Source organism: Caenorhabditis remanei, chromosome IV (genome assembly GCF_010183535.1).
Source record: "Caenorhabditis remanei strain PX506 chromosome IV, whole genome shotgun sequence".
NCBI lineage: Eukaryota > Metazoa > Nematoda > Chromadorea > Rhabditida > Rhabditidae > Caenorhabditis > Caenorhabditis remanei.
In genome coordinates, this window is record NC_071331.1 from 19,045,036 (window position 1) to 19,189,214 (window position 144,179).

The window sequence follows — 144,179 nt, forward strand, 5'->3', positions numbered from 1 at the left end:
TCGAGACATCGAATACTTTCGAACAATCGAATTGCAGTATGCTTATGGGTAAGAATATTTTGAAGAGGGAATCTTATCGGAGAGGAATCTGAATTAGAAGGGCGTCACTATGCCCTTCTAATACAGGTGTTGATGGTTTTCAGAAGCATGAATTCTGATCGGTGTTGTGTTATGTAGAGTTGTAATTTATTTCCTGTTTCAGTTGAATTGTTAATCTTGTGAGCGAAGCATGAGAATTATTATATCATCAGCTGTCGGTAGAAGATTTAAAATTTTAATGGTGGATAAGAACGGTTCAAGACATTTTTGTTATTTGGTGATATGTTTTGTTAAACAGAAAATAAGAGACTATCTGAAAGATTCAGGATTCCGAATCGTGCCGGAGTGAGTTATGAGTTGGAAAATATACTGAAATATAGATATCGGCGAATTCTTGACACTAGACATACTCCGTAGAGCATGATCGAGATATAGGCTGGAAAACAGTCAATAAAGCAATTTAACTCTGCACGATCGACAACTCTGGAATGGTCTGCCCTTGATCTGCGGGAACATTTTTTTTTCAATTTTCACATTTTCAAACAAAATATAAAAAAATCATAGTGTATGAGACTGACTGTCAAGTAGATCTAAAGCCTTTGTGAAATACCTGAAACAGAAAAATTAATGGTTTTTTTAAAAAGAGTTTTGGTGTTTTTGTTGTGTGTGTGTGATTGATTGGTTTGTCCGTACTTCTTAATATTTTTTTTACTGTTTCGAAATTTCAAAAAACGTATTTTCAGTGGAACTACCAACAACCAGCACTGCACCTCGTCATGAATCGAAACCCGACATTTTTTGATCTCCAGATGCATAAATTTCCTGTATTTTAAGCTCCTCATCTTCTTTTTTTTTAAATCATTTTGTTTCAATCCTTCTATTGTGACTATTGCGGGTTCTCCTCCTCTTCAACTGTGACACTCTCCGGTATCTTCATCTTGTTTTCTGTAATTTTTCTTATTGAAAATCCCAAATAATTCAATGTGTTCATCATCAAGAATCGATTAATAAAATATACAGTTTCAGAAATATTTTAAAAGAACTTGGATGGAAGTTACAGAGTTTGATCTTCTGTTTCGTGAAAACCAAATAACATAATTTAAGAAATGTTTATTGTTGGTGAAGCCGGTTCATAGTTTTTCACATAGCGCTCTTTTATAAGATTTCTTAAGAAATCTCAACTTTTTTCTGTTTCATGGAATTGTGAAATTATTTATTTTTCCGTCCTTTCTTGAGTACCATTTTTGTCCCCGAGCAGACTGACTATTCTAACTAGAGATGGACCCCGAGTCAAGATGTTGTTACTGGTCGAAACATATATGGTTGGAAAGGAAATCGCGCTGGAATTTCCAAAGAATGCTCCTTTCATACTCAATACTGGTTCATAAAAAATGACTGTTTCAAAGTGAACCTTTTGACCATTCAAAAATTTGGTACGTGTTCACAAATTCTTACTGTAGGTTCCAAAAACATTTCTATACTAAACCTGTTTTGTCTTTTTTATTGAGCTGTCTTTACACTTTTAATCTTCCAGGAACAATGCGAATTGAATATACAAATTTCTCCACAATATGGAGGAATAAATCAAAACTACATCTTTACTATTAACAAACACCAGATTCTGTATGTTTGTCTGTGGTTCGCCGAACCTACCGCCCTTCCTACTGAACCGATTTTCTTCAAATTTGGACCAAATGATCAGAAATTTTCACCATTCGATGCCCGTCTTTTTCTTTTTTCAAAATTCTCAAAATGACGTCTTCTCAGACAGAAACACTGATAAAGCATTGGGGAATCGACCGCGGAAAAGGGGGGCGGAGACGGTCGGCAAAGCGTCGCCTTTTCTTTCCTTGCACCGGCCGCCGTTTCTCCTCGCCGCATGGATCAAGTGCGTGCGTCGCCGCGTCCGATCTGGCAAGTTAAGCAACGTTGACTACAGTTCGAACCCATGTCAGAACGTGAATGATTTTTTGATATCATCGGATTCAGAAAAAATAGAGGATTCCAAACGTGTCGTCAGTTTTCGGATTGAACCACGTCATGAAAAGATACGGGCCGTTTTCTAAAAAGTGATGACGTGAAAGATTTTTTGATTTCATCGGATTCAGAAAAAATAGAGGATTCCAAACGTGTCGTCAGTTTTCGGATTGAACCACGTCATAAAAAGATACGGGCCATTTTCTAAAAAGTGACGACGTGAAAGATTTTTTGATTTCATCGGATTCAGAAAAAATAGAGGATTCCAATCACGATTTTCTGCAACACCTAGAAGGGTGGTGTTGAGAAGGAGGTTTAGTCGCCGTTAGGCGACGTGAACCGACTGGTATGTATAATAAATGCACTCATTAAATGTTGACAAACTTGGTTTATTATACTAAATTGGCGAACTGAAAAAAAAACTTTTTTGTTCATTCTATTCAATGTATGTTCATATGTGTATCGCTTTTGCTTAATTTATAATTCTACTTTGAAGATTTCAATTTTATTATTTTATTATTCTTGACCTACTAGACTTTCACAAACAACACCAATTGCAAAAACTATAAAAAGTCACCTAGAATAGTAATTTTCTCGAATGAAAAAATTTCCTCTCCCACCAGTCTCCCTGACTCATTATTTTATTTGGCAATTAATAAAAACATTTCTTTAAAAAAACTAACTTAATTTTCTGAAAACTTGCAATCACTAAAACAAAAATGTCATTAGTCACACATTTTTAAAAAACGGAGACACCGAAAGAAGTGAGTCATGTTCTCCGCTGTGTATACAAGCCCAATATTTTTCGAAGTTTGATGATGTTTTTTGAATTTTAAGTTATTGGTGGCGATTTGTGAGGTGAGTGGGGACCCAGGTTCCTTCATTTTTCGAACCATTCTTCTGAACTAATTCTGACACTATACTATGCTAACTTTTTTCCAGAATGAGCGGAAATCACAGTGGTTGTAACCAGGCACCTCACGGAAAAACTGCTGATTGAAATTCAGAGAATCAAGTCGCTGGACAAGCTCGACTTCCTAAGACCCTGCCGAAACAACAAAACAAATCGAATTATTTGATAAGTATGGTAACGTGAAAACCTTCGGATCTTCACAATCAAAGTGAAAAAAAAAACAATCAGCCGGACGAAACACCGAGCAACATCAGGAGACTTGGACAGATGACGTATATAAAGCAGGAATATTCAGTTGTTGGTTGAAGACTCTTCCCCCCAACCTAAATCCTAAAAAAAGCATTTTTTGGACAGAAAATGTGCGAAAAACCTGGTTCTTAGGCTAGAAGTCATTAAAAACGGAGAAAAAATCAAATATTTTTGAGGGAAAATAGAATTTTGAAAAACTGTGTGCTATTTGTGACAAATTTTAGAGTTCTGAAGACCAAAAAAAGCATTTTGCTCAATTTTTAACAGTTTTAATCGCAAACAATCTCAAAAAACCACCTTTTTGCTCGATCAGTCTAACCGGAACCGACACAGATAAGAATGGTGGGGGAAATTAATAACACAAAAGTTATTCCATTTTTGAAAGATTTAATTTAAAATTGTTCAAAATTATCCCATTTTTAAGAGATTTAATTCAAAATTGTTCAAAATTATCCCATTTTTAAGAGATTTAATTATAGTTGTTTCATTTCTAACCCGGGAGGATTCAAACCCGCGTCTACTGAAGTAAACCTCAGCCCGGATAAGTATAGACTATTACAGCGCCATGCTCGATCAGTCTAACCGGAACCGACACAGATAAGAATGGTGGGGGAAGTTAATAATACAAAAGTTATACCATTTTTAAGAGATTTAATTCAAAATTGTTCAAAACTATCCCATTTTTAAGAGATTTAATTTAAAATTGTTCAAAATTATCCCATTTTTAAGAGATTTAATTATAGTTGTTTCATTTCTAACCCGGGAGGATTCAAACCCGCGTCTACTGAAGTAAACCTCAGCCCGGATAAGTATAGACTATTACAGCGCCATGCTCGATCAGTCTAACCGGAACCGACACAGATAAGAATGGCGGGGGAAGTTAATAATACAAAAGTTATCCCATTTTTAAGAGATTTAATTCAAAATTGTTCAAAATTATCCCATTTTTAAGAGATTTAATTCAAAATTGTTCAAAACTATCCCATTTTTAAGAGATTTAATTTAAAATTGTTCAAAATTATCCCATTTTAAGAGATTTAATTATAGTTGTTTCATTTCTAACCCGGGAGGATTCAAACCCGCGTCTACTGAAGTAAACCTCAGCCCGGATAAGTATAGACTATTACAGCGCCATGCTCGATCAGTCTAACCGGAACCGACACAGATAAGAATGGTGGGGGAAGTTAATAATACAAAAGTTATCCCATTTTTAAGAGATTTAATTCAAAATTGTTCAAAATTATCCCATTTTTAAGAGATTTAATTCAAAATTGTTCAAAACTATCCCATTTTTAAGAGATTTAATTTAAAATTGTTCAAAATTATCCCATTTTAAGAGATTTAATTATAGTTGTTTCATTTCTAACCCGGGAGGATTCAAACCCGCGTCTACTGAAGTAAACCTCAGCCCGGATAAGTATAGACTATTACAGCGCCATGCTCGATCAGTCTAACCGGAACCGACACAGATAAGAATGGCGGGGGAAGTTAATAATACAAAAGTTATCCCATTTTTAAGAGATTTAATTCAAAATTGTTCAAAATTATCCCATTTTTAAGAGATTTAATTCAAAATTGTTCAAAACTATCCCATTTTTAAGAGATTTAATTTAAAATTGTTCAAAATTATCCCATTTTAAGAGATTTAATTATAGTTGTTTCATTTCTAACCCGGGAGGATTCAAACCCGCGTCTACTGAAGTAAACCTCAGCCCGGATAAGTATAGACTATTACAGCGCCATGCTCGATCAGTCTAACCGGAACCGACACAGATAAGAATGGTGGGGGAAGTTAACGATTCAAAAGTTATACCATTTTTAAGAGATTTAATTCAAAATTGTTCAAAATTATCCCATTTTTAAGAGATTTAATTTAAAATTGTTCAAAATTATCCCATTTTTAAGAGATTTAATTATAGTTGTTTCATTTCTAACCCGGGAGGATTCAAACCCGCGTCTACTGAAGTAAACCTCAGCCCGGATAAGTATAGACTATTACAGCGCCATGCTCGATCAGTCTAACCGGAACCGACACAGATAAGAATGGTGGGGGAAGTTAATAATACAAAAGTTATCCCATTTTTAAGAGATTTAATTCAAAATTGTTCAAAACTATCCCATTTTTAAGAGATTTAATTTAAAATTGTTCAAAATTATCCCATTTTAAGAGATTTAATTATAGTTGTTTCATTTCTAACCCGGGAGGATTCAAACCCGCGTCTACTGAAGTAAACCTCAGCCCGGATAAGTATAGACTATTACAGCGCCATGCTCGATCAGTCTAACCGGAACCGACACAGATAAGAATGGTGGGGGAAGTTAACGATTCAAAAGTTATACCATTTTTAAGAGATTTAATTCAAAATTGTTCAAAATTATCCCATTTTTAAGAGATTTAATTTAAAATTGTTCAAAATTATCCCATTTTAAGAGATTTAATTATAGTTGTTTCATTTCTAACCCGGGAGGATTCAAACCCGCGTCTACTGAAGTAAACCTCAGCCCGGATAAGTATAGACTATTACAGCGCCATGCTCGATCAGTCTAACCGGAACCGACACAGATAAGAATGGTGGGGGAAGTTAACGATTCAAAAGTTATACCATTTTTAAGAGATTTAATTCAAAATTGTTCAAAATTATCCCATTTTTAAGAGATTTAATTTAAAATTGTTCAAAATTATCCCATTTTAAAAGATTTAATTATAGTTGTTTCATTTCTAACCCGGGAGGATTCAAACCCGCGTCTACTGAAGTAAACCTCAGCCCGGATAAGTATAGACTATTACAGCGCCATGCTCGATCAGTCTAACCGGAACCGACACAGATAAGAATGGTGTGGGAAGTTAACGATTCAAAAGTTATACCATTTTTAAGAGATTTAATTCAAAATTGTTCAAAATTATCCCATTTTTAAGAGATTTAATTTAAAATTGTTCAAAATTATCCCATTTTAAGAGACTTAATTATAGTTGTTTCATTTCTAACCCGGGAGGATTCAAACCCGCGTCTACTGAAGTAAACCTCAGCCCGGATAAGTATAGACTATTACAGCGCCATGCTCGATCAGTCTAACCGGAACCGACACAGATAAGAATGGTGGGGGAAGTTAATAATACAAAAGTTATCCCATTTTTAAGAGATTTAATTCAAAATTGTTCAAAATTATCCCATTTTTAAGAGATTTAATTTAAAATTGTTCAAAATTATCCCATTTTTAAGAGATTTAATTATAGTTGTTTCATTTCTAACCCGGGAGGATTCAAACCCGCGTCTACTGAAGTAAACCTCAGCCCGGATAAGTATAGACTATTACAGCGCCATGCTCGATCAGTCTAACCGGAACCGACACAGATAAGAATGGTGGGGGAAGTTAATAATACAAAAGTTATCCCATTTTTAAGAGATTTAATTCAAAATTGTTCAAAACTATCCCATTTTTAAGAGATTTAATTTAAAATTGTTCAAAATTATCCCATTTTAAGAGATTTAATTATAGTTGTTTCATTTCTAACCCGGGAGGATTCAAACCCGCGTCTACTGAAGTAAACCTCAGCCCGGATAAGTATAGACTATTACAGCGCCATGCTCGATCAGTCTAACCGGAACCGACACAGATAAGAATGGTGGGGGAAGTTAATAATACAAAAGTTATCCCATTTTTAAGAGATTTAATTCAAAATTGTTCAAAACTATCCCATTTTTAAGAGATTTAATTTAAAATTGTTCAAAATTATCCCATTTTAAGAGATTTAATTATAGTTGTTTCATTTCTAACCCGGGAGGATTCAAACCCGCGTCTACTGAAGTAAACCTCAGCCCGGATAAGTATAGACTATTACAGCGCCATGCTCGATCAGTCTAACCGGAACCGACACAGATAAGAATGGTGGGGGAAGTTAACGATTCAAAAGTTATACCATTTTTAAGAGATTTAATTCAAAATTGTTCAAAATTATCCCATTTTTAAGAGATTTAATTTAAAATTGTTCAAAATTATCCCATTTTAAGAGATTTAATTATAGTTGTTTCATTTCTAACCCGGGAGGATTCAAACCCGCGTCTACTGAAGTAAACCTCAGCCCGGATAAGTATAGACTATTACAGCGCCATGCTCGATCAGTCTAACCGGAACCGACACAGATAAGAATGGTGGGGGAAGTTAACGATTCAAAAGTTATCCCATTTTTAAGAGATTTAATTCAAAATTGTTCAAAATTATCCCATTTTTAAGAGATTTAATTTAAAATTGTTCAAAATTATCCCATTTTAAAAGATTTAATTATAGTTGTTTCATTTCTAACCCGGGAGGATTCAAACCCGCGTCTACTGAAGTAAACCTCAGCCCGGATAAGTATAGACTATTACAGCGCCATGCTCGATCAGTCTAACCGGAACCGACACAGATAAGAATGGTGGGGGAAGTTAACGATTCAAAAGTTATACCATTTTTAAGAGATTTAATTCAAAATTGTTCAAAATTATCCCATTTTTAAGAGATTTAATTTAAAATTGTTCAAAATTATCCCATTTTAAGAGATTTAATTATAGTTGTTTCATTTCTAACCCGGGAGGATTCAAACCCGCGTCTACTGAAGTAAACCTCAGCCCGGATAAGTATAGACTATTACAGCGCCATGCTCGATCAGTCTAACCGGAACCGACACAGATAAGAATGGTGGGGGAAGTTAACGATTCAAAAGTTATACCATTTTTAAGAGATTTAATTTAAAATTGTTCAAAATTATCCCATTTTTAAGAGATTTAATTTAAAATTGTTCAAAATTATCCCATTTTAAAAGATTTAATTATAGTTGTTTCATTTCTAACCCGGGAGGATTCAAACCCGCGTCTACTGAAGTAAACCTCAGCCCGGATAAGTATAGACTATTACAGCGCCATGCTCGATCAGTCTAACCGGAACCGACACAGATAAGAATGGTGGGGGAAGTTAATAATACAAAAGTTATCCCATTTTTAAGAGATTTAATTCAAAATTGTTCAAAATTATCCCATTTTTAAGAGATTTAATTTAAAATTGTTCAAAATTATCCCATTTTAAAAGATTTAATTATAGTTGTTTCATTTCTAACCCGGGAGGATTCAAACCCGCGTCTACTGAAGTAAACCTCAGCCCGGATAAGTATAGACTATTACAGCGCCATGCTCGATCAGTCTAACCGGAACCGACACAGATAAGAATGGTGGGGGAAGTTAATAATACAAAAGTTATCCCATTTTTAAGAGATTTAATTCAAAATTGTTCAAAATTATCCCATTTTTAAGAGATTTAATTTAAAATTGTTCAAAATTATCCCATTTTAAAAGATTTAATTATAGTTGTTTCATTTCTAACCCGGGAGGATTCAAACCCGCGTCTACTGAAGTAAACCTCAGCCCGGATAAGTATAGACTATTACAGCGCCATGCTCGATCAGTCTAACCGGAACCGACACAGATAAGAATGGTGGGGGAAGTTAACGATTCAAAAGTTATACCATTTTTAAGAGATTTAATTCAAAATTGTTCAAAATTATCCCATTTTTAAGAGATTTAATTTAAAATTGTTCAAAATTATCCCATTTTAAGAGATTTAATTATAGTTGTTTCATTTCTAACCCGGGAGGATTCAAACCCGCGTCTACTGAAGTAAACCTCAGCCCGGATAAGTATAGACTATTACAGCGCCATGCTCGATCAGTCTAACCGGAACCGACACAGATAAGAATGGTGGGGGAAGTTAATAATACAAAAGTTATCCCATTTTTAAGAGATTTAATTCAAAATTGTTCAAAATTATCCCATTTTTAAGAGATTTAATTTAAAATTGTTCAAAATTATCCCATTTTAAGAGATTTAATTATAGTTGTTTCATTTCTAACCCGGGAGGATTCAAACCCGCGTCTACTGAAGTAAACCTCAGCCCGGATAAGTATAGACTATTACAGCGCCATGCTCGATCAGTCTAACCGGAACCGACACAGATAAGAATGGTGGGGGAAGTTAACGATTCAAAAGTTATACCATTTTTAAGAGATTTAATTCAAAATTGTTCAAAATTATCCCATTTTTAAGAGATTTAATTTAAAATTGTTCAAAATTATCCCATTTTAAAAGATTTAATTATAGTTGTTTCATTTCTAACCCGGGAGGATTCAAACCCGCGTCTACTGAAGTAAACCTCAGCCCGGATAAGTATAGACTATTACAGCGCCATGCTCGATCAGTCTAACCGGAACCGACACAGATAAGAATGGTGGGGGAAGTTAACGATTCAAAAGTTATCCCATTTTTAAGAGATTTAATTCAAAATTGTTCAAAATTATCCCATTTTTAAGAGATTTAATTTAAAATTGTTCAAAATTATCCCATTTTAAGAGATTTAATTATAGTTGTTTCATTTCTAACCCGGGAGGATTCAAACCCGCGTCTACTGAAGTAAACCTCAGCCCGGATAAGTATAGACTATTACAGCGCCATGCTCGATCAGTCTAACCGGAACCGACACAGATAAGAATGGTGGGGGAAGTTAACGATTCAAAAGTTATACCATTTTTAAGAGATTTAATTCAAAATTGTTCAAAATTATCCCATTTTTAAGAGATTTAATTTAAAATTGTTCAAAATTATCCCATTTTAAGAGATTTAATTATAGTTGTTTCATTTCTAACCCGGGAGGATTCAAACCCGCGTCTACTGAAGTAAACCTCAGCCCGGATAAGTATAGACTATTACAGCGCCATGCTCGATCAGTCTAACCGGAACCGACACAGATAAGAATGGTGGGGGAAGTTAACGATTCAAAAGTTATACCATTTTTAAGAGATTTAATTTAAAATTGTTCAAAATTATCCCATTTTTAAGAGATTTAATTCAAAATTGTTCAAAATTATCCCATTTTAAGAGATTTAATTATAGTTGTTTCATTTCTAACCCGGGAGGATTCAAACCCGCGTCTACTGAAGTAAACCTCAGCCCGGATAAGTATAGACTATTACAGCGCCATGCTCGATCAGTCTAACCGGAACCGACACAGATAAGAATGGTGGGGGAAGTTAACGATTCAAAAGTTATCCCATTTTTAAGAGATTTAATTTAAAATTGTTCAAAATTATCCCATTTTTAAGAGATTTAATTCAAAATTGTTCAAAATTATCCCATTTTTAAGAGATTTAATTATAGTTGTTTCATTTCTAACCCGGGAGGATTCAAACCCGCGTCTACTGAAGTAAACCTCAGCCCGGATAAGTATAGACTATTACAGCGCCATGCTCGATCAGTCTAACCGGAACCGACACAGATAAGAATGGCGGGGGAAGTTAATAATACAAAAGTTATCCCATTTTTAAGAGATTTAATTCAAAATTGTTCAAAACTATCCCATTTTTAAGAGATTTAATTTAAAATTGTTCAAAATTATCCCATTTTAAGAGATTTAATTATAGTTGTTTCATTTCTAACCCGGGAGGATTCAAACCCGCGTCTACTGAAGTAAACCTCAGCCCGGATAAGTATAGACTATTACAGCGCCATGCTCGATCAGTCTAACCGGAACCGACACAGATAAGAATGGTGGGGGAAGTTAACGATTCAAAAGTTATACCATTTTTAAGAGATTTAATTCAAAATTGTTCAAAATTATCCCATTTTTAAGAGATTTAATTTAAAATTGTTCAAAATTATCCCATTTTAAGAGATTTAATTATAGTTGTTTCATTTCTAACCCGGGAGGATTCAAACCCGCGTCTACTGAAGTAAACCTCAGCCCGGATAAGTATAGACTATTACAGCGCCATGCTCGATCAGTCTAACCGGAACCGACACAGATAAGAATGGTGGGGGAAGTTAATAATACAAAAGTTATCCCATTTTTAAGAGATTTAATTCAAAATTGTTCAAAATTATCTCATTTTTAAGAGATTTAATTTAAAATTGTTCAAAATTATCCCATTTTTAAGAGATTTAATTATAGTTGTTTCATTTCTAACCCGGGAGGATTCAAACCCGCGTCTACTGAAGTAAACCTCAGCCCGGATAAGTATAGACTATTACAGCGCCATGCTCGATCAGTCTAACCGGAACCGACACAGATAAGAATGGTGGGGGAAGTTAACGATTCAAAAGTTATACCATTTTTAAGAGATTTAATTCAAAATTGTTCAAAATTATCCCATTTTTAAGAGATTTAATTTAAAATTGTTCAAAATTATCCCATTTTAAGAGATTTAATTATAGTTGTTTCATTTCTAACCCGGGAGGATTCAAACCCGCGTCTACTGAAGTAAACCTCAGCCCGGATAAGTATAGACTATTACAGCGCCATGCTCGATCAGTCTAACCGGAACCGACACAGATAAGAATGGTGGGGGAAGTTAACGATTCAAAAGTTATACCATTTTTAAGAGATTTAATTCAAAATTGTTCAAAATTATCCCATTTTTAAGAGATTTAATTTAAAATTGTTCAAAATTATCCCATTTTAAGAGATTTAATTATAGTTGTTTCATTTCTAACCCGGGAGGATTCAAACCCGCGTCTACTGAAGTAAACCTCAGCCCGGATAAGTATAGACTATTACAGCGCCATGCTCGATCAGTCTAACCGGAACCGACACAGATAAGAATGGTGGGGGAAGTTAACGATTCAAAAGTTATACCATTTTTAAGAGATTTAATTCAAAATTGTTCAAAACTATCCCATTTTTAAGAGATTTAATTTAAAATTGTTCAAAATTATCCCATTTTAAGAGATTTAATTATAGTTGTTTCATTTCTAACCCGGGAGGATTCAAACCCGCGTCTACTGAAGTAAACCTCAGCCCGGATAAGTATAGACTATTACAGCGCCATGCTCGATCAGTCTAACCGGAACCGACACAGATAAGAATGGTGGGGGAAGTTAATAATACAAAAGTTATCCCATTTTTAAGAGATTTAATTCAAAATTGTTCAAAACTATCCCATTTTTAAGAGATTTAATTTAAAATTGTTCAAAATTATCCCATTTTAAGAGATTTAATTATAGTTGTTTCATTTCTAACCCGGGAGGATTCAAACCCGCGTCTACTGAAGTAAACCTCAGCCCGGATAAGTATAGACTATTACAGCGCCATGCTCGATCAGTCTAACCGGAACCGACACAGATAAGAATGGTGGGGGAAGTTAACGATTCAAAAGTTATACCATTTTTAAGAGATTTAATTCAAAATTGTTCAAAATTATCCCATTTTTAAGAGATTTAATTTAAAATTGTTCAAAATTATCCCATTTTAAGAGATTTAATTATAGTTGTTTCATTTCTAACCCGGGAGGATTCAAACCCGCGTCTACTGAAGTAAACCTCAGCCCGGATAAGTATAGACTATTACAGCGCCATGCTCGATCAGTCTAACCGGAACCGACACAGATAAGAATGGTGGGGGAAGTTAATAATACAAAAGTTATCCCATTTTTAAGAGATTTAATTCAAAATTGTTCAAAATTATCTCATTTTTAAGAGATTTAATTTAAAATTGTTCAAAATTATCCCATTTCAAGAGATTTAATTATAGTTGTTTCATTTCTAACCCGGGAGGATTCAAACCCGCGTCTACTGAAGTAAACCTCAGCCCGGATAAGTATAGACTATTACAGCGCCATGCTCGATCAGTCTAACCGGAACCGACACAGATAAGAATGGTGGGGGAAGTTAACGATTCAAAAGTTATACCATTTTTAAGAGATTTAATTCAAAATTGTTCAAAATTATCCCATTTTTAAGAGATTTAATTTAAAATTGTTCAAAATTATCCCATTTTAAGAGATTTAATTATAGTTGTTTCATTTCTAACCCGGGAGGATTCAAACCCGCGTCTACTGAAGTAAACCTCAGCCCGGATAAGTATAGACTATTACAGCGCCATGCTCGATCAGTCTAACCGGAACCGACACAGATAAGAATGGTGGGGGAAGTTAATAATACAAAAGTTATCCCATTTTTAAGAGATTTAATTCAAAATTGTTCAAAATTATCTCATTTTTAAGAGATTTAATTTAAAATTGTTCAAAATTATCCCATTTTTAAGAGATTTAATTATAGTTGTTTCATTTCTAACCCGGGAGGATTCAAACCCGCGTCTACTGAAGTAAACCTCAGCCCGGATAAGTATAGACTATTACAGCGCCATGCTCGATCAGTCTAACCGGAACCGACACAGATAAGAATGGTGGGGGAAGTTAACGATTCAAAAGTTATACCATTTTTAAGAGATTTAATTCAAAATTGTTCAAAACTATCCCATTTTTAAGAGATTTAATTTAAAATTGTTCAAAATTATCCCATTTTAAGAGATTTAATTATAGTTGTTTCATTTCTAACCCGGGAGGATTCAAACCCGCGTCTACTGAAGTAAACCTCAGCCCGGATAAGTATAGACTATTACAGCGCCATGCTCGATCAGTCTAACCGGAACCGACACAGATGAGAATGGTGGGGGAAGTTAACGATTCAAAAGTTATACCATTTTTAAGAGATTTAATTCAAAATTGTTCAAAATTATCCCATTTTTAAGAGATTTAATTTAAAATTGTTCAAAATTATCCCATTTTAAGAGATTTAATTATAGTTGTTTCATTTCTAACCCGGGAGGATTCAAACCCGCGTCTACTGAAGTAAACCTCAGCCCGGATAAGTATAGACTATTACAGCGCCATGCTCGATCAGTCTAACCGGAACCGACACAGATAAGAATGGTGGGGGAAGTTAACGATTCAAAAGTTATACCATTTTTAAGAGATTTAATTCAAAATTGTTCAAAAGTTATACCATTTTTAAGAGATTTAATTCAAAATTGTTCAAAATTATCCCATTTTTAAGAGATTTAATTATAGTTGTTTCATTTCTAACCCGGGAGGATTCAAACCCGCGTCTACTGAAGTAAACCTCAGCCCGGATAAGTATAGACTATTACAGCGCCATGCTCGATCAGTCTAACCGGAACCGACACAGATAAGAATGGTGGGGGAAGTTAACGATTCAAAAGTTATACCATTTTTAAGAGATTTAATTCAAAATTGTTCAAAATTATCTCATTTTTAAGAGATTTAATTCAAAATTGTTCAAAATTATCCCATTTTTAAGAGATTTAATTATAGTTGTTTCATTTCTAACCCGGGAGGATTCAAACCCGCGTCTACTGAAGTAAACCTCAGCCCGGATAAGTATAGACTATTACAGCGCCATGCTCGATCAGTCTAACCGGAACCGACACAGATAAGAATGGTGGGGGAAGTTAACGATTCAAAAGTTATACCATTTTTATTAGCATTTACCAGTTTTCGAGTCTCTTTTTGCGTGATCGGTGTCTCTCCTCGTTGGGGCATCTATCGATTCGTCTTGGTCAGTGGAGTCTCCTATCTGTCGACATGCAGGCCGTGTTCAACTCAGCTTGGCTCGCGGGGCTGAAATAAATACTTGAATTCAACATAGTTGGTATAACATTTAAAAAAAGATGTGGCAGTCTATAATCAATAGAACAAAAGAGGAAGAAATTAGAAAGACCTCGTTGAAGGCCGGAATGAAGGGAGAATGACTGAGTACTAGTCTAGTACCAGATGTGTGCAGAGGGCGGGGCCTCATTCCTGCGTTCAGTTAGATTTCCCAAGGAGATAAGGAGGCAGATGGTAATATGTGAAGAAAATGTCGCTGACACAATACCCAGTTGACATGTTTACATTGGATAAAGACATCTGCTGTTTACTCAAACAACCAAGTAGGAATCAATATTAGAGGGCAGGGCAAAAGTAATTTTTCCAAAGACTATGACAGTAACTAAGTAATGAGCTGAGTATCTTGAAATCTGTTGAAAGTGAGTTTGTGGCTAGAATTTACAGATCAAAAAGAAGAATGTAGGCTTTCTAAAACTGATAAGTTATTTTAAAAGAAAACTCCTTTTGGACCAAATCTGAAAAATGATGAAATGTTCATTATAGGGCTTTCTAATGACAGAATCTTCTCACGGATCTTTTACTCCTAACTTGAAAAAATTGATAAGAACTAACAAGATTTTCGGTTAATCGTATTCCGCGCTTCTGTTATCTAGCATGTGGTTGCTGTAAGTTTATCAGTTTTAATCTTGAAATTACGAGTTGAGAGAGGGCATAGAAGGGGCTGATAACGTCAATCAGATAGGTGGAATGCAATTAGAAACTAACAGAGCTCAAAAAGAGAGGACTGTTTGATGAGGGAGTGAAAGGGACAACTAAATGTATTCCATCCATTCAACCTTATATCTTCCGGGGCGGGGCGTGCACTGTATACGGTCAGATTTCTCAAGAAGATAACATGGCAGGTGGTATTTGTGACGACAATCGACCCAAACGATACACCAAGAGAGTGAGGTCCATACGCCATCTGTTGTTTGTTTGTTCTTATTATTAACAGAGGTCAGGGGAGAAAAGGGGAAACGTGTTTGAAATAATGAAAAATCACCTCTGAAGTCTTCAGTTTTGTACCATAACAATTTCTTTGAGCAAATCAAATCCTCAATTCAGAACAATCATTCAATGCGCAGGTGAGAAAGTGTCACAATTAAAAGATCAATTATATTACAGGTCTTCCGGTGTTCACCATCTAATTCTTTATTTCAAACTTTGCTATCTCCTGAACACATTTTTCTAGTCTCTGAATATAAACTTAATGCTCAAACCGGTAATATCAGTGATAATGGAAATTAGATATCTCGAAAAAGCCAGATACAACACTCTTCAAAACTTGGGACCTTCTCAAATTTGGGAAAACTTGGAACCTCTTCTCTTTCGTTTGATTAGTAATGTTTTTGTTTGACCTCATCAATCCCTTCCCTTTTTCCACGCTCTTTCCTAATACAACATAAAATAGATTCACGTTTTCCTATTGTCTCATTACTGTTAACATAAACCAATTATAGGTAGACAGGTATACGGTATGCAGCTGTACAGATCTTACGTACCTAATTGTAAGAATTATGAATTGATGAATTACAGGTAGGCCTTGCAGGTCATTTTTCCAGAAAGGTTTGCCTGGTGACGTCACTCTTTGGGTGTAAAGTTTTCCTTACATTCTACTGTGTCTTCTTCAGAAGTGTCACAATATCCAAGAAATTTACTCAAACTAAATAATTTCCTCACCGGATTACCTAGTCTACTTTATTATTTAATTTCTAACATTTCTGTTCATTTCATGGAAGAGCGTAACTTTTTGAAAACTTCTAATCACACTTTCCATCATAAAACAAAACGGAGACACCGACAAAAAAGGTGAGCCATATTCTCCGTTGTGTATACACCGCTCTACCCTATATACTTTTTTTGAAGTTTTCTTTTTTGGAGCTTCAACTGATTTTTTTTGAATTATAATATTTGTTTCGATTCGCGGTGGATGTGAGGTCAGTGGTTTTTTTCTCAAAATTTTTACTGAAAAATCATTTTTTGGTAGTAAATTTGGCAATTTCCCTCTGTCATTGTTGATTATAAGCAGTTCTGAAAACGGAAAGTATAGGTACAAAATTGTTCTGAAAAGAGACACTGTTCTAGAATGATGTATTATTCTGAAAATGGACAGTTTTTTAATGGAAAAGTTCTCAGAAGGCATTTTACTGAAAACTGATGAATTTTACAAATCTACTCCTAATCTTCTCCTTTTTCTTTAAATCATTTTGTTTCAATCCCTCTATTGTGACTATTACGGGTTCTCCTCCCCTCACCTGTGACACTCTCCGGTATCTTCATCTTGTTTTCTGTAATTTCTCTCATTGAAAATCCCAAATAATTCAATGTGTTCATCATCAAGAATCGATTAATAAAATATACAGTTTCATAAACATTTTTAAACAAATTGGATGGATGTTACAAAGTGGTACGTTTACATTAACTCGACACTGTTCTAACAACTGCGCTCCACTGAAATCCCCTTGAAAAATGTATCTTTTCTCTGAGTCTCTCAATTTCACACACAATTTTCTTCGGTTTCGGTAGAGCGCGGTTGTAAGAAGCGTGCAGTCCTAATAAAACAATGGAAAATAGTTTTCTTTTAAATATCCATTTCACTTTGATTTTCTGTTTCGAGAAAACTAAATAACACAATTTCAGAAATTTTTATTGTTAATGGTCCCATTCAGTTCTGTAGTTATTTTTATTTTTCTGTTTCATGGAATTGTGAAATCAATTATTGATTACCATTTTTCTTAACTTAATCCCAAGTCTTATTCTCCTATCTTACTCAATTTCTTTCATAAGAAATCGACTGTTTCAAAGTGAACTTTTAGAGCATTCAACAATTTGGTACATGCTGGGAAATCCTCAATAGATTTTTTAATGTTCGGAATATTTTGTAAATGAAAATAACTGTTTCCAATTTTTTATAATTTATCGATAATTTTTCTCACAATCTAGTTCTCTAGTTTCTCACCTCTTTCCTTCCATTCCACTCATCACTAAAGCTTTGCAAATGTACTGTTTCTGAAATATCTAAAAACTCTTTTGACTGTTTCATTATATCAATGAGACTCGAAAATCACTGAACTGTGCTCTGTCCCTAACTAGAAATTGATTGAAATTTTGCAGTTTCATGAGAAACTATTATGTTCCTCTTGATTGACTCAATCAGATTGAGAAATTAGTTTGATCGATGTACGCGTTAATACTGTTATACATTGTTTCATAAATTCTAATTATTGATTCAGACATGTATTCCTTCATTACACACAACGTATCATAGACCCTTACAAGAAATCTTGTCAATCTCGTGAAACTGTTTTTGTAAAAAGGAGAGTTAACGTTTATCAATTTATCAAAAAGCCAACATTTATTGTTTTGTAGAAACATTATTAAATCCGGAAAAAGTTATTGCCTCAGTGTATAATTTCTGGAAAAAAGTTTGCATGACATCTGAGATATTTATTATTTGTCTTTGTATTCTAGTGAAACTGTAAATTTTTTGACACCCAGAGAGATTTTAGAACGTCCCCATCAAGCCGACTGTTTTAACTTCATCCCAAGTTGCATTTTTTCGCTATTTTATCATTTTATGGAATGTAATTTCAGAATACTCCTCTCATACTCAATTTTTTTCATTAAAAATCTACTGTTTCAAAGTGAACTTTTAGAGAACTCAAAAATTTGGAACGTTCGATATTTTTTTAAGAGTTCTGAAAATTTTCGTTAATAAAAATGACTGTTTCCAATTCTTTATAAATTTTAGATATTTTTTAGTCTAGAACACTGTCTCTAACTAGAAATTGATTGAAATTTTTACTGTTTCATGAAAAACTGTTATGTGTCTCTTGATTGGGAAATTAGTTTGAAGGCTGTAGTCTTAAACAAATTACTATTTTTTGTTGTTTCATAAAATCTAATTAGTGATGATGCAGAAAGCAAGTCTTCCCTCATTACACACGCCGTATCATAGACCCTTTCAAGAAATTTTGATTCCTTTAACGTACGAATCTCCGCGATTTTATATAATTTTCTGATGTGATTACTGTGAAACAGTAGAGTTTTTTGTAAAATGAAGACTGATAGTTTATTAGTTTATTAAAAAAACAAAAAAAAATTACTGTTTTATAGAAACAGTATTAAAACTGGAAAGAGTTGTTGTGTCAGTGTTTATTTCATTTCAGAAAAAAATAATGCGCATGACATCTGAGATTTTTATTATTTGTCTTTGTGTTCTATCAGTGAAACTGTGAATTTTTTGACACCGAGAGAGATTTTAGAACGTCCCCAGTGTTAGCTCCAATGACTTTTTTCTGTGGTACTTCTTTTGTAAATAACTATAACTGTAATTTCAGATTTTTTAAAAATTATTGAAACAGGAAACATTCATTTTCTTATGTAACTATTTCAGATATTTTCAATAAATGCAAGAAAATTCATTCAATTCCTTTCTCAAAAATCAATCAATAAAACACAGTTTCAATTGTCCATGGAAGCTTCGAAATGCTGATTTTCTCGGGAATGACGGACGGCTCTTCTGACTTTTCAGACTTCTCACGAGACGCAGACGGAGAACGAGACAATGATGGTTTTAGCTGAAAATGTGTGGACATCTGGATGTGTGGACAGATAGATGGACTCACTTTAATTTCTTCTCTGAATTTGTTAATGAATTCATCAATGAAAGTGTCGGTGAGCTCACTCAAAGTTGTCATGATTGGAAATGAAGATTATTGAAGAAATGGAAATGGAAGTTTTCAAAAAAACTGGTGATATATGAGAGGCTACGTTGAAATTGTGAATAATCGGAAAAAGTTGGAAAACAATTACACGTAAAAACGAAATTGTCCAATCTTCGTGAAAAGAGGAATCTCGAACAGAAATCGCATCGGATCATAGACAAACTGAATAATTCAATAATTGAAATTGAAACAGTGAAAAATCTGATTTGAGGTTATATCTAAACTACTAATTGAATTCGCTTCTCTGATAGTGAGTATAAGGAGTTTAAAATATTTCACTTTTTCATAGAAAATTAAGACAAAACTAATGTTATCGGATCAAAGACAAACTGAATAATTCAATAATTCACAATGAAACAGTAAATAATTTACTTTTTCCAGAGGAATCACTTTTTTCAAATTGTTAGGTATAGTGCAGATCAGAGTGGAATACTGATGACATTATCTCCAGAACTAAGTTTTAATTTTGTTACAGAAAACCATTAATTACGCATACTAGCCTACTTCCAATGCCTTTAAATCTGAAATGAATTATTAACACTCCAAACTGAAACATCTAGAAAACGAGTTTTTAGTTTTTACTCTGAAATTCAAATTGATTTCAATGGTACATCTGAAATATATACTTGATACAGCAGACTTCAAGGTCTTGTTTTGAAACGTTTCCAGTTTTCAGATCAGAGTGAACAATCGAGAATTCTGATTTGGATATCCGGGATAAAATACAATCTGATGAAACCCAAGGCACGAAAAGTTCAAATATCCTTGACAGAGTTGCATGGAATTCCGACTTCCGACTTCCGACTTCCGGGCATTTTTTCATTCCGACTTCCGACTTCCGTTTTCGGATGTTTACTTCCGACTTCCGTCATTCCATAACTGTTGAATTTCCGAAAAGTATATTTCGCAGAAATACTTCGAAAAGTGGTCTAAAAGGAGAGAAAATTGGCTTTTCTTCATCCAAAACCTAATTTTCCACTGATTTTCGCCAATTTTATGATCTTTTCTCTTGTAGTTTTTGAATATTTGCGAAAAAATCTAATTCCGACTTCCGACTTCCGGTTAAGGTAATTCACTTCCATGCAACTTTGATCCTTGAGTCATTTCTCAGAACGTCAATTTACCGTTTCAAACCAATCTTTTGTCGATCTTCTTGTTTTTTTTTGGTACTGAATTGCGTGGGCCTATTCGCAAAGTAACAAAAATTCATTAAAATAGTTGTCTGCTTTTTTTAATACCTTATGAATAGGTCCATAAGAACCTTCGAGAAATTTTTGGAGCCGTCAGTTTCTGTTTCATCAAACGTCTAAAGAAACAAATGTCAAATGTTTCCAAGAACAACTTGAAAATGTATTATTTCACGGAAGCTTACCGATCGGTGTTGTCTGAAATGGTCTAAAATTATTTTAATACGTTTAGCAGTTATTCACTCACAATATAAATTCTAGACCCACATTCATATAAACTCATTTTTTTGATCTACCCACCTATTTGACCTACCACTTCCAAAATCGAATTTCAACGTTTCGGGTAGGTCAAATTGATTCGAAGATACCAGAAGGATTCATTCACTCTCATTTTCATTTTGTTTTGCGATTCGCTTTTCATTCTTCTTTTCATTTTCGCATTTGACTTTTTTCTCTTGTGAATAAATTAAATTTCCGCAATTCCTCGTCTTATTTCAGATCACCAATGTGAGTAACGGGACTTTGCCCTTGTAATTTACAAAAAACTTTATGAAAAACGGTGAAAATCTGTTTCGGCGCGAGAAAAAACTCTGCGTCTCTCGCCGATACTCTCTCGTTAGCGATGGAGCGCAGTTGTAATAAATATGATTGGCTAATAACACAATTTCTTCTTATTCCAGACGAAGATCTACCTCAGGAAGGAGATCGTCACTGAGCACTCACTCCCGAAGGATACTGTAATAACTATTCCATGTATTTCATCTTCGATCTATTTATTTAACTGTTTCGGACTATATCTTAACCTACTTATCTATTGTAAATTTAATTTTTGTGTTTTTTTGAAACAATAAAATTGGGAATAGCAGATAGAAGATTCCTAAGGGATACGGTATTTTTGGCGGCAGTTGCCGGTGGCAAGGTACCCTCATAACCCTGTAGTCTCCGAGTCCTCACAATAAATACGCAACGACACTCCGCCAAAGGCTCACGCGCCTACCGTAACCTCAGCGCGTCAGTTCACGTGGACACGTGTACTCCACGTGGCAAAAGTAGTTTTCTGAAGTCGGTTGGCTTTTCAGAGTTAGTTCTAGTTTTAGCGTTGGTTGTTTTAACTATTGTTTTGTAAGTTTATCGCTCTCTTATTCTATTTTCTTGCAATAAAGTAAATTTATTGTAAGAAACTGTGTATTTGTCGTCTTATTTTATCAGGACCCTATCACCCCGTATTCGTACGCGGGCAACTTGGGGGCCGAACCGGTTATTCGTGTTTCTTAGTGAATCTTTGAATTTATCGTTTGGGCGAGTATAAAACCCAGGCGATTTCGAAGTTTTGCGGAAAAATAAGAATTTTTGGTAAAATTTGGATAAATTTTACGAAAATTTGTGAATAATTTTCGTCGATTGGATAATCAACGAATTGTAAACAGTTTTTGGATAAAAACTTTGTTTACGGACAACAACGCAGAAGATGAGCGACAAAACATCGTCGAAGCAGTCAACGTTGAAAGTAGACGACGATCGGATGATTGTTGTGGAAACTCAAATGAGCGTGAGGGAGAGAAGAAAGAAAGTGAAGAAGTTCACTAAACTTATCGCTAGCAGCGTCAAAGTGGAGGACGAAACAAGGTTGCAACTCGGGGAGTTGACAGCGAAATGCAGCGAACAGGAGGCGGATGCGATTCTGGAGCCGATGAGAATTTTCAACAGAGAGTTGTTGGAAAAGTTCGAAGAAATCGGAGGAGATGAATGGCCGCGATCGGTGATTCGAGTTATGAGAGAATTCAAGCTCGAATCGGTGGAAGAGTTGAGAGAGGCGTGTGCGAAAGCAGCGGAAAGTGAGGAAGCGGAATGGTCCGTGGGAAAAGTAAATCTGGAATTGCAGAAAGTGCAATATGAGAAGAACTTGTTGACGGAGTGCTGGAATGAGGAAAAGGAGATGCTCGGGGAGCAAATCCGGAAAATCCAGAGAAAAGGAGGTGGCTGAGGCGCAGGTCAGTAGGCTGGAGAAGGCGCTGAAACAACTGAGGAAGACGCAGGAGCTGGAGGAACGCAAGCCGAAGGGCTTGTGGGATGAAGTCCAGGGAAGCAGAAGCTGGTACGAGAAGGTGGTAAATTGGAACTCCGAGAGCACCAATAAGGGAAGCAGGAAGAAAGGAGGAGAAGACGCGTTTAGCAGAAAAACTTTGAGTCGGTCAGGAAGTAGCGAAGTCAACGAAATGGTGCAATGTATGAACAGGATGTTGAAGTCTTCAGCGTTGCCGGAGCCAAAAACGTTTGATGGAACAGGCGAGTTCAAGGAGTTCAAACGGGCATTCTTGTTGAAGTACAACCATGTGACGGAGAGTGATGACGAGCTGGTCGCAATCTTGGAGGAGAAGTTTTTGAAAGGGGCCGCCAAGTCACTGTTCAAAACGTTGCCAAAAAGATACGAAAGATCAATACAGTCGCTGTTCGAAGAGTTTGAGCAAAAGCTGCGAAAGCGACAAGGAGATAGCAAGATCGAAGCGCTGAACGAGTTTGAAGGACTGGAGAAAAGGGCGGACCAGAAGATGTGGGAGTATCTCGTGGAGGTGGAGAAGTGGTCGAGGAAGGCATTCCCGGAGGTGAAGCAGGAGACGTTGTCTCAGATGAGAACAACAAAGCTGATGAAAGCGGTGCGCGGAGATGAGACGTTGCACAAAATGCTCATAATGAAGCGTTTCGAGTTATCGTTGGAAGAACAGTACGATCATCTGAAAGATATCGTGCTGCAACAAGAAAACAAACAGCGTCGTGGAAATGGCCAGAAGATTTTTATTTTTCTGAAGGCTGGAAGGGGAGAAAGGACTCTCAGGGGAAGGAAAGAGAAGAAGAACGTCCGAAGGCTGAAAATGACGGCGAGAAAGGAGAAACGGTCGCAGATAGAGGAAGTGGGGAAAACCGGTACTGGATGGAGCAGAAATGTTTTTCGTGTGGAGGTGTGGGACACCTGGCGCGTCAATGCCCACCGAAGCCAGTGCAAAGTGTGGAAGTAAGAGGAAAAGGAGAAGGTGTAGGCAAAGTAGCTGTGGAGACGGTTAAATTGCTGGGACAAGAGCGGAGAATGGTGGTTGACAGTGGAGCCGCGGTGTCGGTGATGTCAACTGGAGCATGGAATGGACTGAAGAAAGGTTGCCGAAATTGGATGGAGGTGGTGAAAAGGTTAGGGAAGCCTAGGTTCGAAGTGATCGATACTTCGAAAAAGAAGATGCGTATCAGTCAGCAAATCGAAGTACCGATTCAAGTGAGAGATAGAAAGGCGGAAGTAGTTTTTCAGCTCGTTGAGAACGATGCTGAAATAATGCTGCTTGGAACGAACGCATTCGAAAGTATTGGAGTTTCGGTGGAGTGGAAACAGGAAAGAACGGATGTGCAACAGAAGAAGGGAAAGAGAGATGCGACGAGTAGTGAGGAGAAGAAGGTTTTCGTGGTGGGAAATCTGGGAATCCGGGTGGAAAACACGAAACCTTCCGGACAAACTGCGGAGAGGAGCAAGGAGATCGCTGTGGATACAGTGACGGAGGAGAAAAAAGAAGGGATGAAGCCAAAGAAGACGGTGATTAGAGAATCGAAGATTCTCATAACTCCGAGAATCGGCGTGAAGGGGAAATCCATCTTTGAGTATCGGAAAAGTGCGCTGGACACGTGGAAGAATAGATTCGATTTTGCGAATGTGGAATCGATCGTATTCTTGTTAGAGCTCACGGAGGACGAGGAGACGAACCAAAAGTTGGGTGACTTGGTGCGAAAGTTAGCGGAGGAAGTGAAGGAGATCACGATCATTCCGTACAAAATGGATTGTGCAAAATCGAGATTGGTGGAAAGTTGGAAACGGAGTTGGATAACTGCCGGTCATGTGAAGTGGAGCGATTCGGCTGCGAGTGCGGGCGAAAAGTTCAAAACGTGGGAACAACTGCTGGAGTTCCTGGAGGCGAGGACGACAGAGAATGTGGTGGTGGCCCAACTGAGAAAGGAGTCGGTGACTTCGGAGCCACGGATAAAGGAGGACAAATGGAGTCACCAGTGATGTCATCTTGGTGGACAATCCAAATTGTTAATTAATTATTTTTGTTTAGTAGTGTTTATGTTAGGGTGGTGTGACTGAGTTTAGGCTAGGTGGTGTGAGATAAGGGGAGAAGAATGTAAGTCGTATCTGTGAGAGTACTCGAACCGGTCGGGGCCCGGTTTCTGTAAAGGGGGGGAAGTTGCCGGTGGCAAGGTACCCTGTAGTCTCCGAGTCCTCACAATAAATACGCAACGACACTCCGCCAAAGGCTCACGCGCCTACCGTAACCTCAGCGCGTCAGTTCACGTGGACACGTGTACTCCACGTGGCAAAAGTAGTTTTCTGAAGTCGGTTGGCTTTCAGAGTTAGTTCTAGTTTTAGCGTTGGTTGTTTTAACTATTGTTTTGTAAGTTTATCGCTCTCTTATTGTATTTTCTTGCAATAAAGTAAATTTATTGTAAGAAACTGTGTATTTGTCGTCTTATTTTATCAGGACCCTATCACCCCGTATTCGTACGCGGGCAACTCGGCAGTAATTCTACTTTTAAGCCATTTTCAACCAATCCGATGAAAAAAAAGAAATTGGGCAGCGCACAGTCTCCCAGACTCCGAAAAAGAACTGCAAAAAATTTTTTGATCTTCTAGTTGTATGTAACTTGTTGAAATCCGAAAAATCGAATATATGTTAAAATTTTCAGTTATATTTAAGTAAATAAAGTGACCACATGTCCTTACTATCTCAAAAAATTAAAACTTTTTTCTCTCTTCTTTGTTTTTTGATAGCAACTGATCCAGTGAAAGCAATTGAGACTTACAATAGTAACTGATCTCACAACGAAATTCCGAAATAGCAACTGAGACACCTAAAATAGCAACTGAGCTGATAATAGCAACTGAGCTAAAATAGCATTTTGAGCTATAGCAAAAGATCCTATGCATAGCAACTGAGAATTTGCCCGAAGCCTTGTCTGTTCACTAACGCCGATTGACAGAAAAATGCATTAAATCGCATTCGTAAATAGAGAAAATCAATTAAATGATAGAAGTTTTCTAGTTGCAAAATAGGTTTCCAACCATTTTATTTTGGTTTCTCAGAACATTTTCATTTTTTATTAGTTTCTACTCACCTATTATGATGTTATTGATAGCTTTAACGCATCTAATTGCCAAAAGTTTTACTGTTTCATACTTCTTAAAAGTTTCGTCTCTTCCCTTTCTTTTTAATTCTCAATAGATTATCCCGAACAAACTTCTGATCTGTTTCAGAATAATGAGAAGATGGACAAGTGATCGACATCACTGATGTCTCTTCGGATGGGTCCATGTTTCAGTGAGTTTTTCTTCAAAGTGTATTGTGGTCAATTATGATATTTTCATAACATAATGTATGGGTTTTGGCGAGTTCATTTTCATACTTCAAGAATTTTAAAATTCGGGGCAAACCCCACTGAAAGCGAGCGCCGGAAAGTTTGACCAGTGAATTGCCGAAGAAAATTGACCGCGGTGGCCTGGAAATTCGACCTCGGTCGCGTTGATTTTTTAAATTTCGACGGTATTTTCTAAAACATTTTCACTGACCAAACTTTCCGCCGCTCGCTTTCAACAGGTTGTGGACCGATTTATAAAATTCTTGAAGTATGAAAATGAACTCGCCAAAACCCATACATCATGATATGAAAATATCATAATTGACCGCAAGCCGCCTTTAAAATACTTCACTGTTTCAAATGTTTTCCAAGTCCAATCGACTATTTTTTCTTCAATCGGCTACAAATACCTGTTTGCAGACAACAATCCGCCTAATCTATGTGGTAAGTCTCTCCATTATTTTTAAAGAAATTTTTTTACTGTTTCATAGAGAAAAAAATTATGCAAATGAAAACATAAATAGCAGTAACTGATGGGTTTTCATACCGCTACTCTTAACATTGGCGTACGTTTGGCGCGTTTTCAAGTATTATTGAACATTCGGATCCACAGACACGCCGACATACTTTCAATAATCCCAGATACATATTCCTGTCTGGCGCGCCTTTGACGCGTTTTTGATAATCCAAATGGTGAATTTCGGGATTTACATACAAACATCAGTACAGAGAGATCAGAAAATTCTTCAAAATCTTCTTTTTCAGCTCTTCACAATATTCTATTTGCTGTTTCTCGGAGGATACTTCTTTTTTGTCAATATATTTCACAAGGAAATGGTTAAAGGTGAGATGAGAACTTTTGGAGAAATGATATAGTTTGGTTTTGCCGAAAAATGTTGATGTTAAGTTGAGCACGTGGAGGCGGTATTAATTTTCATCAAATTAGTGAAAATTAATTTAAAACTTTTGAAACAGTAAATTGTTTGAAATTTTATGCAAACTGAAACGTAAGAAAACGGGAATCGTTAAAAGAACCCCACTTAGTAAGGTACGCTTCTTACAATCGCGCTCTACCGAAACCGAAAAAAAATTGTGTGTGAAATTGAGAGACTCAGAGAAAAAGAGACATTTTTCAAGGACATTTCGGTGGAGCGCAGTTGTTAGAGCTGTGCTGAGTAAATAAAGCAAAGTATTAGAGACATTAAAATGGATAACCTAACGTCCAAATCAAAAAAATGATCTAATTTGAATTTTATTGAAACAGTGATTTTTTTCAGTATTTTCTAAGGAAAGATCACATGTTTGATTCACTTTTAACTATTTTTCAAAATTTAGATTAATTTATTTTGAAACTCATTGTCAGATAAATTGAATGTCATTAAAATCTCAATAAGCGAATCTGATTTCTGATTTCTTCGAAACAGTAAATATTTTCCAGAAGCTCTCGGCGACCATTCCGACTCGATTTCATTCATTTGGCACTTTGCAGATATTGTTTTAATAATGACTCATGCTTGCGTACTCAGTGTTACCTCGAAATGTCGAAAGTACTTCCGATGGGTTGCAGAAGGTGGTCAGAAAGGTGAGCAAATGTTGTGAATAACACGTGGTAGAAAGTGCGCTCTATTGAGCTCATTGGAGCGCACTTGTAGAGTTTTGTGAGCTTAACACTGAGATAATGGATTGGAGTGGGTTTGGATAGATACTGTTTCACTACTAATTTGATTTTGGGTGTGTCAGTTTTAAAATGTGTTTTCAATGACAAAAAGAAGAATTAACTCTAAAAAATTGAATAATGTTCCACAATAATTTAATAGCTGTCTTTGACATTTCTAGTTACAATTTTACAACAAAAAAAATGCTGTTTCTAAAAATTCAAAAATTCATTTTTCATACCAAAAAAAGTCACTGACGTATTTCCTCCAAATACTAGACTCAAAATTAATCAAATATTTGCACGAGACGCTTTTTACACCCGCGCTCTACCGTAACGATAGAAAATTGTGTGCGAAATTGAGAGACTCAGAGAAAAATAGACATTTTTCAAGGGCATTTCGATGGAGCTTAGTTGTAAGAACTGGGTCGAGCTGATAAATAAAATAAACTTTAAATAGCAACGCTTTACGTTGTCTAGACGCTAGATTTGCTATTACTAGTAAAATTTTACACAAAAAATGCTGTTTCAAAAATTCAATAGTTCCTCATCCATCCAAACCCACAATGATTCGTCCGTATTCATTTCTACAATTTCCTATTTTTTTTAGCTAATAACTCTAGCGCTTCTCTTCTCTTTTCCCTGTTTTTCTTTTCAATTTCTGTTTAATTTTTGCCCAAAAACCAAAAAGAGAGAACATTTTCTTCAAGAACTCATACCAATCCTCCACTAAACTACACAGAAAGTACAAAAGGTCGTCTCGAGACATCGAATACTTTCGAACAATCGAATTGCAGTATGCTTATGGGTAAGAATATTATGGGGAATCTTTTTCCGGAGAGAAATCTGAATTAGAAGGGCGTCACTATGAAACGGTGCCCTTCTAATACAGGTGTTGATGGTATTCAGAAGCATGGAGACTGATCGGTGTTGTGTTATGTAGAGTTGTAATTTATTTCCTGTTTCAGTTGAATTGTTAATCTTGTGAGCGAAGCATGAGAATTATTATTATTACCACATATTTCCGGTAAAACATGTTTTTTCAGCTCTAAAATTAACTGAGCTGGAAAAGTAATTAAAGTTATGTAGTTTATTTTTTTGTTCATTTGAGAGACTGACTATCAAGCAGATCTAAAGCCTTTGTGAAATACCTGAAACAGAAAAATTAATGGGTTAAAAAAAAGAATTTTGGTACTTTTGTTGTGAGTGATTGATTGGTTTGTCCGCACTTCTTATTCTATATTTTTACTCTTTCGAAACTTCAAAAAACGTATTTTCAGTGGAACTACCAACAACCAGTACGGCACCTCGTCATGAATCAAAACCCGACATTTTTTGATCTCCAGTTGCAATTTTCTATATTTTCAGCTCCTCATCTTCTCTTTTTTCTTTAAATCATTTTATTTCAATATTGTGACTATTGCGGGTTCTCCTCCCCTCACCTGTGACACTCTCCGGTATCTTCTTCTTGTTTTCTGTAATTTTTCTCTTTGAAAATCCCAAATAATTCAATGTGTTCATCATCAAGAATCGATTAATAAAATATATAGTTTCAGAAACATTTTTAAACAATTCGGATGGATGTTAAAAAGTGGTGGTTCGTTTAAAGTACGCATCAATTTCACTTTGATTTTCTGTTTCGAGAAAAACAAATATAAAAATTTCAGAAATGTTTATAGTTGGTGAAGCCGGTGCATAGTTTTTCACAGAGCGCTCTATAAGATTTCATCAGAAATCTCAACTTTTTTCTGTTTCATGGAATTGTGAAATTTTTTATTTTTTCCGTCCTTTCTTGAGTACCATTTTTCTATTGTCCCGAGCAGACTGACTATTCTAACTAGAGATGGACCCCGAGTCAAGATGTTGTTACTGGTCGAAACATATATGGTTGGAAAGGAAATCGCGCTGGAATTTCCAAAGAATGCTCCTTTCATACTCAATACTGGTTCATAAAAAATGACTGTTTCAAAGTGAACCTTTTGACCATTCAAAAATTTGGTACGTGTTCACAAATTCTTACTGTAGGTTCCAAAAACATTTCTATACTAAACCTGTTTTGTCTTTTTTATTGAGCTGTCTTTACACTTTTAATCTTCCAGGAACAATGCGAATTGAATATACAAATTTCTCCACAATATGGAGGAATAAATCAAAACTACATCTTTACTATTAACAAACACCAGATTCTGTATGTTTGTCTGTGGTTCGCCGAACCTACCGCCCTTCCTACTGAACCGATTTTCTTCAAATTTGGACCAAATGATCAGAAATTTTCACCACTCGATGCCCGTCTTTTTCTTTTTTCAAAATTCTCAAAATGACGTCTTCTCAGACAGAAACACTGATAAAGCATTGGGGAATCGACCGCGGAAAAGGGGGGGCGGAGACGGTCGGCAAAGCGTCGCCTTTTCTTTCCTTGCACCGGCCGCCGTTTCTCCTCGCCGCATGGATCAAGTGCGTGCGTCGCCGCGTCCGATCTGGCAAGTTAAGCAACGTTGACTACAGTTCGAACCCATGTCAGAACGTGAATGATTTTTTGATATCATCGGATTCAGAAAAAATAGAGGATTCCAAACGTGTCGTCAGTTTTCGGATTGAACCACGTCATGAAAAGATACGGGCCGTTTTCTAAAAAGTGACGACGTGAAAGATTTTTTGATTTCATCGGATTCAGAAAAAATAGAGGATTCCAAACGTGTCGTCAGTTTTCGGATTGAACCACGTCATAAAAAGATACGGGCCGTTTTCTAAAAAGTGACGACGTGAAAGATTTTTTGATTTCATCGGATTCAGAAAAAATAGAGGATTCCAATCACGATTTTCTGCAACACCTAGAAGGGTGGTGTTGAGAAGGAGGTTTAGTCGCCGTTAGGCGACGTGAACCGACTGGTATGTATAATAAATGCACTCATTAAATGTTGACAAACTTGGTTTATTATACTAAATTGGCGAACTGAAAAAAAAACTTTTTTGTTCATTCTATTCAATGTATGTTCATATGTGTATCGCTTTTGCTTAATTTATAATTCTACTTTGAAGATTTCAATTTTATTATTTTATTGTTCTTGACCTACTAGACTTTCACAAACAACACCAATTGCAAAAACTACAAAAAGTCACCTAGAATAGTAATTTTCTCGAATGAAAAAATTTCCTCTCCCACCAGTCTCCCTGACTCATTATTTTATTTGGCAATTAATAAAAACATTTCTTTAAAAAAACTAACTTAATTTTCTGAAAACTTGCAATCACTAAAACAAAAATGTCATTAGTCACACATTTTTAAAAAACGGAGACACCGAAAGAAGTGAGTCATGTTCTCCGCTGTGTATACAAGCCCAATATTATTCGAAGTTTGATGATGTTTTTTGAATTTTAAGTTATTGGTGGCGATTTGTGAGGTGAGTGGGGACCCAGGTTCCTTCATTTTTCGAACCATTCTTCTGAACTAATTCTGACACTATACTATGCTAACTTTTTTCCAGAATGAGCGGAAATCACAGTGGTTGTAACCAGGCACCTCACGGAAAAACTGCTGATTGAAATTCAGAGAATCAAGTCGCTGGACAAGCTCGACTTCCTAAGACCCTGCCGAAACAACAAAACAAATCGAATTATTTGATAAGTATGGTAACGTGAAAACCATCGGATCTTCACAATCAAAGTGAAAAAAAAACAATCAGCCGGACAAGACACCGAGCAACATCAGGAGACTTGGACAGATGACGTATATAAAGCAGGAATATTCAGTTGTTGGTTGAAGACTCTTCCCCCCAACCTAAATCCTAAAAAAAGCATTTTTTGGACAGAAAATGTGCGAAAAACCTGGTTCTTAGGCTAGAAGTCATTAAAAACGGAGAAAAATCAAATATTTTTGAGGGAAAATAGAATTTTGAAAAACTGTGTGCTATTTGTGACAAATTTTAGAGTTCTGAAGACCAAAAAAAGCATTTTGCTCAATTTTTAACAGTTTTAATCGCAAACAATCTCAAAAAACCACCTTTTTGCTCGATCAGTCTAACCGGAACCGACACAGATAAGAATGGTGGGGGAAGTTAATAATACAAAAGTTATCCCATTTTTAAGAGATTTAATTCAAAATTGTTCAAAACTATCCCATTTTTAAGAGATTTAATTATAGTTGTTTCATTTCTAACCCGGTAGGATTCAAACCCGCGTCTACTGAAGTAAACCTCAGCCCGGATAAGTATAGACTATTACAGCGCCATGCTCGATCAGTCTAACCGGAACCGACACAGATAAGAATGGCGGGGGAAGTTAATAATACAAAAGTTATCCCATTTTTAAGAGATTTAATTCAAAATTGTTCAAAATTATCCCATTTTTAAGAGATTTAATTATAGTTGTTTCATTTCTAACCCGGGAGGATTCAAACCCGCGTCTACTGAAGTAAACCTCAGCCCGGATAAGTATAGACTATTACAGCGCCATGCTCGATCAGTCTAACCGGAACCGACACAGATAAGAATGGCGGGGGAAGTTAATAATACAAAAGTTATCCCATTTTTAAGAGATTTAATTCAAAATTGTTCAAAATTATCCCATTTTTAAGAGATTTAATTATAGTTGTTTCATTTCTAACCCGGGAGGATTCAAACCCGCGTCTACTGAAGTAAACCTCAGCCCGGATAAGTATAGACTATTACAGCGCCATGCTCGATCAGTCTAACCGGAACCGACACAGATAAGAATGGCGGGGGAAGTTAATAATACAAAAGTTATCCCATTTTTAAGAGATTTAATTCAAAATTGTTCAAAATTATCCCATTTTTAAGAGATTTAATTATAGTTGTTTCATTTCTAACCCGGGAGGATTCAAACCCGCGTCTACTGAAGTAAACCTCAGCCCGGATAAGTATAGACTATTACAGCGCCATGCTCGATCAGTCTAACCGGAACCGACACAGATAAGAATGGCGGGGGAAGTTAATAATACAAAAGTTATCCCATTTTTAAGAGATTTAATTCAAAATTGTTCAAAATTATCCCATTTTTAAGAGATTTAATTATAGTTGTTTCATTTCTAACCCGGGAGGATTCAAACCCGCGTCTACTGAAGTAAACCTCAGCCCGGATAAGTATAGACTATTACAGCGCCATGCTCGATCAGTCTAACCGGAACCGACACAGATAAGAATGGTGGGGGAAGTTAATAATACAAAAGTTATCCCATTTTTAAGAGATTTAATTCAAAATTGTTCAAAACTATCCCATTTTTAAGAGATTTAATTATAGTTGTTTCATTTCTAACCCGGGAGGATTCAAACCCGCGTCTACTGAAGTAAACCTCAGCCCGGATAAGTATAGACTATTACAGCGCCATGCTCGATCAGTCTAACCGGAACCGACACAGATAAGAATGGCGGGGGAAGTTAATAATACAAAAGTTATCCCATTTTTAAGAGATTTAATTTAAAATTGTTCAAAACTATCCCATTTTTAAGAGATTTAATTATAGTTGTTTCATTTCTAACCCGGGAGGATTCAAACCCGCGTCTACTGAAGTAAACCTCAGCCCGGATAAGTATAGACTATTACAGCGCCATGCTCGATCAGTCTAACCGGAACCGACACAGATAAGAATGGTGGGGGAAGTTAATAATACAAAAGTTATCCCATTTTTAAGAGATTTAATTCAAAATTGTTCAAAATTATCCCATTTTTAAGAGATTTAATTATAGTTGTTTCATTTCTAACCCGGGAGGATTCAAACCCGCGTCTACTGAAGTAAACCTCAGCCCGGATAAGTATAGACCAAGGCTGTCGCACGGCCGGCCGCGGCCGGCCGCGGCCGGCCGAGGTAGGGCCGCGGCCTCGGCCGGCCGCGAGAAGAAAAAAGTGAAAAAGCCGCGGCCGGCCGCGGCCGGCCGAGGCCGAGGCCGCGGCTTTTTTTTTTCAATGTTGCAAAACATGGTCGTTTTTGAAAAAATTTGTTGGCTTTTTTGTTTTCCGGTACTAATCTGACAACCAGGGTTCGACCCCCACTACTGGCAAAACTTTTTTGTTTTTTGTTTTTTGTTTTTGACATTTTGGTACGAATCTGACAACCAGGGTTCGACCCCCACTCGTGGCAAAACTTTTTTGTTTTTTGTTTTTGACATTTTGGTACGAATCTGACAACCAGGGTTCGACCCCCACTCGTGGCAAAACTTTTTTGTTTTCGATTTTTTGGTATTAATCTGACAGCTGGGGTTCGGTCCCCACTCGTGGCAAAATTTTTTTGTTTTTTGTTTTTGGCTTTTTGGTACCAATTTTAGGTCCAAACGTGTTTGTAATCTTGGTGAGTATTGGTGAAAAAAAGTAATTGAAGAATGTCATGTATAAGTAGAAAACGAAAAATTCTGTATTGAAATTTGATGGATGCTGAAATAATGAAAAAATTTGTATTGAAGTGAAGCTTATTCCTAAAGCGAGACGCCTAGTCATTCGACTGTACAGTACGTGAAAAAACGTCTCCGAGGCTGTGTTCCTTCATTGGATACCTTTCATCAATTGAAAAATCTGAATAGCTGAGATTATATGAGTGTATGAAAACAAAAAAATGTCATAGACGAAATAATCAAACACTGGTTTTCAGATTATTACCAAAAAACAGAAAAAAAGTTTTGACACCAGTAGGGACAGAACTCTGGATATCAGATTGTCACCAAAAAAACAAAACAAAAAAACAAAAAAGTTTTACCACCAGTGGGGGTCGAACCCTGGATGTCAGATTGGTAACAGAAAAAAACCGAAGAAAAAACTTTTCAAAAACAACCAAGTTTTTCAACATTTAAAAATGCCGCGGCCGCGGCTTTTTCATTTTTTCTCTCTCGCGGCCGGCCGAGGCCGCGGCCCTACCTCGGCCGGCCGTGCGACAGCCTTGCACCGGAGGGGTTGGGGACCGATCCCCGGTTGTCAGATCGGTGCCAAAATGTAAAAAACAAAAAACAAAAAAGTTTTGCCAGTAGTGGGGGTCGAACCCTGGTTGTCAGATTGGTACCAAAATGTAAAAAACAAAAAACAAAAAAGTTTTGCCAGTAGTGGGGGTCGAACCCTGGTTGTCAGATTTGTACCAAAAAGTGAAAAGTATATCAAGTCATGTTTTCAGTTGATATGCTAGAAAGCCGCGGCCGGCCGAGGCCGAGGCCGCGGCCGGCCGCGGCTTTTTGAGATTTTCAAGAAAAAAGCCGCGGCCCTTCACGGCCGGCCGCGGCCTCGGCCGGCCGCGATTTTCAACAGCCTTGGTATAGACTATTACAGCGCCATGCTCGATCAGTCTAACCGGAACCGACACAGATAAGAATGGTGGGGGAAGTTAATAATACAAAAGTTATCCCATTTTTAAGAGATTTAATTCAAAATTGTTCAAAACTATCCCATTTTTAAGAGATTTAATTATAGTTGTTTCATTTCTAACCCGGGAGGATTCAAACCCGCGTCTACTGAAGTAAACCTCAGCCCGGATAAGTATAGACTATTACAGCGCCATGCTCGATCAGTCTAACCGGAACCGACACAGATAAGAATGGCGGGGGAAGTTAATAATACAAAAGTTATCCCATTTTTAAGAGATTTAATTCAAAATTGTTCAAAATTATCCCATTTTTAAGAGATTTAATTATAGTTGTTTCATTTCTAACCCGGGAGGATTCAAACCCGCGTCTACTGAAGTAAACCTCAGCCCGGATAAGTATAGACTATTACAGCGCCATGCTCGATCAGTCTAACCGGAACCGACACAGATAAGAATGGTGGGGGAAGTTAATAATACAAAAGTTATCCCATTTTTAAGAGATTTAATTCAAAATTGTTCAAAACTATCCCATTTTTAAGAGATTTAATTATAGTTGTTTCATTTCTAACCCGGGAGGATTCAAACCCGCGTCTACTGAAGTAAACCTCAGCCCGGATAAGTATAGACTATTACAGCGCCATGCTCGATCAGTCTAACCGGAACCGACACAGATAAGAATGGCGGGGGAAGTTAATAATACAAAAGTTATCCCATTTTTAAGAGATTTAATTTAAAATTGTTCAAAACTATCCCATTTTTAAGAGATTTAATTATAGTTGTTTCATTTCTAACCCGGGAGGATTCAAACCCGCGTCTACTGAAGTAAACCTCAGCCCGGATAAGTATAGACTATTACAGCGCCATGCTCGATCAGTCTAACCGGAACCGACACAGATAAGAATGGTGGGGGAAGTTAATAATACAAAAGTTATCCCATTTTTAAGAGATTTAATTCAAAATTGTTCAAAACTATCCCATTTTTAAGAGATTTAATTATAGTTGTTTCATTTCTAACCCGGGAGGATTCAAACCCGCGTCTACTGAAGTAAACCTCAGCCCGGATAAGTATAGACTATTACAGCGCCATGCTCAATCAGTCTAACCGGAACCGACACAGATAAGAATGGCGGGGGAAGTTAATAATACAAAAGTTATCCCATTTTTAAGAGATTTAATTTAAAATTGTTCAAAACTATCCCATTTTTAAGAGATTTAATTATAGTTGTTTCATTTCTAACCCGGGAGGATTCAAACCCGCGTCTACTGAAGTAAACCTCAGCCCGGATAAGTATAGACTATTACAGCGCCATGCTCGATCAGTCTAACCGGAACCGACACAGATAAGAATGGTGGGGGAAGTTAATAATACAAAAGTTATCCCATTTTTAAGAGATTTAATTTAAAATTGTTCAAAATTATCCCATTTTTAAGAGATTTAATTATAGTTGTTTCATTTCTAACCCGGGAGGATTCAAACCCGCGTCTACTGAAGTAAACCTCAGCCCGGATAAGTATAGACTATTACAGCGCCATGCTCGATCAGTCTAACCGGAACCGACACAGATAAGAATGGTGGGGGAAGTTAACGATTCAAAAGTTATACCATTTTTATTAGCATTTACCAGTTTTCGAGTCTCTTTTTGCGTGATCGGTGTCTCTCCTCGTTGAGGCATTTATCGATTCGTCTTGGTCACTGGAGTCTCCTATCTGTCGACATGCAGGCCGTGTTCAACTCAGCTTGGCTCGCGGGGCTGAAATAAATAGTTGAATTCAACATAATTGGTATAACATTTAAAAAAAAGATGTGGCAGCCTATAATCAATAGAACAAAAGAGGAAGAAATTAGAAAGTCCTCGTTGAAGACCGGAATGAAGGGAGAATGACTGAGTACTAGTCTAGTACCAGATGTGTGCAGAGGGCGGGGCCTCATTCTTGCGTTCAGTAAGATTTCCCAAGGAGATAAGGAGGCAGATGGTAATATGTGAAGAAAATGTCACTAACACAATAGCCAGTTGACATGTTTACATTGGATAAAGACATCTGATGTTTACTCAAACAACCAAGTAGGAATCAATATTAGAGGGCAGGGCAAAAGTAATTTTCCAAAGACTATGACAGTAACTAAGTAATGGGCTGAGTATCTTGAAATCTGTTAAAAGTGAGTTTGTGGCTAGAATTTATAGATCAAAAAGAAGAGTGTAGGCTTTCTAAAACTGATAAGTTATGGTAAAAGAAAACTCCCTTTGGACCAAATCTCAAAAATGATGAAATGTTCATTATAGGGCTTTCTAATGACAGAATCTTCTCACGGATCTTTTACTCCTAACTTGAAAAAATTGATAAAAACTAACAAGATTTTCGGTTAATAATATTCCGCGCTTCTGTTATCTAGCATGTGGTTGCTGTAAGTTTATCAGTTTTAACCTTGAAATTACGAGTTGAGAGAGGGCATGGAAGGGGCTGATAACGTCAATCAGATAGGTGGAATGCAATTAGAAACTAAGACAGCTCAAAAAGAGAGGACTGCTTGGTGAGAGAGTGAAAAGGACAACTGAATGTATTCCATCCACTCAACAGCTGGCGGGGCGTGCACTGTATACGGTCGGCTGATCTCTCAAGAAGATAACATGGCAGGTGGTATTTGTGACGACAATCTACCCAAACGATACACCAAGAGAGAGTGAGGTTGACATGTTCACATTCGATTACGACATCTGTTGTTTTTTTGTTCTTATTATTAACAGAGGTCAGGGGAGAAAAGGGGAAATGTGTTTGAAATAATGAAAAATCACCTCTGAAGTCTTCAGTTTTGTACCATAACAATTTCTTTGAGCAAATCAAATCCTCAATTCAGAACAGTTTGTGCGCTTCAATCATTCAAAGCGCAAGTGAGAAAGTGGCACAATTAAAAGATCAATTATATTGCAGGTCTTCCGGTATTCACCACCTGATTCTTTATTTCAAACTTTGCTATCTCCTGAACACATTTTTCTAGTCTCTGAATATAAACTTAATGCTCAAACCGGTTTCAAAGTGAACTATTAGAGAACTCAAAAATTTGGAACGTGTTCACTGGTTTTAAAACGAAGCTTCTTTGCTTGTTCTGAATGTTTAATGAATGTAAATGAAAATGACTGTTTCCAATTATTTTTAATTGCTTATTAATTATTCAGTCTAGTACTCTGTCTCTAACTAGAAATTGATTAAAATTTTGCTGTTTCATGAGAAACTCTTATGTGCATCTTGATTGAGAAATTTGTTTGATCGATGTACTAACACTGTTATGCACTCTTTCATTGCACACAACGTATCACAGACCCTTACAAGAAATCTCGTCAATCTCGTGAAACAGTAGAGTTTTTGTAAAATGGAGAGTTAACGTTTATCAATTTACCAAAAAGCCAAAATTTATTGTTTTGTAGAAACATTATTAAATCCGGAAAAAGTTATTGTGTCAGTGTACCATTTCTAGAAAAAAGTTTGCATGACATCTGAGATATTTATTAGTTGTTTTTGTGTTCTATCAGTGAAACTGTAAATTTTTTGACTCCCAGAGAGATTTTAGAACGTCCTCATCAAGCCGACTGTTTTAACTTCATCCCAAGTTATACTTTTTTGCTATTTTATCATTTTTTGGAATCTAATTTCAGAATACTCATTTCATACTCAATTTCTTTCATAAGAAATCTACTGTTTCAAAGTGAACTTTTAGAGAACTCAAAAATTTGGAACGTTCGATATTTTTTTAAGAGTTCTGAAAATTTTCGTTAATAAAAATGACTGTTTCCAATTCTTTATAAACCAGTCGGTTAACGCAGCCTAACGGCTGCTCAACCTCCTTCTCTACACCACCCTTCTGGGTGTTACAGCGCCTGCGGCGCTTCTTAAATGGTTCAATTTATCGAGGTCTCAGAATTTTCTCCTTCTCCTGGATCGTATTAATTTTTTTCACTTGTCGGTAGTTTTTGTTAGCTAAACAGCCCGTTCCGGTAGAGAGCAATTAAAACATCTCTGCTTTTCTGATACGATTTCGACAAATTTACTCGGTGACTTTTCTATCCTGAGGAAAAATGGATTTCAATATGAGCAGTTTTCAATTCACTAATCGAAACTGTATTCATTTTTTCTCCTTTATCTAACACTATTTCAAAAGAACAGGAACTTTTAACTCTCCTTTCTCCCTCCTCAAGAGGCGAGTCATCTTTCAAATATTAATGTCAAACTTCGGCGACAATGCTGTCTCCCTTCTCTGAATATGGCAGCCTGAGACCATGTTTTAACAAATCCTCATCCTAGAAATTATTACCTTTTGAAGGTAACTGATCAACGACAAAGTTACTTATTCACAAATCACCACCACTCTTTGAGTAGTGTTTTTTCATTCAATTTATTTCTATTAAACTTCTGACTGTTGCAACTTCTTCAATGATGGAGACGTCCGAAGTCTCAGAATGAATGGTACTAAACACAGCAAATGACTTTTTTGGCTTCAGACTGAGAAAGCCTTACCAACTCTTTTACTGAAGCTTAGAAATTTGGAAATTGTCCTATTCACATCTTTAAAAAATTAACCTAAAGTACTACTTTTAAGTTTTTGACTGATCGGCAGCGATGCCGCCTCCCTCCCCAAAATTTTTCAAGATTGTTTCTCATATACACGGAAATCTTCTCTTCAGTCTGGTTTGATCTGAACTGTTCTGCTTTCTGATATTTTTTTTTCTCTGAAAGACTTCAAAGCTATTCTACATATTTCTAAGTGTGAAAGTTAGACAGCCAGTAAAAATTGAGTACAGTCATGGCCATAAATCGAACAACTTTGACCGTTTCTCAGTTAAAAATGTCCAACTTTGAAAGGGTGTCAAGAAAAGAGACTCTATTCCAGTTTAGATGTCTTTTGAAAACTCGAACGTCCCTTAAAACACTTAAACGTCCTTTAAAACACTTAAACGTTCTTTGGGGTCCCAAAAATGCTCAGAAATGTTTAGACGTCCCAAAACCGTTTAGATGTCCCTTAAAATCCCAAAATTGTATTTAACCAATTAGTCGTTCAAAAAATATTTGGACGTCGCTTAAACTTTCAAAACCAAGAGCTTGCTGTGGCACCTGGAAGTAGTGATTGCCTAAAAACAAAAACGTCCTTGAATCTTGACATGATAATGGCTCAGCACCCGGGAAGTAGTGGATTCCTTAACACAGAGACATCAACCATCTAGCTTAAAGTTATGGAAAAAAGTGCAAGCAAGCATCAGTGTGTCTATGTTTTAAGGAAACCACGTCTAAACATTTCATGGAACTTTTAAACGTTTTTGGGACGTCTAAATGTTTTTTGGGACGTTTGAACACTTGAAAGGACGTCTTAACTTTTGGAAAAAATTTAGGACATGACAGGGCGTTTAAGTGTTTTAAGGGACGTCTTAGTGTTTCATGGAACGTTCGAGTTTTTAAAGGATATCTAACCTTGAATAGAGCCAAAAAAATTGTTTTAAACCCACGCATTTTTCCTGACAATTTAAAGAAATGAATTTATTCGAAGAATGAAATGTTTCCATAACTATTTTTCCCGTGAACTCCTATTTACCTATTTCGAAAATTAAAGGCAATGAAAGGCTTGAAAACCACATTTTTTCACGTAGTGACCTGGTTTCGAACTATTCTAACTAAAAAAAAATGACGGGCATCATCCGGGGAAAATTTCCAAGCGATCTGTGTAAGTTTCATTAAAAACGGTTCAGTACAGAGGGCGCTAGAGTCGGCGACAGACGGACAGACAAACGGATCTGCTGAATATTATTAGTAAAGATTCTTGATATTTTTTTTAGTCTAGTGCTCAATTACTACCCTGACTACTCAGGCAACTGAATATCAATCTAATTAGACGCGGCATCAGTTAGATTAGCTTGAATGTTGGCATGATTAGATTAATGCCGCGTCTAATTAGATTGATGAGCAATCTTGTAAGATTAATGCGCCGTCTCATTAGATTGATGTGAAATCTTGTGTAACTAGTCATAACATTTGAAAATTCTTTAGGTAAAAAGAAATAGTAAATTTATTCAAATTAAAAACAAGAGTTTTTACAATCGAAATGTACAAAAAATATAGAAAATTATACAGAAAATAAAAATTAGAAATTAGTCGAAAATCCATTGCAATGGAAGTGGAAAAAGTCATAGTTGTTCTCTGCCCCCGCTGCTGTCCATTGTCGTCCGGACGTCCACTCAGCGAATTTTGCTGTAAAATGAACGAAATTACCAAAAAGCGGTTTGATTTCTGAACTCACAAAGAAACACTTTTTACGAAGCTTGTGTAGAGAGCGCTGATGTAGAAGAGGTAGACGATTATACCTGAGCAATGAACTATTATTCACGGTTAATTGTAAGAGAAACAATTTGCTTACCTAAGAATTTATTCGTGATTTCATCACAATGTTGACTTTTCTTCCAAACCAAATGGAAGTTGCGGAAGAGTGAAGACTGCAGTTGAAGACTTGAAGAGCCATACCGAAAAATAAAATTTTTATTAATTGAAAATCGTGAAAAAGATGATAAAACCGCAAACGAAATTAATTCGCAGCGATTTCACAGACTTTCGAGACATAAATAAAGAATTAAAACTTGGAAAAAAACATTAAAATAAAAATTGAAAGAAATTTTGCGCGTTTTGTACTGACTTATTCTTGGATCCTGGCGCGATCGAAGTTTGCGCAAGCAAAATCCACTAATCTAATTAGATTGTGATTAGATTGATGCGGTTGTAGGATTAGACTAATATTGAGTTGCCTGAGTAGAAATTGATTGAAATTTTTACTGTTCCATGGAAAACTGTTATGTGTCTCTTGATTGGGAAATTAGTTTGTTCGTTTTATTTTTGCGTGAACAAATTACTGTTTTCTGTTGTTTCATAAAATCTAATTAGTTATGAAGCAGACAGCAAGTACTCCTTCATTTCACACGCCGTATCATAGACCCTTACAAGAAATTTCGCTTAGACCACGAATCTCCGCGATTTCATATAATTTTCTGATGTGATTACTGAGAAACAGTAAAGTTATTTGTAAAATGAAGCCTGATAGTTTATCAGTTTATTGAAAATACAAAAAAATTTACTGTTTTTTTAGAAGCAGTATTAATACTGGAAAGAGTTGTTGTGTCAGTGTATATTTCATTTCAGAAAAAAAATAATGCGCATGACATCTGAGATATTTATTAGTTGTCTTTGTGTTCTATCAATGAAACTGTAAATTTTTCAGCGTCGAAAAAGGTTTTAAACAGTCCGCAGTGTTAACTGAAATATGTTTTTTTTTTCTGCGTTCGTTTATGAGTAAATAACTATCACTGTAATTTCATATTTTTGTGAAATTATTGAAACAGGAAGCTATTATTTTCTTATGCAACTATTTCAGATATTTTCAATAAATGCAATAAAATTCATTCAATTCCTTTCTCAAAAATCAATCAATAAAACACAGTTTCAATTGTCCACGGAAGCTTCGAAATGCTGATTTTCTCGGGAAGGACGGACGGCTCTTCTGACTTTTCAGACTTCTCACGAGACGCAGACGGAGAACGAGACAATGATGGTTTCAGCTGAAAATGTGTGGACATCTGGATGTGCGGACAGATTGATGGACTTACTTTGATTTCTTCTCTGAATTTGTTAATGAATTCATCAATGAAAGTGTCGGTGAGCTCACTCAAAGTTGTCATGATTGGAAATGAAGATTATTGAAGAAATGGAAATGGAAGTTTTCAAAAAAACTGGTGATATGGGAGAGGCTACGTTGAAATTGTGAATAATCGGAAAAGTTGGAAAAAATTAAACGTAAAAACGAAATGGTCCAATCTTTGTGAAAAGAGGAATCTCGAACAGAAATCGCATCGGATCATAGACAAACTGAATAATTCAATTATTCAAATTGAAACAGCTAAAAATCTGATTTGAGGTTTTATCTAAACTACTAATTGAATCCGCTTCTCTGAGAATAAGGAGTTCAAAATATTCCACTTTTTCATAGAAAACACCAAAGTTATCGGATTAAAGACAAACTGAACATTTCAATTATTCAAATTGAAACAGTAAATAATTTACTTTTTCTAGAGGAATCACTTTTTTCAATTTTTTAGGTATAGTGCAGATCAAAGTGGAATACTGATGACATTAGCCCCGGCTTTTCTTCAGCCAGACACCAATTTTCTACTATTTTTTTCGAATTTCAAGACTTTTTCAAAAAAAATTTCGAATCTTAGCGAAATAATTAACTAATTATTTTGACTTCCGACTACCGAATAAGAAATTTTTACTTCTCAACTTCGCTGCCAACGACCATGTCATCGGATCAAAAAAAACTGAATATTTCAATTGTTCACAATGAAACAGTGAATATTTCACGTTATTCTAGCGGATTCACTGTTTCAACTTATCAGGTTTTGTGCAGAGCAGAGTGGAATACTGATGACATTATCTCCAGAACTGAGTTTTATTTTGTTCCAGAAAATCATTAATTACGCATACTAGGCTATTTCCAATGCCTTCAAATCTGAAATGAATTGTTAACACTCCAAACTGAAACAGTGAAAATTTAGAACTCGAGTCTTCTAAAAAACGAGTTTTCAGTTTTTACTCTGAAATTCAATTTGATTTCAATGGTACATCTGAAATATATATTTGATACAGCAGACTTCAAGGTCTTGTTTTAAAACATTTTCAGTTTTCAGATCAGAGTGAGTCATCTAGAATTCTGATTTGGGCAAAAATACAATCTGATGAAACCCAAGGCTCTTGAGTCAATTTTCAGAAGGTGTGTTTACTGTTACAAGCCAACCTTTTGTCTATCTTCTTGTTTTTTTGGTATTGGATTTCTAATGGGCCTATTCACAAAGTAGCAAAAAATGTATTAAAATAGTTTTCTGCTTTTTTACTACCTTGTGAATATTTCCATCAGAATTTAAAGACAATTTTGAAACCGTAAAATGCATTTTCTGTTTCATCAAATGTCACAGTTTGTTTCAGATCTGTCTGATCCTATCCAAATCTCCTCGAAAAATATGAAAATTTGTTTTATCCCGAAAGCTTGCCGATTGGACTTGAAGAAAATGGTCTCGCAGCCGAAATTGTTTTAATACGGTCAGCAGTTATTCATTTTTAGAGATTCACTAAAAAAAGTATATTCTAGACCCACATTCATATAAACTCACTTTTTGATCTACCAACCTATTTGACCTACCACTTCCAAAATCGCTTTTCAACGTTTCGGGTACGTCAAATTGATTCGAAGACACCAGAAGGAATCATTCACTCTCATTTTCATTTTGTTTTGCTATTCGCTTTTAATTTTTCTTTTAATTTTCGCATTTGATTTTTTTCTCTTGTGAATAAATTAAATTAATTCCTCCACAATTCCTTCTCTAATTTCAGATCACCAATGGGAGTAACGGGACTTTGCCCATCGAGCAAAGTATCATCAGATGACGGACCGGCAGACGACGTTCCGCCGACAAATCAACCGAATCAACAAGGAAATGCTCCCGGACCGTCTGCTGTTGTACCCGTGGCTCCTGCTCCAGTTGAGGAGGCTCAAGAGCCAGTCGAAGAGGTCGCTGCACCAGTTGAGGAGGTTCCAGTCGAGGAAGTCCACGAACCAGTCGACCAAGACGCTGCTCAACCCGTCGAAGAGCATGTTCCAGAGGACCCTGTCCCTCGTCAACCACCCGTCGCTCCGGTACAACGCGTCGTTCGCGAAGCTCAATATTTCCATGCTCTGTTCCCTGTAGGCCATCCACCTCATCGAGTCGATTACGTCCAAGCGGCATTTGAAATGGTTCATCCACAAGGAAATCCAAACTACGTTGCACAATATAGAGTTCCAATCGATAACTCTCATGGTGAGAAATCAGCCCTTTCACAACTGCGCTCCATCGTAAACGAGAGAGTATCGGAGAGAGAGACGCAGAGTTTTTTTCTGGCGCCAACAATTATTTTCATAGTTTTTGATCTAATTTGTTCGTTTTTCATAAAAATTTACGAAAAAACGAAAATAGGTTAAAAACTCTGCGTCTCTCGCCGATACTCTCTCGTTTGCGATGGAGCGCAGTTGTAATAAATATGCTCTTCTAATAACACAATTTCTTCTTATTCCAGACGAAGATCCACCTCAGGAAGGCGATCGTCACTGAGCACTCACTCCCGAAGGATACTGTAATAACTATTCCATGTATTTCATTTTCGATCTGTTTATTTAACTGTTTCGGACTATATTTTGACCTACTTATCTATTGTAAATTTAATTTTATGGTGGTTTTTTGAAACAATAAAATTGGGAATAGGCGACAGAAATTCTACTTTGAAGTCATTTTCAACCAATCTGATAAAGACAAAAAGAAATTGGGCAGCGGAGGGAATCGAACCAGGGATGCTTTGGGTGTGAGGCAAAAGTGTAACCATTGAGCCATGTCTACACACAAATGGAATGGTGCGTGGGGCATTGAAGAAACTGTCGGAACTCCCTGAAGACATGCGGTCTAAATCTTATGGGAAAAAGATGTGATGCGTCGTATACTCTTGAGTTACGATCCACTGGAAATTTATTAAATAAACCGACATTTAAAATAGGAATAAATGGAATTAGGGATTCCAGCAAATAAAATAAGAAATGAAAGATTCTTTTGTGATTTTGGTTGAGAGTTGGGGCAAAAGGTGGAACAGTTTTGTGATGTGTTTTGTGTGAATTTTGTGATTTTTGGAACAGGAAAATTGTGGGATTAGAGAGTTAAATAATCGCATAAAAAGCAAAAGAAAATGAGCAAATCAAATGGAAATTTCAATCATTAGGGGGACGCCTGGCGTCTACGAGTTACATCGATTTTCAGAGAAAACATCTGAAAATTTTGAAAGAGGGAAGGGAAGGAACAACAAATACCTAATATTTCTATATGAGGGAAAACAGGATTAAGAAAAAGCAACGGGAATTATTGAAAAAAAAGAGTTTAAAAATCTAGAATCATGTATCAGTAGAAGCGGGATCAATTTGCATGACAGCTGGCGCCGACTCTCCGTCTTTCGGTGGAATTCTTCTTTTGCTTCCAGACATATGTCCACCACCGGCAGACGATGTTGACGGTTGACCGTCTTGATATCTTTCAGCACTCGACTCTTTTCTCTTATCCAATCCAGATGGGCCACCACCACCCGAATTGTCCGGTTTGTACTCTTTTGCCACTCGCTTTTTTCGGGCTTGAGCACGACGGGCACGTTGGTTTTGAGCACGCAGATCCATTATTGATGACTGGAAACATGGAGAAAATGAATTGATTGATATGGTTTGGAATAGTGGATTAGATCAACATTTGTTTTGAGACATCAAATTCATTAGGAACGTGGAAAACTCTTCAAAAATATTTGAAACAGATTTTTGATTTTTTTTTTAAATTTTACATCAAAAAATCCGTTATCAGTTCGAAAAATGAAAACAAAAAACTCGAAAACGACCAGCGATGGCCGAACTTTGTTGGGTTTCTAGGCCACGGTAAGTTCTTCCCCGTCAAGCTGTCTATAATTCTTACAGTGTCCATTGATATTGATAAAACTATGCATATCATTATAAATATCATATGAAACCAGTTTCCGTGGCCGAGAATCTCAAAAGAAAAAGTTCGGTCAGCACTGACCAATTGTTTATTGTGTCGGATTGACTAGCGTCCCCCGCTTCCCGGCGGGCTCCGCTAGAAGGGGCTTCGCCCCTTGCGCAGTGCTCAGCAAGCTTTGAATTTTTGTTCTACGACCATTTTGAAGCAAGTTATAAGCATTTTTCTATTTTATGTGACCCAAGCAAACAGAATTTCATTAGCTTTCGATCATATTACGTGATATAAGAAGAGGGGCCGAATGGTAGTAAAATGAAGGTTCTACGACAATTTTGAGCCGAGTTAGAAAAAAACAAAAAATTAGACCAGCCAGAGAATCGAACCAAAAACCCCCCGCGACGCACCACAACACTGCCACTGAGCCACACACTCGCTGGTGTGTAGCCACCCAGATGGCGTTTAAGTGGTGGGAAGAGGCACGCTTGCTTCGACTCGACCAGTTGTCTCCTTTCAAAAATGTTCTTCAAAGTTTGGGACTCTATAACTCGAGTCAAAATTTATATTTTTTAATTCTGTTTTTTTCTCCCCCTAGATAATTTTCCTGGCTAACACATATCATAAAACCATATTAACCGGACAGAAGACACTCGAGAGCTAAGCGATATAAGCGAAAAACACGTTTTCTCCACAGCTCAGCTCCCACTGGACCGTTTTGGCTGAAACTTGATATTCCATTAGATAATTCCAATTTGACCAACATATCAAAAAATCAAAACAACTTTAGTACAAAAAATTTTCAGGACAGCAAAAATAGTCCGATGGAAGCCGACTTCAGCAAGGCGTTTTTTTCTGTTTTTCTTCAGACCACCGGCCGTACCGGGCGGGGGGTGTTTCAAATTAGGAATTTGACGTGAAAAAGTGATTTCTCGCCCAACATTACGTCTAGTTGCCAAGTTATATGAAAAAATATCGGGTAGAACTCGAGATAATCGAGGCAAAGCAAAAAAACCGAAAAATCAAAAAACTGAAAATTTTCTCAAAATAAAAAGTTGCCTCCATTCTATCGATTATAACTCGTTTAGAAGTATGGAATCTCAAAAAGGGGGTTCTTAATAAAAGATTGCCCCGAAAATTTGCTATCGATTAAAAAAATAAAATCAAAATTTCATCGAGAATCGGAAAAGTTATTAATGGTGCAAAAGTGGGACAAAATCTTGACATTTTTTTGTCGCTTTTTTCGCCTATTTCTGAGCATAACTCTGCTCTTTTCCACTCCAGAAATATGGAATTTGACAAAAAGCAAGAAAAAGTTATTAGCTAAGAAGCTAAAAAAAAATTATTGAAAAATATAAAGTTTGAACAAAGTTACACTGGCAAAACTGAAAAACAAAATTATCTACACGCGCTTAAGCCCCGCCCACTTTTTTTCCCCCCGCCATACCTACTACCCATTGGGAAAGAAGGTGGTGGAAAATACGAGTTTTGGACTTCGGAAATCCAAAAAAAAACGGTTTCAACATTTCTAATTTAGAAAAAATTGAGTGTCTTCAAATCGGTATGACTTGGTTCAACGGATTCTTGAATTCACTGTTTCAACATTTTCTTATCCAATTTTTCAAATGTAATTAATTCTGATAAAATGACTTTTACTGCTTTTTCTCATTTTTCTATATTAGCACGGCACGCTTCTTACAACCACGCTCTACCGACACCGGGGAAAATTGTGTGCGAAATTGAGAGACTCAGAGAAAAAGAGACATTTTTCAACGGCATTTCGGTGGAGCGCAGTTGTAAGAACTGTGTCGAGCTGATAGCTAGTCCCTAACATCCCCAAATGACACTTTTCCCCTCCATCCCCTCCTCGCACCTGTAATCTCTTGACATGTCCAATTTTAGTGATTCCGATATCCATAATATCGGATCGTTCCAAATGCATCAACTCAGATCCTTGAATATCATTCTTTCGAAACGTTGATCCGTATTCTGACATTCCGATCGATGAGAGCCATGCACACACTTCGTCACTTGTCCAGTAGGGAACTGAAACAAATGAGTTGATATCGGAAACTATTACTGTTTCAAGAATTTCATTTAATAATGTTTCAAGTTTTTCGAGTCAGTTTTCCGCAATTAGCGCATTGAGACTTTGAATGTTAAATATTGGAAAAACTTCTCGATCTTATTTTTTGAAGTTTTGACATATTGATCTATTTTCAGAACACATTGATTTTCAGAATTTTCTCAGTTTCTGAAATTTTAAACTACCGTATGTCGGTCAATTTTCACTCAAATTCAAAATTGAAAACATTTTTGAAATCAGCGAAAAAAGACGGTTCGAATGAGTATAGTCGTGACATGTTTTCAAAAATGTGAAACTTTCCTAGAAGTTCTACTGTTTCAGAGCAATATTTTCTTTAACGTCCTTGTAGAAAAATTCAGTGGAAATGTTGGGGAATCACTTCATCTTTTGCTTTTAACGGGATTCGAGTATACAGGAAGCTCAGGATCTTTCTTATTAATAATATCGTTTTTTTGAGCTGGTCTGAAAATTCTGGATCAGATTTTCAGTTATTTGATAACCCTTATGCCATACTTTATTGCAGAAAAATACACTATATTTGTGAGCAATTTAAGATTTTGCAGTAAACGCGCCGTAGGCGCACCAGACGATTTGAACTTCCTGATTTCTACGATCTTGACAAGCTTTCCCCGTATTAAAACTACCATCCATCTCGATTCGATTCCAGATAAACTCATCTCAGATACTGAGCAATCACTCACTATTATCAAATGCGAACGGAGAAGATCTCGTTCCGAATCTCTTATGAAACCAGGCGGTGAACCGAGATCTCTTCGGTTTTCCGGCTATCAGATCCTGTTTTCGTGCTTCTCGAATCGCCGCCTCTTCTCGATCCATTTCTTGTCGAATCGAGTTGATGACGTAACGCCAATTGTCAGGTTCGTCGCCCTGGAAAGAATGGAATGAGTTTTAAATGGGATTCGAGAATGCGTAAATAAATAATAATAATAATAATTCCAGGAGGTGTAACATTGAAATTTCTGAGAGCACAACAAGTCATTGTTGTGAAACAGTAAAATTGCAGGATTACAGTTTTTTATTGAAAGATGTTGCAAGATCCCCCCGGTTCCCATATAGAATAGTACTTTGCGGTAAGAAAAACAATTCATTTCTACATAAACACTTTTCGACCTGGGATAAAATCGTACCCTACTTCCCTAAAACCGTAACCGAACAAACTTTTGCGTCTCGACTCCGCCAGCTGCCATTACAGGCCATTTTTCCAAAAATTTGAGCGCTGGACTCTTTGCGGGTCCTATAGTTCATCTTACATATTTATTCACCCCTTCTTGTTGTATGTTCTTATAGATTTCGCCCATTTCTTTTTTTTCTCTTGCACAACAAAAGATGAATAAATTATTATTATTATTATTAAAATACCATACTTGTCAAGGCCCGGCCCGAAGGCCCGGGTAATTAGCGCGAAGGTCAAAATTTCAAAAAATTTCAAAATTTTTGAATTTTTTTGGGAAAAAAAAATCAAATTTTCGACTATCATTCAGAATTATTATAAATTCCCGACACTGCGCCGCATGGCTTTTGGCGCCTCTAATTTGTTCAAAATGGTCTCGAAGCGAAAAACATTATTTGCATTTATTTTTAGACCTGCAAAGCTCGAAAATAGGGTATTTGATCTTTTTCAACTACGAGACCATTCCGCGAAATTTCTAATAAATTATATGCGCCTTTAAAGCCATGCGGCGCAGTGTTGTGAATTTATAATAGAAGAAATTAAAAAAAAAATCATCAGAAATGGTCACTTTTTCGATGAAAAACTGAAAAAATTTGGAAAAAAGGGCCATGCCTTGACAAGTATGAAAAATACTGGTTACATCCAGAGCTACTGAATGAAAATTTTTTAATAAGGGACTAGCTTTAAAAATTAGAAAATGTGCTTAAACTTCTCAAAATTGAACTTGGAATCATTCCAATAGAATGAGTCGTCGTATTATTAAAATAGTGTGCGAAATTGAGAGACTCAGAGAAAAAGAGACATTTTTCAAAGGCAGTTCGGTGGAGCGCAGTTGTAAGAAGCCTGCCGTGCTAATAAATAAGAATTGTGTCGAGCTACTAGATGAGTTCAACTCTAATGGATGTTTTAAAAAATCTTTGGCTTTGGTTTTCACTGGAACTTTTCAGTGAAACATGAAAATTTAATTTTCTGGTTCTTATCAAAACCACTAGAATTGGACTCAATTATACTAAAATAAAAAAAACAATTGCTGTTCAATAAGATCAGATTAAGTGCTAAACGGGGTGGTTTTGATGAGGAGTTACTATAAAAAGGAAAGGAAAATCTGAACGAGTTTTCGATTTGATCGCCTAATTTGATATCACTAAGAAACAGTGAATTTTGAATTAAAAAGCACCAAAAATCACATAATATTGAAAGGAAACTAATGAATGCGTTCTAGTTGAACAGACTTTCTACAGTACCATTTCAACAAGATTTTTGTGAAAAGATGAATTTCAAGTTTTTTAACCACATTTCACTGTAATTTTTGTATATATATATATATACATACTTTGAGTGTCAGAATTCGAGTTATAGTGAAACCGTAAAACTTTTGAAAATCGCATTATTGATTCAATGGAAATATCTGAAAATAATTTTCGCTCTTAAAAAAACCAGTGAAATTTAATTTATGTCCGTTTCCTTAGAACTTATTGATTTCACACCCCCCGCCTCCAACAAACAAATTTTCTCTGAAACCGTAATTTTAGATTACTGTACACTCACGTGAATCTCAAAAGTGAAGTGCGGCGTGGGTCCGAGTTTCGGCTGCCCGGCTGGTGCTCTCGTCCTCTGCGGGAATCCGAAGTGATCCTCCAGAAGTTCAACGACACGTTCCACCGAGGCGACGGCTTCTTCTCGTTCTTCCAGATCGTCGATAGCCTGGAAAAATGAGAAAATTGAGAGGGTTGGGCATTAGGCTACAGTAATCCTACATCCTAAATTCTAAAGCTACAGTAATCCTACAGTAATCACATTTTCGGACACCGGGACTCATAGACAGACGTTTTCAGTCGATTTTCATTTTATTATAAAATCAGTCTAGACGTCACATAACCAAATTATTGTCTCCCTTCTTCTTTTTTTGCTCTTTTTTTCTGTTTTTTCAACATTTTTTCTTATCTCGAGAAAAGAAAAAAAACGTTTTGGAGATTTGCATAACGATTCTATTTAGTCGATAGGCGAAGAGATCGCGCCGTATAAAATTAGCATAATTCGCCAATTTCCTCACTTTTCTTGGACTAAAGTTCTCTTTTTTCTCTTTTCTTTTCGATTTGCTCATGTGCTCGCTGGTGTTTGATTATTTGGACGGAGGAGCCAACTAGGAGAACTACAGTATACCCCAGATGCAGATGCAGATGACTCGATCTATGGGGAAGCGGGTGTACTGTAGTTACAGTATCTCCGCGTTTTCTGCGGATTAAACGATGTATTAGCTCGGCACAGTTCTTACAACTGCGCTCCACCGAAATGCCTTTGAAAAATGTCTCTTTTTCTCTGAGTCTCTCAATTTCACACGTAATTTTCTACAGTTTTCAATCGGTAGAGCGCGGTTGTAAAAAACATGCCGTGCTAATAAAAATAGTAAGATCTGCCGCTACAGTAACCCAGATCAAAAGTTAGATCAGTAGGTTTCAAAGCTACAGTAACCCCCGTTTTGATCTCTGTCAAACTTTCAGAAGTGTCTTCAGAAATATTTCCAATGTTTGGTGTATAGCGTTGTTGTATCCAATCCATCATATTTGTGTCCCAACGGACACTTTTTTTGGGGTCGTCCGTCTCCGTTTTTGGTCATTACACGTTTCAAGAATTCATTGAATTCGAGAAGTGGTTAGCGTGTGGTTTGTCGATGACATAGTTGTACGGAATGACCTTTTTCAATTCCTGGAATCCGGAATCCAGACAACTATGGTCAATGACTCCAGATGTCTGCATATCTAGAGTTCGGACGTCTAGCTTTGCCTTATTGTCTGTCAGTGTGCACAGAAGTCCAGATGTCCGAATTTTCAGATAATCGGATCTGTGACCGTGTGTACAGACCTCTGCGTGTCCACATTTCCGGATGTCCTTTTTTCTGATTCACCCAGCGAAATCTTGGCTCAGAGCTTCTGAATCATCCAGTTTCCAGATACTCGTGATTCCAGTAGAATCCAAAATTCATAGATCCAACTTCTGAATCCAATTACATCTCGTGCGTGTGCTCTTTTTATAGCTCCATTCTTCAGAAATTTCTTCAGAAATCTCGGTGAAAAACAAGCACATTAATTTCCACACCCACCACCTCCAGTAGAGAGAGTGAACAAGAGACGCAGACAAGAAGTGCAAACTCTTTCTTCTTCTTCTTCTCATCTTGACGTTTTCTTCTTTTCCAGAAGGAGCCAAATTATTAATTCATCGTCGTCGCCGTCGTCGACTAGTCATCTTCTTGTGCTTCGTCAAAAAAAGAAGAAGAAGGAAAGTGTGAGAGTATGTTTGTACTCAACTCATTCACTCTCTTTTTCATTATGATTCTCATCATTTAACGTTTTCTGAATGTCTTCTGAAGGTGTTCAGATGATGTCGAACGGTTAGAGAGATTCTGGAGGATTCAGACATGGAAAATAGGTGTAGTAGGCTGTTTTCCAGCGCTTTTTAGGCCATTTCCGTCTTAATAACGTCAACTTTTTCCGTAAATCCAGCGATTCTGGAGCTGAATTTCAGTTTTTCACTATTTCCATTTGTCCTTTTCCTTTTCATGAGAACGTGAGAATTCTTTGCTCACAAAAAAGAGCAAGTGCTCTCTCCTGCTCTCCGTGAGTTCATTTATACATATATCTCTTCCAGGAAATCTTCAATTTCTCGTTAAAAGAAGGAGAGACATCTCCTGATGTCACTTTTTCGTTCCTTTCTCTAATTTTTGAAAATTCAAAAAAAAAAGAAGGAAGAGGAAGAGATCTTTCAAAATTTGTGTTTCTTGGAAATTTCAAGTTCAACGTGATTCTACTGGGAATGTCATTTGGCAATCTCCAAAAACTCTCGGAGCTCTTCTCAGAGCACCTAGACTACCGTAGTCACGTACTTGAGACAGGTTGGCTGGGGCAACGTGGAGTGACACTCGGAATGTTAGCCACTGTTTTCTGTTTCAGTGTAACTTTATTACGAGCAACGTAAAGTTTCAATATTGGGACAGCGCTTGGCTTTTCAAAATTCTCTTATAGTTTTAGCAGCCATGAAAAGTTAGATAGAGCGCGTTTGATATTTCCGTAATTTCAGTAATTTTCTGAAGCAGATTTTGGCTCATTTAATTCCTGGAATTTCACACTTCTTTTCTTTCCTGAATTATTAGCACGGTACGCTTCCTACAACTGAGCTCTACCGAAACCGAAGAAAATTGAGTGCGAAACTGAGAGACTCAGAGAAAAAGAGACACTTTTCAAGGGAATTTCGGTGGAGCACAATTGTAAGAACTGTGCCGAGCTAATATCAGAAATTGTAAATATTTCAGTCTTTCCAGATGCCTATTATTGATTTCTCACAAAAGTTTACTGTTTCAGAGAATATATATCTCTTGTGACAGTTGTTTAAAGTGCGTTATTATGAAACCCAATAATCCACTCCTAGGAATGTTTGTCCGGATGTCTGTGAACTATTTTTTTCTCTAGGGGCATTTTTTCTGTTTCAACGGGAAAAGTAAAGAGAAATTGGATAGGTTTGGTTAATTTTAAAAGAATTAATTATAGCAAATTCGACTTATTTATTTTGGACTCCGCGACAATTCGCAACTGCGACACTTCGCAACTGCGACATTTCGCAACTAGTCATTTCGCAACTGCGACGTTTCGCAACTACGACGTTTCGCAACCACTGGGCATTTGCATATTTGGGTCAGCAGAAAATGTTGAGTGTACCAAAGTGCTTGGAAACATATTTGAAAATAATTAAATAGAAGAAAAAGTTATCTGACCCATTTTTAGACAAAACTAGGTTAAACTATTGCTAGTTTAATGGTTGCGAAACGTCGCAGTTGCGAAACGTCGTGGTTGCGAATTGTCGTAGTTGCGAAATGTCGCAGTTGCGAAATGAACAGTTGCGAAGTGTCGCAGTTGCGAAACCTACGTTAGTTGCGGAATGTCGCAGTTGCGAATTGTCGCGGAGCCATTTAATGTAAACGGTAGTGAACATTCGTCGGTATTTTGGGTGTCTATTCTCCAGTTAGTTCATCCGGATGTCTTTCTTGAGACTACAGACCTACATTCCGGATCTGTCTTCATATCTTTACGTCCGGATGTCCGTTACTTTCTCCAAAAAAATGATCTGCTACAGTAATTTTTTACACAGTTTTAGATAGTCCTCAAATGTTTCTGTGTGTCCGGATGTCTCCAGCTATTAGCCCGTCACATTTCTTACAACTGTGATCCACCGAAAATACCTTGAGAAATGTCTCTTTTTCTCTGCGTCCTCCTGAGTTTCGCCCACAATTCTCTTCGGTTTCGGTAGAGCGCGGTTGTAAGACGCGTGCCGGGCTAGCAGCTCCAACACCAATTAATTGCTGACGTGGCACAAGACGCCCCCATTCATCTATTTTGATCTTCTCTTCCAAAAAGAGCACCAAAACTTGCTTGCTCTTTTTCTATCCATAAATGTGTATCCATAAATGATTTTGCTCTTTCTCTTTCGGCATCTCATTGGTTTGAAAGCTCTCCTCCTCCTCGCGCCTTTTAATGTTTTCCTAATGCGGATATATCCATTTGAAACCGGAGAAGTGGAGCTGGCTCAATTGAGGCTCCGCCCCCTTTTTTCTAAACTTTTTTTCGGTATTCGCTTTCTTTCGGGAATTCAATTATATTTCATTTTTCTTAAAGGCGCATGTGCCACCGCCCCCTTCTCTATTATAATTTAATTAGTTCAAAAATTTGAAAGAAAAAGAGAAAAAGAAAAAAGAAGAGAAGCGTTCGTTTCCCTATGTCGAAAAACATTTTTCTTCTTCTTTTTTCTTGAATTCAATTCAATTTTTCCTTTTTTTGTGCTAGTTAGACTGGTTCAGCTGGCAGGATGACGGGGAGCTTATTGAATAAGAAAAAGGTGGAAAAACGGGATTTTGGAGCGGATTTTCATGAAAAAATGTTTAAAAATATAGATTTAGTAGAATTTTCCGAATAAAAATTGAAAAAAAAAAATTTTGGAGAAAAAATGTTCGAACATTAAGTTTTTGTTAGGTATTGCTGGAACAGGCTGAAAATGTTCCAGGTTTTCAAAAATTGACTTTGAAACAGTAAAATTCAACAAGTCAGGATAATTTCAGTTTTTGTTTGAAATTCTCAATATTTGCTGAAAATTTGACAAAATTTAAGATTTACCCTCACTTCGAAGTAATTTACAGCTCAATTCCGTGAAAAACTATTTAAAAATTAATTTTTATTGCAAGAACGGAAATGAACGAATTAGCGTTCCTAAACTTTCGGAAATTTAGAATGTTCCATTCGAAACAGTAATTTTTCTATGAAAAAAACACGTTTTCACACCAATTTCCAATTAAGTAAAAAGGTAGAAAACTGGGATTTTCATGATTTTTTTTAAATTGAGTGTCTGGAACTGGAACAGACTGAAAATGTTCCAAGTTCTCAAAAATTGATCTCGAAACAGTAAGAAAAATGAAATTTTCAGACTAAAATGTTCCAGAAACCCCAGTTTTTGACTGAAAATTTGACTAAATTTGAGATTAAACCACATTTTTTGCATTAATTTACAGCTTAAAATATCTAAAATTGAATTATGATGAAGCTTAACTGAATAAGGGTCCCCAATCTTTTGAAATTTTCCATTTGAAACAGTAATTTTTTTAAAGTTTCTAATCAAAAAATCCCTCTTTTTCTCCCCTCTCCTATCCCCATTTTTTCGTATGAAATTGCTCAATTCCAACCCTCCAAAAAAAATGGGAAAAGATTGTTTACTTTTCCAGAAAAAGAGATGAAGATATTCGTGCTTCTCTAGAAAAAAAAAGAGATTCGTCTGGAAGATATGTGTCAGAAAGAGATGTGCTATAAATTTCAGAAAATTTGAGTTTTTGGGTTAGAAAATGTCAAATTTTTTGAGATTTTATACTTTTTTCCATGCAAAAATCCCTTTCTCTCTCTTTTTTTCGCCTCAAATCACTCTATTTCATCAAATTTTCAGCCTCAAATGAGTATCCGTGATCGAAAGCACCGATGGGTGCGTCGTGCTCGTCTTCTGATGGCAATCGAGTTATTTCTATCGATAATTTTCGATTTCACAATGATTGGATCAGTGAAAAGGGGACAAATGTTGAATTGTCTATTGGTTGTGGTTATTACTCTTAATATTTTGACAGGCGCGAGGTGAGTACAGTAACCCTAGATGGGGGTACGGTAGCCGTGATCATTTTATTTCAGATTATTCCTAAAACTACGTGGAATCAAGTGTGCCAGCTCAATTATGGCCTATGTTCTATGGAAAATCGTTCAGGAGGTTGTGATGGTTCCAGCTCTCGTGGTTTTCAGTTTTATATGTGTTGATGTGAGTTTTAGTGGGATTTTTGAGTCAAAAAACTAACAATTTTCCAACATTTTCAGAGATATCTCCGAAGTTGGGACAATGTGAATCATGGTGTTCAGATACTAGTCATCGTGTGGACCTATGCAATATATTCTCTATTTCTAATATTGTTTCTGGGTGAGTTGGGAGAAAAAAAGCTGAAATTTTCAAGCAAAATCATGTTTTTCAAGTCGAATTTTCAAAACCTACGAACGAAAATATTTTAGCACCGAAAAGCACCTGGGACTGAGAATCTAGAAATTTTGAAACTTGATCAATTTCAGTTGAAACAGTAGATTTTTGTATTATCTATTAGCTCGGCACAGTTCTTACAACTGCGCTCCACCGCAAACGAGAGAGTATCGGCAAGAGAGACGCAGAGTTTTTTCTTGTGCCGACACAGATTTTCACAGTTTTGAACTTACTTTCGCTGTTTTCCATAAAAATTTACAAAAAACTTTGGTAAAACAGTGAAAATCTGTGCCCGCGCGAGAAAAAACACTCTGCGTCTCTCTCACCGATACTCTCTCGTTTGCGGTGGGGCGCAGTTGTAAGAGGAGTGGACTGCTAATGTTTATTTCATACTTGTCACGGGCCGGGCCGGGCCGAAATCAGGAAAAATCTCGGCCCGGCCCGGCCCGGCCCGGCCCGTGGCCCGGCCCGGCCCGCTCGGCCCGTTTTGAAACATTTTTTCAAAACATTTTGAGTTTTTGAATTTTTTTTGGAAATTTTTTGAAAAAAGTATAGTTTTCGAATAAACATTTAAAATTGAATCAAAATGTGAATATGTAATGATAATTTAAGCATTTTTACTGTTTTTTTTCGAAAAATTTCAAAAAAAAATTGGTAAAAATGGGTACCCATTTTTGAATCCGGGCCGACCGGGCCGGGCCGGGCCGAGAGAAATTTCGGCCCGGCCCGATTTTTGACAAGTATGGTTTATTTCAATTAACAAAACTGAAATTTCCAGCCTGGCTCGCCCGTTTCCTCTGGCAACTCCAATCAACACACGCCTCGAACACTGACAAAACCGAGAACGCCACTCAGATTTCATTCATCGACGGATTCCATTCAGAAGCAGATCATCATCAGCTACTCGACACGACGTCGTCACGAATGAACGGAGCAAATAGTAATGAGGCATTGGAATTGAGAGAGATTCCACTACGGGAGACTACAACGACGACAACGAATTCGAATCGACCATTCATACCCTACGATCATGTTGTTCCATATTTATCCCCTTGAGAAATATCAATAATTTTCATCGAAAAACTACGAATAATTCGGGTTACTGCTGTAAAAAAATGCTTGTAAAATTCGTATGACTAAATGAAACTTTTCGTAAACTTAAAAATAATTGCAGTGGAACAGTAAAAAAATGTAATGGTCGGTTACTGTAGTTAGCGCTCAGATAGAAACTATAAGTATACTGTATCACAGGGTCATAGAATGTCCATATGAAGCAACTGCGCTCCAAAAAAATTAGCGTTAAATTAGCGCGAAATTCAAAAAATTCATCCAAAAAAATTTTTTTTGTGTATTAAAAATTTGTATTTTTCTCTTTTTTAATGAATTCGATATTTTTTTGTGCAAAGTTTTCTCGAAAATAGCGAGAAAATGGAAGAAAAGCTAGCTTCATTCGAAAAATTTGACTCCCTATCGTTCGTCTTACTGTACCCACGTTATACAAAGGCGGCATTATGCTGATCGGCGACTCAATTGGCAACGTGCAAGTTGTGTGCAAACGCGCTTCACTGAGCTTCCGGTTTCGCGCGAAAATAATTTGAATTCATATGGACTAAATTTGACCCTGTGTGTATGAAAGTGAAATCGTTTTGGATTTTTTCTAAACAAGACACAGCCTGATAATTGGATTTCAAACTCTGAAACGCGACAAAGGCACCCCAGACCCAGATCTTCTGGCTACAGACGCGCCATAGGTACACCCGGCCGTGATCTTGTGGCTACAAACGCGTCAAAGGCACCCCAGCTAATCATGTTTCAGTCAAAAACGCGTCAACGACACCCCAGACACACACTTTTAGATACAAACGCGCCAAAGGCACCCCAGCCACAGATCTTCCGGCTACAGACGAGCCTAAGGCACCCCAGAATATCATGTTTCTGTCAAAAACGCGCCTAAGACACCGCAGACACACATTTTCAGCTACAAACGCGCCAAAGGTGCGCCAGACACTTTTCCAGTTAAAAACGCGCATAAAGTACCTCACTGTTCAGTTGAAAACGTGTCAAAGGCGTCCCAGCTTCAAAAAAACAAGACCGCTGGGGCACCTTTGGCGCGTTTTGGTTAATATTCTAGAATTTTCCATAGCATTTTTTCCACAAATATCGTCACATGTGGTACTCTAGATTACTGTAGGAATCCGATCGATTTCGAACGAGTAGGACAATTTCACTAGAAACAGTGAATTTGGATCAGTTAGAAAAGCATACTGTAGGTGTATACTGTATTTGTAGAGGACGGTAACAAGATACTGTATCTTGAAGTCCAAAAAAATTGCTGGAGAAATGAAAATTGAATTGTCTAAAACTTACTAAGGAAACTATTCAGATTTTCGTGAAACAGTAAAAATAATTACAGTTCTGATGAATTCGAGTACTGTAGGACTCCTACTGTAGGATTACGGTATCTTTCAGAATGAAACGATTACTGTTGGTATCAATAGCTCTCAGCTTGGATTTTAACGGCAATTCACAGTAAATGTTTAATTATAATAGAATTCGACCAAAAAAGTGATAATAATTTTTAGTTGCTCTCTAGTTACTGTAGGATTACTGTACCACTCAATAAAAACCAATGACCCACCTTAGAGGAAACATCTCAATATTACAGAGAATTCCCAATAATCTCTGTCTTGTTTACCAGAAACAGTGAGAATTTGTTCTAGGATCGAATCTCTATGCTCGCGATAATTCACAATTAGATAGACAAAGATACTGTAGATTACGGTAGGTGCACATTACAGGGTATACGGTTAAAGGGTACTGTAGATTACTGTAGGAATCAACTTCAACAAGTGAGGACATTTTATTGTCGTATAATTCCAGAGAAAAACTATCAGATTCACTTGAAACAGTAAATAATTTGGCTAGATAGAAGTCCAGTAGATCAGTTATACAAGTATACTGTAGGTTACTGTAGGTGTACAGTGCGGTAACGGCAACTTGAAATCCAAAAAATTGCTGAAGAAATGAGACCAGAATTGTCTAAAACTTACAGTGAAAACCTTTCAGATTTTCGTGAAACAGTAAAAATAATTACAGTTCTGATGAATTCGAGTACTGTAGGACTCCTACTGTAGGATTACGGTATCTTTTAGAATGAAAGGATTACTGTAGGTATCAACAACTCTCAGCTTGGATTTTAACGGCAATTCACAGTAAATGTTTAATTAGAATTCGACTAAAACAGTGATAATAATTTTTAGTTTTAGTTGTTTTTTCTCCGGTTACTGTAGGATTACTGTACCACTCAACAGTCACATACCTCTGGATCCTCTTCCCCACTGGCTCCGCCCCTCACAATCGCATTCGCATCATCCAACGAGCCCAGCAGAACTGACGAGACACCTAATCTCGCAATTTCTCCCTCAATCAGTCTCAAAAACTCTCTTGCTCTCGTCAAGAACGGAATATGCTCCGCGCTGCCTCCAGATGCTCCGAGAGCCGTTGGTGTCGACGGAGCAGTCGTCGCCTTCTCTTTTTGCTCCTCCCATTTCTTGAGTGTCGCATCGAATACCGCGTTTCGAGCGAGCATTTGAGCCCGATTCTTATGAACGATTTGCATGATTCCAGGTGGTTGAAGCCACGGTTCTCCGTCTACTTGAACGGGAATGGGCTCGTCTCCGAGGATTACGATACGCACGTGACGACACTGGGCGATTCGATGGTTTTGGAGACGGACTGCGTTGGGGACACGGGAAGTTGCCACGTGGATTACACCGAAGAGGGCGACAACCTGCAAATGGGAGGATTAGGGAGGCGGTTACTGTAGTGGTCTGCACTTTCAGAGAAAACAACTTTTTCGACCTGGTCGGCTATTGAAAAAACAATTTTATGCCTAAATTCTTTTAAAAACGACTAAAATTCCTTTAAAAATGAGTAAAGTTCTTTAAAAATGACGTAAATCCCTTAAAAATGACACTTAAAAAATAATTTTTCAGATAAAAACACGTATCAGATAGTGTTATTTCAGAAAATTCTAATAAACTTTCATCATTGGAGCATATGCTAAAAATCGCTCTAAACATCCTAAATTCACGTTTTCCTGGCTCAAAAAAGCTTTCGTGGAAGAGTTTTCACACACAAGTTTTTGTCACCGTGTAGTCCTCTCGGACAAACTTTTTTCTCAATTTCTTCTTTCCTCGTTATTTTCAACAAATGTTCGTTTATATCGCATAAAAAACGAAATTTTGTTGAAAAAACGAGGAAACCAGGAATTGAGAAATAATTTTGTCCGAGAGGACTACACGGTGGAAAAAAAACACGTGTGGGAAAACTCTTCCACGAAAGCTCTTTTTGAGCCGGGAAAACGGAAATTGTTGTGTTTCGAGTGATATGCTCCAATGATGGAAGTTTCTAAGAATTTTCTGAAGTATCAGAATCTGAAATTTGAAAAAATTGACTTCAGTTCTCCGTTAAGATGTGCAGGTACAGTACCTCTAATATCCGATCGTCAAAACTCTGCACCGTGAACTCTGGTCCATCCTTATTCCGTCCCCAGAAATTCGCACCTCCAGAATACGATGGAATATTCAGAATCACGATTCCTTGAAGTGACGGCAGATCAATTGGCACACCATCACACTCCAATTTTATCCTTTGCTCCAGATTCCGATACGTTCGATGCATCAATTCTTTTCCACCCAATATACCGTACCACATGAAAAGTTTCGATCGAGATCGCGTCTTCTCGGATTCCTCTCGTTTATTGTGGAATTCAAGGGCGATTTTCGCGTCGAGACCAATGCCGAAATAGTTGTTCATCACGCACATCTCTTTGTATTGGGTACTGGAATACGGGGAGTTTTTCTTCGGTTTCAAATAAAAGAGATCAATAATTTTCTTGTTTGAATTGCTAATAAACACTGAAGAGGCTAACTTTCTACTCCAATAACTTCTCAAATACATCGATTCGAGATTCATAAATTTACTGTTTTACAAAATACACATAAGAAAGAAATCCAATCAAATTTTTATGTCAATCAAAATATGGTACTGTCACTAATCAGAACTGCCTAAAATAGAACTAGTACCAATCATAATTGTCAAATCGTCGTCTAATTACTAAGCATCACGTTCAACCAGTTGCTATCGGTTTTGATTCATGCTAGTTCTATTTCGGACAGTTCTGATTCGGGGTAGCAACCAAAATATTCTGTTTCGTTGAAAGATTTCAGAAAAGTTATTGAGATAAACCTATTATAATGTCAGTTAGAATTCTCATGAAATTCACCGTTTCATGAATTTGATATAAACAAGAACTTAAATAATAGTATGATCCTGCACTCGAAGCCTATTTTGTGATGAACTCTGAAACTTTAAATAATCAAAAATTCGAATTGTATTCATCAAACTCAATTGTCGGATTCAGTAAAAAGTTTCTAAACGCACCAACTTCTAAAAAATTGTTTGTTTTCAGACTTTTCACAAAATCATATTTTGTTTTTTGTTCTAAAGGATGTTTGATTAAATCGATAAACGCATACTTGTCACGGGCCGGGCCGGGCCGATTTCTAAATTTTCACCGGCCCGGCCCGGGTCGGCCCGGGTGAAGCGACTTTTTTTCGAAAAACATGTTTTTTTCAGTAGTAATTTTTGAAAAAGTGGTTTTTGGGGCATTTTCTGCAAAAGTTCGACTGAATTGATGATTTTTATTAGTTCTACAGTGAATTTAGTGATAAAAAGTACTTGAAAATTATTTTTGGGGTGCAAAAATTTAAAAAAATTTTCCACCCGGGCCGGCAAAATTTTCCCTCGGCCCGTCAAATGACAAGTATGGATAAACGGAAATTTTTAATTTGCGAAACTACATGTAAACAGTTTGAAACAGTAAAATATTTTTCGGTCAGGGAAACAAAATTTCAGATTTTGATTGCGTTATTTTTAGAATAAAATTATATTTACAGATGTGGATTCCTGATGTTTTCGCACGAAAGGTTGTAAGAAAGAGATTGTCAAAAATCGGTGACACCGAGGTGGAATCGAACCACCGTCTACAGATTAAGCCTCCGCAGCACTACCACTGTGCTACCGGTGCGCCCGAAATTCGACTCTCTCTCTCAAGAAAATTCTGATTTTTAAATGAGAAATTTTAATTTCAAGAATGTACTCAAGTGATCCCTTTTATTTTCAGCTATAAATTCTAGAGGGAACTTTGGAAGAAGTGTATCTGAAACTAGCAGTAAGAATTAAATCTTCGAAAATTTCATCTGCTCGTTGTGAAACAGTGAACTATTTGAATGGTTTTGTATGACAAGTATCGACGAATTATTATTTGGAACGGTTTTTCAAAAATAATCTGATACTCTTGAAACAGTAAATTTATTATTGATTATACTCTTTTTCCTGATTTTTCACATTTTCTTACCCAAACCACTTTCTTTTCTCCACACAAAACTCTCTCAAGAAAAGACAAAAAAAAACGTACAAAGGTGTCTGACAATCGACGGACGTATTGATCTGATTGACATTGCCACCAGTATTCGGGATCGACCCGACGGCACGTGACATCTGCGACAGTACTCGTGCATTTAATAACAAAATTTCGGCGATGAGGGAGCCGCCGGCGAAACCAGATAACATGTTACGACAACTGCAATAAAAGAAACATGAAGAAGACAATTAGAAGGTTAGACAGAACACATAATGACATTCAGGGAAGGGAAATTATATTCGGGGTATTATAGAAATAATTGTTTCTAGCCATTTCGTTTTTTTTAACTATTAGCACGGCACACTTCTCACAACTGCGCTCTACCGAACCCGAAGAAAACTGCGTTCGAAATTGAGAAACTCAGAGAAAAAGAGACATTTCTCAAGGGGAATTCGGTGGAGCGCAGTTGTAAGAACATTGCCGAGCTAATATGACCGTTTTCATTCGAGCACAGCGTAAACTTATCGAAATATTATAATTTCAGACCAAATTCCAACAGTTTTAATACCGAAATGAATATTTCTTGACATTTGATGTTGGCCGACTAGACCTATCGCCTCTGACATTAAGCCACGCCCACTTTCAGCTGTTTTGGCGACAATGTTTGGGAGGAGGCGTAAATTTTACTAGGGAAGGCTTCCAGGTGACCGTGGAGTTATGGGACGTGGCTTATATCATTGGAAACAGAGTTGAGCGGAATTCCGCTTTCCGCCTTCCGCTTTCCGCTTTCCGCCACTTTTTTCTTTCCGCCTTCCGCTTTCCGCTTTCCGCCAAAATTTTTTTTTATTCCGCCTTCCGCCTTCCGCTTTCCGCCAAAAATTTTCCTATTTCCGCTTTCCGCCTTCCGCTATTTTATGATTTTTTCCGCCTCCCGCCTAGAGAATACCAGATTGAAAAATATGTTTGCCTACTCCAATTTACTGATATTTTTTTACGTTTTTTTGCAGCAATACTATCAGTTTTTACCGAAAAAAACAAAATTTAACCATTTCAAGTGTTTTTTACAACAAACTAAGGCCAAAATCGTCTTCTTAAAAACTAAATTGTATTCCGCCTTCCGCCATTTGGCTTTTTTTTCATTCCGCTTTCCGCCTTCCGCCTTCCGCTAAAAAATTTTCGCTTCCGCCTTCCGCCTTCCGCTTTCCGCCGAATTTTTTAGAATTCCGTCTTCCGCTTTCCGCCTTCCGCCCAAAAATTTCTTATTCCGCTTTCCGCGTTCCGCCTTCCGCCATTTCAAAAATCGCATTCCGCTCAACTCTGATTGGAAAGCTGAAATTATGCTGATTCCAAATTTATTTCAGTTTCTGCCCTCGAGGCCTGGTATTCAAGAGTTCGCAAAAATAGAGAACTTTGACCCCGTTTTTCTCGAATACTAGATCCCTAGGGGCCAAAACTGAATATATATATTTGGAATCAGAATTTTCTCAGCTTTCCACTGATAAAGGTCACGTCCTATAACTCCAAAGTGACTCCATGCCCTTCCCTAGTAAAATTTACGCCTCTGATAATCATACTTGTCACGGGCCGGCCGGGCCGGGCCAAAATCAGGAAAAATCTCGGCCCGGCCCGCCCGTAGCCCGGCCCGGCCCGCTCGGCCCGTTTTGAAACATTTTTGAAAATTTGATGTTTTTTTGGGAATTTTTTTGAAAAAGTAAAGTTTTCGAATAAAACTTCAAAATTCAATAAAAAGGTAAATATGTATTACCCATCCGCCGGTGGTTGACCATTCGCTCAAAGTTCGGCCCGGGGACGCGGAGTGGGTCTCGTTGCGGAATTTCGATTTACGGCGGCTCTTGACCGTACTTTCGCCATAAAAAAGTTTTATACTACGGTAGTCGCGTCGAGACCCACTCCGCGTCCCCGGGCCGAACTTTGAGCAAGCGGTCAGCCACCGGCGGATGGGTAATATGATAATTTAAGCATTTTTACTCTAAATTTTCGAAAAATTTCAGAAAATTGTGTTACAAAATAAGTGCACATTTTCGAATCCGGGCCGGCCCGATTTTTGACAAGTATGCTGATAATAAGCTACGTCTCTTCCCCACAGCTGGAAGTGTGCGTGGCTTATTATCAGAGACGGTAGGTCTAGTCAACCAATACCAAATGTCAAGAAATATTCATTTCGGAAGTGAAGCTGTTTGAATTTCGTCTGAAACAAGAATATTTCGATATTTGTGTCAAGCGTGGCCAACGATAACGGTCATATGTAAAACAGAAGAAATTGCTTGAGAAACAGTAATTAAAAGAAAATTTCAGTGCTACGAAAAGCCAAATAAGATTTACATCAAATCTATGACCAAAAAATGTATTAAAATGTAAAGGGGGATGCCTATGATCTGATGCGGACCTGCTCAGAGAAGCCGAAAATTCACAAAAAACAGGAAAAAATGTTTTTTTTTAAACTAGTTTTTGGGAATATTCGTAAATGACAATATTGCTGGAAAGAAGCAGAATAAAATTACTGTTTCATGGTGAAACAGTAAGTTATTTTATTTTACCCAAAAGTGATCCAAGCATGATTTCTTAACGAAAGAATTTTAAAAAACTTCGGGAAAAAAGTATCACTCAACGATAATTACAAAAAAAAAGAATTCTAAAAATTACGGTTTCACTATGAAACAGTAAGTCACAAGAGAATCTTGATATATTCATTTATTCAGACTGTTTTTCATGCTGCATGAACTTTAAAACATATCGGAAATTTCTAGTTTTTTTTTGCAAAAAATTAAAAATCTCTTAAAACCTTCAATTTCAGTCTGAAACAGTTTTATTTTTTGGATTTCTATAATCGATATCAATTCGGTTTTTCTCCTAGTTTTTATTCACTCAAAAAATCAACAAAAAAGTTAGAAATTTCAGCTGCAAAAACACAAAAACCAACATAAAACACACACAATACAAACCTTCTCAAATGCGAGCTACTCGACAATCCCAAATCACTTCCGACCGTCCGTTTTCTCTCTTTTATTCGTGACCACGTGGCAGAATCAGATGGTCTTGATGGGGAGAGAGTACTTCCAGATGCGCCGACACCACAACCAGAAGAGGATCCTTCCATGTGTTCTGGAAATTATATTGATAGAGTTGATGGGATAGATAACACTCAATTGATTACGCTTTTTATAGAAATTTTTTGATGAAATTATGAAACAGTAATTTTTTCAAAAACCTGAAAATCAGATTTTCAGCGATTCCTGGGGGCTGGAGTTTCTACATTCTAGACCGATTTCAGCACTTCAAAAGTCGAAAAATTGGTTGAAACCTTTAAAAAACGGTCATGAAACAGAGAAAAATCCACGTATGTGCCCGGGTGGCGTTGAGCGCCTCGCATTTTCAAAGAAAATTCAAAAATGCGGCTAGAGAGAGAGAGTGTGCGACTTGGAGAGACGCAGACACACTCTCTCTCGTCGCATTTTCGCACACTTTGTCTTGTCTGTCAGCGCCCAAAGCGCCTCCATAGCCACATCCCTGGAAAAATCTCGGCTCAGAATATCCAAAAATCTACTGAAAACCTGTAAAAAAGAACCATCTAAAACTCTGAAATTCGGTCAAAACTTCTGATTTACGACTTATCTGGACAACATTTCCCTCAAAAATAAGAAATGAAAAACCTCTTTTTTCACTTTTTATAAAACGTGACCTCCCATACTGATAACAATCAGCAAGTACCGTATTCCGTGACCTTCAGATAACGATCGCTCTACTTTCAGATGCATATAAGGAATGGCAAAACAGGCAGAAATCGTCATTCTCTGCCGTTTCCCCCTAATGATGATGTCTACCGATCAAATGATGTGCTCCAGGATGGTCAAAAATGGCTCTAGAATGGACAATGATGGCTCCTGGATGGACTCTACGATGACCGGAGGTGCTTGTGACGCTTTGGTGAAATTGGACGTCTGGGACGTCTCATTACTGGTTATGGACGTGTGGAAGGAAATGGATCAGTACTGGAAGAGGACGCCAAAATGTAGATCATCACGAGTGACGTGACGGCCGAGTGACGGATCCGTATTGTGCCATAGGGCGGGATAGAACAACAAAAAATGGTTATCGTGGTGGCATTTGGTTTCCGAAACTAGTCCCTTGGTCTCGTATCGTCTCTTCCCGTTGGTTCCAGTGGTATCGTATCGTCCCTTCCCCTCGGTCATGTACCGTCACGTCCCCTTGGTCTCGTATACTACCGTCCCCATGGTCTCATATCTTCCCGCCCCCTCGTCTCGTTTCGTCTCGTTCCCTCGGTCTCGACCCGTTTCGTCCCGAAGGTCTCATATCGTCCCGTTGGTCTTGTATCCTCCCGTCCCATCGGTCCTGTCTCGTCCCGTCTCCCGCCAGTCTCGCCTCGTTTTGTCCCGTTGGTCTCGACCCGCCCCGTACTTTTCATCCCGCCGGTTCCGTCATTTCTCGTCCCGTTGGTCTCGACCCGTTTCGTCCCATCCCGTCCCTACGGTCTCGGCCAGTCTCGTATTGTTCCGTAATCTAGGTCCCGTTGGTCTCGTATCCTCCGGTCACTTCGGTCTCGTATCGTCCCGCCGCTTCGGTCTAGCGCTCGAAATGGGGCGTCCCACTTTTTTCCGGGAATTTTGGAAAACTGTCAGTTTTTGTCGGAGAATAGTGAAACTTTCACAGAATCGGAAGACATAGCTGGGGACGCAATTTCCTAAGTTTCAAAAGTATACGTTTATTTTCAACCGTTTTATGACAATCCGGGACGCGCGGGACGGGGACGCGGGACGTCCCAACTCATCCCATTTCGAGCACTACTTCGGTCACTTCGGTCTCGTCCCGGTATCTCCTTCTAGTTCTCTAGTTAACATCAATAGTAAAAACAATGAAATTAAAAGAAATTTTTGAAGAAGTATCAAAGAATTCCTAAACTCACCGTACTCGCCGTATAAACTACTATCCGAATGGCTCTGTTTCATCTTCTCCACTCCACTTGAACATATCGGATGAAGACTTTGACTCTTGATTTTATCCGAATTCTTATTCAATGTCGTATCCGAATAGATTCTCGGCCGATCCGGTGATCCCTTCATATTCTCATTTGTTGAGACGTCTTCTGAAGCTCTTCTAGAAGATTCTGATGTCTGATTCTCTTTCGGTTCTCCAGAATTCTCCACGTCATCATCATAAGCAGTCGATGGTTCTCGTGTTGCACCGGGAGTCGGTGGGTGTACTGTACCTATTGATGGTTTCTCTAATTTCTCTAATTCATCGAAATTTCGGGCGGATTGAGAATTCGATTGAGAATTGAATAGAGCTGTAAGGACAGCAGATGAGCTGGATTGGGAATGAGAAATATCGAATGTCGCTTTGCAAGAAGCACTCCGAAATTCTTTTCCGTCGTTTTCCTCTTCTTCAGCTGGAGAGCACGGAGGGGAGCAGGCGGATGAGGAAGACAGATTTGAGTGGGATATCTGAAAAAGAATTCAGAATTTTGGAAGCATTGGTGGTGGCCTAGAAAGCGCATTTCGCATTTCCTAGGCCACCAAATTCAAAATTTCTGAAATCGGTCAATATGGGGCTCAAAACGGAAATTTTATGAGGATTCTGGATATGTTACTTTTAATTGGGTCGGAAGGTAACTTTTTTTTAATCCAAGATTTTTTTCGAAACTTTTTTTTCGACAGTTCTGAAATCTCGAAAACTATAAACTCTACCTTTATTTCATTAACAAATTCATCTTCTCCACAGAATTCCTGAAATTTTGAGCCCCATTTCGACCTATTTCGGATCATTTGGGTCCAGTGGCCTAGGAAATGCATTTTCTAGGCCATCTATCAAAAATGCTCCAAAGTTAGTCAATATGGGGCTCAAAATTTCAGAAATTTTGTGAGGATTCTGAATCTTTTAGTTTTAGAGTGTTAAATGATATTTCAGATAAAAATTATGAAAATTGTTTTTCTCGGTATCAACTTGATTTGATCCAAAACTCACCCTAAGCACACTTGGCGTCGTTTTACTCCTCTTTTTTCGAAACCGTTCTCTCCTCGTACACGCCGCCGTATTCGTATCTCTATAGTGTTGATCGATACCCTTTTCAGCCATTGATATCACTTCTCGCAGTGCTTTTTTCAGACTATTCGCTCGATTTACCACAGAATCTCTTCGTTTCAACATCTCGTCTCCCGTCGAACACTCGTCGTCGTCTCCTGGTTCGAATCCTGATTCTTCGAGGTAATTCGCGTCTTCTTTCAGAGATTTCATAAGGCGATCCAGTTTTCCTAGTAGAGTGTTGCAACTGAAAATATTGTTTGATTTTTATTAAAAGTTTTGTTTAGGCAACTGTAAAGTTTTAGATGAAAACTTGAAAATATGGATTTAGGGACAGATTTTAGGAACAGAACAACACATTTTTCACTAGTTTTCCACAGATTTCAGTTTTTTAGAAATGACTTTTGAAACAGTAAAATTTCTAAACTTTTTGACTTGAAAGCAGTCTCTAATCGCCAGAGCACGCGTCTGAAATCGTTTTTTCGATCCGATTTCTGGATATGGATTTTCCATAGTTGTCAAGGCCCGGCTTCAAAAAATGACCCTTTTTTCCAATTTTTTTTCGAAATTTTTTCAATTTTTCATCGAAAATGTGACCATTTTTGACTATTTTTCAGAATTTTTTCTAATTTAGTCAAAAATTTGACTTTTTCGCGAAAAAATTTGTAAATTTGACTTTCGCGCCAACTTTCCCGGGCCGTGCCTTGACAACTATGGGATATTCTGAACATAATCGCATTTTTAAAGCGAAAATTTGGAATTCTCAGTATTTTGGGTGAATTTTCGAGGGTTTTTCGGTGAAAATTTGGTCTTCAGCTGTATTTTTCAGCTAGAAATATCATTATTCTCGTCCAAACTTAATTCGAGGGTCAAAGACTTTCAGACAACTTTTAGGCATCATTCAGTTCCTCAGGGTAATCGAATTAAAAATTGGGAAATTGGAATTAAAAACCAAAAAATTGGTTCATGAAAATTACTTTTTCGAAGAGCATTAATTTTCATCAAAAATTTATCCAAAAGTGGAAAAAAGTAAGTGCTCCGTCAAATACTGTTGCTTCATAACAAATTTTAGATTTATAGATTTGTCTGAAACTAGAAAAAATTACATTTCAAACAAAAATCAAAATTTTATAACTAACTAGACGAAAAACGCATTTTTCAAAATCTCTTTCAAAATCTTCATCTTCTGTTTCACAGAAAACATGTAATATACATACGGTTTTTACTTGTAATATACAGTTTTTAAGATTTTTCTATTCCCATTTTCCCACAATCCCAACCCACTAACTTCTCAGTCATCGTATCACTACTCTGTCTCCCTTCTGCTTCCTCTTGTTCCGATTTCTCTTTGTCTTCTGAATTCTGTGACGTCATCGGTCTCGTCGTCGAGACTCCAGAAGTAGTAGGGAAGCATGTTGAATAATTCTGTGATACATTATGCACTAATTCCCGAATAGTCGTACATAATTGATTAGCCGCGTGGATTATATCAGAAGACTGTTCCGCGTCAAGAAACGTTCGAACTTTCTCGATGACGAGTTCTTCGTATCGTCGGACAGCGTCTGCTTGCGGTCCTGAAAATCAATATTCTTCTGTTCATTTTACACTGAATTTGACTGAACATCTATTTTGAGAGCCAAAATGTTAAGGTAATATGGGATTTTAGCGCTGAAAATTCGGTTTTTTACAAGAAAATCGATCGTTTTTGAACCAAAAAAGCCCAAAATCAGGGATTCGAGCAATTTTTTCACGGAAAAACGACATTTTCAGGCTCAACAACTAGACCAAACGAATTCCCTGAAACAGTATATTTTTGAGATAAAAATTTGTTAACGAAAATGACTGAAAATGTTGAAAAAACTACAGAAATTTGAGTTTTTGGATTAAAAATCGAGCTGAAAATCGCATTTTCTATCCTTTTTTCGTTCAGAAGATGACTGCAAATGCGTTAGAAATCGCTGGGATTTAAGTAGCTCAAAAACTCTTTATTAGCATGATTTTTGTCACTTTTCCGTTATTCCATACTCGAAAATCGAGAAAAAAAGAAAAAAAATGACTGAAATTTGAGTTTTTGGCTCAAAAAATCAGTCTGAAAATCGCATTTTCAATCTTTTTGCTCAGATACTCTTAAATTGCTTGTTTTTGCAGAATTTCACAAAAATTTCAGTTAGAAAAGTGAAATTTCAACTCAAAAACTGTATTTTTGAGTGATTTTTTTGCAAATTTTCCATCATTTCATACTAATATTTCCCCCACCTTCAATAGCCAAAACACTCCACCGATCCAACATTTTCGTGTGAGCTCTTTCCATCGTTCGAACCACTTGAGGCAGAAGAGTATCATCATAAAATGCGTGTCCCCAACCCAATACACGTGCCAAATCATTTCCAGTTCCTAGTGGAAGTATCGCCAGTTGACACTGAAAATGAGGGAATAGTGAGACAAAATACCTATTAATGTCTGGATGAGGAAAGGAAATAAGTATTTCTTCGAAACAGTGATTTGTATAAAATTCAAATTTTTCAAAATTTTCAAAAAAATTGAATTTTTTTAGGAACAAAAACTTTTGCGTTAACCACATTTTGTGGCGAGGAGTCCTTTTAAAAAGATTTTCGTCTCCAAATTTAACAGATTTTTTTTTCAGTTTTTCGACTTGGTGGCCTAGAAAACCAATTGTGGAATTCTAGTCCACCAATAGACTTTTTAAATTCCATTTTGAGCCTAAAACAGCCCCATTTTTCAACAAAAATCGATCAGACATCAGTTAAAATCGGCTCAAAATTATCATTTTTTAACTGCTGGCCTAGAAAACCAAATCGTGAATAATTCAAGGCCATCAATCTAAAAAAAACTGGTTTTCGGGGACATTTTGGGCCGAATTTCGACCATTTCGAGCCAATTTTAAGTATCGGTAGCCTAGAAAACCATCAGCACGGAATCCTAGGCCACCAGACGGGAAGTTCGGCCACTGAGTCAAAAAATGTGTTTTTGGGTCATTTTACCACCAATTTTCGTGCAAATCTGAACGTTAATAATGCATAAACCAACTTTTCCAGAAATTTTTATCAAAAAATTATGAAACAGAAAAAATATTTTTTTAAATGAAAAAAAAACCCACTTTAGAATGTAAATTGAGGCGATCGAAAGCGCTGAGCACCCATCCGACAGTTCCATCACCACCACAAACAAGTACACGGAATGATTCGAGTTGTGAGAAGAATGTTAGTCTGCAAATGAATTGAGAAGTGAATAAGATGTGAATTGCCTTTGATTTGGAATTTTTGATTTCTGATAACTTTGAAACAGTGATTTTTAACACTGTTTTTTTTTAACAATTCAAGAAATTGGGCGGTTTTTAAAAAGGGAAGAGATTACATTTCTATGATAACACTCGAAAACTCCTAAACAATTTCCAAATAACAACATTTCAGCCCTAAAAATGCTAAAAATTCCAAAGTTGGCGAACTTTGTCTGTCGGGTTTCAGACTCGTGGATTTTCAAGGTATTTTGATGCTAGGAACGCGTCAAAAGAGCGCCAGACTTACAAATTTATTCAATTTCTTTTCTAAAAATGCGTCAAAGGTGCGAAATTTCTTCTAAAAGATTTGAAAACGCGCCCAAGATGCCCCAGACACTCAAATTTTTGCGGTATTGAAAATAAAACGCGTCTGAAGAACGCCAGCATTGCTTCTGCATATTTTTTCTGATGATTATTCTATGAAATGCACTGCTTTCTCAATGATCACACTAAAAACCAGATAAAAGTTGAAAAACATCGCAATACTGGCAGACAGAAACCTAAAATGGTGGCCTAGAAACACAAAAGGAAAAAGTTCGGCCAGCACTGACTACTTTGAAATTTCGAGAACTTTTCGGAATGAGAATTCGAATTTTTGGTGGATTATGAGAATTCATCATAGGAATGGCCCTTTTTTCTCCACATTTATGAGGTTACCAAGATATCACAATAATATTTGAAAAGATTCCCTAGAGTGGCGATGATTAACTCGTAAAGTTTGGAAAATTCACTTCAAAACTTTTTGAAACAGAAATAATTTCAGATATTTCAGATATTATTTGGCCCGTGGCTTTTTTGGCAGCCTAGATCCACACATGATTCAAAAGTCTGGAAATTCGGTGTTTTTTATTTATTTCGATAATATTATCGAAATAAAAAAGTTCCGACATTTTTTCCCCCTCGGTGTTTGCAGACTCAAGCCAAAATTATCAAATTTTGGCTTGAGTCTGCAAACACCGAGGGGGAAAAATGTCGGAACTTTTTTATTTCGATAATAGGGTACTCTTGAAATTTCTCAAAAAAAATTCGAGCTAAAAACGTCTGAATTTCCAGACTAAAAATCACCCTATGCCTTGATCAGTGATACCGAGAAACATCACATTTCAAATCATTTTAATTTTTAAAAACTTATTTCCAGTAATCATAAGCTATGAATCGAAGTTTATCTGACTTGTTGGAAACAAGAAGTCTTCTGATTTTCATAAAATTTTAACGGGAAAAAATCGGTGATTTTTGTATGATAATCAAAAAATCAATCATGAAAATTCAATCTTGATTTCTTGAATTTTTGAAACCGGAATTTTTCGACAAATTGTTTGAAAAAAAACTAATTTACAATATTAGCTCGGCACAGCTCTTGAAAAATGTCCCTTTTTCTCTGAGTCTCTCAATTTCGCACACAATTTTCTTCGGTTTCGGTAGAGCGCGGTTGTAAGAATCGTGTCGTGCTAATACATTTATTTCTGATTTTTTTTTTAAATTTCTCATTTCATAAAAACTCACGCAAAATCGGGACCAGTTGCAATAATATCGAATACTTGAATTGGATTCAATATCCGTCGAAACTTTTTGATTATTCGTTGACCCTGACTATCACCCGATTTCGCGTTGATTAGTACGATAAGTGGACTTCCTCCCGGAAATTCGCCGCCTGAAAAAAGAGAGACAAAATTTCAAAAAATCATGAATTTTAATTTCAAAACTGAAATTTTTAAAATTTTAAAATTTCAATATTTTGTTAGTTTCGAAAACTGTGTTTGATTTTTTGATAGTCCTCAGTTTAGCTGAAAACTAAACTTGCTTTCTTGCCTCTAACCCTCAAAATAGTGTGATATTTCAAAAGCGTCAAACGACGCACCAGCCAGCTCATAATTTCAGCGCCAATAATCTTCAAAGCGATGGAATGAATTGTATTTTCCACAGCACCCTGCACGGGGAACGCGCAAACAAAAAAACGAAAATTAGCCGTAGGGCACGTTCGCATTGTCTACAGTAATACTCAACAGAAAGGACAAAATTTTACTGAGTCGGGCACATAAAAGCGTGAATATCTCGATTTCCCGAAATTTGTTCGAAGAATGCATATCCATTTCGTGTAAAGGAAGACTTTTTGTATAATTTTGTGAATTTTCATACTTTAATATTGCGTATTCGTGGTGCCGACTCGAGATTTATGCAAAATCAGAATTCCAGCGGCGCCGAAGAAACCGAGTTTTTCAGTATTATTTCTGCTGGATTTTCAATTTTCGAAGTCGAAAATAGGTTTCTGAACAGAAACAAACCATAAAATGAAGAAAAAATAGTGTATTACCCATCCGCCGGTGGCTGACCATTCGCTCAAAGTTCGGCCCGGGGACGCGGAGTGGGTCTCGTTGCGGAATTTCGATTTACGGCGGCTCTTGACCGTACTTTCGCCATAAAAAAGTTTTATACTACGGTAGTCGCGTCGAGACCCACTCCGCGTCCCCGGGCCGAACTTTGAGCAAGCGGTCAGCCACCGGCGGATGGGTAATAAAACCTCTGATTTTGAAAATTTTTCAATTTTTCGAAAATTCTAAAAATCTGATTTTTGCTAATAGCCGATTCTCAAGAGGAATTGTTTTTCGATTTTTATGACTTTCTGATGGGGAATAATGCTGAAAATGTCAGAAAATCGCAAAACTATCCTGATTTCTCTAATCACTAAGCGAGAGAGTATGCGAACGAGAGATACGCAGACAGTGGGAGAAATTTTGAAAGCTGTGCGCGTTTCGCGTTTTTAGCGAGCTTGTTCCTCGTGCAGGGTACTGTGCTGCGCAGGTATGTGCCCGGGTGGCGTTGAGCGCCTCGCATTTTCAGCCGAAATTTGAAAATGCGACGGGAAAGAGTGTGCGAAATGGAGAGACGCAGACACACTCTCTCTCGTCGCATTTTCGCCCACTTTGAAATCTTTCAGCGCCCAAAGCGCCTCCATAGGCACATCCCTGGAACTGCGTCGAATTTCGCTCTCCGATCAATCTAAGTGTTCAAAAATTGGCAATTTCGAACAATTGAAACAGTAAAAAATATCAATTTTCATAGATTTTCCCCTCTTAAAATCTCGACACTCACCATACGCCTCTTCCCTGAGAATAGCGGTTCCATTCGAATTGACACCTTTTAATGCAAGCGGTGAGATGACTGAAAGTGCCGAATGACCTAAACTACACGAACGTGCCAGATTCCCAATACACGCGTCATGGACACAACAACCACACCAAATGCATCGGTAGTCCTGTAACGATAGATAAATGAATAAAAAATTCAGATTTCAAAAAAAAAACCGAAACTGTATGAAAAAAAAATGTCAAGAGAAACTGTCTGAAAAAAATGAGTTTTTCGGAGTAAAAAATCTTGAATTTGTATAATTTTTGAAAATTTCAGCAGAAATTTCTATCTGACACTGATTTCGACACAAAAATCATTGAAAAATGAGTTATCTTCTGTTAAATTTCACATAGATTCTCGATTTTTCGGTAATTTTTCAGTTTTATTTTTTTTTAATTTTCCGGTTTCAAAACCTCCTCATTTCCCCCAACTCACAACTAATTTCCTAACAGATCCGCACGGTTTCTCACAAACGGAACATTTCGCTGGCATCGGAAGATTTCCTTCCATCCATTGATGTGGTAATATTGAATTCTCGGGACTAATAAATTGTAAATGTTGTGGAATACTCGATTGATTCGTCCATTTGCATGGTTCTGTGATGTTGTCACGACACTTTCGATGCGCTTTCACTTTGCAAACTGAAAGAAAGATGGATTGAGACGAGGATTGTGAGAGGATACATGAAAAGTCTGCAATTTCAGTAAAAAACCTTTTCCCAAACGCCCGGTTAATTCGCGCCAAAATTCAAACGTTTTCGAATTTTTTGATTAAAAAGTGCGCGAAAAATTACTGTATCTGTAGTAATGTAAAGTACTGTATCAAATTGATACAGAAAATTTTCAAAATTTAAAATCTATCTATCTGTCTGTCAGTTTGTCTGAATGTCCGGATGTCCAAAAACCTACTAATTTCACCAAATCTAAATATGAGGAAATTGATTGAATCTTAGAATTCATCACTGGGAAGCGTTCTATTTCTTGTTTTTTTTTTCCAGATTATTGAACCGTAATTATTTTTTGAATCTTAGAATTTCAAAAAAGAAAAAAAAACTCACTATCACAAGTGTAACCATGCCATGGTACTCCATTCAATTTCTCTCTACAATAATTACAAAATGTAGGTCTCGGATGATTGGTTTCCGTCCAGTGATGATGTCCGGATGTCCCTTCGAGTAGGGCGACCAGTGGTCCGGATGCCTGCAAAAGAAATGAGATGATGGAGAAATTAAGGATTTTCGGAAGAAAAATTGATGAAACTTTTGCTTTTTTACAGTTTCGAAAAACAAAAAGAAGCTTTGAATTATTCACTAACAGGTATGTGCCCGGGTGGCGTTCAGCGCCTCGCATTTTCAGCCGAAATTTGAAAATGCGACGGGAAAGAGTGTGCGAAATGGAGAGACGCAGACACACTCTCTCGATTTTACACACTCTCTCTCGTCGCATTTTCGCCCACTTTGAAATCTTTCAGCGCCCAAAGCGCCTCCATAGGCACATCCCTGTTCACTAATAAATATTATCACTAATAAATACGATCTCTCAAGATTTCAAACAGGAAAATGTTGAAATTCTCAGAAACTCCGCCCCTTTTTCTCAAAATTTTGGAAAAATTGGCAGATTTTTTTTTCTGTTTCAGTCAAAAAATAAATACTTTTTTACTCAAATCATAATTCAGTCATCTTCCATTATATTCCAATAATCGGTTTCTAAACATTGAAATGCGATTTCTTCAAAAAGTTTGGCGGATTTTTACATTATTTTTTGCGAATTCTCAATTTTTAGGACATTTTAATAATTTTTGAACCGCGATTCCGTTTTTTTTAAGCCATTTGAAGCAAAATGGAACAATTTCTTCCATATATTTTCACAAAAATACTCAAAAAACCGCGTTTCAGCGAAAGCCACGCCCATTTTTAAGCAATTTTCGATTTTATCAAATAATTTTTTCGAGGAAAAATTGAATTTTAGTGTTGAAAACTTATTTTCGCTCAATTTTAAACTGTTTCTGTGATGAAATTATCATATTTTCATTGTCGTTAAATAGTTTTTTTGGCGAAATAGCGATTTTTCTAACTAAAATTAGTGAAAAATTGTTCAATATAATAGGAAAAGCTTTCATAATGAAATTCTTTCAGACATTTTGATGCATTTTTGGTATTTTTCAAAGTATTTTGACAACGGAAAAACACGAAAAACGAAAAATCATTCGAAAAGCCAACAAAAAGGGGCGTGGCCTAATTTCTATAGCTTTTACAACTTCTCCTGGGTACTTGGCGCCAAAACTCAAAATTCCATTTTTTGGATTTTTTCGCGAAATGTCAAATCTTCGACTATGATTTAGAATTATAAGAAATTCTTAAAAATCATCGAAAATGTTCACATTTTTGATGAAAAATTGAAAAATGTATTTTTTACTGATAAAAAATGGGCGTGGCCTACATAGTTTGAGACGAATTTTTGACATTTTACACTAATTTTGATCGAGTTTCCAATATTTTCTTCTCGCAAAAAAGAATATGACATACCTTCTCGGGAAGATTATCCTTTGCACGTAGTATGGACTGTTTCCACACTTCTTGCTCATCATCATTCAAACGCGTCGCCACCATTCACCGAATTGAATGACTGAATGGGGAATTGAGACTCAATCGGATGGGAATGGTGGTGGTGGGGACAGCAGTGTAGACGGATTGATATGATGGGAGGAAGAGGAGGAACGGGAAAGAGTAGATGGTGGTTAATGGAGGGGAGAGGGAGGGGCTGAAAATATAGAATTAGGAAATGAGGAAGGAAGGAGACGGTGGAGACGGAAATAAAGATTCAGAAGGCGTCAAAACTGGAATTCTGAAACTAGGAGCCTTTAGAGAACACGACACCACTTTCAAACGATCTGTAAATTTGGTCATAGGTATTTTCGACTACAGGGAGTCCATTTCTGCCGTCAAAACTTGCTAAATGTCTCGGCGAGCCGAGTTATGAGCTTTCAAACGTTTCATATGGTTAACCGGAGTTCCACGTGAAAAAGCTTAACGATGTGAAAATATTGAGAGCTCACAACTCGGCTCGCAAAGACATTTAGCAGGTTATCGGAAGAAATTTTGAGAATCGGAAGAAATTTTGAACTGAAGAAGAGAATCCAGACATTCTGAGAACATAGAATATACTGAATTCCGAAAAGAAATCTTCAGAAGATGTAAAATTATGAAGATGAAAAGACGTTGAAGTCTGGAAAACAACGATGAAGGAGGAATTCTGATATTCTGAGGGTTCAGAAGACGTGAAACCCTAATCAGGATTCAGAAACAAGGAGTCTTCAAAAGAAGATTCTGAACAAACTAGGATCCTGAATCTTTGAAAATGTCTGATTAGAAAGAACAATAAAAGAGCGAGGAAACAAACTTTTCATTTTCGATTTCAAAAATATTTTTCGCGAAACAGTAAAAAAATGTTTGTTGACAAACATCTTGAAACCGGGTTAGTCATAGGGATTCATTAACGAGATGTCGAATTTCAGATTCTGAAGGCAGAAATATTCAGAGTAGACGTCAAAAAGTTGTCTGATATCATGTAGCGAATCGCCAATCGAATTCTGACTTCATCGATGCACAAAAATATGTTTTTTGAAATCGTAAATTTTTTCTTCCGAAAACTCTCGAAAAAAAACTATTTTAGGCATAGTTGTCAAGGCGCCGGAAAAAATCAAATTTTTTCGCGAAAAAGTCAAATTTCTGACTATCATTCAGAATTAGAAGAAATTTTGAATAATAGTCAAAAATGATCACATTTTCGATGAAAAATTGAGAAAAATTCGAAAAAATTTCGAAAAAAACGGTCATTTTTTGAAGCCGGGCCTTGACAACTATGATTTTAGGTACCTAACTCCTGTAAAATGGCCAAATCTATTAAAATTTGCAACAAAAAACTGATCCATTAAAAGAACAAATCATGAATCAGCAATTCTCACAACTTCATCATTACACTTATAATGCTGTTGAAACAGGAAATTTTTGTATCAAAATAATTTTTTTAAAAAGGTTTTTTCTCGATTTTTTTGAGAGTTTCGGTTGCAAGTTGCAACAGATGATTTAAATACGTCCAAAATTGGAACAAACGGAGAAAATATTATAATGAACTCGAAAATGTGAACATTTTTCATTAAACATATAGAAAAATGAAGCCTAAATAACGTATTCACATGAACATTTCAAGCCAGAAAAGTCAAACGACATATTTCGAAAACTTTTTTGAAGATGACAGACGAACTAACATCTCCAAATATAGCAAAACTATTTTCAGAACTCTCTGAAACAGTAAATATTTATACTAAATTCCAGAAAGATCATCCTACCGTATTCCCTAACATTTCCCCCTCTCAAAAGCCCAAGAATCAGCTGATCCCTCCTCATTTTCAGCTGAAAAATTCGATTCATTTCAGGCAAAAACCGAGAGAAACAGCTGAAAATCTCGGGATGAAAAGCTTCTTTTCTCATTCAGATGACGTCAAAAACATATGATTTAGAGCTTTTGTTTCTCTCTTGATTACGTCTGAATTCAGTGTGTGATTTCTCACGTTTTGACCGTGATGTACTTCTTCTGAGGATATGTTTCAGACGGAAAGGGATCAGTAGATCAGAAAAAGGGGGCGGGCTTAGAATGAGAATTGGAGCGATTTTTTCGAGTGAAAATGATGAATTTTGGGGATTTTAAAGGATTTTCGACAAACCAAAACCAATATTTAGTAGAAAATCGGAATTTTGAAACGAAATTGATAAATTAATATCAAAAATTCAAAATTTTCAGCAAATAGCATCCTAAAAATGTCCAAATTTAACAAGATATTGCAATTTTCGGAAAAATTCCATTTTTGAAAGAAAAACCGATCTGGACTGAAAAAAACGTGTTTTGTAAGCAAAAAACAGGTTTTTACGGTTGAAATTTGAGGATTTGCTAAAAAAATGTTTTTACGATAAAAATTTAGTAAGTATTGATGAAAACTGCATTTTTCGGAAAAAATGAGTAATTTATCCCGAAAAAAGCCTTTCCCCCGCTGAATTTGGTAGTTTTCGGTTCGCGATTGATAAAATCTTCACAAAAAGTTTTTTTGAAATTTTTTTAGATTTTGCGCCATTAAAAAAATTGAAAATTCAGTCAAAATGGTCAGTTTTTTTCAATAAAAACTATGATTTAGATCGTAAAATTTTATGTCAAAAATAAAAGCTGAAGAGGAGAGAGTATGAAGATAACGAAAAATAACAAATTCCGTTTTTTTAGTAAAAATTACGAATTTTAGGGAGAAACAAGCATTAAACAAGGCCAATAGTAAGAAAATGCACATTTTCGAGCTTGATTTATCATATTCTGAAAGTAAAACCACAAAATTCCGTCGAAAATTACAGTTTTTTGATATAGAACAATTGAGAAAAATTACAGTAAATCTACAGAAGGCCTTGTCCGAGAGGAGTACACGGGGAGTTAGCAGTGGAGCGCACTTGCATTAATTGTATTTTTGACGATTTTTCTTCAATTTCTGACCGTTTTTTAAGATAAACAAGGGATTTTTCGTTGATATTCTATCGAAAAATTATTTTAGTTTACATTTCCGAGTATGAACATTTATTCTCACCAAAAATATCACTGAAACAAGCAACAAATAGTGAGTTTTGAGAGAAACCCAGATTTTCCCTTTACTTTTTCGTACAAAATAATCGTATAAGAAGGAGTAGGCGATAGAAATATATAGTGTCGTTATTACTTTTTTTCTCATTTATTTTATTATTGTTTTCGGTAACATGCCTTCATTATCAGACATGGAAAAACGGGGGTGGCGAAGACAATTGATAAAGAAAAAATAAAGAGAACAGACAGAAGAAAAAAGTATTTATATAGGGGAAGAGAAGGTATTGATAAGGAAGAAATTTACTCGAAACAAAAACTTGATAACAGTTTCAACCAAAAAAATTTTTTTGCCGTTTCAAGGTCAGAAGGTTAAAAGAAAGGTGATGCAACGAACTAATGAAATCGCTATTTTACCATTTAAAAAACTGAAAAAAGTCAGAAATCTCCAACCACGCCCATTTCTACCACAATTTTCTAGTCTTAAACTCCAAAAAAGAGAAACCAAAGATTAAAAGTCAGAAAAATATATGTTTTCCGGGTGCAAATTGTGCAGAAAAGTACAAAAAGTTGGTCAGAAGGCAGAGAAAATAGAACATTGAGAAAAATATCTCAACATTTTAGAGAGAAATCGAGGAACACTCAGAAAAATTGAAAATATAGAAAATTTCGTTTTGAAACAGTAAGAAATGAAATTGGAAGGTGTTATGAATTTGATGAGAACTCGGCCGAAATAAGCCAAAAATCGAGAAATGAGACTGAAAAGTTAGATTTTTTCAGAAATACGCTGTTTTTTTTAAATTTAAAGTTTTAATAAAAAGTCTGAAAATAAGGGAAACTTCATTAACAATTTTTCAAAACTTTGGGCCTAATGACATAGCATTGGAACAGTAAAATCTGACACAAAAATAGCCAAAAAAAAGTATTTTAAAAAACTAACAGCTTCACTATCATAGCTGAAAAACTCTAAAAATCTCGAAATATCACAGAAACAGTGAAAAATTTATTGAGATTGAGGATGAAATTGACTCGAAAACTATTCCTCATGACTAAAAAGCTAATGAATGTTATCAAAAATAGGGGAAATGTTTGAAATTTCAGTCATGTAGTAGAAAAATCAGTTTTCCAGCATCAAAGTATCCCAAAAATAGGTTAAAAACTCAAAATCCCACTACAAAACCACTGAAAAACATTAATCTTCATAAATAATGTTCCAAAACTTTGGGCCTAATGAGACAGCTAAGAAATCATTTTAGGCAAAAAATAGTCAGAAAATACTTTTTTTAAGTCATACATATGCCCATTATCATAGCTGAAAAACTCTAAAAATCTACAAATATCACAGAAACAGTGAAAAATTTATCGAGAAAACTATTACAAATAACTAAAAAGATAATAAATTTCCTCGAAAATAGGGGAAATTTCTTAAATTCAGCATCAAAATATTCAAAAATAGGTCTAAAACGCTCAAAATCACACTACAAAAAAGATTGAAACATTGAAAAAAAGGGAGAAAGAGAGTCGAGTGGGGCGTCTATTTCAATTCGAGTGTGAAACAGACGAGAAGGTGTCAAGAGGAAGGTCCCTCCGAATCCATAATTCATAGAATCCAGACACACACACCTGAATTCAGACCGGGGTCCCCTTATCCCTTTTCCAGCAAAAAAAAAGAGAGAAAAAAGAGAAAAAAATGGGTGGCTAGTGCTTGTGAAATGGGTGCAGTTGGTTGGTATGAAATGGGGGGAAGAAGAGAAGAGAGAAACAGAGATCTGTGTGGACCCCACAGAAGAGAGCAAGAGAGAGTACACAGAATCGAGAGGTCGCAGACACACAAAGCGATTCCCGAGAGGTGAGAGAGAGAGTGAGAGACGCAGACAATTGGGGGCAAAAAGACACACTTTGTAAGGGGAGGGCGACCCCCCGAGTCTCCTCTTCTTCACTCTTCTCCTACTCACTTTTTTTCTGGATTCAAGTGAGAGAGTGAGAAGAGAGAGAGAGAGAGAGAGAGCTTTGGAGCTTTCTGGATGAGAGATGCGAGAGATGAATGGATTGTGAAGAGACGGCAGAGAAAAAGAGGAGAGGGATGAGAGGAGAGAAGCCACTATGTATCCACTTCATACTAGACCTCTCTCTCGTGTTCCGTTCCTCTTAGAACACTTGTACTGTCTGTCTGTGTGTCGGCAAATAAAGAGTGTCCGGATGTCCACCAGGTACAGTAAGACATAGCTGGAGTCTACAGTAACCTTCTGAGGAACTTTGAGCCTGATTTTTTCGGACAGTCTGTCTGCAGATCCCGATATTCGGATATCCGAATGTCTGTCTCTCTGTGTGTTGGAGATAGGAAGGCGTCCGGATGTCTGTCTGTACATCTTGGAGTCCGGATGTCTGGATGTCCATTACCGATTACAGTTAGAGAGGTCAATTTAAATCCCAGAGGAAAATTATAAGGAACGTTTTGAAATAAGCTTTCTAAAAAACTGGAAACAGTAAAAATATGAAGGTGTCCAAATTTCTGTCTGTGTGTATCTGGAGTCCGGATGTCCAAAGAGAATGAAAACATGACAAATTGTTTGAAATTTCTCGAAAAACATTTTAGAATAGTTTGGAAACAGTCAAAAATTTAAACCTTTTTCCATGTCTAGATCGGGGTGCCCGAATGTCTGTCTGTGTGTCTGAATGTCAAGAGAAGGTTAATGCTGGACAAACCTTTTCCGGTTTCAATCAAATAACAGGTTTTGAAAAAAAACTAGAAAAGTGAAGAAAAAAATTGAACTCTGTTTATCCTGAAATCCGGGCGTCTGTCTGTGTGTCTCTGATTATCCGGATGTCCATAGAGAATTAGTAAGTACAGTATGGCAGATATAATCTGTAGATATGCCAATCTACGCCAAGCAAATCAATATTTCTTGAAACATTTCTAAAAATTATTTTGATAAAATTTTGAAACAGTTAAAAGTTGAACATTATTTCACTGTTCCAGAGTTATAGACATACCTCGAAATTCAATATCCAAATTCTAGAAGAGTTTTGAGATTTCTGACTACAGTATGCCTCAGATTAACATACTAAAAACAAGCAGGAATCGAATACTGTTTCAGTGAAACAGTAAGTAAAACTTGAAAAATCATTTATCTAATTTTCTTACACCTATTGAATCGCAAGAAACTGAAATCTGACGTGTTACTGTATAGTCACTTCGAGACCTTAACCTATCAAATACATCCTTACTGTTTCAAGATTCCGGAAATCTGAAAACTAGAAAATAGATTGAAGATGAATATGAACTAGAAATAGCAGAAAATTAAATTTCCGTTTCAAAAAAGTTATATATTTTGTCCCACTTTTTTCAAATCGTTCTTGATGCGAATCTTATTGTCCATCGCAGTACCATTATAACATTAGCGAATACGTTCTTTTTTTTTAATGAGAGATAACTGCAAACTGCGACAGTAAATTGAATACTTTGTATTACAACAAATTAGCTTCTACAATGATAGATCGAATCAGTCGTAGCTTGAAATCCGGGAATTTTCCTAAACGGTGAAATAGTAGAATTATTTTTTAACTCCTAACTATCAATAATTCTCAAACTATCAAATATTACAGTGGACAACATTGTATTATTGTCATAATAAAAAACAATATATATTCTTGACTCAATAATAACCTCTGAAGCAGAATATTTTTTTACTGTTTCGAACTTTTAACTAATTTTTGCGATTCTCAGTTGTCTTATTGGTCCGTTCTTGGAAATAGTTGTTACAATGACTGAACCTTGATAAACGAACTACCTCATCCCCCAGAAAACCTTTCAAAATGTGTCAATTTCTATTTGAAACAGTACTTTTTAAATAAAAATTTCTCTGCTTCAAAGGATTTCGTTTTCCTGTTACAATAATACATCTATAGTTAAGTAACCATTTAAAAACAATTTTCTCTAGAATCATAAATAAAAATCCACTGAGGTTAGTGAATGGTAACATAACTTATATGAAACAGAAGAACGAATATCGGAAAAATATGTGACTATGAAGTATAAAAAAAACTTGAGACAGTAAAAACTTTTTGAAAGTAGAAAACAGAAGTTTTCTTTTTGAAAGTTGAAGGAATGAGATAACTGCAAATTGAGACAATAAATTGAGTACTTTGTATTAGAAACGAATGATCGAATCAGTCGTAGCTTGAAATCCGGGAATTTTTCTAAACGGTGAAACAGTAAAGTGATTTTTTTACCACTTCACTTCATATGCAATCACTCCTAACAACTCATAACTACCAGTAATTCTCAAATTGTCAAATCTTCCAGCTCTAGTAATGAAAAACAAAAAATGTTTTTGACTCAATAAAAACCTCTGAAACAGATTATTTTTTACTGTTTCGAACTTTACACTAATTTAAAATTTTTCGATTCTAATTATTGGAGTAGTCTATTCCGTAATTTCAAAATAGTTGTTACAATGATTGAACCTTGCTAAACGAACTCCCTCATCCCCCAGAAAACCCTTCAAAATGTGTGAATTTCTATTTGAAACAGTAATTTTTAATTAAAATTTCTCTGTTCTAATGGGCTCCTTCTTCCGGTTACAATAATGCATCTATCGTTATGTGACCGTTTAAAAACAATTTTCCCTAGAGTCATTAAAGAAATAATCTACTGAGGTTTCTGGAACAGTTAATGATAACATAACTCACATGAAACAAATCAATCGGGAAAATAGTCGAAAATTAAGTTCTAGAATGAGAAAAAAAATTAAGTTCTAGAACCATTTTGAAAGTTACTGTTACAGCTGTACCTTATTCCTGATTTGAACCCTTTTCCGAGTTATAAATTATGAAAAAGGCTTACACTATTTCTACAGAACATTCGAAATCAATATAACAGATTATGAAGGTAAAATTCAAACGGAAATGAGATTATCATTGATTCTGTTACAAACGTTCATTTTTGAGTAAATGAGAAACAGTTACATTTTTGGAAATTATACTAAAAAGAACTTCGAATACCGAACGGCGATACAAAAATGTTAATGAACAATTATTGAAGCTGAAACAGAGAATTTTTTTCGAAAACGTGATCTTTCAAACTATACAACGGTTTCTCAGCAGACCATTTATTGTAAACTCATATTTGTCGAGTTTAGAATTTTAAATGGGTACTGGAGTTTTGGGTACTGATGGGATTAAGATTTTTTAGCTATACAAACAGCAAGAATATTAACAAATTAGTCTAGATGAAATAACTATGAAACAGTAAAATTTTCAAAAATTTCACTGTTTCAAAATTTATTGATGCTTTTTACAAGGCTGTGGTGAGTTACTGTCGAAATGGTATGAGATTTGATCTAAAAAAAATAATTTGTACCCGTTCAGTCTCGTCACCGGATATATCAGGTCAGAGGTAAATTGTATTTTGGAAATGACCACTAAAGCCTGTCAAAATACAGTCAGCTTCTCTCCAATGGCCGATCAGGTCGACACTTGTTTTCAAAGGTCCCAAGACTTGATCTAACTAGGAAAAAATCTCGAATCAAGATGGAGTTATGGATCGATACATATACCACTAGACCGGAAATTTTCCACTGATTTCAAATCTGTATTCCAATTTTGCAGAACGATTCTGTGAAACAAGCTATTCAGGTTTCTGTGAAATCTCAGTACTAATAATGGATACTTTGAATTCACGTAAATCGTCCAAAAAGTGGATTCAGCAGGACTGAAAAATCCAGAGTATGTTTCAGACGACAGGGAATATCTAAAGTCGTTTTTTGGAGAAAAATTCAAACAGAAACATCAAACTTTGAGCTAATTATTTTCGATTCCTAGAGGCGTTCTGCAAAATTTGAAAACAGTTTCAGAAGTTTCAAAGCTCACGCTCTAAAACCATATAGATCATGACACGGAACTCCATCTTGACTCGGAATTCTTCCCTAGCAAAGCAGAGTCAGCCCTGATATCCGACTAAAAGTTGCAACGCATCGGCCAAAATATTGGACACAAAAAAAACTGCGAAACAACATAAACCTGTGACAACATAACGGATTCAGAGAAAATAAAATATATTTTCTGTTTCGATCAACTCAAAAGTTTAAATCACTGCCTTTTTAGAACAATTTGAATGTCCTATAAAATAAGTTTAGTTTTTATCACAGCTATGAAAGCCAGACTGAACATTTTGTATCAAATACTGCAAAAAAATAAAACTTGAAACAGAGACCATTAGACTTGACTGCAAGAAAAATAACAATACAAATCCCATCCGAGATCTCAAAATTCATGAATTGAGTGGGCTGCTGCTGCTCTTTCTGCTTCTTCATTTTCATTCAAAAATCTCCTCTTTTTGCAATCAAAAGGAGGAATACTCGGATTACAGAATTATGATGAGATGGAGACGTCTTCTTCTTTACAAATCTTCCTACTACTACTACTACTACTCATATCTATTTCGGGTGGTACAAAGGAAGAAGAACAGAACAAATTTCGGATGAAATCTCGGAATGAAATTGAGAGAGTGACGTCGTTAAAACTGACTGAATGGAGTGTACTCTTTTGTGGTTTAGAAATGGAATAGAGAAAGGGGGGAGGGACATCTGGATTTTAAGGACTCCAGATGTTTAGAGAAGGGGGGTCTAGAAGGATTAGCTGGACGATTGGAGAATTATAAGCTAAAATCTAGTATATAGGCTTTAATATTCAGAGTTCAGAAATTTCATTTATCCGAAATTCATTGGTGTAAAACTACGTAACACTAAATCTTGAATGATAGACCGACGATTCCTCCCAAAAAGTATTTTTATTAATTCTAGTTAAAAAATTCAAAATGTGTGCAAAACTCCACTGTTCCAGAAGGAACATCAATAAGTTCCAAGTACAGTATTTGTAATTCATATGACTTTATTAATTGCAAAAAGATGGATTAGCGATCTCAGTTTAGATGGAAAACTATATTAAGAATAGTTGAAACAGTTAGTTTAACAATCAATATTTAGAAATTGTTTGCCTGGAAAAAAGTTGTTAAAAACCTACTGTTTCATGAATAAACTATTTAATGTCTAATGATACTCCATCTTACTAGTTGATATTTGATATTTTATTTAACTATTTAAATATACAGTAAAAGTTAATCATATTTATGAATTATTCAACTCATACAGCCGGAAATTTCCAGCGTCTCTGTTGCTCAAAATTTCTGTTTCACAGGTTTTTGATTTACAATCGCATGATTTAAAATAATTGTTTCACTTGAACTTTATTTCGGATCTTTTTGAAATAGTAATGACTGAGTTTTAAACTGACTCTTGGACTTGAAAGACAGTTTTCAGCTGGTTTATTGTAAAAACAGTTCAAAACTATTTCTGGAACACGGAAGATAGTTTCAAACTCAAAAGTTACTGTCACAGAATCAAATATCACTGGTTTTTAGAGTAATGCAGACATTTCGTAGAAAATTTTTGTCGCATTTCACAGCCACAAAAACAATTGTAGATCCATTGGTATTCTATAAATCTTTTAGTCATTCAAATTAAGACACTTGTAGAGCAGTCTCATGAAATGACAACAAAAATCACAGTTTCAGTTTTAAAATTGTTAGCTATTGAATACAATAAGAAGCAGGTTTTGTAAACAGCTGAATATTGTGCTTCCCCTAATCAGAATTGCCCACAATATAACTGGTACGAATCAGAACCGTCAAATCTGGGTTTGATGGTTTTAATACACTGTTTAGCTTAGTTCTTTTTGATTTTTACCAGTACTCTTTTGAGCAGTTCTAATAAGGAGCAGTACCTTCAAAATTCACTGTTTCAGAAATTTCTATAAATCATTTTTATTAGGAGCAATAGTGATACGATTTACTTAGTATCTTTCTAGGACATTCCCATTTCAGAACTGTTTTGAATAGAGAATGAGAAAGAATGGGGGAAAAATGACAGATTTCGTCAAATTTCCTAGCGTAAAAAAGATCTGAAAAGGAGACAGTTCTGAAAAGAAACATTACCAATTTATGTTTATGAATCCACAGTTTCACAAGTTTTCCTTAAATAGAATAGTGAACACAATGATCACTGTGTGCCTGTCAATTATCATTGAAAAATTTAATTGGTATTAACGCTGTTGCGATTCGGAAGCACTATGAACTTGATTTGTTTCTTTCAATTATTGTGAATATGGAAGATCCAAACCGAGCACTGAATAAGCTATTTCAAAAAACTAAGATATGTTATCTCTGAAACAGTGACCCAACGTCTTCAAACTCCGATTACAATAACCACTTAGAATACGAATATAGATCACAAAACACTACAAAACGTGACAGAAATTTCTCTTTTTTTCCAACAAAATTTTTTTTCCAATGGAGGGCAACAAAAAGTCAGAAAGCAGAGATAAGGACGGACTGACAGGAAATTGTTTAGGAATCTACAACGAAAAGAAGGCGAAGAAGAAGAAGGAGCATCTCTCTTCCCCGCCCACCCGCTCTTTTGCACATTTCTCCTTCATTTTCTTTTTATTCTTCTGAAGAGAAGAAGGAGAAAGAATTTCTTGTGTTCATCTAAACAAAAGAGAGGGAGAGATTTCTACATCTCTTATTAGTGAAATTATTGCAAGAGGAGAAACTTTTGAGCTGATTTTTTTTTTCCGATAATGAGATTTCTGAAAATTGTAAGAAACTGTAATCATCGAAGAATAATCGCTCTAAACGGTACAATTTCCGTCTTGACTCAAAAGGAGCCTTGGTGGAAAATTTTTTCCACGCGGCCGTGTAGTCCTCTCGGACACAATTGTTCCTCAATTCCTCGGTTCCTCGCTTTTTTCAACAGACTTTCTTGTCTTGTTTTTAAAAAAAAATTTACATATCAAAAAATGTCTACATAATAACTGAAGTATTGACACAACTGAAAATGACAAAGTTTTGAAACAGTGAAAAAACGAAAGTCTAGAAACTCTGAAAGTTCTGAAAACGCGGAACTACAAGGACTTGTATGAAATACCGCAAGATCTGATTTCTCTGAATTCAAAAAAGCTAGATTTTATCAGACCAAGTGACCGCCCAAATCAGTACGCCCAAATGCAACGACTAGAATAACGAGAATTGAGTTGATAGCACAGCGAATATTTTTGCAAAATGTGTGAAACAGTAAATATAGTTTCTCATTTAAAAGTTTTCGAGGAAGAACAAGCAAAACTTATATGAAAACGAGAAACATCGAGAAGTTGTGAAACAGAAAAGTTTAGAATTTTACAGAAATTTAGGAACCGCTGCGACCATACTTGTCACGGGCCGGGCCAATTTCCAAATTTTTCCTCGACCCGGCCCCAAATCGAGAAATAACGTCAAATGACAAGTATGGCTGCGACAATAAAATATGCGAACATAAACTAAACGAGGTTTCTAAACTGAACCATAGTTTCTCATTTAACAGTTTTCGATTGCCCTATATAGGAAAGCGTTGTTGAGATTTAGAACACTTTAAAGCTAGAAAATTAAAAAAAACAGAGACGCGTTTAAGAAGAATAAGCAAAACTTATAAGGAAACGGGAAACATCTACAAGTTGTGAAACAGAAAAATTTAGGATTTTAGAAATTTGGGAACCGCTGCGACAATAAAACATTCGAACATAAACTGAACCAGGTTTGGCAGATTATAAAATGTAATAATTTTGAAACAGAGAAATTGTGTTTATATAAAAACAACACTTTTGAAGAGGTGGAAAATAATCAACTAATTGAATAATTTCGCTTTCCGAATAAAAATGTTTCGAAACAGTAATAATTCAAAATATGTAATCCACAAATCTTATAAGCGTTTTTGAGATTTAGAACACTTTGATGAGGCTTCTAGGGGCTTACAACTCGAATATCAAAGAAACAGAGACTTAAACAATGATGTCTTGAAATCAACGCGTTTAAGAAGAACGAGCAACACTTATTAGAAAACGGGAAAAATCTGCGTGAAACAGAAAAATTTAGAATGCTAGAAATTTGGGAACAGCTGCGACAACATGTGGACTGAACCAGGTTTGTCAGATTATAAAATGTAATAAATTAGAAATAGAGACAAAAAGGAAAAAATAATATTTGAAAAAATAATACAAGTTTCTAATACCAAATTTACGATCGCTTTCCGAATGAAAAAAGTTTAGAAACAGTAAAATAATTCAAAACTTGTTATAAAAGATCTTAAAAGATTAGAGAACTCTTAGAACACAGAAGTTTTAGGCAAAACCTGAAGCAGTAAGTTTTTTTAAAATAGAGTTTTAAATTTCTCGTCAGATCGTCGGAATCGGAGAAATAGACCCTTTCCAAAGAAAAATCTTCAGAAATGAATAGTCCTGCTAAAAGTTGTAGAACTGTCCAAATTTTAAAAAAAGATTACAGAGAAAGGGATTTAAAAAACATGAGAGAGAGAGAGATGAGGAGCATGGTAAAATGAATGAACACATCTTTTCAGAAACTTTGAAACGGTAACATTTGAAAACTTGAATATCAAAAAATAGTGTATATGACAGAGGAAAATCATTTGGCTGGTCTAGAATCCTCATTGAGAAAGTTTGGCCACAGATTACTCTGGAGTTTTGAACGTTTTTAGACTGCTAATTTGCATTTTTCGGTAGTTTCGGATATAATAATAGGTATACCGTTTTCCCGACTCAAAAGGAGCCTCCTCGCTGACAAAAGTTTTACTCAATTCTTCGGTTCCTCGCTTTTTTCTACAAATTTTCTTGTTTTTTTTTCAATTTATATCGAAAAAAAATCAGTTTTCAAAGTCATAATTAAAAACTGAAAGTATTGACATAACAGAAGATAAAAAAGTTCTAAAAACGAACATCTATTAGCTCGACGCAGTTATTACAACTGCGCTCCACCGAAATCCCCTTGAAAAATGTCTGTTTTTCTCTGAGTCTCTCAATTTCGCACACTATTTTCTTCGGTTTCGGTAGAGCGCGGTTGTAAGGAGCGTGCTGTGCTAATAAAGACTCTGTAAAGTTCTGAAAACACGGAACTACGAGAACTCGTATGAAATCAAGATCTGATTTCTCAGCATTCGAAAAAAAACTTGCATTTATCAGACAAAGTGACCACCCAAATCAGTATGCTTAAATGCAATTCCCAGAGAGGTGAGAGGTGGTCAGATTGAGCCAATAGAATAGCGAATATTTTAGCGAAATGTGTGAAACAGTAACTCTTCTAAAAGTTTTCGATTGCCCTATATAGCGTTGCTGAGATTTGGAACACTTAAAAGCTAGAAAATTTTAAAAAAAACAGAGACACTATTAAGAAGAACAAGCAAAACTTATAAGAAAACGGGAAACATCTAAAAGTTGTGAAACAGAAAAATTTAGAATGCTAGAAATTTGGGAACTGTCGTGGAATTAACTAGCCATTAATTCACGACCTTCAATAACCAGCCTAACAACTCTATGGCGTCTGTTAGATTCACAAATATCTAACCAAAATGGCTATAAGAAATGGTTTTGACAATGAATTCAATACGTGTTACGTGACCTTCCCGAGGAAATGCTCAACAACTATCGTCGACTACTTGCGTGCCCTGACCTCTGATTGTGCCGACCCCAAGATAACGATCGCCCTCGATTTGCTGCATATAAGGAAACGGAATCGTCAGTTCAACCACTCTTTCTTCGACTTTCGTGGCTCTACTCTTGTTCAACACTCTCTCGCTCTACTGGACATTCAACTGCTGGAAGCTCCATCAATCGATGCCTCAACCGTGGCTCCGGCGACCGTCTCCACCAATGCTCCGGCTCCCGAAGAACTCCAGGCATCTTAAGTATCCTCCTGGCCCTCTAACACTATTGAATGAACCTGTTTAACCTTTCCTATCTTGTTATTCTCGCATTCTAAGTCTGACTGGGTTCACCTGCCCTCTAAAGTCAGCACATGGTGCATCGACCTGTGGACACAACCCATAGGTGGCGAGAATACTAGAGATGGAGGTTTACAATAATCGAATCAGGCACTAAAGGATACTCCCAACACAACACTTGTGAGAGCCACAATGAAAAGAGTCACACCAAACCCTAGCTCTGTTCTTATCAAGAAGAAGACGTGGCACTGAGCAGCTAAAGGGATCACAACTTTCGCAACCACTGAACCACTCACAATTCGCTATTCACCCAAACACCGAGTAGCTTCAACTCCACATTCTCGTATCACACTACGGAACATGTACGAGTTTGTAACTAGTGCTCATAATGCACACGACTAGTGCTCATAATGCACACGACTAGTGCTCATAATGCACACGACTAGTGCTCATAATGCACACGACTAGTGCTGAAAATGCACGCGACTAGTGCCAACAAGGCACACGACTAGTGCTGAAAATGCACACGACTAGTGCCAATAAGGCACACGACTAGTGCTCATAATGCACACGATAAGTGCTGAAAATGCACACGATAAGTGCTGAAAATGCACACGATAAGTGCTGAAAATGCACACGATAAGTGCTGATAATACACGCACGCGATAATGTTAATTTTATCTTGTTTTGTTTTTTTTGGTTTCTTAAAACCAACAAGTACCTACACAAATTCCACAAAAATAGTATCGAGCGAGCACAACTTCACTTGATCAATACAAATACATCTTGGTTCACACAAGAACCCCGATACAACATCGATCAAAGCAACACACCCACGAGATCCTCCCTTAACGGACTGTCATTACAGTTCCATCTGCGGAGTCTTCGTGCCACACCGGCACCACTTCAGAAGCACCACTTGTGGCTTTGAATTCACCCACCAGTGCTCAGAGCACCTCTTGCCGTCCCCCAGTGTCGCGGAATTAATAGGTCTTAATTCACGACCTACCTAAATCACCAAAGCCACACGGGCTCACAAGAATTGTCACAGTCCACACTAGACCACAATTTCGGATAACTATCACACGATAACATATCTATGCTGTCCTACAATCATAAAATCTATTGTAGACACTACTCACAGCAACAAGAAACCATGATTACTGAAGATAGCTCACCAAGCTCCCTCACAACTATTTCAGTTTCACAAACTTCCAAACCCACATACATTATCTCACTACAACTAAGGGATCAACTCAAATCACTCGAGCAATCAGTTACAAACTACGATCAACACTTGTACTTAGGATTCGTACACATTCACAGCAGCAACTGCTTTTACACGATCACAGCATTTTGGGAGCCGCCACAGAGTTCTTCTCGTGGCCCCCCAGTGTCGTGGAATTAACTAGCCATTAATTCACGACCTTCAATAACCAGCCTAACAACTCTATGGCGTCTGTTAGATTCACAAATATCTAACCAAAATGGCTATAAGAAATGGTTTTGACAATGAATTCAATACGTGTTACGTGACCTTCCCGAGGAAATGCTCAACAACTATCGTCGACTACTTGCGTGCCCTGACCTCTGATTGTGCCGACCCCAAGATAACGATCGCCCTCGATTTGCTGCATATAAGAAAACGGAATCGTCAGTTCAACCACTCTTTCTTCGACTTTCGTGGCTCTACTCTTGTTCAACACTCTCTCGCTCTACTGGACATTCAACTGCTGGAAGCTCCATCAATCGATGCCTCAACCGTGGCTCCGGCGACCGTCTCCACCAATGCTCCGGCTCCCGAAGAACTCCAGGCATCTTAAGTATCCTCCTGGCCCTCTAACACTATTGAATGAACCTGTTTAACCTTTCCTATCTTGTTATTCTCGCATTCTAAGTCTGACTGGGTTCACCTGCCCTCTAAAGTGAAATTGAATCTTTACAAAAAGGTAAAACTGAAAAACTAATGGAAAACACCATTTTTGAAGAGGTGAAAAAAATCTATTAATTGAATAACTTCGCTTTTCGAATGAAAATGTATCGAAACAGTAAAATCTTTACTATTAACAAACACCAGATTCTGTATGTTTGTCCGTATGTCGCCGATCCTACCGCCCTTCCTTCTGAACCGATTTTCTTCAAATTTAGACCAAAAGATCAGAAATTTTCTCTTAATGATGCCCGTCTTTTTCTTTTTTCAAAATTCTCAAAATGACGCCTTCTGAGCCAAAAACAGTGATAAAGCATAGGGGAATGAAAAACGAAAAAAGTGGCGTGAAACTGTCGGCCTAAGCGTCGTCATTTCTTTCCTTTCTTCGGCTTGCATTTTCCGTGGCCGCATGTTCGGGTTAACGTGTTGCCGCGTCCGATCTGGCAAGTTAAGCGTCGTTGACTACAGTTAGTTTTAAGTTCGATCCCGTGTGACGAGAAAAGTTTTTGATTTTTTGTTGATAGGTTCGGAAAAATAGAAGTTTGCGAACATGTTGTCTGTTGCCAAAATACGGGACGAGACACTATTGTTGTTATCATTGGATTCAGAAAATTAGAGGATTCAGACAGTGTCGTTTGTTTCCAGATTGATAGACATTACAAAATGATAGGACAGTTTTCTGAACACAGGTAAAGGGAGATGGACCCACTAAAAATATTATTACCCATTTTTTCAAATGCTAATAGCCATTTGGGTTAGGATTTCTCTTCTTCTTCTTACCACTGTTTTAGCTCCTCCTATTTTTTACTTTTTATGTTAGCGAAAGTTGCATGAAGTCCAGACATGGGGCCACGTAAAACCCCTTCTTCGAACCGCATATAACTATCATTTTCCTTTTCCCGTTCATGGCATCACTCTCTCCAACTACTACTGTTCCCGTCGATAATTCACTCGATGATTATGGTGCAGATTCTCCTGTTCCAGGTGATACCACCTCTATCTCGGAAGCTGTTCTACTGCTTTGAGATCCTCCGATTAACAGGTAGAATGTTCTAAGGCTGATTGTTACAGAAAAAGAGGTAGATGAAGATGTGGTCATCTCTCAGCATCGAATGGTAGCGTGGAGCTCGGAGCGACCAACACCAAACGGGTCAGAATCAGAAGTGAAAACGAGTCTAAAATGACCATACTTGCAACGGGCTGGGCCGGGCCGGTACGAGAATTTCCACGGCCGAAAAATTGAACTGAAGTTTTGAACGAAATTTTGAATTTTTTTCCCAAAAATGTCGAATTTTTTACTATACTTCAGAATTCAATCAAAAGATAGTTATGCATCAAAAAATTGAAATTTTTAATGTAAAATTTCAAAAAAATTCAAAAAATTTGGTAAAAAATAGGTACCTTTTTTTTGAAGCCGTAAATTTGCAAGTATGAAAATGATGAAACAAGACCTAGACCGGCTTCAGTGACTTCCCGGGCAGAAACGTTCCCTTCGCGATTCCCGTCGTTTTTTTTCTAGATTCTCAAAGTGACGTCTTCGGGGCAGAAACACTGATAAAGCATAAGGGAATAAGGGAATCGACAGCGAAAAAAGAAAGAGAGACGGTCGACAAAGTGGTGAATCGAGTGGTGAATCACTGGCGGCTTAACGATCGCAAAGGGCCAACGACGGCCTGTTACCGGCCAGCCAAAACAGTCAGAAAAACCACGAAAAAATGGATTTCCGAAATCCATCTTCAAAATCATTCGAAAGTCGACACGCCAGTGAGCTCTTCTTGGAGTAGCTGCTACTGATGCATAATCAGATCCTCATTACATCAAAAGGATGGATAAAGTTTGTTCATTTAACGAGACACTATATTTCAAAGCTTTGTTCTACTTTCAAATGATGAAGGCGGGTGCGTTCAGGAATCCTTTCTGGCAAGTTAGGCAACATTGACTGTAGTTAGTTGGTTAGAACCCATGTGGGGACGTGAAAGATTTTTTCTTCGCAACAGATTTCAAAAAATAGAGGATTGAGGAATCAAAATCGTATCAGAAGAGCAGAGATTTTACAATTATGCTTTACCAGAACGGACTGCTTACAGCTAACAAAGACTACCAACAAGTTAAAAAAAATACGATGCAGAAGTTGGAGAGAATTCTGAAACCTCTATAGTCTCAACCGTTTGGGAAGCGCCGCAGGCGCTGTAACACCGAGAAGGGTGGTGTAGAAAAGGAGGTTTAGTCGCCGTTAGGCGACGTGAACCGACTGGTAATTCAAAACTTGTAATCCAAATCTAATAAGGAGTTTTTGAGGTTTAAAACACTTTGATGAGGCTTCCATGGGCTTATAACTCGAATATTAGAGAAACAGAGACTTTAGCAATGATATCTTGAAATGAAAAAGTTTAGAAATTAGGAAAATGCATTTCAAGCGTTTGAAGAACCAAAACTTATAAGAAAACGGGAAAAATCGAGAAGTTGTGAAACAGAAAAATTTAGAATGCTAGAAATCTGCGAACCGGTGCGACAATAAAATATGTGAACATAAAACTAAAAACTTTGAAACAGATATTTTATTTATAGAAAAAGGTAAAATTGGAGAAAAACGGGAAAAAAGGAACTTTGTAAAAAATAATGTTTAATGATGTTCGTAGGTCACTACTATACGGTAGAGTAAAAAATGGCAAATTAGAATATTTGAGAGATGGATAGATAACAGAAAAGGGAATACAAGCACTGATTGAATAACTTCGCTAGCCGAATAAGAAAGTTTCGAAACAGTAAAATAATTCAAAAATTGTTATCCAATAATACGAAAAGATTAGAGAACTCTTAAAACACAAAAGCTTTAGGCAAAACCTGAAACAGCATGTTTTTTTAATAAAATTCTAAAATTCTTCTTTAGTGAATCGGAGAAATTGAAACTTTCCAAAATACAAACATCAAAAATAAATGGTTCTGCTTAATGTATGTTCCGGAACTGTCAAGAAAAGGATTACAGAGAAAATTGCAAAAGATACGGAAAAAGCATTGTAAAATGAATGAACGTGTCTTTTGAGAAACTTTGAAACGGTAATATCTGGAAACTTGAAAATCAGAAAATAGTTTGTACTGGCCTAGAATTCTTATAGAGAAAGTTAGGCCACAGATTACTCTGAGAGAGTGTTTAGATCGCAAATTTGCATTTTCCGGTTGTTTTCGGATATAATAATAAAATTTTTCAACATATTGAAAATTACCAGACTTGCAAAATATCGGCCCGTCGACCCTGCCAGGTCAAAGAATGTGCTCAATTTTTTACACAGAATTTTTCGAAATTTGTTGAAATTTTCATCAAAAATAGTCAAAGTACGCTTGAGTTTTATCGAAAAGATATGCTCGAAAATTCGACTTTTTTGCGAAAAAATCGAAAAAAAAATTCAAAATTTCAAATTTTTGTACTGTGACCTGGGCCGGTGAAAATTATCAAATCGGCCCGGCTTGTTGCAAGTCTGAGAATAAATTTCAGATTTCCTAGCTTCCAGATGTTCAGAGACTCAGAGGGACAAGTTTTAGCAAAAAGTGATTCGATAGAATCAAGGCAGCCGACTTTTTAATTACAAGAAAATTTAGAAAATTTATAATGAAATCAACACTTTATAATTTCTTAGCTAAAAATGAAAATGTTCTGAAACAGTGAAATCTTCTAAAAAAATTTAAGTCAATATTGATCAAGTTTTGGATACTTGAAACCGAGAATTTGTAAAATTTACCCGTTTAAGAATTAGGAAATACATTTCAAACAATTGAATAAGCAAAAATTATTAAAAAACGGAAAAGAAGTTGTGAAACAGAGAATAGAAAAAAGGAAACCCCAACGCCTATAATTTCAGAGTTAAAATTCGAAAAATTTTTGAAACAGTGAAATCTTTAAAAACTTTAAGTCCAATTTATAACTCTATTTTCTGGAATCCAGAAGTCTTGAGTTCCAAACTAAAAAATCTCCCATTAACATCCCCCTAGAAAAAAAGTAAACCCATCAAATAATCAGGGCTCATCCCCCCTCTCTCTTTTCATACTCACGTCAATGACAGATCATGAGAAGTAGTGATTATATTCTGATTAATAATAGAGAACAGGGTTAAGAGAGAAAAATATATAGTTTTCCGTTTTAAATCATCACAGATGAATGAATCAAACCACTCAGAATTCTGAATTTACGTGGGGGAGCGGGATGTGACGTCACGAAAAAAAAAACGGGCGGTTCGAAAGTTCAAGTTGTTTTGAGAGGGGAGAAAAGAACGGAAACTCTTAAAAGGACTGGGTGGTCGAATGGTAGTACTGTAGCAGAAGGACATCCGGACAAACAGAAATATAGAGGAACCGTAATGACCAACCAACAACTGACTGTTCTCAAGTTCCTTTTGTTTCTCTGATGATCAGTTAGATAGATCAATCAACCGTTACCAATAAACTGTTTCGGTTAATTGACCTTGTAGCGAGGTATTTCAATTTCTTGGAAAAAGAAAGATACCGATCGAAAGATGTTAGAAAACAGTGATGGGCAAACTAGTTAATTATTTTATTTTAAAAAATACTGTTTCAGAAAATTCAATTCAAATTTGTTTGATGAAACACGATAATAAAATGTTGGTCCAGGTGTATTTTCGGTGAAAGTTCAAAGTGTTCAGTTACAATTGAATAATACTAACTATAAGCTAAAAATCAAAGAGTTCTACTGATAGAAGGGCAACCACTCTTACTTTTTATACTGTTTCAAAAATGTTTTCATAATCCCAACATAGGCAATATTAACATTAAGTATATCTATATCTAATATATGCTGCTGAAAAATTAATGCCAAAACATCAATAAAAGTTATAGTCAACTATATTCCTGAAGCATTTTTTGCTATAATCAATTTTCTAAAAGAACATTTTGTGAAACAGTAAAGTATAATTCTTCCGTTATCAGTAGCTATGTTCGATAGAGGTGTTAAAGTCAAAAACTTTTCTGAGGCAGTCCTGATTCGATCATTAAACAAATTAAGTCGAATTTCCCAAAGTAGGGATTATGAAGAATAAAAACAATAATAATTTTTATGTCAACTGGCTGATACAACACGAATTAGAACACTATTGTAACCATGAAACAACTTTGAATTCAAAAATGTTGGGAAGTTTTAGATTTCATATTTTAAATACTGTTTCAGTGTTCTATGGAAAAAGAGAACTATATGAACAATACAATGCTGCTCCCCATCTTGTTGAACAGAAATGTTCATTTAAATATAAACAATTAGGTAAGAAGAAATAAGAAAATTAGAAATAGTTAGTTTTTTTTCAAGTGATCTACTTTTTCTCACCGTTTCAACTATTTTTTACCAATAAGTTTTTTATTACAATGTACTAATTCCGCCGTGTTTCTCAATATTTTAATAAGAAGTGTTATATTCATTAATAGATTGAAATTAAAGTTATCCGGCTTTTTTTAATGAAAAAATATGATCCAATGTTTCTTGTTTTACTGTTTCACTGTATAAACTTATTGAAACAGTAAAACATTGAATTTAATAGACTAACTATTGGATTACCCTGACAGATTTACTAGCTCGGCACAGTTCTTACAACTGCGCTCCACCGAAATCTCCTTGAAATATGTCTCTTTTTCTCTGAGTCTCTCAATTTCGCACACATATTTTCGGTTTCGGTGGAGCGCGGTTATAAGAAGCGTGCCGTGCTTATAAAAAAGATAAAAAGAGAATCAAAAAAGAGAAGTTAATATATCCTACTGTTTCAATACCCAATCTAGTCAATCAAGAATGTGGCAGTCCTTGTTTGGATTGTTTAGTTTAAAAAGTTAATTGAAACAGCTTACAAATTTCTTACTGTTTCAATTACTCCTTTTGTGAGAAACTAGATAAATGAAAATATTGAACAAATAGTACAATCTTCTGTTTCATTGGCAAAGTTCGAAAAATGTGAAAAATAGGAAATTGAGTGTAATCCATATATCTAACTAATATGTCTTTAAAATGAAAGAAAAGAGCAAAAAACTATAAAACTATTTGTTGTTCTCTCACAACTTGAACATAATAGAAACTTTCAGTCAATCAGCTTCCAAAAATTTCTTTCTTTCTTTTGCTTCACTATTCCTTACTGTTTCAATACTCAATCTAGTCAAAAACCAAAAATTCAAATTTGTTTGTCATTACCATCATGATCAAAAAAAAAGTATCTGTTTCAAGAGAAATTGAAGAACAATATTTAGAATTGGTGATCAACAGTACAAACAAAAACTCTATTAATTCTTCCGGGGCTCTGGTAAAATTGATGAACTTGCTGGAACAGAAAACATGTAAGGTTACAGTATTTTTTAAACTATTTCATGGTTTACAAAAGAAAACACTAACAAGGGAACCCCAAGGGATCGCAAGTTTGGAATCGTTTCAAATTGCTACCAGATATTGAGGACAGCTTGAATAGGCATATTCCAAATTTTTGTTTTGTGCTGATCAGAGAAAAACCGTCTTCACCCCTAGGGTTTTAAGCCATTCTCGCGTTTTTTCAGGGCTTAACTACAGAGGTGGAACTTTGAGAAGGTTTTTCTCAGCGGCAAGTGATGAGCACAAAACAAAAATTTGGGATAGGCCTATTCAAGTTGCCTGTAATGCCTGGTAGCAATTTGAAACGATTCCAAACTTGCGATCCCTTGAGGTTCCCTTGTAAGGGTATATAAGTTCTATTACGTCTCGTATACATTTTGATAAAATTTGAACTCAAGTTGAACAGAAAAAATAGATTTTACTCAATTACAATTACTGTTTCAGGTTGTATAGAATACGGTTGGAATTGAAGAGTAAACATTGATATATTGTAAAATGATGATTATTACCTTCGAAATGTAAAAGAAAAATTCAAACTTAGGCTGTCTCAAAACTGTCTCCAAACTCCAAAAGTGCAAATTGGCAACATGCCAAAAACCATTGGAACAGAAGCAGAAACGAAGAGAAAAGAGAGAATCAGACAGTGAAAAAAGTTCATTTTCACACAAAAAAACATGGAAAAACGGAAGAGATTCCCCCCTCTCCCAGGGGGACAAAATGTTTGTGTGCTTAGACGTAGGCGGGAGAATCAAAGACATTAATTGTGAGGGGGTCAGTCTATTGCTATAAGCGCCGAAGGTGCGCCAGATCTTCATATTTGAAAAAAGATGATAAAGAGACCGAGGTGTTCGCCGTTTAGCCATTTCTTGATACTACTCAGGTATTTTTTCGCACTTTGCCCATGAAATGGGCAGCATGGCCCAGAGAAAAGGGCCGCGGGGCCTGCCCTACGCTGGCACTCGTGCCGATTTTGAGGGCCACATGGCCCATTTCGTGGGCAAAGTGCCGAGATTTGGTACAACGAGCGGCATTCCTCTCCTTTCGCTGCTTATCATTTAGCACTATAATTAACCAGATTACACATTTTTGTACTTTTCTACTATTTATTCATCAAAATAAAACAAAAATAATAATTTTAGTAATAATGGGGAACTAGAATGAACGAAAATAAACTAGAACTTGTTAAACTTTAAAATGGAGAATAGGAATACAGGAGAAGAATATAATTTTTGGTAAAAATTACAAATATACAAATTAAAACGAAAAATCGAAAGTAAATGTGAAAATTAACAGAGACGAGCAGTGGAGTAGCCGGAGCGCGTAGGTGATGAAGATGCTCGTATTGCTGAATTTATTTCTTGTTCCGCTGAAATTTTACAAAAATTGAAAGACAAAATAATAATATCTTACCTGTTTGATCGACTGATTTGTGTAGATTCTCTATTATCTTCTGTTTGAATGAGTAGCATAAAATAGAAAGACGATAAAATTGAAAAAGAAACGAAATAAATTAGAAAAATCGTGGTGAAAAATCGTGTGCTGTAGAGCGCGATTTCTCAACTTGTGCCCACTTCGGGCCAATGTGGTGCCCAACCGGGGCCAAACAGGTGCCCAACTCGTGCCCACATCCGACCAGCCTCTCCTTTCGGCAACCAACTCTCCAGCTTGTGCCCAACCCGCGCCAAACTAGTGCCCACTGGGCCATGTGGCCCTTTTTGTGGGCAACTTGCCCCATTCAATGGCCACATGGCCCTTTTAACATTTTCACTGCCCAACCCTCGCCAAAAAATACCTGAGTAGAAAACGGACAAACTGTGAAATAAAGAGACGCAGAGAAAGTGAGTAAAAAAGAAATAAATGAAACCGTTTATGAAGTGAAAAGGTCATAAAATAGAGAATAACGAAGGGGGAATAGTGGGAACGAGAGAAGGTCGCTGAAACAGTAAAGTGAATGGAGAGAAGTGATGTAGGGGGTCACTGTACTGGTAATAACATCTAGAATATAATTGGTCTTAAAAAAAGGAAGCTGAAACAGTACAAGTTGTGAAGGGTGTATTTGAAAAAATTTACTGTTTCTAAGGTTTTCCAACAGGAATTGAAAATTATGAGTTTTGATTGACCATGGGTTCTGCAATATATATGGGAACAGTAATTTCAGGAGGAAGAACTAACGGAAATGCATTTTTAGCTATTCAATTTTAAAAAATTAGAAGATCTAAGTAGTGAAAGGAACGATGATCACGGAGTTTTCGGTAGTTTCAAATTCTGTGCATTTTGTCGTCAGGGTGTATGATGCGTGCACACAATTGGGGCTACAGTAACCAAAAAAACACAAAATGAGAGATAGAGACGCAGAAAAATGGGAGTAGGGGTAGTTTTTAATGTGGAATCCGAATTTGATATTGGTTTTTGAAAATTTCAAAAATTTGACAGCTACTCGGCAGGTTTCAGATCTTTTAAACGCTTTTTCTGTATCAAAACGTGTTTCAGTCTCAATTTGCTTGTTAAATCCGGTTTCTACGAGTATCTTTATTCCTATAGGCAATTTTAACGAGAATTTTATTAGTTTGAAAAAAAATAAAGCTGAAACAGTACAAGATTTGAATGTTGCATTTGGAAAAATTTACTGTTTCTGAGGTTTTTTTTCAAGCAGCGAAAATTATGAGTTTTTGATTGTCCCTTCCGTCCGCAATGATTATGGGAACAACAATTTCAGGGGTTATATCTAACGGAAATGCATTTATACAGCTATTCAAAAAAGAAGATTAGACAGTTTTTGGCCAATAACTCGTGTTTTCGCGGAAAAAAATGGCAAAAAGTGAGTTTTTTGGGGCCATTTTAGGCTAAAAAATAAATGTTTTGAAAAGGAATTTAACACAAAATGTGGTTTTGGACCAATTATCAACACAATTACGCGATTTTATATTCAATTTTTACCGATTTTACCGATTTTTTTCCCGATAATGAAAGGTGCGATGATCACGGGGTCAGTGAGTGAGTACTAAAATCAACCGCGCTCCGTTGAAACAACGAAATTCTAAATAATTTTTTTGTTTGAAAATGTTGATCAAAGACGCGCGAGAGTTGAAAAGCTGACCGAAAATCCGGGAAAACTGACACAAATCGGCTCAAAAACTGGTCGATTAAGCTGCGTATCAAAATGACACAACGGAACATCGATTTGAAAAAGCAAAAACAAAATTTTGAATTTGCCGCCAATGTTTAGTGGAGCGCGTTTAATTTCAGTACTCACCTCCAGAGATGATATTTACAATTTTCGGAAGTATCACATAAAATATATGACCAAAGTAATGATTTTTGTAAGTTTTCCAAAACGGCTTTAAAATATTTTGAAACAGAAATTCACAGTTTTCGGAATTATGTTCCAGGAAAAGCATGCTCAAAAGATCGTTAGCAACAGAAGATTTTTAGGCTTTGTCCAAATTTCTATGAAATTTACTCTCAGGTTCAGTCTATGAAAGAATAATTCTCGTTTCCAGATTTTCGATTATAAACTATTTGTTCTGAAACAGTAATCTTTAATATATGGACTTTTGAAAATTCAGATACCAATGAATGGTTCAATGAAATATAACAAACTGTTTTCCAAGTAGCTGTAATTTTGAAACAAAAACTTTGGACAGTTTTAATAAAAATTGTTTTCCAATAGAATTATCTTCTTCAAAAATTTCACTTGTAAATAAGAAATATCTGAAACAGTAAAAATGTTTAAATTCTTTGAAAGTTTTGTTTAAATGCTCCTTATATCGTGCCTATTTTGAAATGTTTCGAGCAGCAGATTAATGAAATAATGAAAATTTTGATTTGATGACATTTTTGAATTCTTATCCATTTTAGAAACAGCAATTATCATAGGGATGTTCATTTTAAGTGCTTCCAAATAAAATCAATAAATTCAAAAAGTGATTCTTGAAAAATCCTAGTGTGATATTAGCACGGTACGCTAATTACAACCGCGCTTTACCGAAACCGAATAAAATAGTGTGCGAAATCGAGAGACGCAGAGAAAAAGAGGCATTTTTTCTAGGAGATTTCGGCGGAGCGAAGTTGTAAGAACTGTATCGAGCTAATAAATCTGGTATCAATCAATATTTTACTGTTTCAATAAATTTATACAGTGAAACAGGAAAACAAGCAACATTCGTCATCTTTTTGTACAAAATAAAACATGATAACTTTAATTTCAGTGAGCTTAACAGTTCTTGTTGAGAAAAACGAGACATTAGTACATTATAATCAAAAAATATTAATGGAAAATAGTTGAAACGGCGAGAAAAAGTTAATAGTTCTACAAACTTCTTAAAGTCCACTCTCCAGGAAATAAAAATTCAGAAATTCAGATTATTTTCTGTTTCTTATTTTGTTTATTTTTCATTAAAAACCAAACATAGCTTTGAGCAAATAATTATTAATGATTAGGTTTCATCAATGAAAAATTATGTCTGAAACAGAAAATTTTTGGGTCTGAAACCAAGGAATTACTGAACATTTTTCTTAAAACGTCATTTATTTAAATGTGTGAAGGTTTTGAAAATGAGAATAATTCTCAAAAGACTGACAGTAAATTTTCACAGTATTCAATTCCAGAATTTCGGATTTCTCATTTCAAAAATAGAAATTTTGATACATCGCTGAAGCTTCCAATCTTTTTCCCAAAAGACAAAACTTGAAACAGTAAAAACAAAACGAAAGTACAGTAATTTTTGGACACAGATAATCAGATGAAAGTGCCTTCGTTACCATTTCTCAAATATATATTAAATATCTGAAACAGTAAAAAATATCATTTTCTAATTGAAAACAATTTGTATCTTTTCAATTGGAATTAAAATTGAAATTCTAATTGGAAATTCGAGTCCGCATGGAAATAGCTTCAAAAATAGTTCTCCTTGATAAAAGGTAAGTTTGAAACGGTATTTTTTGGTCGGAAAACAGGAAAAATTAGAGAAATGTTCTGAAAATTTTAATTAAGGAATCAACTTTTAATTAAGGAATCAAAACTGGTTTTTATACCAAAAATATCTGAAACAGTGGAAAAATATTTTCTGGATATAGAACAGAGAAAGTTCAAGTAATTCTCAAAAGAGTGACTGAATCAAAACCCAGAAATTCGGATTTCTTTTTGTAAATAACAAAATTGTTTTGGATCTGCAATCAAAATATCAGTAAGGTTCGAAAAAGCGCCACCAACTTCAAAATACTTAGAAACAGAAAGATTTTCGAGGACAAAATGTCAGAAAATTGTTCAGAAAAATGATTTTTGAACACTGTTGAGAGCACAGGAACTGCATTTTTTTCTATCAGAAAGCAAGGGAATTTAGGAAAATGTTCAGAAAATTTTGGATTTCTCGTTAACGATTCAATTAAGAGATCACAACTATTTTTTATGGTACAAATATCTGAAATAGTGAAAAAATATCTTCTGAATACTTGAGAATGTGCGAGGAGGTTATCAAATTATGAAAAGAGTGACTGAAACAGTAAATTTTCCAAGTATCAAATTCCACAATTTCAGATTTTTCGTTTTCAAAATTTAAATTTAAATGCATCGAGAAGCTTCCAGAAACAGTAAAAAACGAAAGCACAGTAATTTTTGGGAACAGGAGACTGCAATGTAACTGTCTTCGTTACCATTTCCCAAATTTGAAGTAAATATCTGAAACAGTTTAAAAAATATCATTTTCTAATTGAAAACAATTTGTAAACAGTCAATTAAAGATTTAAAACTATTTTTTCATAGCAAAACTGTCTGAAACAGGGAAAGAATATCTTCTGGATATCAAGTAGTTATCAAAAAAGTCACTGAAACAATAAGTTTGAAAATTCTGTTTTTTGCTAATAATAAAGCACGAGAAACACATTTAGAAACAATCACGCCACCATAAAAATATTCTGAAACAGTCAATTTTCCCACCGTCTAATTATATCTAGAGAAGTTGAAAAATGCCATATCTAAATATCTTCTATATTTGAAATAGATCTGGAACAGTCACAATTTTTTTTTAATTGAGAAAGCGATTTCAATACGTTTATTACAAGATTTCTATATCTTTTTTAATGAAAAAATACTCAGTATGTCTTGCCCATATTTTTCAACCGCGCTCCACCGAAACTCCATTTTCTCTGCGTCTCTCTGCTTCTCACTCAATTTTCTTCATTTTCGTTAGAGCGCTGTTGTAATAACTAAACTGTTCTGATAAAGATGGTTTGAACTAAAAACGCCAAATTGCGCTATAAAATTGTCTCTCATTTAAAAAAAACTTTGAAACAGTGAACATTTTTGAAAAAAAAATCTAAAACGGTACTGAAATTACAGATTTCTAGAAAAAAAAGAAAAAAAAGTGTCCCAAAACCCTCCCCATCACTCTCTCCATGTGTGGGCGTGGTCCTTCTGCTCCTCCGAATTCAATTCATTTTTATTCTCTTTTTTCGAAAAAAAGAAGAATAAAATTGTGCTCTTTTCGGAGAGAGAAAATTGGATAAACGTTTCGGGGACTACTGACTGAAAAAAGGGCTCTCGGTTTCCTGTTTTTCCAATTAATATCATCCATTTCCTCCCTCTGCTTCTCCCCCATTTAATTGAATTTTTGGGTTTTTTTCTCGTTAAAGGGGGCGGGGCTTATTTATAAAACTTAAATAAAGAAATATTGATTGGTTTGTTCACAGTAGAAAAAGGTGATAAGTTTTAAAAAGGAGAAAAATGATCAACGGGAAGAAAAAAGAGGGAAGAAAAAACTGGTTTTACTGTTTTGTTTTTTGTGAAAAAAGAGAGAAATGAGATGGTTGATTGACTGTGTGAAGAAGTATCAGAAGGAGGAGATAGAGATAAATTGATTAGAGAAAAGAGAGACTTAGAGAGTGAGAGAGAGATGATCGATAGGGAATTTGGGCTGGAAATTAGTTATTTTCAGTGATTTTTAGTTGAAAAATTCAGTTTTTTGGGTTGAAAGTCTTCCAAAATGGAAGAAAAAAAAGAAATTCGTTTTTCTCAATCTTTACTCTGAAATTGTTTTTTTTGTCTAAAACTCGAAAATTGGTGAATATTAGTCAGTTTTTTATGCAAAAGTTTTTGGCACAGAAATCAATCAAAAACGACAGAAATGACAGGTTCTCCTATTCTTTCAGTCGTAAACTGGATGTTTTGAAAAAATTTTCAAGAACAATGTCTGAAAATGTTGGATTTTCAGCAATGTTCAGCTCAAAAACTGTAATTTCTTCGAAAAATGATCAAAGTTCTACATCTCAAAAATTTTCAGCCGAAAATTCCAGAAAATTGGCATGTTCTCAGCTGGAATTTTGAGAAAGACAAAAAATGTGCGTTTTTAGATCAAAAATTGGCCAAAAACTGAAAATTCCAGTTTTTCAGTTTTTCATAATTTCCAGCTCAACTCCTATCAATTAAAGTTCTCAAAAGAAATGACAAGAGGTAAGAAATATACAGAAAAAGAAGAGAGAATACACGTTTTGTTATAAAGAATTGATGATGATGGGTGGTGGGGAGAGAAAACGGTTAAAGAGAGAAATCGATTCGATTTCCAAAAAAAAGAACAGAGAAATGGATTTATATTATGGAAATTTCAGACGGCGGTGGGGGGCAAAAAATGCAATGGGCGGGGCGAAACGGGGGTTGAAATCACAATTTAAAGTGATGGATTTGAGAGATTTAGAGACTGAGAAATCATGGATAAAATTATGAAAAATGATATATTTAGACGGGATAAATTGGATCTAGAGGATCTACAGAAACGGGGAATCGTGCACTAAATATAATCCAAATAGACTGAAGAATCGATTAGACATCCTCGCCATTCAGCACTTTTTGATGCCTGAAAAATTGGTGGAAATTAGGGGAAAATTGAGGGATTTCAATGATTTTTCGGAAATTTTCTGGGAAAAATGATAAATTTTGTTTGAAATTCCACAAAACTCGAAGGCGCCCAGACCCCTTCAGTTGCGCGTCGAAGGCGCACCAGACACTTGGTGTACCCAATTTTCGAACCAAATCGGTCCGAAACCCGTTTTTTTCAGCAAAATGGGCCATTTTTCAAATTGCGTGAAAACGCGTCGTAGGTGCGCCAGCCGCGATTGAAATTTTCAGATATTTTTGGTGCGAATCGAACAATTTACAAATTTTTTAAAAGATTTTTCAGCAATTTTACAGCCAAAACTGAATGAAAATCTAAATTTAGAAAAGGTTTACTCACCAATCTCTAGCCGCTTTCAATCCGGTAATTTTCGGAGATCTCTGATTGATATTATTCAAATCGAGCAGTTCCACTTTATCCGGATGAACCCATTGAAAGTTCTCGTAAGTGCTGGATTTTTGAAAGAATTCCACGTAGATCAAAGGGGTCGTCGGGATTTCCGAGAGGACTTCACGCCGTTTTTTGAGCATCGATTGGCGTTGTTCTTGATGAATATCAGTGAGATGGGCGAGTTGCGATTCGATTACTCTGAAATTAAAAACAATGTTTTGAAAAATGTCTTTAGAAATATTTTCGGAAAATTTTTTCAAGGCCCGGTCCGACTTCAAAAAAAGGAAATCGGAGCTAGCAGACCAAAATGGAGCTAGCAGACCAAAATGGAACTAGCAGACCAAAATGGAACTAGCAGACCAAAATAGAGCTAGCAGACCAAAATGGAGCTAGCAGACCAAAATCGGAGCTAGCAGACCAAAATGGAGCTAGCAGACCAAAATGGAGCTAGCAGACCGAAATCGGAGCTAGCAGACCAAAATGGAGCTAGCAGACCAAAATGGAACTAGCAGACCAAAATGGAACTAGCAGACCAAAATCGGAGCTAGCAGACCAAAATGGAGCTAGCAGACCAAAATAGAGCTAGCAGACCAAAAGAGAGCTAGCAGACCAAAATGGAGCTAGCAGACCAAAATGGAGCTAGCAGACCGAAATCGGAGCTAGCAGACCAAAATGGAGCTAGCAGACCAAAATGGAGCTAGCAGACCAAAATGGAGCTAGCAGACCAAAATAGAGCTAGCAGACCAAAATCGGAGCTAGCAGACCAAAATGGAGCTAGCAGACCAAAATTGAGCTAGCAGAGCAAAATCGGAGCTAGCAGACCAAAATCAGTGCTAGCAGACCAAAATGGAGCTAGCAGACCAAAATTGAGCTAGCAGACCAAAAGAGAGCTAGCAGACCAAAATTAGAGCTAGCAGACCAAAATCAGAGCTAGCAGACCAATATGAAGTTAGCAGACCAAAATCAGTGCTAGCAGACCAAAAGAGAGCTAGCAGACCAAAATGGAACTAGCAGACCAAAATGGAGCTAGCAGACCAAAATAGAGCTAGCAGACCAAAATCGGAGCTAGCAGACCAAAATCGGAGCTAGCAGACCAAAATTAGACCTAATTTTTGTGACATTTTTGATTATTTTTTTGGTAGTATGCATTACTAAAACTCACTTAGCCGCTTTCCCATCCACAATCACCAATTGATTGTGTGCAAACTTGGATTTCGCCTCATTCTCAGCAGATCTCAGTCGCTCCGCCTCCAATTCTTTTGGAGACAACTGTTGTGGCGGTGGCTGAATCACAATTTCCTCGTCGTCGTCATCTGAATCCATGGCTCGAATTCCGACTTTTTTCGGATCAGGAAGTGGAGATTGAATCATTGATGAAGACATTCGGAATGCACTACGACGAGATCCTCCAGAAGACATTAGAGATGAAGGGAAAAGAGATGAACTTCTGGTATTGGGACGTCCGATTGATGTAGTGAAAGCTGGAGACGTCGATGGTGGAAGACTCGTAAATGTGAATAACGTTGATTTCTTACTTGCATCCAGTGGGAAAAGAGATCGTTTCGAGTCTGAAAATGGGAGAATATTAGAAAATTAGTTGGATACTTTTGAAGGAGATATTAGCTCGGCAGGCTTCTTACAACCGCGCTCTACCGAAATCCGAAAAAAAATTGTGTGCGAAATTGAGAGTCTCAGAGAAAAAGAGACATTTTTCAAAGAGATTTCGGTGGAGCGCAGTCGGAAAAACTGTGTTGACCTAATTTTATAAAAACGAAGAAAATTTCTTCAATTTCAGGAAAATTTAGTTTCATTTTGATATTGTTACGAGGAAAAAGTTATCATAGCTGTTTTTTTGAGATACATGGTCCATTTTTGCAGGAAAATGAGCAAATTCCGGTAGTTTTCGACATAGAACCGCCGAAACAGCGGAAAAGTTATTTTTCTTGTAAAATATTCTATTTGACAAATGGAAAACTCGATTTTAAGATCAAAATTACGAGATTTTGTTCATCTTCTTCTTTGAAAATATAAAAATGCATGTTTTCTATAATAAAAACTGTGCATTTTCACAGTATCTAGCATGTAAATTCGTGATAGCAATTTCCAGCAATTTTTTTTGTATTCTGTCAATTTTGAGTCAAAACCTGCGATTTTTGAGCACTTTCAGACGTTTCTGACCTCGAAAATACGATTTTTCAGCTTTTTTCAGCCTAAAAACTTTGAAAAAAACGTCGTTTTTCCAGATTTTTGCCATAAAATCGCTGTTCTACAAAAACTGGCTGTTTGTGGTAAAATCTGTGATTTTTGGAGCATTTTTGGACATTTCTTATGGAAACTCGATTGAAATGAGGCCATTTCTAATAACATTCGAAAATTGCTGTTTCAGTAAATTTTGATCACAAAAATCTAATGAAAATCCTATTTTTCAGTTAAAAAAAGCAAATTTTGAAGATTTTTAAAGTGAAAACCTCTCACCATCAATATTCTTCCTCTGTATCCGATCGAAAAACGTGACTTTCGGTGTCGTCACAAAGAAATTCGTGAGTTTCGTCTGTTTCTGTGTCAACGGAGACTCCAACGGTTTTTTCAGATTCTTCTGGGAATTCTCGAAAAGTACCACTCGTTTTCTGAGTGTTCCAAAAATTGTTCTCGTCGGAACGATTTCTTCAATATTTCTCGCTTTCAGTCTCGATTCTCTCACTGCGAATTCCACTGGAATGATTCCAGATGTCGACGGTTTCGACGGATCGACGTCATCTGAATCACTGAGTAACGTCTCCTGAATTCCACGTTTTCGTGACGACTTTTTTGTCGTCGTCATCACTTCTTCTGATTTGACGTCTTCTTGAACTGTATTCGTCACGTCTTCAACAGTCATCGGAGACTGATGTTGACGTCGTCGTCGGCGATTCTGAGATGACGACGATCTAGCCTCCGCCACGTCTTCTGATTTCTTCGATGATGTCGGAGGATTCAGATTCTGGCTTCCATTATAGTCAGCCATCACTCCATTCAAAAGTTCCGTCATGAATTTCTCATCATTTTTCAGCGCCGCCCGTTCGGATTCCTCTTTTTGTGCGGCCTCCAGAATCGGCGTACTGTGCTTTTTGTAGTCTCTTCCATATTTGATAAAATACGCATTTCCTTTATTGAACGTGGCACAATTCTGAAGCATCAGGGTGATGTCGGCGGTGAGTTGCGAGACCGAATCTGAATAAAAAAATTTTTTCGTCACGACTCCCAATTGTATCCCAAAATTTTCAAATGTAAATTTTTCTTGTAGATCAAAACTAGTAGATCATTATTGCAGTGGACAACTATTTGATAGCTCCGCCCACTTTTGAGATATGCGCCGTCGACACACCAGCCTATCCTCAAAGACGCATATCTCAAAATTGGGCGGAGCTATCAAAAAGTTGTCAACTACAAAAATATAGCGCTACTTTTGATCTACGAGTTGAAACAAATAAAAACAAAAAAACAAACAAATTTTTGACTCATTTTAAGCCCAAAACAATGGATTACTCACCATATTGTTTGGCGTTCGCCTTTTCTGAAATATCTAGCAAACAGATTGGATCCTTGATCATTTCCTTGTATCCCATCACAATCACTGGCTCTGCGAACACGTTTTTCTCATCGATTCGTTTGAGATCTTCGATTGCGTCACTTATTATTATATCATTCGTTTTGAAACCAAGAGTTATCATTCGTATTGATGTTAAAATCTGAAATAATGGGAAGGATAAGTAATGGGGGAAGAAAAAAAGGTCTGAAAACTAAAAAATCGAGTGGTTGGCGCACCTTTGGCGCGTTTTCTTGAAAAAAATGATCAGAAACTGAGTTTTCAGCTCTGAAATCACTTATTTTCTGAATTTGAAAATTTTAGCCTGAGACGATCTGGTGTGCCTTCGGCGCGTTTTTTGAAATGTCAAATTTGATGAAAGAATCACGAAACTATGACATCTTCTAGATTGACATTTTTCATGTTCCGTCTGAAAAACGTTCAGAAATTTTTCAAATGTCTTTATAAAACCTTAGAAATTATGTGAAAATTCAAGAAATTCTGTCAAAAAATAAGAAAAAACGGAAGAACTCTGCTCATTTTAAAACTATTTTTGAGTTTTTGTGTAGAAATTTGACAGATTTTTAAAATTTTTTTGTGTAAGAGTTGGCATCATGATGGTTTCAGACTTCGAAAGTCAATGAAGTTTCTGAAACAGTGACTCGATATATCAAAAAACGCGCCGAAGCCACGCCAGATGGTCTCGGGGCTAAAATTTTAAGATTTCTAACTAATGTTAGTTGGAAAATGATAGAATGTGACCTAGTTTTATTGAACAGTGAGAGCCTTCAAAAATGCGCCGAAGGAGCGCCAGATGATTAGCGAAATTCAGTAAATAAGAGATTTCATAGCTGAAAACTCAGTTTCTGATCATTTTATCAAGAAAACGCGCCAAAGGTGCGCCAGCCACTCGATTTTTGAGTTTTTAGACACAAAAAATTTGCCCCGTTTTTTGTGAAAATTTTGGAACAAAATATATTGGCTGTAACCTAAAAAAAAGGCGGGAATCATTACAACTCTTTTCAACTATTTTATCATTCGATTCCAGGATTTTCAGCTATTTAAAGCCAGTTTTTTTAATTTTTTCAGTAAAAACACCCAAAAAAAAATGCTCACCAATTCCCTTTTCTGTTCCTCTCGTTTCGTCATCATTTTACTCAATTCAATCGCCAGCTCCATCGATTTCTTCGTTGAATTCAACTGTTTCTCCGCCTGTTCCTTCTCCGGATTCTTAGAATTCGACGGCGTCGTCACCGGAGTCTTCACATCTTCCAACGCTCTCATTTGAATCGAAGAACGTCTTCTTCTCGTTTCATCTGGAGTTGATTTCAATGGAGAATCCAGTGGATCCTCTTGTTTCCACGCCTTCAGAAGAGGTGCTCCGAGTCGGGATTGACGTTTTTGATACCAGAAATAGATAATTTCACGGAAATCTGAGAATGGTTGTTCCAGACGAATTCGTGTGATTATCGACGTCGTCAGTGTTGGCATACTGTAATTGAAATTGATGAAATTGATCCAAAAATGTGCAGAAAATTTTGAAAATTTTTCATAAAAATCGTCAGTCAAAAATGCGTTTTTAGATATCTGAAAATGGCTGGAAAACTCGATTTTTGAAATTTCAACTTTTTAGGTTCAAAAATCGAGTTTCAAAACAGTTTTTCACCCATTTTTAGATTTAAAAACGTAGTTTTTATTAGAAAAACTCGATTTTCAACTGAAAATAAGTGATTTTTGACCAAAAATAAGTGATTTTTGACTGAAAACAAGCATTTTTTCATGAAAAGTTAAGTGATTACCTCATCCCCGGCAAATTCTTCTCATTCTCTCTTCTCGCATTTCTCAACATTAACTGATGTTGGACCTTATCCGCTTCCGTTAATTCTGGAGTATGCTTCGGACACCAAACGAATCGACTGACTGTTCCATCGTCTGATTCAGTGATTCTCATCACGAGACCACTGTTTCGAGCACACGTTACATGGAATGATGCTGTGCATTTCGCTTCCGAACACTGGAAAAGCAGAAAATTTAAAAAACCGGAAATTTTGATACTGAAAATAGCTGGAAATTGTTAGTTTAGATGTAGTTTTCATTGAGTTTTTTGACGACTTTCATGTCAAAAACATAAAAATAACGCACTTTCAGACTGAATATCGGTTTTCCAAATCATATTTTTCTTTAGGAAAAAAAATCGTAAAATCTCATCTTTCAGCTATTCTAATTCATTTTTTCGTTAGGGCTGAAAATCCAGTTTTTAATCCAAAATTACCGAATTTTAGTGTCAAAAACTCAATTTCCGAGCTAAAAATCGAATTTCAAACCCATTTTTACAGTAAAATTCTGAATTTTTAGTTATTTTCAGCACAAAAAACGTAGTTTTGGCTTAATTTCAAATTATTTTTTCGGATCTGAATCAACAGTTTTTGAGCTTTTCTGATGGAAAATCAATCAAAATAGGCTGAAAATACATTTTTTTTAGTGAAAAATTCCAGATTTTAAACTTCAAAACTCAGTTTTCTCATGGAAAACTCTGATTTTCAGTTAAGAATGAGTTTTTTATTTCAAATTTCCCCAATTTCCAGATGTTTGCGGCAAATATTTTTCCACCGAATCCCTCTTCTCACCTGAATACACGCTCCCATCCTTGCGTGTTTCCTATCTTTACACAACATACAACTCAATGCTTTCCGATCGTGAATCGCCTTCTCCACATTCTGAACGTTCTCCATGAAAATTGTGTTTCCAAAGTGAGTTTCGTCGACCCAAATGACGCATAACACGTGGACCCATCGATTATGATCTACTTGTTTGAATGCTCCTTTTCTGGAAGGACACAGGACACAATGGACACGACGGGCAGGAGAAATCACGCATCGACGACATTCCAGACATCCATCTGGAAGAAGAAGAAGAAATTAGAGATTTTGGGGAGTTTTTGAGATAAAAATGATTTAAAAATTGATTTCATATTGTAAAACATCAAATTGATAGGATCTGAAATAATGGGAAGGATGAGTATAGAGGAGGAAAAAAGAGGAATGAAGAGTGAAAATATTCACAAAAAACGAGTGGCTGGCGCACCTTTGGCGCGTTTTCTTGATAAAATGATCAGAAACTGAGTTTTCAGCTATGAAATCTCTTATTTACTGAATTTCGCTAATCATCTGGCGCTCCTTCGGCGCATTTTTGAAGGCTCTCACTGTTCAATAAAACTAGATAACATTCTATCATTTTCCAACTAACATTAGTTAGAAATTTTAAAATTTTAGCCCCGAGACCGCATAAAACATAAATTTTCCGATTCGAACAAAAATTTAGGAAGAAAAAACTAAAAATTTCACGTTGGTCTTGAAAACTCACATTTCTACTAAAAACACTTTAAAAGTGTCGATTTCTCACCTAAAATCTCTAAAACTCCGCTATTTTTAGGTCTAAAATCTCTAAAAATTCAGTTTAGACTCATTTTCGTCTCAATTTCCTTCAAATCCCTGCTGGACTAGCTTTCCAGCTTTCATGGCCTAGAAAACTCATCCAGAGTTGATTTTTCACTTAAATCCCTAAAAATCCGCCGTTTTCAAGCTAAAACCTTCTCAATTCCCTACAAATCACCGTCGGTGTTTTAACTTTTCAGCTTCCGTGGACTAGCTTTTCAAGATCGATTTTCTAGGCCACCAAATGGCTTTTCTTCTAAAAATCTTACCTGGAATAAATGGAATTCCATAACAATCCTGATGAACTGTCAAATTGCATCGATCACAATAAACAATTTGATTGCAATTCGACGTGTCTCCATCTAAACAGATATTACACACGTCGTCCAGCTCTCTTCCGTTTTCGTCTTTTAATTTCAGATGTTCTTTTGGCTGAAAATATTTTTATTTTGAGTGAATTTTCAGAAACTTGAATGATGTTAAGAGAGTTTTTTTAATCATTTTAAGACAATTTTTAGCTAAAAATTAGGATTTTTTCTGTTTTTATAGAAAAATATGAATTTTCATCAATTTTCAACTACTTTTCAATACTGACTCATTCTGGACAAACAGACAGACAGACAGATGGAAATAAAATGTCGGTCTGCGCATCTGTTTGTCCGAATTTTCAAATTAATTGGAACTTGAGTGGATTTCAGCTATTTTCAGACAATTTTCCAATTTTTTGGGCTCAAAATCTCAATTTTCAGTCACTTTTGACATATTTTTGTTGGAAAGGCGCGTGGCCGTCCACGCTGGCAATGACGTGACGACCTTCGAATTATAGAACTAGTGAACTCTGATATTGATGATTCTTTGGTTTAACCATACATAAAACCACCGCTCATATAAACGACTGTCTATCGATTCTTGGCTATTCTTATTCGGCTTCACGATATAATATTGGCGATCAGGAAACTAAAAGTACTCAGGTATTATGGGGGAAGAAAAATTAGCATTTGCAAAAGAGCTCACTGAAACGCTGCGAATGTTCCGCGAACAAATGGTGGCGTCGGCGGAAATCCAGCAACAGCAGATGGCTGACAATCGGCGGCTACACGAAGAAATAGCGGCACGAGCTGCAGCTGGATCCGAGACGGAGACTCTTGAGAACATGACTGTGCAGACACCCCGAGCCAGAAACAACGCTCGGTTAATGGGTGACTTGGCAAGACGACTTCCACGTTTTGTGTTCACGCTTGATGAACCAGATTCTTTTAAGAAATGGTTTTCACGTCATGAGTTGGTGATTGTTGAAGATGGAAAAGACTTATCGTCAAGAGAGCAAGTCCGGTTACTACTGGGTGCTCTCGATGAATCAGCGTTCCATCGTTATGTCGACTCGCAGCGTGAAGCTGCCGATGTATATGACATTCCATTCAAGGATACAGTTGAGGCGTTAGGAAGAGTATTTGGTTCACATCGTAGTCTGATGATGAAACGACAAGAGTGCCTTCAAATCACGCGAGCTTCCGGAATGTTCCACGATCCACTCGAATATAGCAACAGAATCAGCGAAGCTGTCCTAGATTCGAAGTTGGCTACCATGTCAACAGATGATTGGTCCGTTTTTTTGTTCCTCCGGGGATTAGATGGACCTGGTGATGCTGCAGCCAAAGCATTCTTGATGCAGTGGGCTGAGCAGTGCGAGCGGAAGAAGGAGAAAGTCACATTGGCTTTGATTCATGATGAGTGGCTCCGCTTTCTTCAACTCAAACAACAGACAAAAACGGTGGCAGCGAGTTCGCCAAAGCAACCGTTGAGTGTGAATAAAGTTGAAAAGAAACCCGTCCGCAACACCAGCAATCACAAAACCGAAACCAAAGGTCACGGTTCAGAGTCTCAGTCGAAGAAAGAGTTTACTTGCTTCAAGTGCGGCGAACAGGGTCATTGTGCACCACAATGTCCGCAAAATTCAGGAAAGAAGAAGACGGGTAAGCGTTGGGAAAAAAAGGGTGCCAAAAAAACGCAAAGCGTTAGAGTAGATAATCTTGATGGGAATCAGAGTAAGTCGGTAAAACCGTCGATGTGGGTGAATGTTGGGAGTCAGATGCTGAAGTTCCAGCTTGATACTGGAAGTGAGATAACTCTCATCAGCGAGAAGAGCTGGAAGGCTATTGGAGCTCCGGAACTAGAAGAAGTTCCCCACCGAATTGCCTGTGCGAACGGAACTGAAATGATCGTGAAAGGCCGTGTGCTAGTATCATTTGAGCTAAAAGGAGTACAGTACTCTGAATATGCGTACGTTCGACAGGAGTTCACAAATCTGATTGGCATGTCATGGTTGGCTCATTCTCCAGAAGTCAGAGAAGCACTCGATGTCGTGGTAAGCACCGTAACTACAGCAGTTGCGGAGAAGGACAGCAACCAGCTGAGAATGTCCTTACAAACAGAATTTCCAAAAGTTTTCGAAGATACATTAGGGTTGTGCACGAAAGAGAAAGCGCAAGTTCGCACTCTTCCGAATGTAAAACCAACATTCAAAAAGAGCCGACCAGTTCCGTATGGATCTGAAAAACCAGTAGAAGCAGAACTGAAACGACTTGAAAACATGGGAGTAATTGAGCGCATCTCACATTCCGACTGGGCCTCACCTACTGTCGTGGTCCGAAAAAAGGATTCGGGTAAAGTGCGTATATGTGCTGACTTCAAAAGTTCTGGTCTGAACACTGCCTTGCAGGATGAATACCATCCGTTACCAACCAGTGAAGATATATTTGGAAAGTTAAAAGGGAAGATTTTCTCGCAAATCGATCTGAAAGATGCGTACTTGCAGATTGAACTTGATCCAGAGGCGCAGAAGCTCGCTGTCATCAACACCCACTTGGGACTGTTCAAGTATAAACGGATGCCGTTTGGGTTGAAGCCCGCTCCAGCTATTTTTCAGAAAGTTGTTGATAAGCTAACTAATGGGCTGCCAGGTGTCGCATCTTATTTAGACGACATTATTGTATCCGCAGAGACGATGCATGAACATGAACACATACTAAAGTTGTTGTTCGCTCGTCTTGAAGAGTATGGATTAAAAGTGAGTCTAGAGAAATGTGCCTTCGCCAAGTCAGAGATCAAATTCCTGGGATTTATAGTAAACGGAAACGGAAGAAAACCCGATCCACAGAAAACTGAAGTAATCCGCGGAATGGAATCTCCAAAAAACCAGAAGCAACTAGCTTCATTTCTGGGAGCGATCTGCTTCTACAGTCGCTTCGTTCCAAAGCTAAGCGATCTTAGGGGTCCGTTGGACCGTCTGATGAAACAAGACGTCGACTGGAAGTGGACCAACATTGAGCAAAATGCTTTCGATAGATTGAAGAATTCTGTGGCCGATGCGACGATGCTGTCTCATTTCAAGGAAGATTGGAAGATTGTCATTGCAGCAGATGCGAGCCAATACGGAATTGGAGGAGTGCTCAGTCACATAAACCCAGAAGGACAAGAAGTGCCCATAGCTCACTTCGCACGATCACTAACGGAGACTGAAAAACGTTATAGTCAAATCGAGAAGGAGGGCTTAGCATTGGTGTACACCGTAAAAAAATGTCACAAGTTTGTATTTGGAAGAAAGTTCTCCCTGCAAACTGATCACAAACCACTTCTAGCTATCTTTGGAGATAACAAAGATCTGCCAGTGCACTCGCAGAACCGACTTGTACGTTGGGCAATTACGTTATTGTCGTACAACTTCGACATAAGCTATGTGTCGACAGCTAAGTTCGCGAAGGCTGACTGGTTATCGCGGATGATTCAAAACTATCCACGAGATGAAAATGATGTTGTGATCGCTGAAATAAGAAATGAGGATGACTTCGAGGACGAGTTCCCAAAGGCGGAACTTTATCCGGTTACAGCAGAAGACATTAGAGCAGCTTCCGAAACTGATCCAGAAGTCTCAACTGTTATGAAGCTAGTTCGCCACGATTCATGGAAACCGAAACCACAGTCGGATGTGGAAAAGTATTGGCATCGATACAAAGACCGTTTGAAGATATTGCAACATTGCTTGCTATTAGATGATCGGGTAGTAGTGCCAAGAAAGTTGCAAACCGCCGTGTTATCACAGCTACATGAAGGACACTCCGGCATCATCAAGATGAAGCAGAAAGCCAGAGCTTTCGTGTTTTGGAGAGGATTGGACAGAGAAGTGGAACGTATTGTTCAACATTGCTCTAGTTGTCAAGAACAAGCAAAGATGCCTATCGTGGCGCCATTGAATCCTTGGCCGGCTCCGGAAAAGCCATGGATCAGAACTCATGTGGACTACGCGGGTCCAGTAGATGGAAATTATCTACTAGTAGTTGTGGATGGTCTATCCAAGTATGCAGAAGTCAAAATGACAAAGTCCATTTCGGCAGTTTCTACTGTTGATCTAATGGAAGAAATATTTTGTGTCCATGGATTCCCCGAATTGATTATGTCGGATAATGGTTCACAGTTTACCAGTGCCTTGTTCAAGAGCATGTGTAAAAACCATGGAATCCAACACACGACCACTGCAACTTACTACCCACGGTCCAATGGAGCTGCCGAGAGAATGGTGGACACTCTCAAAAGAGGTCTCACCAAATTGAAGGGTACTGGTTCGATCACGAAACAGTTACTATCCAGATTTCTTTTCTACTACCGTAACACGCCTCATGCGGCGCTTAATGGCAGGACACCTGCGGAGATTCACTTTAACCGTGCAATCCGAACTACCATGTCTCTGCTCCTTCCGAGGGCAGAAAATCATCAGAAGGCTGCGTTGTCAAACTATCAAGCAAAAATGAAGCATCAATACGATACGCATAACGCAGCGCGCGCAAAATTTTTTCAGGTAGATCAAAAGGTTTACGCTCGGGTTCAACGTGGTAACAAGTCCGAATGGGGCTTAGGGGTCGTTCGGCGACGTTATGGGAACGTGCTCTATGAAGTACAGATTGGTGATCGACTTCATCGTTGTCATGTGAATCAATTGAGACAGAGAGTTGGCGATAAGAGTAAGGAGGATGTGTTTGAAGAAACTATCTTTCCGTTGTTTTTCGGAAATACTCAAGGTGATAGGGTAGAGACCCAGCAATCCGGGGGCCTAAGGGGTCACAGGGTGGGGCTAAATGTTTCTGATATTCCAGATACTACTCGGTTGCCGTTTTCGTCAGATTCTGATTTTTTGTTCGGTGGAGGGACGAGAGTTGATAGCGGCAGTAGTGGACAGTCTTTGGCTCAAAGTGAAGTGAACTATGAATTGAACGTTTCGAGAGATTATGACAGAAGAGCGCAAGACTCACTACCGATTAGTACAAGTGCTACAGCTACTACTACAACAAGCACTGCCATCAGTCCGTTGCCAGACACAAGTCCACAAGCCCGACCAACTGCTGACCCAAGCCATTCTTTGCGAAGAAGCCAGAGACCCAGACGAGCTCCGAACCGCTACGACCCATGCTCCGAACCACAGCATGGAATAAGGAATGCACGAGGATCCAGCCGTCCGGATCATCCAGCCGCTCGTGCCAGAGGAATCGCTCCAGCCTCTGCTCGTCGTGGTCAACACAATTCTTCTGCAAGGGGGGGAGGTGTTGGAAAGGCGCGTGGCCGTCCACGCTGGCAATGACGTGACGACCTTCGAATTATAGAACTAGTGAACTCTGATATTGATGATTCTTTGGTTTAACCATACATAAAACCACCGCTCATATAAACGACTGTCTATCGATTCTTGGCTATTCTTATTCGGCTTCACGATATAATAATTTTCACCCCAAATTCTACCTTCCAAATGCTCATTTTCTCCAATCGATCCATCCAATGCTCGAAAATAGCCACCGAATACATTTCATTTCCGTTGTAATGTTGATCTTTATTCATAAGTTCCATCCATTTCAGATCATACTCATCAGCTATATAATCAACGCCTTTCTCATCATTCATTCTGATGATTTTGTTGAAATCATACTTGAATTCGGGGAATCTGAAAGGAGAAAGGAAATTGAGGATTGAAATAGGGAAATTTTGAACAACTCACTCTCCAAGAGGAAATCCAAATCTACTTCCAGCTGGAAATTTGAAATAATTGTTTCCGATTCCGAATGGTTCCTTCATAAACGCCAACAGTTTTTTCGAGATTTGAGGTTGGTAATACTGAAAAAAAAACGAGATAATTATTGAAGTTTTCGGAATTTTTTAGCTCGACACAGTTTTTACAACCGCGCTCCACCGAAATGCCCTTGAAAAATGTCTCTCTTTTTCTCTGAGTCTCTCGATTTCACACACAATTTTCTTCGGTTTCGGTAGAGCGCGGTTGTAATACGCGTATCGTACTGATAGGAATGAAAATACCGATTTTGATAAGATTTTTGAATAAAATTTGATATTTTTCCTAATTCTTTAACAGAAAATTGTAATTTTTCGAGTGAATTCGCTGTTTCCGATAATTGCGGAGTTTTCCGAGTGAAACGAATCAATTTTCAAGAACAAAAATCGGATTTTTTGTTAAAAACAAAATATGAATGGATTTGCTTGAAAATATATGATTTTCGCGCTAAATTTCAACCAGTATAATAGAGAAATCGCGGATTTTTCACTTTTTGAGGCTGTTAGTCATTCAAAATTCACATTTTTATCGAAAATACAAGCATTGTTATGCTTTTTTTTCTGTATTTTCCGAATTCATTTTTGACTACTTTTACCCAGATTTTTCGACTCAAAATATGACATTTGAAGTCATTTTTGATGAATTTTTATAGCGAAAAGTTAATTTTTCAAAAAGTGATTTTTGGCATTTCCTTCGTATTTTTAGCACAAAAAGTAGAATTTCCAGTCAATTTTCTCACCTTTTTGTCACTAATCAATTTTCAAGATTTTACGGGAATTTTCAATGAAGTTTTTCAGTCGAAAATTTGTTTGAAACGTTTTTAGATTATTTTCAGCAAAAAATAAATCGGATTTTTCGTTAATAGGGAACTTCTTTTGCTTAAAAATATAATTTTCGCGGTAAATTTCATCAAAAATAATCGAGAAACCGCGGATTTTTCGCTTCATCAAAAATAAAAGCAATTTTTGTTTTTTTTCTGTATTTTCTGTACAGTTGTTTTAGACTACGTTTTCTTACTTTTTTCGGCACAAAATGTGTCATTTTCGCTGAATTTTCATAGTGAAAAGTTAATTTTTTGAACATTTTTCTTTTTTTCAGCTCAAAACATAACAATTCCAGTCCATTTTCTCTACCTTTTTGAATTTGACCATTTTCGCGTCCTGACTAGTGGATCTCCATCGTTTTTGTCTCTGTTCGAGAGGTTCTTGTGATGTCGAACACATCTCAACCATTGATACAACTTTTCCTTCGAATTCTCCCATTACGTGTTGTGTTCTATCAGATACACTTTCATCATCATCCACATCAATTTCAGTCGGATCAAATGAGACTCCTCCTCCTCCACTTCGTCCCCCCTTCATTCCAGATAAATCCAGATGAGCGGGACGAGAAGTGGAGGAATTTACTGTGGATTTTTCACGTCGCGGCGTTTTGACTGTTGAGAGGTGATTATATTGAAGGAAATTGGCTGAAAATATGAACAATGAGAAAAAAAACGAAAAAATCTTAAAAAAGCGAGAGAACGGACAAACGGAAACACAGAGTTCGATGGGAAATCAGTATGGCTACAGACATCTGGACGAAACAGACACACAGAAAGAATGTAGAATCGTATTTTTCCAAAAAATGCTCAAAAATTGGCTAAAATGATCAAAATTGGCTAAAAATGGTCATTAATAGGCTAAAATTGGTCAAAAATGGCCGAAAATTGACTAAAAATGGTCATTAATAGGCTAAAAATGCTCAAAAATAGTGGTCCAAATATCAAAATTTCAAAAAATGATAGAAAATTGAGACTAAAACGATATATTTCAACAAAAAACAGAGAAAAAACGCTGAAATTCTCCAATTTTTTGACCGAAATCAAATTTTTTCGACACTGAAAACGCGCCGAAGGTTCCCCAGCACGTTTCAAAGTTTTGAAGCAAAAATTTAGAAGAAAAGATTATGGATATCGGGACAAAAGGATAGCCATACAGATCTTTAAATCTTCATATTCGCTCCAAAAATTGCAGTTTCAGTGTGAAAATTTTGTAAAAAGTGAAATTCTGGATAAACCTACACACAGAAAGACTAAATTTATTAGTTTTTGAGTTAAAAAACCCGCTTTTGTGCACAAAAATCTCAGTTTCAGATGAACAAATATCTAAAAATTCATCAGAAAATCAATCGAATCAATTGATCTAACAGGTAACAAATCGATTTTCAGCTACCGGTTTCCCCACTCCAAACCTCCGCAAAAATCAATATTTCGTCCTTTAAAAATGTTCGAAAATCACATGAAAAGGACGAAAACAAGCATCCATCGCCGAAGAAGAAAAAACACTGACTTTTTCTTTTTTGTCTCTCTCGTCGCTCGCTCATAATACATACACTCAACGCCATTTCAACAGAAGTGAGAAGTGAGAGACGCGAGAGTGTGTGGATAGGATGGAGAGAGTGCGAGACGACGAGAGACACGAGATAGTATTCGAGAAGAAGAGACGCAGAGAGTCAGAGAGAGAGAGAGAGAGAGAGAGAGAGAGAGAGAGTGACGGAACGATTCGCAACACGTCAGTTCAAAGAGGGGGAAACTCCAATGGAAGGAAAAAGATGAATCAGACGATGACGAGAGAGTGTGTGGGATGGAGAGACGGTGCATACCAATACACACATGTTCGATGTGTTCTCCATATATTGAAAGGTGTAGAGAAAGAGAGGTCATACGATTTTCGATTTTCATCGAAAAACGAGAAAGACAATGAGGGAAAGCGGAAGATAGGTGTAGTGGGAGAGACTAGGTGGTAGGGGGGTCTGATAACCGAGGGGAAACTAAAAAGACTGAAAAGCCGAAAGCTCGTAAACTGGTCAAAATAGACCTTCTGCACGCAACGACCGCATATGATAGAATCTGAAAACCATACTTGCAAATCGACACGGACCGGCGCGTAACTCGCTTAAAACTCAATACAATGAGCTGAAAAGTATATCAAAATGTAGATCTTGGCGAGTCCTACGTCTGCATCCAACTACCGGCCGGATAGCTATTCGTTAATGTGCCGCGGGCCGTGCTAGAAAGCCTTTTTTGCATACTTGCAAACCGGGCCGGCTCGTAACTCGATTCAAACTCAATATTATGAGCTGAAAAATATACCAAAATGTAGATCTCGACGAGTTCTATGTCCGTGACCTACTACGGGCCGGGTGGCTATCCGTTAATATGTCGCGGGCCGGGAAAAAGTGCAAAAAAAAACGCGAAAATGGCCAAAAAAGCCATTCTAGCCCGGCCCGCGGCACATTAACGAATAGCCATCCGGCCCGTAGTAGGACACAGACATAGAACTCGTCAAGATCTACATTTCCTTAAATATCGGCCTTAAATATCTTGAATCAGTCTAGTATTACCTAGATCTAACGTGCGACGATCACAATCAAAAAAGCCTAAAAACAAGCCTGAAAAGACTCGAAAATAACATTGAATATTCAAAAATCTGAAACTTGTGCTGGAAAAAGGCATGAAACTGCTTTTTTTTGATTTTGAAAGCTCAGAAACGATTTTAGACTGATAGTGAGCAAGATCAGAATAATTCCGATTAACTTCAGCTCCAAAATGTCTGAAAATTTTTCGAGGCCCGGGCTTAACAAACTCTTTTCTTTTAAATTTTTATCGAAAATGCGAAAAAAATTTTTGATGGTTTCTCAAAAATTTTTCTAATTCTGAATCATAGTCAAAAATTTGACTTTTTCGAGAAAAAATTTAGAAAAAATGAATTTTGGCGCCTATTATCCGGCCTGGGTCATAGTCTAATCATTGAGAAAAATTGGACTCTTCTATTCCAAAATTAGCCTGCCAAATTCGCAAAATAAGAGCTTATCTTGAATTCTAGAATACACCAAAAACCGTCGATCACATAACAAAGCTTACACGATCTCTGAGACATCAAATTTTTCGCAAAAACACAGTCAAAACTACTTGTTTGTGAACTCAGAAGCTCTTTCTCCATTCGACAAATGAGAAATTCAATTTTAAAAATTCAAAACTTTTTCTAGTTTTTCAAATTCTGAGAAAAAAAAAACAAAAGATGACGAAAACAAATCAGAAAAGGAGGAGTGCCCTTTCCTCTCACTGAATTCCATGAAAAAAGAAAAAACATCGATACGATTCAACGAGACCCCCTTTTTCTTGCTTTCTCTCGACAAAAAAAATGGAAAACACATTGGTGTGTTTCTTCACTTTTTAACTCATGATGACGGATGGTTGGAGGAAGAAAAAAGAGGACAAGAAATCGGAGAAAATAAAAAAAGGAGGAATGAAAAGAGTGCGGAAAAGTCTATAATTATAATTATGAAAAATGAAAGATAAAAAAATCTGAAGTAAAATTTACTGAATATTCTGTTTCTAGTATCGAAAAGATGATGAAAAAGACCTCAAAACTGGAAAATTTCTGAAAAAAAAACTACGACTAGGGAAGGTTTGCACCAAAATTTGGCGATAATTCGATTTCTGGAGCTCAATAGGATCTTAAAGTTACAGGATTGGATTTTAAACTGAAATTTACCATGAATTGTTCCAGGAAAATCAAAGCTTTTAATGATATAACTGAAAATTTTGAAAATTTCTGAGGATACATGTGTCAAATTCATAGTAATCTCCGATTTTATAGTCGAATTTTTAAAAGAAAATTAGCCGAATGTTGAAATTGTCTTCAATCACCAAAATGCGAACACAATTGTTGAAAATCCAAAAGTTTGCAAATGCCCTCAATTTTTACAAACTAAGAATTAACTTCAATGCGAAAAGCCTGCAAAATCGAATTATATAAGAAACATTTCAAAAATAGCACTTTTTCCACATTTCCAAGCGACTCAAGTTGAATTTAAAAACTCTGCAGCTTTCTGATTATACAAAAACCAAAAACAATCACAAGAACAATTTAAAACATGAAAAAATTGCAGAATGCTGAAAAACACTAGTTTCTACATGATTTCACATATTTCAGCATATTTTTGGGCATAAATTCAATGAAATAAACCAAAAAGTAGTCAAAAAACACGAAAACTACCTCAGAAACGCGAAAAAATGACGAAAAACCGAAGAAAATTGAGCAGAATCTGAATCGCCGCTATTTTTTTTTCAATTTCCTCTTTGTACAATAGAGCGCGTTTGCTCAATTTTTTCTCTGCGTCTCCCCAAATTCTATACTCTCTTCCCTTCTTCTATCATTTTATTTTTCATTTTTCTAGATTTTTTCCTCATTTCTGCTCGTTTTTCTTCAATTTTTCAAAAATTCATCTTCAAAAATTATTTTGCAGCAAGAAAAACGCAAAAATGATGTCATCTGGCCCATTGGATCCAACAGATGTCACTTTATTCAGCTCGTACCCTGAACCAATCATCGTTCCACTGGATTTCGTCGAGAAACAAACAAAAGCAGCGAGAGATGACTTGGGAATTGATGAAAGTGGAATGTATATCATGTCGAAAGCATTGGTGAGCTGGAAATCGCAAAGAATTCGTTGAAAATCAAGAATACCTGAAGTCCAAGCGGAAAAACTAAAAATTTACCAAAATTGTTATTTTTACAGCTGTAAAAGCTAAAAAATAGCCTAATTATTGTTAAAATTAGATGTTTTTTTAATTGCAGATAATAGATTTTATTAAACTTCTGCTGAAAATGCATTTTTCAGTTTTCCCTTGAAATTTTTCGTTCTTTTCCATTTTTAGTTCAAAAACATGATGAAAAAGCTGAAAATTCGAATAAAAACAATCGAGAAACTTCAAAAATAGCTTAAAATGACGATTTTTAACAAAAAGTCGCGAAAAAACAATTTTTTTCATTTCTAGCTTAAAAATCATGTTTTCAGGAAGAATTCATGCGACAAATCATGCGAGAATCGACTCAAAATGGTGCCTTTGAGCTCGACTACGACTCACTTGCCAAATATTTCTCGAATTCCGAATTCAAAGCGTTGGAAGGTAGATTTTGTGTAAAAAACCACGCATTTTTGTTTGAAACTCATCATAATTTATTTTCTTCCAGAATTCTTCCCTGAACGAGTCAAATACGGCGACGTAATTGATGAAATGCATATGAATGGACAATCATCGAGTAGCTGATAGAATTCTCTTGTTTTCTTTCTATTTTTCATAATTTAACATGTATTTCTGATGATTTTACACTTGCTAACAATATTTTGATCTCGGTTTTCAGTAAAGAAAATGGCACAATTTTTATTTTTAGAAGCAAAAGCAGTGATCATCTCACATTGTTTTCGAAATCGAAGCATTTTCTTCCAATTTGTAAACTGCAAAAAAGAAACTTCCCATGCCGGGAATCGAACCCGGGCCGCGTGGGTGAAAACCACGAATCCTAACCACTAGACCACATGGGAGGACGGGAAAGAGGAGACAGAGAGGCGTACACATTACCGAGATGAAGAGTATGCACCTGGCAGTTGAGATGTAGAAGATATTATAGGTTCACTCTGAAACGGTATACCATAAGTTCAGAGAAATCATTTTTACCCACTATTTCATCTCTTCTTGTTCTAGTTTATTTTCAGACTCGCAATATCCTAGAGTCTGAAAAACAGCCACTTGAAGTAAACAGTGTTCCTCCGGCACCCACTCCCGCAGTAATGTGTACACCTCTTTACCCCATCTTTTCCGTCCTCCCATGTGGTCTAGTGGTTAGGATTCGTGGTTTTCACCCACGCGGCCCGGGTTCGATTCCCGGCATGGGAAGTTTCTTTTTTGAATTTCTTTTCTAGAAGTTGGGAGCGAGAAGAAATTTGCAATGGCCAGCAACACGATAATTCAATCGTAATCTATGCAAAAGCGCTTTGTTGAGACTACATTTCGGTAATATTATTTGACGCCTATTTAAATTGCAATTTTTTGATTTATTTTGTTTTTTCAAAAAATTGGCCTTTCTCGATTATATTTCTCATTAAAACTATTTCTTGACAAAGTTTTTCAGTTAAAAAAAAATTAGGTAAGCGTTTTTTCTCAAAAGAGCGCGTTTGCATAGGTTCACTTTGAATTATCGTGCAGCAATGATGTACTATCTGCAATTCCTGCTGTAAAACAAGTCAAACAGTTGGTACAGTAATTTTTCAGGCATAACAAAACAATTTTTATACACATTCACAGTAATATATTACACAAATAACACGAAAAAATCAATCAATATCTCTCCTTCATCACCACTCTGAAATTTTTCGCCTTCATCGTCACACCACAATCCTTCTCAATGGTTGGACTAGGATTAGACTCGTGAAATTGAATATGAAATTTGTTGAATAAATTGGAAAAGAACAAGAATAATTCCATTCGAGCGAGTCCTTCTCCAAGACATTGTCGTTTTCCGATTGAAAACGGTACGAGTTCTTCCACTTTCTTCAGACTTCCATCACTCTCCAAAAATCTCTCGGGACGGAATTCATATGGTTCTGGGAATATCTGAAATTATTTACAGTAGGAGGGGTACTGTAGTCTTAGCTACCTCAGGATCATACATAACTGAACTGATTTGCGGCGTGATTACTGTATCTTTGGGGATTCTGAAGCCAGCGATAACCACGTCGGCAGTTGTAGTTCGAGAAAGATTCATTGGAAGTAGGTTGGCAAGACGTTGGGATTCCTGGAAATGGAATTAGCATTGATTAAGAAGTGGAATTCATAGAAAAGTTTGATAATATCTTGAAACAGTAAAACTTAGAATTTTAATTTTCACCCAATGTGTACACCCCAGATGCCGATAATATTTAATTGATAGTTAGTACTTACTAGGAAAGGCCTCGACCGTGGAGTTACAAGACGTGATCTATGTTATTGGAAAGCTGAGAAAACGCTGATTAAAAATATATATTCAGTTTTTGCTCACAAGGTCTAGCATTCGAAAAAAACGAGATCAAAGTTTGGACCACTGTCAAGTCATTACCAAGGTCCAATCTTTTAACCTCGTTTTTCTCGAATACCAGACATCGAGGGCAAAAGCTGAATATATATTTGGAATCAGCGTTTTCTCAGCTTTCCAATGATATCACGTCCTATAACTCCACGGTCACTCGGGGACCTTCCCTACTATGAAAAAATAAAGTTTGGCCAAGGATTTTCACAGTAGTTAGTGCCACTAAAACAAAACTAAAATTGTAACGGCCTCTCCCCCGTTTATGAGAGCTACGGAACATTTTGTTATTGCCAATATTTTACTGTTTCTACTGTTTTTGAAAATTCATTGAAGATTTTGATAAATAATTTGTGCTTTATAAGGCAGAACTGAGCAAAACTCGAATGTACTTGAACCAGTTCTGACGGAAGAAAAATTGTCACTTAAAGTCTATACGATAAAATTTCAAAAAAAAAATATAACCATTTGGGAAATTCGGTTGAAAGTTTTATGAAACAGTAAATTCTGAACTTGAAATCAGATTCCTCCTCCTCATCTCCCATCGAAAATCCCAGCAAACTCACATTAATAGTAGCATTGATATAATTGAGATTCGGCCTATCTGTAGTTGTAATAATCCGATCACTTCCAATCTTTGTATCCAATTCTTCATATACTTTCTCGAGTACTTTTGGATTCAGAAGAACATATAAAAGTGACCAATAGAGAGTATTTGAAGTTGTTTCCATTCCAGCCACCCATAGATCAAAACATACACTATCCAGTTGTTCCATTCTGGAAAATATGTAAGAGTTGGTCACTGTTTCGAGAAAAATGGAAAATGAATTGATTTTAAGAATATTTTAGTATTCTTGTATGATGCAATTCTTCAAAAACCAAGTTTTAGAATAATTTTCTATTGTTTCTCAAAATCTGAAAGTGCTCAAAATTTTAATATTTATTCAATCTGAATGAAGATATAGTAATAAAATGGCACATCGCTATACACAATTTTTTTTAATACAAATCAATTCAGAATGTCATTTAAACAAATTTTCTTGGGGCCTGGTACCAAAAAAAAAGAGGACTCAAAGCGTCAAAAACCGCAATTTGGTTGGTTATTGTTTTGGAAAAATGGAAAAAATTTCACTGTTTCTCAAAATCTTGAAATATTCCAGAAGAGTTGTGAGCAATATTAATATTCCCAACTTCAATTCTCCCAATTTTTTCAAGTATCAATTTCTATTACTCACTCATATCCCCCATATCCCTCCTCATGTTCGTGTTTCTTTCTCTCTTTGAGAAATGCTTCGACATAATCCGAATATTCATCTGAATCATAGTCAATCGTCGCCAATTTCTCTTCTGCCTGCTTCCGGAACATCTCCATCAAACCACCCCAATTGTCAGTGACCACTGAAATTACATTTCTAACTATAAGATATCGAAAGATCTGAAATAGTACCTCTTTTGAATCCCTTCAAAATTGGGAAATACCCGAGCCATGGATACATTCCAACGAGTCCTCCAATCGGTTCAGCTGCCATTTTGAAGTGTTTGTTCATTCGGTCCTTGAGTTCCAGGAACTCTGTCATGTTACTCTAAAACAGTTTTTTTTTCAAATAAAGTATCTGAATCGAAACTGAAGTTCCCAGTGACCCACATATCTCAAGTTTCCTATTTAGATGGAGAGTTCGTTATCAATGGAGCGCACTTTCCATATTCTGATATTTCAGAAGACTGCATATATCAATACGACATCTATTGCAATAAGGTAAAATTCGAATTTTTTTGGTTATTACTTTTTTAGTTACAATCAACTCCAAGTAACTAGAAACGCGTTTTACTTATTTAATGAATAAATTCTTTTATTATTTCTGCTCTGTTTATGTATTTTCAGACTAAACTTTGTAAGCCCCTTCAAATATAAATGTTCGAGAAATTCGAGAAAAAAAATGAACAAGTTCGGATACGTACTTTTATATCCAGAGTTCAGATAGTGAAAACTAACCTCATCATATCTGTATCCAAACAACAAATTATTAATAACCGATCCGACGGAAGCATCGAATACATTTTGCATATCGACATTGTCCATGGATTTTCGGATAGAATCAATCATGGCGGTCACCTCGTTCAGCACCTGCATAGAATAGGAAAATCATTGTATTTATCATGGGTAATTTTCGAACACCACTGTAATTATGAGAAAAAGTTGCATTTTTTGAAACAGTAACAATTAATTTGACTTAAGCACCACTTATTCAATTGTTCACTGTTTCTATCAAATTTTATATGCCTCACAAACGTAGGGGCAAGAATTCGTTCCGTATTGGTATAGTGACAACTCAGATGATTTCAATTTTTACTCTACCTAAACTTTCAATTGATTGATTGGTTTTCAGTTGGAACAGTGTAGTTTCAACGATTTCGCATCAAGGTGAAGTGTTGAAACAGAATATGTTTTTCAGAGACGAAACTGACGAAATTTTTTTTCTGTTTCAGGTAAGTTAGTTTGGTTTCAAGTAAGATTTTTTAATGATAAATTGGTCAGTTATGATATTTTCATACCATACTGTATGCTTTTCGGTGAGTTTTTTTTCTTTCTTCAAGAATTTTTTGATTCGGCGCACAACCCTCTTTAATTTTTGAGGGTATTTTTGATCATTTTCGTTGTATTATTCAACAAATTCTATAGAATACGGCGAATATTGATGGAAAAAAACTCTAAAAACTATTGAATATAGCTTTAGAAACAGCAGCATTCACAATCAGAAAAAATCAACTTAACCGAAGTGAAATTTCTAGAACTTTCTCACTGACCAGACTTTCCGGCACTCGCTTCCAGCGGGTTGTGCACCGAATTAAAAAATTCTTGAAGAAAGAAAACGCACTCACCGAAAAGCATACCGTATGACATGAAAATATCATAACTAATCACAATACAAACTTAAAAATCAAATGTCTATACAAAATTTTTTTTCACTGTTTCAAAACCATCTCATCATTTTACAATCTTCAATTCTCTTGTTATCTCGTTCTTCAACTCACTTTCTCCTCCATCAAATTCTTTCCCAATCCGAAATCTCTGAGAATATGCAATGCGAATCTTCTTTGTTGAATCCATCGGTCTCCATGGGATTCAATGATTCCGAATGCTCCTTCTGCAATGGAAAATCATTAGAAAGGAGTTTTTCTTTCTTAAATTTTCATGGCAACTCACTTCTAATCTCAATAGAAATCGGAAACTCTGGTCTCCCTACAAAACTTCCTCCATCCTTTATGAAATGTTGTTTGATTAATTTCCAGTCAGTTACAGTAACCATGGGGAGACTTGCCAACCAAAACGTGAATACTGGTCCGTAATCTTCTCTGAAAATGAAAAATATATTTCTGTTTCAAATAGTTTTTTAAATTTTAAACTTTTGTAAAGTTTCAGTTTTTTTTTAGTATTCTATACCAGTTTCTGTAAAAATGGTCTGAAATGTCACTTAGGTATTTATAATTCTGAGAAAGCCATCGATCAATCATTATTAACTAATGAATTATTTCAATAGCAGTACATATGTTTTGAGTGAAACATCAATTTTTCTAAAACCGCTACTCCATTTATTAGTTGTAAGAACTGTGCTGAGTGTATGACAAATAAACTCACCTCAACTTCTCATACATTTTGTATCCCGGTTTCACAGCATCTGTCATCAAATAGAGATTTCCAATGAGTGGAAGAGGTAGGGGACCTGAAGCTTGTTTGTAATATCTATCACAAAACAAAACAAACAATTATTTTCCAGATGTGAAAGTTAAAAAACAACATTTGAAATAGTAACATTTTGTAGTAGACTAACCTGGCGGCAGATTTCTGCGTTTCCAATAAAATAAATCGAAGAGATAGAGGAAAATTAAGGATCCAATGATGAGCAGAATCATCTGAAAATGGGATTTTAAAAGTTGAGTGTAGTTAGATTTAGAGAAATAGAAAGGATTCGAGAAATAAAATGGAAGAATTAAAATATCATAAGCGGGATGAAATTATGTTGAAAATGTGAAAATGTGAGACGGAAAGTTTTGACCATTTTGCATTATGCTATTGTCTAGGTATCTAGTCTATTAAATAAGCAAATAGTTGGAAACAGTATATTTTTCAAATTAAAAAGTAGAAAAAAAAGATTACTCTAGGGTGCCGAAAAGCGTTGTTGGGAACTGAAATTTCCTTATCCAAGGGGGTATTTCAGTCTATTCATTGAAAGTTCACTTTGTGCCAGTCTATCATGGCAAATACGGATTAAGTGCTCGAAGAAACAAAAACATTGGAATCGATTGGAGTTTGGTGAAAGTTTGAAACAGTAACTAAATGTATGTCTCGATTCAATTGTAAGAGAAGTACACTTTACAAATTTTTTCAAAAAGAAAAAGAAAATCAAAGCTTTCAAAAGAAACAAGTAGAGTGAAAACAAGAAGGAAAATTGAAAACTATTGAGAAAGCTCTCAAGATTTGAGTATTTCCAAAAAAATGTTCATTATAATTAGAATAACCATCAATTTGATATTACAAGTCCGAGCTGTGAAGCAGTAAAATATTTTGATGAGAAAGGGAAAAAGTCTATGAAGTTCTTTTTTGGCTTGTTTCAAAATAACGAGATCATTGCAAAGTTTACTGACAGTAAAATTAAACCAGGTAAGTTTCGAAACTACATATTGTTACAACATCGAATTCAAAAAATCTGACAGAAATGTATAACTTGAAACGGTAAAAAAATCGCACAGCAACAAAAAAAAATGAATAAAAACCAGAGCGAAATGTAATTAAATATACGAGCAGAAACAGAAAAATAAGTGGCAAAAACATTGCGAGCATATTTATCTTAAATTTCAAGAACTATTAGAACAGTAACTTTTCCAAAATACATAGTCAGACAATTGTAACAGAATCAAGTTCATTGACATGCAGATGTCTTGAAACAGGAAATAATTTTTAAAAGTCTATGAAATTCGGTTTCTGGCGTTCTCTAAAATTAGAAGATTGATAACCGGTAAGAAAGATAAGAAAAAAATTGGGAAAGTAAAATTTGTCTTCAAAAGGAACCATTGAAGAACAGGTAGGAAAAAATACTAACTGCTATTGGAAACAGCAAAAAAAATTAGTTTTCAAGGAACACAACAAGCATGATAAAAACTACTTTGATAATAAAAATAGAGACACTGTGGCGAAAAATATGAAAAGTATTTCATGGGCAAAAAACGCAAGAAACTGTTTTTTACTACTAGCAAAAAATAGTTTTTGTTTTTTTTTCCTACCTTGTGAATAGGTCCATCAAAATAAAAGAGAGAATCTCGGAAATATATTTATCTTGCGATTCAGAATTGCAAAAGAATTGCAAAAGAATCAAGTTTCACATATAAGCAGAGTATTCGGAACAGTAATTGTTTTCAATTCTGCACTATAATACAGTAAAATGATAAAACAAAACATTTGAAACATTTTATAAGCACGCCATTTTTCACTAACCGCGCTCTACGGAAACCGAATAAAATTGTGTGCGAAATTGAGAGACTCAGAGAAAAAGAGAAATTTTTCAAGAAGGTTTAGGTGGAGCGCAGTTGAAAGTAATGTGCCGAGCTAATAAGATATCGTCAGGAAAGTTTTATTAATCATTGGAAACGTAGCTAATTGTAAGAGGTCATCCCAAAAATAGTAAACTTAAAGTGGCTAGAAAAATATATAATTTTTATGAAACAGAAACATTTTCGTAACGGTAAAAATGAAAAATTTAGCGGAAAAAGTTTTTAAAAACTATACAAAAACAAGACAGCTCTTCCGTTTAATTTTCTCAATATTTCCCTCCATCCTCCATTCGAAATAATATTTATATACCTCAAATACACACACAAACAACTCCTCTTCTCAAAAAAAGTTTGTTCAGACTAGAAAACGAGAGTGGAGGAATAGAGACTACACGAAATCAAGAGATTTAGAAAGACAGCGTACTGGGTACTCTCAGTTCTTTCTCCCTCGAAAATCAGTTGACACAGTTTTTCTCTGCACTCTCCATGGGTCACGTACTATTTTCAGACGGAGGACACAAAATTGATGCAGAAACCATGAAATGGGGCGGAGGGAAGAATGGACAAGAAGAGATAAGAACTACTGATAACGGGTGATTTTTGGTATTTAGAAGTGGATGTGGCCACCCCTTCTAAGGATAGAAGGCCGCCGGTTATTAGCCGTCGAGGGTGTCACACGTCTCGGTGGTTTCCTGCTAATTCAGGTGGTTCAGTGGAAGGCAGGACCCGATGTACTGTTACGCGGTTTATTCAACAACCAGTTTATTAAGGGAAAAGCATGACACGAAGTGTCGGCATTAAAACCTTTAACTGATCGAGCTCTTACATCAAAGCACAGAGATAATGGGGGAACGAGGTAACTGATTAGAAAGCTACTGCGTAGGAATTCTCAGTAGAGAATTCTCGCGGTTTCTTGCTAAGAGCTCTCAGCGAGTTCAGACTAGCGCCTCCTAGAAGGATTCGCGGTACAAACCCACTTCTCTCGTGGTAAAAACAACAACTCTAAAAGGGGGTAATTAATTATAGGCCAGCGAGGATGTCGGTCAGCTACTGTGGCAGTCGTTTCCCGTGTGTCGTGGTGGGAGTTCCTCGTGGTGGAAACGGCATGCGCCTTGAACTGTAGTAGAGACGCAGACATCGTAGTTGGCGGCGATTTGAACTGTAAAAAAGGAATAAATTCTTAATACAATAATAGTGAAAAACAAGGAAAAAAGGGAATTAATAACAGAAAGTAAAATACATAAATATAATTGAATAAATTAGAATAATTTATCCAATCAATTAATGCATTTTAGTTTGGAGTGGGACAGAGGCCTGATCGGGGACCTGGCAACTGTCAACACTCCGGGGGGTCTGAGGCTCGGCGGCTTGAGTTATGAGAACATAACGTGCAAGCTTGGCTTTCGCTTTACGAGGTTGATAAGGCCGGACGCGGTGAATGGGCAATCGGATTTTCGCCCAGTCGTCAATGGTACGAGGTCTCTTCAACTTGACGTTTTGAGAGTACTCGGAACCTGATGACTTCTGGTCATCCTTGTACTTGAATGCGCCTGAACGACTAGCTCCAAGAGTCGGATCGGACTGTTTAGTATCTTCCGTGGTTGTGCCAGATCGACTAGCAACCACTTCCGAACTAGTGCCAGATGAATCGATCGTTGGATCGAAACAATAAGACTTTAGTCCAATTCTCCTCCTGTGTGTCTTCGACCGACGGCTACTCAGATTCGGAGCGAACTGACTGGATTCTTTCGTGGATGCGCCTGAACAACTAGCATCCAGATTCGGGACAACGCGGTTGAAACCTTTTCCAGATGTGCCTGAACGACAAACATCTGGGGCCGGAATCGTACACTTCATCCTTCTTCTGGCTGCGTCTGAACAACTAGCAGCCATGTCCGAACCAGTGTCAGATGAATCGATCGTCGGATCGAAACAACATGACTTTAGTCCAACTCCTCTCCTGGTTGAGCTCGACTGACGGATCCCAAGATTCGGAGCGAACTGATTAAATTCTTTCGTGGATGTGCCTGAACAACCAGCATCCAGATTCGGGGCGGCGCGGTTGACTCCTTTTCCAGATGTGTCTGAACGACAAACATCTGGGACCGGAGTCGCACACTCTACTCCTCCTCTGGTTGCGCCTGAACGACTAGCAACCACGTCCGAACCATTGTCCGTTGAGTCGATCGTTGGATCGAAACAACAAGACTTTAGTCCAACTCCTCTCCTGGATGACTCCAAGGCGGTAGCATCCTTATCCGAGGTGTGTCCTGATTTGTCCGCGGTAGTGAAGTTCCTGTCCTTGGGTGCGCCAGAACGACAAGCATCCAAGTCCGGGCTCTTCAAAACTTTAGGGCCTGCATTAATCAACTCCTCTCCGACGCGGTGAACTTTCTGATCTTTATTCCGAATTCCTTTGTTCTTCGAGGTTGGGGTATTGGGATTCTGAGAGTATACAGGAAACGTTGCGATGTTCGGGGAATCTGGCGGAACAAGAAACTGTTGATCACTCTCCACCTGCTCGGAAGCTGGTGGGTCATCCACTGGATTGACTTCGAGTGGGATCAACTGATTTACTGCACGCTCATAGAATTTATCCCTGCATCGAACAGTAGCAGTACGGACTGAGCCGTCTTTACTGTATTTCAACGAATCAATAACTCCAAGAGGCCAATTGTGACGCGGTGATTTGTCAGTGTAGATGAGCACTAGTTGACCGACACGCGGTTTCAACAAGGATGTACGTTTCTCGGGATGTGCATTTTCCCGGAGATATGCTAGATATGCACTGGACCAAACTATCCCATAAACGCTCTATTACTTCGTCGAGCCCTGCGAGGTGATCGAGGGTTCTCCGTTCAGTAACCGAGGTATTCCGGGTAGGATCAAACTGTTCGTTAGACTTCAGTCCGTCGCGTTCCGAAGGAAGATCGATCAGAACGGTCGGAAGTATGAAGTCCATCGGACGGAGTGCAGGTAAGTCATTGATATCTCGCGGGTTGGGCGTCAGAGGTCGGCTGTTGATCATAGACTCAACTCGTACAATCACGTGGTTCAAAGAAAAAAATGATTTCGTGGTCTTTCCAATTTCTTTCCGCATTTGATGTTTCACAATACCTACTACACGCTCATAAATTCCACCCTGCCACGGTGCGAGCGGAGTGATATAATGGAAATTGATATCAAAGGTAGCAAGAAAATTGGTGAAGGACGTACTAGGTACATACCTTTTTAGATCATCCGAAATAATTTTAGATCCGAGAGTAAATGTACGGGCGTTATCCGAATAAATGGAATGAGGAATCCCTCTGCGAGAAAACACGTTTTTTAATCCTTGTACATACGTTTCCGCGGTTCCATCAGGAATCAACTCAAGATGAGTTGCTCGAGTGACGAGACACGTATAGACAAGGACGTATGCCTTGCCTAGACTGATGCCGTCATCGAGACGATAACTCAGAGGACCCATGTAATCGAGACCAACATGCTGGAACGGAACGGAAGGAGTAGTACGGAAACGCGGTATTCTACGAGCAAATGGATACGCAAACGGTTTATTATTGACCTTCTGACAGGGAACGCAACTGCGACAAACGGAGTCTGCAAGTTGCTTATCCGTCAAGATCCAGTATCGTGTCCGGAGTGCTGTTACGAGGTAAGTCGCGGGAAGATGCACATTTTTCAAGTGCGTCTCTTCGACGACTAGTCTCGCTAAGCGATGTTTCTTGTGAACAAGAATCCGCTTATACGCATCACTAGGCCAATACTGGCGATGGCACTCTCCGATGGGTTCTTACGATACCATCAGATCCTTCCACCGGTAACAACTTTGACGGAAATTCCTGCCCTTGGCTAGCCGCTTCCTTATAATGTTCGATGAATACAAGTCTCCGAGCAATGGCTCTTCCCTTAAGACCCATCAAAGATGTGTCCGGAATAGACTTGGACTTGACGAATTCCTGCATAATCGGACTCTTCCACTCATGTCGCTTGAATAACTTCAATAAGCAATTCAGCGTGGAATGAGTGTAAGATACGACGCGGGATAAGGAGTTGCTTCGCTCATACGGCACGAACGAGACGTACTGATCTTTACGCTGTGTCACCATACACATGCCCTTGAGGGCGTCAGTCAGGGCGTCAAATTCTGACTGACCTACTGATTGCTCAGTAGAGTCCGTGGTATCAGTGTTCTTCTTTGTCGCTATTATTTCCGAAGAAATAAGTTCGCGAAAGTCCGAAGGGCAAGTAATATTGCCTTCGAGGCGACAAGGCCACTTGCTCGGGTCTTCCTTGAGAAAGCCTGGACCGTGGAACCAAAGAGTACAATTCTTCAATTCTTCACTTCCCATTCCTCTCGTAGCAATGTCTGCTGGATTGAGGTCGGTGGGGCAATGATGAAACGTGTTCGGAATCTCAAGAGATTTGAGACTATCGCACACCTCATGAATACCTTTCACGCGGTTACTAACCCAACATTTCTTTTGCTCATTTCGGAGTACCCAGTACAAAGCGACCATCGCATCAGAGAAGAATCTGACGGAGCAGGGATGCTCAGAAGTCATCGCTTTAACTACAGACATAGCAATCCTCGTGCCAATTTCGATCGCGAGTAATTCGAGACGCGGAATTGTCAGAGTCTTACTAGACGATGGCTTGATTTTCGATTTCGCGGTAAGTAGCCCAATCTCTGGTTCTCGATCGTCGTATTCATACATAATGTAGACTGCACAGGCGTACGTATCTTTGGAAGCATCCGAAAATACAAGAAGTTGAACGTTCTTGTAACCACCACGCGGTCGCAATAATCGAGGAATCGTAATTGATAACTCAGAAAACTGCTTCCTAATAGCGTCCCAACGCGGTAGAAGGGATTTCGGAATGCGGTGTTTCCAGTCGATACCATCGACCCATAAGTCACGCATCAATAGTTTGAACGAGACAAAGAGAGGAGCAAGATTACCAAGAGGATCGAAGGTCTCAGCCATACGTGAAGCCACCTGACGTTTGGTCGGGTGTGTCTCCAGTAGCTGCGCTAACTTGATGGTATATGTATCATTTACAGTATCCCAGAGATACCCGAGTAATTTGATCGTGGTCTCGCTAGAAATCTCATCCTTAGGGAATTTCTCCATTTCTCCTGGACAATTCGTGATATACTCTCTGAGCCGCATGTTCATTTGATTGAATGCTTCTTTCGAGTCTATACGAAGAGACTGAATTTCCTCGCGGTTGTTCGTGGTAAGCATTACATTATCGACATAGATATTCTCTCTGATTCTCTCCGCGATCGGATTCTTCATATCACTGTAAGAAATGATTAATCGTGGCTGCGAGGAGAAACGGAGAGCTCGTCATTCCGAATGGAATGCGTGTGAATCGGTATTCGGCAATGTTACTACGGACCGGAGGCTTCGCGATATCCTTTAGCCAAAGGAAACGCGTACAGTCTCGATCCTCGGGTACCATCCGTACCTGATGGAAGGCTTTTTCAATATCAGCCACCACCAGGTAGTCTGGCATCCGAGAACGGATGAGAATGTCGAAGAGATCTACTAGCATGGACGGACCAGCTTCGAGGCAGTCATTAAGACTGAGCTCGCCGCCTTTCTTACTACTGGCATCTAGAACAATCCGTAACTTTGTCGTCAGAGAAGTTAACTTCTCAACAACGCGGTGGGGAATGTAGTATCGTGGGTCTGTATTATCATCCATCTCTGGGGTCACTAATTCAATGATTCCGCTGTCCAATTGTTTACGAATAATCTCGTCATAGTCCTGCAATAAGTTATTCTTCTTTTTCAAGGAGATAACCAACTGCTCTAAACGTTTGACAGCAACGCCGCGGTTAGAAGCAAGACGAAGTTGCTTCCCGTTCCACGGAAGAGAAACCAGAAGGTTTCCCTCATCGTCGAATCGGACGTTCTGTTCGAACCATGCAATGAGATCTTGTAACTCTGTCTTTTTCCCCTCAATAGGCCCCGGCTCCTCAATTCCCAAGTTGTCTAGATTCCACAGCTGAGAGATCTCCGAATGAAGACGATCAACTGGATCTTTCGAATCCGGTGGGGTCGTCAGTGCTGTGATGAATCCTTCACTAATGAAGGCTTCGATCAGAGTGCGGACGCTTTCCGGCGGGGGAAGAGAGGAACGGGGAGGAGGAAAAACAATCGGAGCAAACGGAGTGAGCTCGACGAATCTTTCAGACGGAAGCAGCAGCCTCCTCGAGGTTCCCAACAATCGAGCTAACAGATCATTACCCAAAATCATGTCGATGAACTGACCATTGAACTTTTGATCAGACGAGATGACGTTGGTATTAACCTTATTATCTCGAAGGAATCCTAGATCTTCAGAACTCAAAAGAGGACTGATGAATCTAGTCTTCGGGAGCCGAGGTGCGCCAGCAATTAGCATTGAATAAGGGTCCCCATCTGTAGAGAAGGACATCTGGTAAATGTTAGACTCTTCTGTTGTCGTTCTGCTGTAACCCGAAATTGTCAAAGTTTTAGTGGCTAGGATCGCAAGACCAAAGCGTTCAGCACTTTCGTGAGAAAGTACAGACAGCGATGCTCCGGAATCAACTAACGCCAAAACTCTGTGACCATCCGTAGTCCGGAGGGCCGCAAAGGGCAATTTCGATATCTGTCCTGATTCTCCAACAAGGGATGCGTTGTGAAGACATTCTTGTGTGAGACGATCAAGGAAGCGCGGTAACGAGGAACAGAGAGAAGAAGAATTACCAGAAATTGAGCCCGAAGGCTGGTCTAGAGACACTGCTGTGGGCGAGGCAGCAGTTGGCACGCAGGCCTTGGTCGGCCTGGGGCCTATCCCCAGATGTTTATTGTGAGCCCCCGAAGGGGCCACGAAAAAACGTGGACAGAATTGGAGAAGGAGCTTCAGCTGGATAGTTGCGTGGATCGCGGTAGTATTCTTTCAAGGTGCACGCTCCAGTATTATGCTTACCTTGACAGTAAGCACATGTACTGTAGCTCGCGCATTCCTCCGTACGATGATTACGTTGCGCACAGTTGTGGCACGAATTCGATTGACGGAAGAATTGGCGCACGTCGTATGACGACAGAGCACATTGAAGAATAGAATGACCGGGACCGCAAATAAAGCAGCATTTGGTACCCGTAGGAGAATCTCGTGGGAACGTATGAGCGATAAATCTCTCATCATATCCTCTTCCGTATTTATAACACGGCTCAAGAGTTTCTCCTGGTTGACCTTTCGAGATCGGGATACTAGCCTTCTTCTCTTTCTGAGCTGGGGTAGACGCCTGCTTTCCTCCATTCTGTATTCCGTAGCTCGAAGATCCTTGCGGATTCTGAGCCGGGACTCCAGTGTGGGGTGCGTTGCCATGACTCTGGTGAGTCTGATTGTTCTGTTGAACCGTAGCCTGGGAACCGAAGTATCCCATTCCGGCTCCAGCAGAAGT

General features: G+C 37.0%; 12 protein-coding genes across 12 annotated transcripts; 7 read left to right on the plus strand and 5 right to left on the minus strand.

The window, feature by feature from the left end:
* Positions 1–19,090: 19,090 nt before the first annotated feature.
* Positions 19,091–19,342, minus strand: GCK72_015207 (uncharacterized protein; the record flags this gene model as incomplete). Its single annotated transcript, XM_003097334.2, has 2 exons — positions 19,091–19,222; positions 19,271–19,342. The coding sequence occupies 2 exons, from the start codon at positions 19,340–19,342 to the stop codon at positions 19,091–19,093; spliced, it is 204 nt and encodes a 67-aa protein (XP_003097382.2).
* Positions 19,343–22,024: 2,682 nt separating this feature from the next.
* Positions 22,025–22,540, plus strand: GCK72_015208 (uncharacterized protein; the record flags this gene model as incomplete). Its single annotated transcript, XM_003095593.2, has 1 exon — positions 22,025–22,540. The coding sequence occupies one exon, from the start codon at positions 22,025–22,027 to the stop codon at positions 22,538–22,540; it is 516 nt and encodes a 171-aa protein (XP_003095641.2).
* A 1,098-nt stretch (positions 22,541–23,638) lies between these two features.
* GCK72_015209 (uncharacterized protein) lies at positions 23,639–24,601 on the plus strand (the record flags this gene model as incomplete). Its single annotated transcript, XM_003099361.2, has 1 exon — positions 23,639–24,601. One exon carries the CDS (start codon positions 23,639–23,641, stop codon positions 24,599–24,601), a length of 963 nt encoding a protein of 320 aa, XP_003099409.2.
* A 17,751-nt stretch (positions 24,602–42,352) lies between these two features.
* GCK72_015210 (uncharacterized protein) lies at positions 42,353–42,604 on the minus strand (the record flags this gene model as incomplete). The annotated part of the gene is made up of 2 exons (XM_053730698.1): positions 42,353–42,484; positions 42,533–42,604. 2 exons carry the CDS (start codon positions 42,602–42,604, stop codon positions 42,353–42,355), a joined length of 204 nt encoding a protein of 67 aa, XP_053585470.1.
* A 1,704-nt stretch (positions 42,605–44,308) lies between these two features.
* GCK72_015211 (uncharacterized protein) lies at positions 44,309–44,707 on the minus strand (the record flags this gene model as incomplete). Its single annotated transcript, XM_053730699.1, has 1 exon — positions 44,309–44,707. The coding sequence occupies one exon, from the start codon at positions 44,705–44,707 to the stop codon at positions 44,309–44,311; it is 399 nt and encodes a 132-aa protein (XP_053585471.1).
* Positions 44,320–45,070, plus strand: GCK72_015212 (uncharacterized protein; the record flags this gene model as incomplete). The annotated part of the gene is made up of 2 exons (XM_003097341.2): positions 44,320–44,779; positions 45,036–45,070. The coding sequence occupies 2 exons, from the start codon at positions 44,320–44,322 to the stop codon at positions 45,068–45,070; spliced, it is 495 nt and encodes a 164-aa protein (XP_003097389.2).
* Positions 45,071–45,894: 824 nt separating this feature from the next.
* Positions 45,895–52,311, minus strand: GCK72_015213 (uncharacterized protein; the record flags this gene model as incomplete). The annotated part of the gene is made up of 5 exons (XM_053730700.1): positions 45,895–46,179; positions 48,345–48,517; positions 49,259–49,445; positions 51,298–51,453; positions 52,222–52,311. The coding sequence occupies 5 exons, from the start codon at positions 52,309–52,311 to the stop codon at positions 45,895–45,897; spliced, it is 891 nt and encodes a 296-aa protein (XP_053585472.1).
* A 4,419-nt stretch (positions 52,312–56,730) lies between these two features.
* GCK72_015214 (uncharacterized protein) lies at positions 56,731–58,350 on the plus strand (the record flags this gene model as incomplete). The annotated part of the gene is made up of 4 exons (XM_053730701.1): positions 56,731–56,906; positions 56,961–57,084; positions 57,141–57,240; positions 58,073–58,350. 4 exons carry the CDS (start codon positions 56,731–56,733, stop codon positions 58,348–58,350), a joined length of 678 nt encoding a protein of 225 aa, XP_053585473.1.
* On the minus strand, positions 58,157–78,810 carry GCK72_015215 (uncharacterized protein; the record flags this gene model as incomplete). Its single annotated transcript, XM_053730702.1, has 15 exons — positions 58,157–58,276; positions 60,614–61,084; positions 61,786–62,137; positions 63,776–63,940; positions 66,685–66,844; positions 68,664–69,201; positions 69,722–70,025; positions 71,067–71,352; positions 72,035–72,197; positions 72,897–73,005; positions 74,580–74,727; positions 76,167–76,329; positions 76,638–76,843; positions 77,260–77,401; positions 78,727–78,810. 15 exons carry the CDS (start codon positions 78,808–78,810, stop codon positions 58,157–58,159), a joined length of 3,411 nt encoding a protein of 1,136 aa, XP_053585474.1.
* Positions 78,811–93,264: 14,454 nt separating this feature from the next.
* On the plus strand, positions 93,265–93,600 carry GCK72_015216 (uncharacterized protein; the record flags this gene model as incomplete). The annotated part of the gene is made up of 1 exon (XM_053730703.1): positions 93,265–93,600. The coding sequence occupies one exon, from the start codon at positions 93,265–93,267 to the stop codon at positions 93,598–93,600; it is 336 nt and encodes a 111-aa protein (XP_053585475.1).
* Positions 93,601–95,123: 1,523 nt separating this feature from the next.
* GCK72_015217 (uncharacterized protein) lies at positions 95,124–95,459 on the plus strand (the record flags this gene model as incomplete). Its single annotated transcript, XM_053730704.1, has 1 exon — positions 95,124–95,459. The coding sequence occupies one exon, from the start codon at positions 95,124–95,126 to the stop codon at positions 95,457–95,459; it is 336 nt and encodes a 111-aa protein (XP_053585476.1).
* A 33,148-nt stretch (positions 95,460–128,607) lies between these two features.
* Positions 128,608–129,396, plus strand: GCK72_015218 (uncharacterized protein; the record flags this gene model as incomplete). The annotated part of the gene is made up of 3 exons (XM_003097325.2): positions 128,608–128,769; positions 129,144–129,255; positions 129,320–129,396. 3 exons carry the CDS (start codon positions 128,608–128,610, stop codon positions 129,394–129,396), a joined length of 351 nt encoding a protein of 116 aa, XP_003097373.2.
* Positions 129,397–144,179: the final 14,783 nt, after the last annotated feature.